The sequence below is a fragment of the Periplaneta americana genome, chromosome 12, assembly GCF_040183065.1.
Source record: "Periplaneta americana isolate PAMFEO1 chromosome 12, P.americana_PAMFEO1_priV1, whole genome shotgun sequence".
Taxonomy (NCBI): Eukaryota; Metazoa; Arthropoda; class Insecta; order Blattodea; family Blattidae; genus Periplaneta; species Periplaneta americana.
In genome coordinates, this window is record NC_091128.1 from 156,081,802 (window position 1) to 156,225,980 (window position 144,179).

Sequence of the window (144,179 nt, forward strand, 5' to 3'; positions counted from 1 at the left end):
TATCTACGCCTATTTATATAACCCCAAAAGTTTTCACTTTCATATCATCAATAAAGCATTAATCTGTATAATTGGTGACAAATACATCATGCCATTCACTATAATAATGTTTTTAATGGTAATAATATCATCAAACATTCTTAAGTTTTGTAGTTTTTAATATCCAATACACAGACAGCTGTACTCAGAAAATTACACACCAGAGAATCTTCTTTTTAGTAAATCCTGAAGTTTTTAATAACCAATATTACAGAAACGTTCGGAAAAGTTACACAAATGAAGATCGACATATTGGCATTATGTCAGCCATCTGAACTCCAAATATGTCAGCAATCCTGCAGGTCATAGCTTTCGTGTGATATTGTTTATTGTAGTGTTTGTGTTTTGTTTTCTTTTATTCTGAAAGGGCCATTACCTATTTCTCAAAACTGACGACAGATGGATTTGGAAAATCGGAAAATGATGTAGGAAAATTGACATTTCATTAAAAATTACTATTTTTCTGAAAAACTTTGGGTTCCAAGCTTCAAAATGAGGATTCATTTATTAAAATCCGTTCAGCCGTTTTCCCGTAATTTCCATTACCAGTTCAAATTATATATATAGATTTTACAATTTTCATTCATGACTATCTGCAACTGGCGTCTTGTTTTGTACGTCTGCAGGAGCCTCCGAGCCTCTTGGTTTGCAAAGATGTTGAAAACCTAGGGAAGGTAGTTTATAGAGATGTTCGGCTAGTGCGGGGACAGGGGGGTTAGAGGCGTGGTCTACTGCTTTCCTCATTGAGAACGGTTTGTCGCACTCCCTGACATGGAACCAACGTCAGTGCAGAAGAAACTAAATTCACTGGGAAAGTATCTGTTTCAACTAAACATTTGTCCGAAGTAATGAGTATGAAAAATGTATTCGTTCGGCTTGTGCAACGAACAGTCGCATATTTCGCATATTACTTTCTGAATCTACATGCACACAAACGGCACAATACATAAAGGAACTTGTATTTTGCTTTAAAGTTCTAAGAGTTGTCGTTCTGACTATAAGTGCTGCTATCTCCCGACAGCCTACGAAAGCTGCATTTGAATTTTATGAACGAAAACAGTGTTGCCAATTCAGCGGTTTTCCCGCTAAATCTAGCTTTTTTGGATTACCATCTCGCGGGTAAAATTATATTATCCCGCTTAGCGGGAATACTAGCGGTTTTTAATCTTTAAAATTTCTGCAATGAAATTCATATTAGCATTATAAGCAGCTTTCATAATTACGTTTAATTCGTTCAGTGTGTGTTCTGTGAAATAATGGATGTGTTAATGTAGTGATAATTTCATATTATAGCCTGTATGTTACCGTTAAAATCCGAAATCCGTCAAAACCTGTTTCAGCTAGTAAAACCTAGTTTAAGCAAATAATGATAGAAAGTGAGTTTTCGTATAATCTAGAATCAATGTCAGGTTAGGTTTGGCTTGTTTAGGTTTTTGTTTGGTTTTTTTATTAGGTTATTTTACGATGCTGTATCAACATCTCAGGTTATTTAGCGTCTGAATGAGATGAAGGTGATGATGACGGTGAAATGAGTCCGGGGTCCAGCACCGAAAATTACCCAGCATTTGCTCGTATTGGGTTGAGGGAAAACCCCGGTAAAAACCTCAAACAGTTTTGTTTGGTAAAAGCCTAAAAAAAAAAAAAACCTATACAACCCAAACTTAACCCGTCATTGATTCTAGATCTTACGAAAATTCGCTTTCTATCTATATTTTAAAATTACTTTTTACTACCGGTAGTTGAAACTGGTTTTGTCGGATTTTGGGTTTTAACGGTAACATATATAGTGCAGTAAGAATTTAAATATGTTGTCCGTGATAAAAGTGTTCAAAATTGCTTTATAGCGCTACATTGGGAATGACCATTATTATTATTATTATTATTATTATTATTATTATTATTATTATTATTATTATTGAATAATAAGTGTACATTAAATTCTAGAGATGTTTGCTAGAAAATCGCGGGTTTTCGAAAGTCATCTAGCGGGATTATACGAACAACTGTTGGCAACACTGAACGAAAACGTTGCACTTGGTAGCATTCTGATAACGATTCTGTGCTCAAATGTTTTTCATGAGGGTAAATCGCAATATAGAGAGCTCCGCCCAGGACCCCTTCCACTTTTGGACATTTCTGTATAAATAGGTATGCTTGTATTTAGTCATTTTACTTATTAATTGTATATAAATTAGCTTTATATGTATACGCCCTCAGTTATACACGGTTTTAAACTTTAAAGTATGTTTAACTCCTGTTCGATATCCATTGAGCACCATCATATTTTCAAACCACCAGCCGCCACTGATAGGCCTAATGAACATGCCAACATGTAGGTATAATTCCATTGAGTAGCCAGCGAGATGATATCAAAGGAAGAACTTAAAAATCACAGAACACGCGAACTTTAAACTATGTCACGAGTTCTTTAATAAGCAAAACACATCGCTTAGTTTGCTCGATATTTTGAGGAAAGGTAAATACAAACATAACCTATGTGAAACTTGTAAGCCGAAACTGTTAGCAGATCAAAGAGCAAGACGAACGCTTAATGAAGCTGGACCTAAAGGTAATTTCATTCTGTCGTTCTTGACGAACACTTTGAAGGAAGTAATATTATGACACCATAGAAATATCCTATCAAAGGATACGCAAGAGCAAAAGAGTACAAACATCCATCCTAAAGGCGCTGTATAATATCAAAACACAATAACGAAACTAATGACGACGTCCAAAGGCAAGGGAAAAATCCGGGAGGCTGACATACAGCTCCGTCATATCGTGGTGCAGTGAAAAAAAAAAAAAAAAAAAAGACGAATCCAACCGTTAAAGAGAATGGCAACTAACTGCAGCAGCTTTTTCGCAGGATAGCGTGCTTATTTATGATTCTATTTTCGACTTTAAGGATCCAACATTCCAATCCGCGCAGAGTAGACAAATGGTGCGACATGCACGGCAAAGGCGCATGCAACATGCAACGATGCAACGTTTGCCCTATTCCCGGGCGACGTGAAGTTCGAATACTCAGTTTTCCTGTTTATATTATCATGTTCAAAACACTAGCTATTCAAATAACAGTCTGCAGTCTATCTTGAAGTTACTGAAACTGAATTCATCACGTTTGTATAGTCCGGGTCAGCTTACTTCATACCCTAAGGGTGAAACCTAACCATTTTAATAACAATAATAATAATAATAATAATAATAATAATAATAATAATAATAATAATAATAATAATAATAGTTTCTTTTAACTGGCAGAGTTAGGGGAGAGTCGGGTAGTATCGGACATCGTGTAGTATCGGACAGTGCGTTTCTTTCATCTACCACCATATGGTGGCGGCCGGGTAGCTCAGTTGGTAGAGCAGTTGGCTACGGACTGAAAGGTCCGGGGTTCGATCCCAGGTGGTGACAGGATTTTTTCTCGTTGCCAAACTTTCAGAACGGCCCCGAGGTTCACTCAGCCTCCTATAAAATTGAGTACCGGGTCTTTCCCGGGGGTAAAAGGCGGTCAGAGCGTGGTGCCGACCACACCACCTCATTCTAGTGCCGAGGTCATGGAAAGCATGGGGCTCTACCTCCATGCCCCCCAAGTGCCTTCATGGCATGTTACGGGGATACCTTTACCTTTTTTTTTACCACCATATGGTAGTACCTGAATGACATGGTTACGTTCCTCTATGCGACATCACAGAAACGTAACTATGTCAATCAAGTACTATCATCGTGTGGTAGATGAAAGAAACTCACTGTCCGATATTACCCCATGTCCGATACTACCCGACCCTCCCCTAAGGCCATTCGGCAAATCCTGCAATTATCGTTGACGAGATCCACTGTCATATGTGAATGCCTGTAATATCTGATGATCATTGACGAACTCCAGTGTCTTACGGGAATGCCTCTAATATCTGATGATCGTTGACGAGATCCACTGTCATACGTGAAAGCCTGTAATATCTGATGATCATTGACGAACTCCAGTGTCTTACGGGAATGCCTCTAATATCGGATGATCGTTGACGAGATCCACTGCCATACGTGAATGCCTGTAATATCTGATGATCATTGACGAACTCCAGTGTCTTACGGGAATGCCTCTAATATCGGATGATCGTTGACGAGATCCACTGTCATACGTGAATGCCTGTAATATCTGATGATCATTGACGAACTCCAGTGTCTTACGGGAATGCCTCTAATATCTGATGATCGTTGACGAGATCCACTGTCATACGTGAAAGCCTGTAATATCTGATGATCATTGACGAGAGCCGCTGTCTTACGGGAATGCCTCTAATATCTGATGATCGTTGACGAGATCCACTGTCATACGGGAATGCCTGTAATATCTGATGATCGTTGACGAGATCCACTGTCATACGTGAAAGCCTGTAATATCTGATGATCGTTGACGAGATCCGCTGTCATACGGGAATGCCTGTAATATCTGATGATCGTTGGCGAGATCCACTGTCATACGTGAAAATCTGTAATATCTGATGATCGTTGACGAGATTCACTGTCATACTGGTAAGTCTGTAATATCTGATGATCGTTGACTATAATGCCTATAATGCCTATAATATCGTTGACGAGATGCGCTGTCTTGCGGGAATGCCTATAATGCCTATAATATCGTTGACGAGATGCGCTGTCTTGCGGGAATGCCTGTAATATCTGATGATCAGTGACGAGTTCTACTTTATACGGGTAAGCCTGTATAATATCTGATGATCGTTGAAGAGATCCGCTGCCTTACGGGAATGCCTATAATATCTGATGATCGTTGACGAGATCCACTGCCATACGTGAAAATCTGTAATATCTGATGATCGTTGACGAGATTCACTGTCATACTGGTAAGCCTGTAATATCTTATGATCGTTGACGAGATGCGCTGTCTTACGGGAATGCCTGTAATATCTGATGATCATTGACGAGTTCCACTTTATACGGATTAGCCTGTAATATCTGATGATCTTTGAAGAGATCCGGTGCCTTACGGGAATGCCTATAATATCTGATGATCGTTGACGAGATCCACTGTCATACGTGAAAATCTGTAATATCTGATGATCGTTGACAAACTCCAGTGTCATACGTGAAATCCTATAATATCTGATGATCGTTGACGAGATCCGCAGCCATACGGGAATGGCTGTAATATCTGATGATCGTCGACCAGATCCGCTGTTATACGGGAATGCCTGTTATATCTGATGATCTTTGACGACCTCCAGTGTCATACGAGAAACCCTGTAATATCTGATTATCATTGTAGCATTGCCTGAGATATCTCCGAGGCTGCAAATCCATCCTTACAGCCTCCAGGGCCAGTACGCATGAATTGACCAACTTTAGTCTGACTGTGAGTGTAGAATGACATTGGATGCCCCTCCGTTGACTACATAAACGGGAACATTGAGCCATGCAGTGCTAATAGCCTATGTTTAATAGGTATTTTTGTACGCTCGTATTTTTTTTATTTACAGTTATTGTTGTTAGGTCTTAAAAGTTATAATTTCCACACAGAAACTTGTTGCTAGGGAAACTATACTTCATAACATAAGTAGACTCTGCAGTAAAGGGATCTGTAAAAATCCTAAGAAACCTTCTCTACACGTAAATAGATTGATCTTTTCCTATGGCGATCTGCTCACTTAAGTTGGGTCTTGCAACTAGTGCTAAATAGACGACTGTGATCACCTGATAGCAAATAGATACCGTACTAGGAAATTTTCTGTTTCTTCTGGAATTAATGATCTTTTGTTTAGTCGTCTTCAATTATTTATAATTGTGTTATTTCTTTTTCTTTTCCTTCTCCATTGTTTTTTTTTTCATTATAATTGTGTACCTACCATTTACTCAAAAAAAAAACAACAATTTTTTGGTAAGCTTTGTCTTCTAGGCAGCCTTCACTTGGAGGAAGCTGAATGAAATTCAAAATAAAATTTAAAAAATTGCACTTTCTGTTACTTAGTTATCATTACTGAGGCTTTGGAATAATATTGCTCTAAATTTCCTATACAAAATATTATATTGTATTTGCAATTTTAAAAATATGATCGTGCAAAATGCTGTACAGTACACATTTGTGAAGTGCATTACAAAATCTCGGTGCTCAAGAATTTTACAGAGTTCATTTTTAATTATAATATACTGTAGTCTTAAAACATATGACAAATGTTGGTTTCTTTTCTGTTTTATATTGTGAGGAAAAGGCTTTCACAAGCAGAGATACTATTAACATCACGTATCTGCTCGCTGATGTTCGATGTTGGCGTGTGAATGCGATGAACCCCAGACTTCTTCAATGTAATTCTCTGGAAGACTCGTGGGAAATCATGAAGCTTCTTGGGGTTTTCATTTACGTCTCTGGCCTGGTCGCGATGAATGTTCCGCGAAGAGGGGAAACAACTGTAACAACTCTGCCATCTTGCGGACGTTGTTTTAACTACGTTCTTTGAAAGCTGATTGTGTACGTTCTATACTTCTTTTTTTGAAAGATGGGGTATGACAGCTAAGCGGCCGAGTTTGGAACTACAGCGCTATGTTGCCAACATGTGAGACCACGCTATCAGCTGATGTGAGCTAGCAGATGACGTTAAATGGCTTTCGTTAAAACATTCATTGACAATATATAATGTTTCATGCTTTATATAGAACTGTGATACATAAAATAAAGAAACAATATAACTAAATATCGCATATTCTTCGCATCTAAAATAATACAACGAGATGTTACAACAGAATTTATATTTTAACAGCTAAAATACACTCACGAATAGAGCAGCAGTAAAGTGTAAACAAAAACAAGATGACAGAAATATAAAAAAGCAATATTAAAATAGTACTAAATATAAAAACCACTATAAAACACAGTACTGTACGAAGAATTTGACACAGTAAAAGCACTATAAATCATTAACGAAACAATGAATGATGAATATAATATTAACTAAAGGAAATATGGTATATCACACGAGGGTATAAATAATACGATGCAAATATCAACAAAGAACGAAACACGAAACGTACGAATAGCTGACACTGTGCACACAATGAATGGTACCAAGAAACGACTGAACGCGTGGGAATAGCGTCCTAGCGTCATTAACATTTGGCAACTCAGCCGCTGTTACCATAGCAACAAGCCTCCCACGCTATGCGATATTCAGTTGTTTTGCCGATCGCAACGCTCCTATCATACCCCATCTTTAAAAAAAACAAGTATAGAGATGGGAAGTCTGATTCATTTGGAAGAATCGGTTCAGTTACAATGATTCACTGAAATTATTCGTTCATTTGATTCATAGATGATCCGATACAAGTATGAACGAATTATACTGAAACTCCATTCCTATACCGCGATATCTTTCGTTCATGGGTTCGTTCGTTACTGTTTGCTTCACGTTCACCTTTTGCTCACTAGATGACAGCAGTTCACTGAGTTCGTGGTAAATTGAAGCGGTAAAGAAGGAAGACGGTCGTCCATTAGTTGCAAAGATATTAAAGACATATGACACTGACGTTCAAAGTTACCTGACTCCACTGATCGATAGTGTTCGATAATTTGTTCGTGTAAGTGTCGCTTCTTTAGTTATTACCAGTGACGTAGCGTCAATGTAAGCTAAAAAGCTTAGCTTCCCCAGTTAATAATAATAATTTCATAATAAACCTGCAGTTTATGAATAAAATTATTTATTAATTTTAATAGAATTTATATTTACGCATTAAATATTGTGATGCGGCAGCTCAGGATGATTTGTGATGCAGCAGCAAACAAGAAGCCTGCACACACCAGCTTCCAAGCAGACCGGTTTCTTCTGTGTAATCCACCCCGCAGATTTTCCATCCCTTCCTAAGCTATCCTAGTCGCAAGGCTCGCAAAGAAGCTAGCTTTAACATTTAAAATAAGTAGTTTCCGCGTTATCCCTTTTCGTCAGTTGTGTTCAGTTGAGGTGTTAGTGTGCATTGTGGCTAATATAATAAATAATGAGCGAAATAACAGTTCCTGACACTAATTTACTTGAATTTTTTTAGGACAATTGTATTATCAAAACTGACTTACGAACAAAAGTGTGATTTATAAAACAAATGACCGACTCCCTTGCTGTGAATGAAGGACACAACCAAAAGACAGACGCATACTTACGTAATGATACTAATATTGTGATTTCTCTAAGTATGACAGGGAGTGAGCTAATGTTATACGTATACGTGTCTATTTGTTAAGAGATATGTGTAAACCGTGAAATCATATTTTACTACGTACTGTATCATTTGAGGTCATGCCTTATTGGTGTTACTTACGATGTTCCAACCAATCTTCGACTGCTGACTTGAAATTGACTACTATTTATTTTAAGACTGTATTTTTGTAATACGTTTTCTCATATTGCATGAAAGACAACTTGAGTTAGCTTCCCCTACTCAAAATTTCATGCTACGCCACTGGTTATTACTTCTATGAATAGGTGGCGAAGGTAACAGTCAGTGTCGATAATAGTACATAAATATACCCGCATTTTAACAGTCAAAATTTAATCCCCCTCAAATGATGGTGAAAAAATACTAGATTAAGAGGGAAACACCTAATTCTGACAATTATGAGAATAATTTACAGTTAATATACATCAGCATTTTCTCAAACAGTTTTTTATCCTTTCCAATAATAGGGTCACCTATTGAGAACTAGCGGGTTTGCTGATATGGCGCCTCAACCAGAAACATTGACTCTATATTAATATTGATAAACATTTATATATTCCCATCATACGAAGAAAATGTCTTTATAAAATAGTTTTAAATGGATAATATTCTCCGTTTGTTGTGTGCAAGGCCGCCTTAAATAGACGGAGTCATTTGTTTTCATTTCATTATAGTCTCTTACTATGAGGCAGCGGTGATAAAACGTATTGTTATTTTAAACTCTAGTATCACGTTAAATATCAGTCCTATAAACATTTTGCATAGAATAGAACTTATCGGAAATCATTTTAAAGAAACTTTTGTTATGTAACATTTTTCATGAAAGTCGATAATAAGCGAGATATTTCGATTTACTGTATTTAATTCAGGCCCCCTTATAACCCCCCCCCCCTTTTAAATGAAGTATTTTGAATGCCATCCGAACCTAAAATCTAAGTTAGAACGAACTTAATTTATATTCCAATTTTCACAGAAATCCGTTCAGCCATTATCGTGTGAAAAGGCAAACATCCAGACAGACATACAAACTAAGAAAATTTTCAAAAATGCGATTTTCGGTCTTAGGATGGTTAATTATACATGTTAACACTAATTATTTTTGGAAAAGCGAAAATTGCTAGAAACATTTTGGTTACAGATTAAATGTATTATTAGTATAGATCAGCGTTTCTCAAACTATGGTCCGCGGACCACCTGTGGTCCTTCAAAAACGACGGAAGAAAAAATAAAATTCAAACGAATTGCGTATTTACTATAGCTGAAAATCTCACAGTTTGGAAATGACATATGGCAATCGCCTTTCACTTTTTCTCTCAGTATTGACATTTAATGGAATTTATTACCCTACCTGTCTACTGACTTCCCACTCTTCTCCCAACAACCAAAGAGGGATTTAAAGCACTATGAACATGGTGTTTCTTGCCATCTTTTCCCTGCAAATCTGGCGCCTGTAATCCACCCAGAGACCACCCGAATTCATAACAGAGGACCAAAGTACCGAACCTTTCCATGTACTTATGACTTTCTTAATAGTTTCGCCGACACCGAGTCTGCACATTGAAATGGTCACGTACTGTACGTCGTACATCAATAATACAACTCTGAGGCCACAATTTCAAACTTATTTTGCAAGTAAATATGACGAATCCCCTGGTAGAGGGGAAGAGAAGGCCTGATGGCCTTATCTCTACCAGGTTAAATAATAATCTATACTAATAATAAATCTGTAGCCGAAATTTTTCTGGTAATTTTCGATTTTCCAAAAATAATTGGTCCTAACATATATAATAAACCACCCTGAAACCGAAAATCGAATTTTTGACATTTTTGTTTGTATGTATGTCTGTATGTTTGTTACCTTTTCACGCGATAATGGCTGAACCGATTTATATGAAAATTGGAATATAAATTAAGTTCGTTGTAACTTAGATTTTAGGCTATATGGCATTCAAAATACTTTATTTAAAGGGGGAGTTATAAGGGGGCCTGAATTAAATAAATCGAAATATCTCGCTTATTATTGATTTTTGTGAAAAATGTTACATAACAAACGTTTCTTTAAAAATGATTTCCGATAAGTTTTATTCTTTACAAAATTTTGATAGGACTGATATTTAATGAGATAAATGAGTTTTAAAATTAAAATGACGCCATCTAAGATGGTGCAATGAATTAAGAACAAATGACTTCGTCTATAAGGGGCCTTGAACAACAACAATCGAAACAGGGGCCTTGGACATCAAAAATCGAAAGCTATTAAACATAGCCTACAGAGAATGTTTCTGCATTTGTATGAAGTAATATCAGAAGCTAAATTAACTGATTTGTATAATTAATTATTATTATTTCACCATTGGAAAGTGTAGTTTCTCTAGATGGACATAATACTATAATGTTATTACAGTAACGTCTGAGTAAATCGAGGACAGGTAAGATTAAAATAGCTTCTTATGCACATAAAATTTGATAGGCTATTTTGTACATTCGTTTTCTGTATTTCTTAAAATAATATTTATGTACACTCATTTTAGTCTCAGAGAATTAACGAACAACGAGAGTGTATTGATTTAGTATGCAGTAATAGTACGTTAGCTTAGCAATCCATTATTTTATAATTCAAATTTTAACTATGCTCAATTGAATCGTGTTAAAATACATAAAATATATATGCAATAAATGCAATGCAAAAAAAATTGGGTAATGAGCGAAGCAGATTATCTTGCGCTGTTGTAAAAGTTGTTCCCTGGATCAAACGTCCTATTTTAATTATGTAATTACTTTATATTTATTTCTAACAGGTGCAGCGGAGCGCACGGGTATGGCTAGTAAATAAATAAAATAAATGAAATTTTCATGGGTTCGTGATTCCTTTCATTGCAATATTGAAAATAACAAACTTCCATTGAGTGAAAGAGAACAGTTAATTGAACTCTCGAATGACACCGGACTTAAAATGAAATTCGAAGCGGAAGATATGGTTAATTTCTGGACCTCATCACAAGTGAAAAGAAAATATAGTGAACTGTACAATGTTGCTTTGCAGATTTTAATTCAGTTTGCTTCTACGTATCTGTGTGAGAAAGGGTTTTCATCACTAACTCTAATAAAAACAAAGTACCGAAATCGACTTGATGTATGTGACGATCTCCGACTTAAGCTTGCCAGCATACATAAAACTGTGCAAGAATCGGCAGGCTCATCCATCTCAATAAAGTGGGTAAGGTACCAACACTTATTTTTTTTAATTAATGAGTTAAAGATTATCCAAACTCTAATACCTTGAATTATTAAAAAAAAATGAATTTTCTTTTATTAACATTAACTTAATTAGTTAATACTAATATAAAAGTAATTGAATTAAATTACGGTAATTTTAATTAATTAATTCTATTTTAAAATATAAGTATACTGGTATTGAAATATGCTAGAAAATGACCAATTTTCTTTCGAAGGGAACAAGAGTGAGGTGGTCCGCGGAACTGTTCTGATATAAAAAAAGTGGTCCCCACTTCAAAAAAGTTTGAGAAACGCTGGTATAGATGATAACCGTCCATTACGTAAATAAACATGACCTTATTGAGAGCATGATATTCAACTATTTGTATTTCTAATAAATGAGAACGAATAAATAAAAGCGTTGCCATAGTAAACATAACAAAACTGTTAAAAACGACGTAATTTAGGCTACAAATAAGAGGGGCAATCGGCGAGTAATGGAATTTTAAAGTCGCCGTGTCGTCCTTTAAGCTACCTTACCAGAAAGTGTTATGCATTTTTTCACTACATGACAGCTTTTAATTATGTACCTAGGACCTTCGTGAAGAGACAAGCTTCGTGAAAAGCCTACAAGATAATATACACCAAAAGAACTAGGCTTTACGAAGCTTATGCCCTTACCACAGTCTACTATATAGTCACGAAGCTTGGGATGATTTTTTTGCATTTCTCGCGATAGTTGCCAGCCGCTTGGAGCGCTGTGTGTACTAGGAACAATAGACTGTGCCACTGCCATCGTGATCTAATACAGGCCGTAAGGCAGACCATGTGACTCGCTTAACTCGATCACGAAGGGCGGCGTTTCAACCATATAAATTAATTGGAATGCATAAAGAGTAACATATATTTCTCTAAAATGTAGTGTAATTGCATTAATAAAATTTAAAACAATGATTAGGAGACACTTCAGGCATAATTCCTTGCGAGTTAAGGTGTAATATTATTTTTGGTGTGAAAATTACGTTGTTCATATGTGTAATGCCTGCCTTTATTTCGATTAAATATTTCGAAATTCTTGTACATTCATTTATGCACGATTCAATAATTTTCAGTTGCACCGCACGATTCAATAATTTTCAGTTGCACCGCACGAATATTTAGACATGTTGAAATTATAGGTTATGTTTACTGTACCAGTTGCCCCTTTCTGTCTAATTTTAGTGGTCTCCAATGCCCTGTCACTACATATGTATGTTATGCCATATGGAAATTATAGGTTATGTTTAATATATTTAACTTATATTCCTATATTCGCAATTATACATTATAATTAAACATAATGTCATGTATGACACCCGTCACATTCTATTTGTCTGTATTTTAATACTACAATTGAGTACTGAATTATTGTATTTATCTACTACCTAAGAGACGAAGTAACACAATCGTACGTACACTAATTTCATAGGAGTAGTATGGTAAATTTTCTGACTACAATTAAGGAAGGTAGATGTGCTAAATTAAAATCACAATATAAATTCGTTTTTATTGAACCTCAAAATAGCTTCCATTCTAAACTTGAAATGTTGATGCAAACAGATTATGTTAACACGTAAAATTCTCTTCACATTAAAATAACACAGTTTTGTAATTATTTCTGCAACATATTATGCAACAAGAAGTAAACAGAACTTATGGACACATTACACTAAATAAAGCTTAGCTATGATACGCAATAAAGTTATAATATAATATATCACTGAGCTCCATACACTGAAATAGAAAACCCGAACAAACTTTACGGCCTGGTCTAGATCGAAAAAGCATTGACTGTGCCGTATTTCGCTTTGTTGTGAAAAGTTGTGTAAACTGTGAAATGTTCATTATCGATTGTAATAACTGTAAATGACTAAAATACAATAATTTGAATAATAATATGGGGCAAGGAGATGTTTGTGGTACTATAAATATTGTAAGAAAAAGAAGTCAGAGTTATCCTTCTACCGAAAGATCCAGGAAGGTGAGTTTATAAAATATAATATATACTTTATGAAAATAATATATAAACCTTATGTATTTCATATTTCAATAGTGGAAGGAAGGTGTTAATTTTTTTCAAAAGAATACGATATCGAAAGTACAATACATTTTATTGTCTGCTGGGGAAAGGGTCTGCGATGAGGCGATAGTAACAATCCTGGTGGATGCATATTTCAACTGTCTATGTATGCATATTTAGTAAGTATTGAGCTTCATGACTGTATATACTAGACTTTGCCCTTACTGAAAATAAAATATATCTTCTGTTTTGTTGCTTCTGTGTGTGTGCAGTTGTATGAGTATGTTGAACACACAGCCAGGATTAAAAAATTATTTTACACCAAACTGACAATGTTAACACGTGTTAAGCACAGCATACACAGCTTCTCTATAACCAAACAAAAAATGGCGGTCCGCAGTACTGCCAGCCTCCGCAGGGAGCGCTTATCAAAGGTATATAGCGCCTCTATATAATATTATAACTCGTTGGTGTATGAGCAGTCTATTTTAAACAGTGATGTTTATGAACCTTGTGAAATATAGTGTTGTTGAATGTATTGTAAAATAATAAATATTAACATATTACTTTCAATTATCTAACTAGTTTTTGCAGCCTTTTCCAGTGCACTGTAAACTAAATAGCCAAAGAATACAATTTCATGTATCTAACCTTTTGTTTTATTTTCTGCCCTTTTAGTTTGTATTTTAATTGTAATACAAAGTAATGTAAAATAGACCGTCCGATTTTCCTGTTGGCTACAATACGAATTTTCAGTATGATGTAAGGCAGCGTTTATCAAACTATGGTCCGCGGACCACCTGTGGTCGTCGAGTTCTGCCCTTGTGGTTCTTCGTAAAAGACAGAAGAAAACATAAAATTCAAATGAATTGCGTATCACACTAAAGCTGAAAATCTCAGAGTTTGGAAATGACACATGGCAATCGCCTTTCACTTTTTATGAAATGTCTTACCTTACCCGTCTACCCACTCTACTCTCAGCGACAAAAGAGAGATTTAAAGCACTACTAGTGGCTTGTGCAGCAAATGCTGCAAACTAAGTTCATTAGACGTTCAAATAAACATTTTTCAGATTTATTTTCAATGAAGAATACCAGACATTTGGAAAGTTATTTGCTTTCATAACAATGAAAGATACTTTTTCTCGAGCCAATACTGAAGAGAACCACGCATATAAATATCTACACCACACCGCCATTAAATATATGAAAAAGACCCAACTCCGCTTGATTAGTAGTTATAAAAATATTTGATTTTTAATAATATTATTATCTTATGGAAGTTTTATAGCTTTCAGTAACATATACTATATAGCCGCCACTCAGTAAATTATAGAAATCAAAATCTAATTTAAGTTATTCTCTACATTTACTTACATAACCCCAAAACGCTTCACTTTTATATCATCAATATAGCATTAATATGTATAATTAATGAAAAATAGTCACATCATGGCATTATGGCATTAACTACAATAATATTTCATTTCTAATGGTAATAATGTCATCAAACCACCTCACGTTTTGTAGTTTTTAATATCCAATACACAGCTGTACCCAGAAAATTACACACCACAGAATCGAACCTATAAATTATTTTTAGTAAGTTAATTTTTTAATAACCAATTTAATTTGAGCTCTAAATATGTCAGCATTCTTGCAGATCGTGTAATATTGTTTACTGTAGTGTGTGTTTTGTTTTATTCTGAAATGCAACACGGCCGACTCGATGCTCGCTTCGCTTCTCCTTTACAAAAAAGCGAAGGGAATATCAAGTCGGCCGTGAATGCTATTAGCTAGTTCTCAAAACTGACGACAGATGGATTTTGGAAAATAGGAAAATTATGTTTAAAAATTGACATTTCACTGAAAACTACAATTTTTCCGAAAAACTTTGAGTTCCAAGCTTCAAAATGAGGGGTCATTTATTAAAATCCGTCCAGCCGTTTTCCCGTAATTTCCATTACCAGTTCAAATTATATATATATATATATATATATATATATATATATATAGATGAACGTGGCGTTTCCCTGCATATCTAGCTCCGAGCCTCTAACCCAGCCAGGGACCACCCGAATTCATAACAGAGGACCAAAGTACCGAACCTTTTCATGTATTGATGACTTTCTTAATAGTTTTCCCGACACCCAGTCTGCACATTGTAATGGACACGTACTGTACGTCGTACACCAATAATTGAACGTGCCAAATTGCATCTTTACTTGTTGAAAATCGTGCATGTTTCCGCATTAATCTTTTTATTTGTTTTTCCAGATGACGATATAAGCAATTTTAGACTCCGGCTATTTTAAAATCCGACAGGTTTACTTTTTACACTTGGATGTTTCGTCTCTAAGTGCCGTTTCAATTTCGCGGGTTTCATACACTCGTTTGAAAGCACTTCGTAACAAACAATGCAACAAGGTTTTGGTTCACTCTCATTGCCACACCAAGTAAATCCAATTTCAAATAACTCTTGTCATATTCACGGAAGTATTTTTGTCTGAATAGCTACCACTAGGACTAGATATTTCTTTAATGGCACTGTAATCACTGATATTAACATATTTCTTCACACACAGCTTCTGAACTATTAGCACTGCCTAAATGAAGTGTATCATCATGTTCCTTTCTTTTCGAAGATCCGGATCGAAGTCAGTTTTCCATTATTTATAATGGGTACTATTTGACAGAGACATGGACATCTACTGGCTGTTCAGTTAAAAGTGTGTCATGGCTCGCTGTATGCCGTCATGTGGCTAGCCGATGAGCCTAGAGAATTCAATCTTCCTACACTTCCGCAGAGGCGTATTACCTATGAGCCAGAGAAGTTGCCTAGCAAGTACGGCGTTCATTCTGAAGAGTACGTACCGATACGTACGGTAATGCCGGTAGTGGCAGGAATGTGAACTGTTTGGAAACACGTACTGTCGGGATATGGGGAGAGGGTTAAGACTATTACTTACGTATTTGTTGACATTAACTTCGACGGTCAACATGGACACGGAGCATTTGATTTGTGTTGTGGAATGTTGCCATACGCAACCGATGATAACAAATACCCTGCGTACGACTTGCCCGCGCAAAACACAGTTCGAAAGAGGTTATGGTAGCACACAGACTGTACAGACCGCCATCTGTTGCTACGACGTTCAAGTTATACCGTACACGTTCTCAAGTTCATATTGAAGAACGCCTTGAATAATAGGCAACTTCTCTGACATATAAGCTGAAACTCGCTTCAAATCGGTGACTCAACAACAGTGACGTCATGACACACTTTGAAATGAACACCCAGTACTAGCGTGTACCACATAAGAAGGATTTCAAACAACTAACTGTTAACAGGCAAGCGATGAATAAAAAATGCACAGAATTTGTTATAAGTTACTTGTGATTGGCTAAAAAAATATAGGCTAATTATAAAAGTATTATAATTAAGTAATTCCATTTTAAAATATAAGTATATTGATATTAAAATATGCTACAAAAATAATAAATTTTTTTCGAAGGGAACAAGAGTAAGGTGGTCTGCGGAACTGTTCTGACTTAAAAAAGTGGTCCCCAGTTCACAAAAGTTTGAGAAAATCTGATGTAAGGAATAAATATGTAAATGTCTTATTTAAATTAGATGGCATCCATTTAAGTGGTTTCAGAATGGGGGGAGGGGATATTTTATGTTCATAGTTAAACTTTTCTCCACCTGATGCGCTGCTGGATGCATAGACTAATTAGTTATGCTTTTCGCCACTTGGTGTCCTACTAGATGCATGGAATAATTAGTTATCTTCAGAATAATAGCTGACAGCGAGATCAATATCTACATTAGCGCCTCTAGCGTTTGAAACGGGGAAAGTCAGTAAGTTTCGCATCCTATTATATTCATCCATGGTATTGCTTTCCAGGCAGTGTTGCCAACTGGACGGAAATTCCATCAAAACTGACGGAATTTCAACGTAGCGGACGGGAAAAGAATGACTTTGACGGGTGACGGATTTTCTGGCGGAATTTAGATTTACATCATCTCTTGACTTTTTAAGCTGCTGTCATTTTAATTGTTTAATTTTTGGAGGATTTTACTTTTTATTTGAACAACTCTGCCTTTGCCGTACCATGTTAAAGAATCTCCTATTTCAGATTTCTTCGTAATCAAGTCCCTGTTTCAAATTTCCTTGTAATCAAGTCGGAGGTTGGCGAATTATTGTTTTAATCAAGACTGGTATGGTAACTAAGTTGTGTTAAAATTTGCTTTTTATTTGTATACAGAATGTTAAAAAAAAGTATCCGTTATTTTAGGAGGTGCTAGTATGCATCAAAAAGAGAAAATAATGTCTAATAAAAATGAGTCCTACAACACATACTTTCTGAGATCTGAACACTTGTTCATAGGAGTGCTCAATGTAACGCCCATTCATGACGAGGTATTCCTCTGCCCTTCGGCGTAAGGAATCACGCACATTTTGAAATTCGTTTTAATACGTTGATAAGAAAGTCCTGATAACGATCGCCAGTTAATCTCTGTGGTAGCACGTATGATGTGGCAGTTGACTAACCTAATTCCATTGTCATTACTAGATATGTGTAGGCTCTCTTTTCCAATAGTCGGTTTAAAAATATCCTCTCGTCCTACTTTAGCATTGAAATCCCCCCAGTAAAACTTTCATGTGATATCTAGGTAAATGATCAAAAGTCTGTTCCAATTCCTCATGGAAGCTATCCTTCATATGGTCGTCTTTCTCTTCTGTAGGGGCATGAGCATTTATAACTGCGATATCGCACCATCTACCTTTAAGTACTAAATATGATAACCTATCACTGATAAATTCGACCTTTTTTACTGCTGATTTTATTCCTTTATGAATAAAGAATCCTGTTCCTAATTGGTGATTATCGTTTCCTTCCCCATAATACAACAAATAATCTCATATTTGTGTTATGCCATTCCCATCTAACCTAACCTCCTGTACTCCCACAAAGTCTATTCTAAATCTGGCTAGTTCTTTTGCTACTAATGTTACCCCTCCTGTTCTATATAGACTTGTAACATTCCAAGTACCAAATCTCAAAACCTTATTCCTTTGCTGTTGTCGTGCCAGAGATTCAATCCCATTCCGAGGCTTATTTGAAGGATTCGTAACAAGCTGTTTTTTTACGGTGATGGGTTGTTAGCCCTTCGCCGAACCCCCAAGCTGGAGGACCACACCTCATCGGCTGTCCGCGACCACTTATTCAATATATTCACAGCTACCCTCCATATCTGGAGGCCGTCTCCTCGATCCGCAACCTGAGGACGCGCCATGCCGTGGTGATAGGGACCCACAATACATGAACTTTGAGAGAGGAACAGAGATTAAGGGTGTTTGAAAATAAGGTGCTTAGGAAAATATTTGGGGCTAAGAGGGATGAAGTTACAGGAGAATGGAGAAAGTTACACAACACAGAACTGCACGCATTGTATTCTTCACCTGACATAATTAGGAACATTAAATCCAGACGTTTGAGATGGGCAGGCCATGTAGCACGTATGGGCGAATCCAGAAATGCATATAGAGTGTTAGTTGGGAGACCGGAGGGAAAAAGACCTTTAGGGAGGCCGAGACGTAGGTGGGAAGATAATATTAAAATGGATTTGAGGGAGGTGGGATATGATGATAGAGAATGGATTAATCTTGCTCAGGATAGGGACCAATGGCGGGCTTATGTGAGGGCGGCAATGAACCTCCGGGTTCTTTAGAAGCCAGTAAGTAAGTAAGGTAGCACGTATGACCCTATTAATCTATCACCAAGAACGGCTGCCCATAAGTTGATTCACAATCGGTGCTGATACCTTGTTTCTTCAACTGCATGGGGATTTTCATTAGCCCACGCATGCTGATTACGAAAATTGATGCACCATCTCTGCTGAACCCCGCTCATATCCGCAACCAGACTTTTGTTGCCAGTATTCCTTGCGACGTATCATTATTCCATGCCAGGGGTGTCAACTACGGTTATGGTAGTCTGCTGTATTGTAGGGCAGAGAAATATATTGCCATAAATGGAAGTCACATTGAGCACCTCTTATGAAGAAGTGTTCAGATCTCAGAAAGTATGTGTTGTAGGACCCATGTTTAGTAGACATTTTTCCTTATTTTTATGCATACGGGCTATTCCATATGAAATCGATCAGTAAAAAACCTCGAATTTTTTTAATACTCTAATTTTTTCCCTATTTATACAAGGTGCTGAGGACAGTGCATTTTCAAAAAAATACTATCGAAAGTCAAACGGTTTTCGTACTATTGAGCGACAAATTTAGCGTATCTTATAAAAACAAGCCTCTTTCAGCGCTCAGAACTCTGGAACCATTTACTGCAGAACATTGAACGAGAGCTCATTTTGAAGCTGACATTCAGTAGGTTATGATAAGAAGTAATACTTATTTTTATTGTATACAGAGAGACAGATAATCTGATTTTACTTACTTTTAGACTTTTTGCCCATTTGTAAAAATGTAAAAAACATTGAGAAAAAACCTTGCATTATTAAGAGGGATTCGGCATTGTTTGCTTAGTGGCACGGCAATAAGTTTCGAGGGTATTAAATAAATTATTTTCACACGCCTAGACTTGAACGGCGCAGTACCCTACACACTGGCCGAGAGCTGAAGATAAGCGAGCATTGGGCGTCATTTTACTCCTGTGTTTATGAAAACTTGTGATAAAGCTAGCCCAGCCTGACTATTAGACGACACATCACGTGTTTGTCTCCTGGCCTTGCTTGTCTCGACTACCTACAGTCAAGTGGTTAGTTCACGCGCGTACTATTTATTTTCTTTATGTGGTATTTTCAATACTTTCTTATCAACGGTGCACCAGTAAAAAATATATGTTTATTTGTACTTTCAATGCGGAATCTAACCATATATTTTAAAAATATTTTTTCGTGGGCAAAAACGTCTTAATAAAGAAAAATCTAAATTTCTCCATTTCCATAAAAAGTAAGAAAAACTGTTTACATGTCAATATAAACTTTAATTTCTCAGCATCAAAATAAGCCATGATTTTGATCATTGGGTGAAAGGGTTTCGGAGCCACAACAGTTTAAAGTTGCTAATTTTATGAAAATACGATAAATTTAAATATATTTTTTTTTAATTTAAACACTACGAAGTTCTGATGCCTCAAACTTTGCACGAAGCATTGTCTCACAGTTGTCAACGGACAGTAAAAGTTTCATTGTATCTAAAAATTGCAAGGTCAATTTTCTCTATATTTCGGTCGATTTGAGATGGAATAGCCCATACTATCACCTCCTAAATTTTTGGATACTTTTTTTTAACGCCCTGTATAGAGATATATTGAGTGGATCTTTTTTATTTTGACGGATTCTGACGGATTTCCAGGTGTTAGACTGACGGGGATACAATTTATGTGTTGGCAACACTGTTTCCAGGCAGAATGGCTTATGCCTCTCGATTTGCTCTTGCAGACGGAATCTCCAGCTGCAACGGCACATCGGGCGAGTGCGAAGGGCTGCTGTCGGACGACGAAGCCCCATGCCCGCCCGACTCGGTGTCCAGCGACCCGAGTGTGCCCGGGAGCGCATGCGTGTGTGCGCCGGCGCGCTGCGTGCAGCCCGTCTGCCGCTTCGGCACGACCCGTCAGCTGCGGCGGACGGGCACCAATTCACCTGGCAACTGCTGCGACGTGTACGAGTGTGAGCAACCCAGAGGTAACACGACGCACGGTGCTAGCGTGTAGTTCCTTTTATACAAAGTGTGGACAGCGTTTCTAATGCTGCAGAGCCCTCCCTCCGCGACGAATAACAGCATACGTCGTTTACTGTTATAGTTGCCTCGTTTAATTATTAGGCAGCGGCATTCCTTTTAAGATTTGTAGGTCTTTATTGCATGCACCGATAATAAAATGAAAATGCGACGTTGTCACGTCTTGTTTGTTGCTGCTATATATTAATACTAGCCGTACCCGTGCGCTCCGCTGCACCCGTTAGAAATAAATATAAAGTAATTACATAATTAAAATAGGACATTTGATCCCGGAGACATTCGTGTTTGATAGAAGGATAAATCGTTTAATATGTTACTTAATTTAAATTGCATCCAAATAATTAAAATGCGATCATTTTGGTCCAGAGACACCCATTTGGTGCAATGGCAATTCCTTTAACCTGTTTCTTAATTTTTATTACATGCAACCATAGTTTAATGAACATTGACATAATTTAGATTTAATGTGTATATTTTATTTTACTTGTTATAGGTTTCCATTGAATTATTATAATAACTTAATTTTAACCCTTGTTTTCTACGTATTCAGTAAATGGCGCTTGGCCCACTATGGTTGTGAACCCTTCAAATAACTTAAATTATATTATATAATATTAAATTACATATTATATTATATTATATCAGAAGTTGCTGTAATAACATTATAGCATTATGTCCATCTAGAGAAACTACACTTTCCAATGGTGAAATAATAATTAATTATACAAATCGGTTAATTTAGCTTCCGATATTACTTCATACAAACACAGAAACATCCTCTGTAGGCTATCTTTCATAGCTTTCGATTGTTGCTGTCCAAGGCCCCTTATAGACGAAGTCATTTGTTTTTTAATTCATTACACGGCCTTAGATGGCAGTTATTTTAATTTAAAAACTCATTTATCTCATTAAATATCAGTCCTATCAACATTTTTCAAAGAACAAAACTTATCGCAAATTATTTTTAAAGAAACTTTTGTTATGTAACATTTTTCACAAAAAGCAATAATAAGCGAGATATTTCGATTTATTTAATTCAGGCCCCCTTATAACCCCCCTTTTAAATAGTGTATTTTGAATGCCATATAGCCTAAAATCTAAGTTACAACGAACTTAATTTATATTCCAATTTTCATCGAATTCGGTTCAGCCATTATCGCGTGAAAAGGTAACAAACAAACATACAGACAGACATACAAACAAAAATGTCAAAAAAGCGATTTTCGGTTTCAGGGTGGTTAATTATATATGTTAGTACCAATTATTTTTGGAAAATCGAAAATTACCAGAAAAATTTCGGCTACAGATTTATTATTAGTATAGATAACATGAATATGGGCTAGGCTTAATTGCTCAAAACATGAGTTAATTTGAAGATTATTTATATTATTTAGATTATTTATTTTAAATTAATTATTTAAAGAAATAATTAAGTGTTTCTCCATAAGGAAAACCGGAAAGTTTGACTTTTTGTGATAATTCTTTTATTGTTAAGGATTGGCCTTTATTGTAAGAACTAACTTATATATTTCACGGCGAATGTAATCACACGTAAAACCATCTACTTTATTAAATTTTGTGACTTTGTGTCCACGCTTTTTAGGTGTCTTAGGTCCCTTTTTTACAATTTTACTTACAGTATTTCTATTTAATTTAAGAATTTTAGATGTCTCCGAAATTTTTCCTTGACCTAAATTGTTTTTCAGAACATACGTGTGAGCATTGCACACAAACCTTTGACACTGCTTACATAATTTTGGTCTAGCTTTTGAATTTGAATTGTTATTTAACTGTGATTTATTATTATTATTATTATTATTATTATTATTATTATTATTATTATTATTATTATTATTACCATCGTCGTTATTGACGTTCATGGGTATCGGTTCCGACCAGTGGCGTAGCATGAAATTTTGAGCAGGGGAAGCTAACTCAAGTTGTCTTTCGTGTACATATGAGAAAACGTATTACAAAAATATAGTCTTAAAATAAATAGTAGTCAATGTCAAGTCAGCAGTCCGAAGATTGGTTGGAACCTCGTAAGTAACACCAATAAGACATGACCTCAAATGGTAAAATATGATTTCATGGTTTACACATATCTCTAACAAATAGACACGGTCATTTGTCTTTTAGATCGTACTTTTGTTCGTAAGCCAGTCTTGATAATAAAATTGTCCTAAAAATTCAAGTAAATTGGTGTCAGGAACTGTTATTTCGCTCATTATTTATTATATCAGCCACAATGCACACTAACACTTCAACTGAACACAACTCACGAAAGGGATAACTCGGAAACTTTCAATGTAAAAGCTAGCTTCTTCCGTGCCTTGCGAACAGGTTAGTTAGAAAATGATGGAAAATCTGCGGGGTGGGTTACACAGAAGAATGAGTGAAAGAAACCAGTCTGCTTGGAAGCTGGTGTGTGCAGTCTTCTTGTTTACTGCTGCATCACAAATCATCCTGAGCTGCCGCATCACAATATTTAACGCATAAATATAAACTCTATTAAAATTAATAAATAATTTTGTTCATAAACTGCAGGTTTATTATGAAATTATTATTAACTGGGGAAGCTGAGCTTTTTAGCTTACATTGACGCTACGCCACTGGTTCCGACACTTCACTCGCTTCCCACGGCCTCCACATTTTTATTATACACTGAACTGTAATATAATTAATTTTACTGTGAACTAGAACAAGACGCACTGCTAAAATTTGCAACTCTGGTTTATACACTCCGCGTGGAGTATTGGAGCGGCCTTCAAAAGACTTGACGACGACAATGGACAGCGACATAATTAAAATTATTGAAACTACAAAGCTTCCGTCCTCTTTGACACCGCTAGCCTACTAATTGAACGTGGCTACTTTACGAAATGGAACTGTGACAACATTCGTTGATTATTTAACTGCGTTTGTCGTCACATGGTCTTGCTGCAAACTTACTAATTACGAGGCGTGTTCTTAAAGTAAGTTCCAAAAGGGTATAGTAAGTAAACGGGAAGATATTTATATTCCCCAACTTCAATTACTTCTCAACATAATCTCCACCATTATTGAGGCATTTATCGAGTCGTGGCACAAGTCTTTCTATCCCCTCATTGTAGAATTCGCCCGCCTGCGATGCGAACCGCTCTCGCACTGCTGTTTTCACTTCATCGTCGCCATCAAAACGTTGACCACCGAGGAACTACTTGAGGTGCAGGAAGAGATGAAATCACTCGGAGCCAAATCCAGGCTGTAAGGGGAATGGTCAATTTATTCCCGGCCAAATTTCGAGATGAGATTTTGGGTGTCACAAGCTGTGTGTGGCCGAGCGTTGTCATAGCACAACTCCGTCGGTCAGTATCCCATGTCTCTTGTTCTGAATTGCGCGACGGAGCTTCTTCAAGGTCTGACAATAGGTTTCTCTATTAATGATTTCACCCCGAGGCAAGAATTCGATGAGTAGGACTCCTTTCCTGTCCCAAAAAACAGTGCACATGATCTTGCGTGTTGATATGGTTCGTTTGAATGTCTTTTTCCTTGGCGATGCAGTGTGCCTCCATTCCATGGAATGCTGCTTCGATTCGGGTGTCATGTGAGACACCGAAGTCTCGTCACCTGTCACGATATGGTCAAGAAACTCATCGCCTTGCTTGCTCACTGTAACGTGTGAGAAAGCTCAATGCACTGGAAGCTCGTTTGGTTTTGTGTTCTTCGGTGAGCATCTTGGGAACCCATCGTCAGCACAATTTTCGATATTGTAATCGATCTGTCTCAATTTTGTAGAGAACACTCCGCGACATTTGTGGAAAATTCAACGAAAGCGAAGAAATTGTGAATCTCTTGTCCTCATGAATTTTTTCAATGACAGCACGCACCAAATCGTCATTGATCAAAGATGGCCGATCGGTACGCTGCTCGTCATGCACATAGACGCAGCCCTCGTTGAACTTCCTAACCCATCTTCTGACCATTCCATCACTAATGGCATCATCTCCATACACCTCACAAAGTTGGCGATGAATGTCAGCTGGTTTGATGTTCCTCGCATTCAAGAAACGGATAACAGACCGCATCTCACAGTCGGTGGGGTGCTCGATCACTTTAAACATTTCAACTGATCACAACTAACCACACACACGGACTGAAGCTCTGAAACTGCATGCACAGCTTTCCTGAGGACTGAAGAAGAAAACACGCATGCGCAAAATGATTGCAGCGATACGACGGACGGAATTTACTTTAAGAACACGCCTCGTAGTTTAAATTGTTACACTGAAGTGGAAATGAGTGTTCCCTTATCGTCTAATATCTCAGAGAAAGAATTTTTATGCATTTTTTTATTTATACATTTTTTGGACTGCAGACCTGGAGCCCTGATCACATATAACAGATTGATCAGTCTAATGGACTTTCAAGATAACTTTAATCAATTTCACTATGCTGTCATCTAGCGACTGCAAAACAAGTCACATTATGACCCTGATGGATTTCCATGGAGTAGCCTAATAGCATAGTCTAGTATACACAGTCACGAAGGGAATATGCATCCATAGATAGTTGCTAACCACTAGGTTCGCTACTAACGCCTCATTACAATGGGAAATACACTGCTGAGAATAATTAGAGGAACACTTGTAATAAATTAAATAATTTAGTGTTTTTTGAAGCTGTGATGCTGAAAATTGGACAGATCTCAACCCTATTGAACACTTGTGGGGTCGGGATCTTCTGGGTAGGAAATTCAGGAACCGACATCAAGCTCCACAAACCCTGCAGGAACTTGGAGATGCTCTAAAGGAGGAATGGGAGAATATCCTCCAAGAGGAAATACGAAATACAGAATCTCATAGGGAGCATGCCACGAAGGTGCCAAGCTGTTATCGATTGTCGTGGAGGCCATACACGATACTAGACCTTTATAAAAGGGTGTTTAAGTTTGATAAGTAAGGACAAGATTCAATTTCTTAAATAGTGCAATGTTTTAAAAAGTTGTTTGTTGACATTATTCGTTTGTTTTTATTGACATGGAGATAAATGTGGCCATAAATAATCATAAATAATGTACTTTATTAATTTCATGTCTGTATCTTCATCCAAAGAGAAAATATTTAAATAATTCATAGTATTCCTCTAATTGTTTTGAGCAATGTAGTACCGGCACAGTCTATTGTTCCTAGTACCCTCAATAACTCAAGCTTCGTGACTGTATATACTAGACTGTGCTAATAGCTTGCAGCAGTACTTCCATCTAGCGGTCGTTATCAAATATTTATTTTCGACAGTGGAGATCCTGGTGGCTGTTCTCTTTTATATACTGTATTTCATAACATGGAAATGGCCAATCTGATATATAGGATATAACCGAATGACTTTTTCAAAAATTGAGGGGGATATAGAGGGTGATATGGTGAATATTGTTCACAAAGACACACACGACCACAAATAAGAATTGGACCATCTGCAGCATGCCTTGCCTGAACTTCTCCAGGACGTTCCCTTGCAATTGCGAGTTAAGGCCCATTCACAATGAAAATTAAACATAAACACAGACGTTTGCGCCCAGGCTACCAAATGGGATCATTCACAATAATTCACATTAGCATTGACATAAACATTATCGTAAGACGTTAACATGAAAGTTTGCAAACTTCAAACTTTCATGCTTATGCTTAACGTGATTTGCAAACAGAACACAATCGTGGAGCGCTGAAGTATACGACAGAATATGAGGAAATGGCGTCGTTGTTATGTTTCCATGGTTACCAAGTATGTTTGCGGTTATGTTTATGTTCCCATCGTGAATGATGGTATGACTTCTTGATTTTACCGTAACGTTTACATTCTTAAGTTAACGCTTACGTTATGTTTAATTTTCATTGTGAATGAGCCTTTAGTTGGTGGTACCAGCACGAAGGTGCTCCATCTTACTTTGATTGCCTGGCCCACGTATCTCACAGTATTTTCGGGCAGAGATAATTGGAAGAGGATGCCCTGTCCCTTGGCCTGCGTGCTCCCATGACCTCACCCCTTCTCACTTTTCCTTTGGGGGTACGTGAAGGCTATTGTGTACGTAACACCTATAAAAACAGTAAATAAGCTTACTAAGCGCATCTTTACAGTATTCGATACCGTAAGAGGGAAGCGTGTAATCTTCCAGAGATGGTTCGTCTTAGCATGGCATGTAACGAAGTTGGCGGTCGTTACTGAATATAATGTGAAAGCCAGTAAGCTCTTTGAACTATTCTGATGTTTTATTTAGCCTACCGAATGCGTAGAAAGTTCCCCATCACAAGAACAGGTGAAGCAACATCTCACAGTGCTGTAGATAGGCTACTCCAATTCTCATTTCCGGTCATAAGTTCCTTGGTGAAAAATATTAACCATATCACATCTATATTACTCCAAATTTTGAAAAGTCATTCAGTTACACTCATATACAGAGACATCATTTTATTTTTACTAATAATTCTAATATTAACCTGGCTATACCTTTGCTACCCCCTTCCACGACTGGAGTTCAATGATTCTGGGGTAAAATACAAACAAATCACTCTACTAGGTATAGGAGGGAAGAAAAGTAGCTCATCCATTTACGTACATTAGGAAATATCGCGATTTTGAGTTTGAAAATTTTCATTAAGTTTTTCTTTAATCAAAATACAGTACTGTATTAACAATGAGTGTTTTTACTCACGAACTGAGCTGTCCATTCGGACATATTTATTATGCAGAGCATATTATACTGTCTACAGCACATTAGCGTACAATTTAGAGAATGAAGTTAAATTGAAAAATAATCATAATATGGATATTTAAACACATTTTTGAAAATGGTGGCCGTTCATTTCGATACAGGCTTCAGTTCTTTTGTACATATTATCGCACTATAGACTATTGTACCTAATTCCAATTACTAGTTTCGTCCTTCGTACTAGTAACGCATGTGAAAATAATTCTGAATTTAATCTATAAAAGATTACCTGACGAACTGTAAATTCAATCTTCACTTCTGCCCGATCCGAAAAGATAAAATTACTTAGACATGCTATCTACTTTTCATCCAAGTAGTTACGTCGCAGGGTCGTAGAAAGGAAGGAGGTCCTTTCATTTAAGTTATTTTAAACAGTAAAGTTGTATAATATTACGTAGACGGCCAATTCCTAACAGAAATTAATGTTTTCAGGAAAGAGCTAAGACAGCCCAGCCATTAGATTTTACAGAGGAGCGAGCAGAAGTAGGTGGGGAAAATCGGGATGCGACGTAGGCAAACAGACGACAGTACATGTACGAAAATATGATTCAATATTGAAAACTCTTTCGTCACTGAAAAACGCGAATATATTTATGGAACGTACTATATTCACTAACTCAGTACTGTTTAATATCACCGTAAGGCACTTTGACTGCAAAAGCAGCCTTGGTTCTGTGTTGGAGGACGATTGGAAGTTTACTAGTAGAAGGGGTGGGAGTGAAGTACATTCAAAAACTCAGGTACAATAAAAATTGAAGTAAAAATAAAATGATGTCCCTGTATAATCAGGGCCTGAAGGTTCCAGATTCGATTTCCGGGTTCGGCTCTCGGGAATTTTTCTTGAAGAAAAGTTGTCTGTGTGTCTAGACTAGATTAACGCATGCAACGTATAAAGATGCTGTATTAGCCTATAACCTATAACATAATTCATACTCGCCCAAATGTAATGTTGCATCAAACCAGCTGCCATCTCATCAGCAGTGTTTTTCACACAAACACGCACATCACAAAGCATGATCTTCTTCTTCATCAATTCACGGTATAGACTGAGCCTGTTCCGGTCTCACATCTTCACATCTTTTCAAGGGTCTTCCTATCCTTTAGGCATGTACCTAATCTAACATTTGTTTTAGGATTCGCTTCTGTGTCATTCTATGTAAACGTGTTGTAGCCAGTTGTCTCTATATGTGTTTAGTCTTTCTGTTATAAGTTCTATTTGTAGTCCTGTTCTTATTATTTTATTTCTGATTCGGTCTGTTTTTGTACATCCCTTGGTAGTTCTAAGAAATATCTTACAAAGTTCTTTCTACATAGTAGTCCATGTTTCACTGCCATATAGCAGTATTGAGATTGCCATTGTCTTATACAGGGACATCATTTTATTTTACTTCAATTTTTATCGTACCTGAGTTTTTGAATGTACTTCGCTCCCACCCCCTCTACTAATGAAGTTCAACCGTCCTCCACACAGATCCAAGACCGCATATACAGTCATAGTAGCCTTACGGTCATAGTAAACAGTATGTTCCAAAAATATGTTCGCGTTTTCCAGTGACGAAAGAGCTTTCAATATTGAATCATTTTCGCACAGGTACTGTCGTCCATTTCCCTACGTCGTATCCCGGTTTCCCTCACCATCTTTTATTCGCCAGCTAGTGGCTGTGCTCTCTTTTCTGAGAACATTAATTTCTGTTAGGAATTGGACGTCTACGTAATATTATACGACTGTTTAAAATAACTTAAATAAAATAGCCTCGTTAAGTAATTAACTGTCACGTGATTTCCTCCCTTTCTACGACCCTACGACATAACCACTTGGACGAACAGTAGATAATCTGTCTGAGTAATTTTATCTTTTCGGATCGGGCAGAAGTGAATATTGAATTTACAGTACGTAAGGTACTCTTTTATAGAGTAGGTACAGAATTATTTCAACATGAGTTACTAGTACGAAGGACGAGAATGGGAATTGGGATTAGGTACAATAGTCTGTAATGCGATAATATGCACATTAGAACTGAAGCCTGTATCGAAATGAAAGGCCACAATTTTAAAAAATGTGTTTAAATATCCATATTATGATTATTTTTCAATTTAACTTCATTCTCTATAGGCTATTGTACGCTAATGTGCTGTACACAGTATAATATGCACTGCATAATGAATACGTCCACATGGACAGCTCAGTTCGTGAGTAAAAACACTCATTGTTAATACTGTACTGTATTTTGATTAAATAAAAACCTAATCGGAATTATCAAACCCAAAAGCGCGATATTTTCTAGTTTACGTAAATGGATGAACTACTTTTCTTCCCTCCTATACCTAGTGAATGATTTGTTTGTATATTACGCCAGTATCATCGAACTCCAGTCGTGGAAGGGGGTAGCAAACGGTGTTGATGCAGAGGTATAGCCAGGTTAATATTAAAAATGTTAGTAAAAATAAAATGATGTCCCTGTAGTATTTAAGCTGTGTATCTTGTCTCGTGTTTCCTTTTAGTGTTCTAGAGATTGTACCACATATATTCTGAAACTGCTGCAACTTGATATTAATATCATTATCTGGTTTATAGCTGATGTCACAGCCCAAATATTTGAAATGTGATACTTGCTCTTAGATATTTTGGTTATAATTGGGTATTTACAATGAAATGTCGTTACTTTTGTTTTTATAGTGGACGATTTCATGTTATAATTCATCCCCATTATATTCAATGTGTGCATTGCCTTTTGCAGTTTCTCTTCAGAGTAAAAAATTGAAACAGCGCCATCTGCAAATAGTAATATGTTCAAAGTGTTATGTCTTAAACTAATCCCTTTATCTACAACTTTTTTCCTTTCTCGTAGAATGTCGTCCAAATATATATTAAATAAAACTGGAAAGAGGCTGCGTTCCTGCTTAACACCCACATTTGTTTTTATTTCGTCTAGCTTCTTTTTCAATTTTCAATTTCTTTCCATGTAAAAGCTGTGTATTACTTGGATTAGATGTACAGGGAATCCTTTTTTAAACATATATTCCATAATATATGGCGATTGACTCGGTCAAATGCTTTATCATAATCTATGAATCCCAAATGGGTTTCTAGATTACATATATTCTTTTCTCCACAAGTTGTTTTAGTGTAAAGACATTCTTTATGCATGATCTTCCAGGTATGAACCCACATCGTTCTTCCAATAATATTAATTCTGATACTTTTGTTACCCGTGCAATACGGGCATATAAGCTGTGTTTAGGAGTTTAACTCCTGCGCACCTCGCAGTTATACAGGAACATCATTTTATTTTCACTTCAACTTGTATTGTACCTGAGTTTTTGAATGTACTTCACTCCCACCCAGGGGCGGCCCGTCCTTATGTGCTACAGTGCTACAGCACAATGATAATTTTTGCTCAAATAATGTATTTGCAATACCACCATAGTATTTGATCTGTCATTTGACAATTTCCCGTGGTTATGTTCACGACGCGTTATAGAGTGTTTAGTCTCCACTCTTCGCTCTTTGGTGCCTCAGGCGGTACGTTGTGCTACTCAGAACTCTACATGAAAATATAGACAACTAATGCGCATGTGCGAAGCTGAAATCACTGCTCTGATTGGCTATTTTTACGCGGGGAAGTGCTGTAGTCAGCTTCAGCACAACACAGCTTGGAGATTGCAAAAGTAAAGCATAACGAAAGAGTGCTTGTTTGTGGAAGAACTCGGAACTATGTACAATGTGTTTGGTAATTCAAGTGTCCAACTACTGCTGCCATCTACCTGGTTTTTGAGGTTCCTTCTGAATCAGTCAGTCCAGAAAATTGAAGCCAAGGAATTACGTGACAGTATAATTCAGGAAACTACTTATCGTTTCAGTCTTTAACCTACCTAGACGCAACAAAATTGTTAAACAGCAAATTTTTTGACAGTTTTTCGCATAATTATCCTGAACGCGAACTTGAAGTTGCTGTCAACACCTATACTGTACTGAACAAAAGAGTGTTAAAGACACAACTTGGAGTTCTGTATGGAAGACCCGACTTCCGAAATATAGATGGAGCTGTTCAATTGTTACAATACATAACATAGCCTCCAACAATTCACAGGATCCATTCTGTGAAGTAACGAAGTTGTTAAATATTTTGGTTACAACACCAATGACCACTGCTGAGCCAGAAAGATGTTTTTCTTTCTTTAAACGCATAAAAACGTTTTTATGTCCCAGGATCGCCTCACTGCTCTTGCAATACTGTCAATAGAAATGAGTATGATGTCCAAGATGGAAGGGTTTAACTCAAGGGTAATTGACAAGTTCTGCAGTAGGAAGGAACGTCGTATGGACTTCATATTTCGTCACTAGGCGAGTCTCAAATTAAGATAAATACATATAAGTGTATACAGTAGGCCGATATAGAGATTGTAGCACACTCATTAATTTGACCACCAGCCGCTACTGCTCCCACCCCTTCTACTAATAAATACATATAAGTGTATACAGTAGGCCGATATAGAGATTGTAGCACACTCATTAATTTGACCACCAGCCGCTACTGCTCCCACCCCTTCTACTAACGAAGTTCCAACAGTCCTCCACACAGAATCAAGGCCGCAGTACTGAGTTAGTGATTATAGTACATTTCAGAAATATGTTCGCGTTTTCCAGTGACGAAAACGTCCAATATTGAATCATATTTTCGCACAGGTACTGTCGTCCGTTTGCCTACGTCGCATCCCGATTTCCCCCACCTGCTTCTGCTCGCTCCACTGTAAACACTAGTGGCTGGGCTTTCTTAACTCTTTTCTGAAAACATTAATTTTTGTTAGGAATTAATTGCGCGTCTACGTATTATTATACAACTGTTTAAAATAACTTAAATAAAAGGTCCTCGTTAAGTAATTAACTGTCACATAATTCCCCCCTTTTCTACGATCCTGCGACATAACCACTTGGACGGACAGTAGATAGCATGTCTGAGTAATTTTATCTGTGCGGGTCGGGCAGAAGTGAAGATTGAATTTACAGTACGTAAGGTACTCTTTTATATAGTAGGTACAGAATTATATCAACCTGAGTTACTAAGTATGAAGGACGAAACTGGTAATTAGAATTAGATGCAATAGTTTATAGTGCGATAATATGCACAAAAGAACTGAAGCCTGTGTCGAAATGAACGGCCACCATTTTCAAAAATGTGTTTAAATATCCATATTATGATTATTTTTCATTTTAACTTCATTCTCTATATCGTACGCTAATGTGCTGTAGACAGTATAATATATATTGCATAATGAATACGTTCGCATGGATAACTCAGTTCGTGAGTAAAAACACTTATTGTTAATACTGTACTGTATTTTGATTAAACAAAACCTAATGCAAATTATCACACTCAAAATCGCGATATTTCCTACTTTACGTAAATGGATGAACTACTTTTCTTCCCTTCTGTACCTAGTACACTGATTTGTTTGTATTTTACGCCAGTATCATCGAACTCCAGTTGTGGAAGGGGGTAGCAAACGGTGTTTCCGGGCCTCAATCATTAATCCAAAGGTATAGCCAGGTTGATATTAAAAATGTTAGTAAAAATAAAATGATGTCCCTGTAGAAACCACTCACTATCTCTCGTGTAGTCCGGGTTTGTGTGAGGTGCCAGGCGTCGGTTCAGAAAAACCAAGGCTAAAGGTATGCATGATGCACCGCTACTCAGGATCGCTTGCGGTGCATTTTTAACGGTTTGTTCTTGGACGGTAGAGGATTGGCGCCTACGAAATACAAGACAGTCTTCCCTACTTCATATCGCAAAATCCATAATCCCTTCTTTTGGCCTGTAGCACAGTACAAGCCTTAGATTTGCGTCATTTCAATAAAGAGCGTGGAGAACACAAAACCTAATAATCAAACGAGGACTTGGATAATTGTGAACCTTAGAAGAAGCCAAGGAAGAGTAAATCAAATTATTGATCTTGTGTCGGGAAGAGGAAAGCTCCCGCCTTCAGCTTCGTGATACGAGGCCAGGGATAGCAGGACAAGGTCCAGCTGATCTCTCATCAAAACAGACCGACGTAAAAAGGGGACTCCATGTACGTAAGCTCTATACAAGAGCACATTTTTCAGTTGTAAATAAGACAGAATTTCAGTATACTAGAGATGGCATATTTTTCAACTAGTAAGACAAATTAAAGAAATACACATGACTAGAGTACGGATTTTTAGGTGGTTAAAATGTAATTTTAGGTGCCTAAAATAAGCTTAAAAGTGTAGGAAATAGTCTCTAAAGAATTGGAAATAGGCTCTAACAAAAAATAATGTTTTCTTTAAAAACATGTTTCAAATCATCGGGAATTCACTTTTAAAATTCAATAATTTTAAATGTTTATATACCGTTACCACCACTACTACTAGAACTACAAGAACAACAAAAAGTAGTTATAAACTAAACAATGAAATGTGAAAAATATTCTTAGACATAAATTCGGTACCGGTATACAAACAATACAAATACAATCGATTTTTACTAAGCCTTGTCCATTAATGTCCATAAGGGCTATTCCATCTCAAATCGACCGAAATATAGAGAAAATTGACCTTGCAATTTTTAAATATAATGAAACTTTTTCTGTCCGTTGACAACTGTGATACAATGCTTTGTGCAAAGTTTGAGGCATCAGAACTTCATAGTGTTTAAATTAAAAATATTTAAAATTATAGTATTTTCATCAAATTAGCCACTTTAAACTGTTGTGGCTCCGAAACCCTTTCACCCAATGATCAAAATCATGGTTTATTTTGATGCTGAGAAGTTAAAGTTTATATTGACATGTAGCTAAACAGTTTTTCTTACTTTTTATGGAAATGGAGAAATTTAGAATTTTTTTCATTAGGGAAGAGTCGGGTAGTATCGGACATCGGGTAATATCGGACAGTGAGATTCTTTCATCTACCACACGATGATAGTACCTGATTGACATGGTTACGTTTCTGTGATGTCGCATAGAGAAACGTAACCATGTCATTCAGGTACTACCATATCGTAGTAGATGAAAGTAACGCACTGTCCGATACTACCCGACTCTCCCCTAAGACGCCTTTGCCCACGAAAAAATATTTTTAAAATATATGGTTACATTCCGCATTGAAAGTACTAATAAACACATATTTTTTACTGGCGCACCGTTGATAAGAAAGTATTGAAAATATCAAATAAAGAAAATAAATAGTACGCGCGTGAACTAACCAGCTGACTGTGATGCGGGAGCTAGCCGAGACAAGCAAGGCCAGGAGACAAACACTTGATGTTTCGTCTAGTAGCGCATAGCTGGGCTAGCTTTATCACAGATTTTCATAAACACAGGAGTAAAATGATGCCCAACGCTCGCTTAGCTTCAGCTCTCGGCCACTACGTGCGGTACTGCACCGTTCAAGTCTAGGCGTGTGAAAGTAATTTATTTAATGCCCTTGAAACTTATTGCCGAGCCACTAAGCAAACAATGCCGAATCCCTCTTAATAATGCAAGGTTTTTTCTCAATATTTTTTACATTTTTACAAATTGGCAAAAAGCCTAAAAGTAAGTAAAATCAGATTATCTGTCTCTCTGTATACAATAAAAATAAGTATTACTTCTTATCATAACCTACTATATGTCAGCTTCAAAATGAGCTCCCGTTCAATGTTCTGCAGTAAATGGTTCCAGAGTTCTGAGCGCTGAAAGAGGCTTGTTTTTATAAAATACGCTAAATTTGTCGCTCAGTAGTACGAAAACCGTTTGACTTTCGATAGTATATTTTTGAAAATGCACTGTCCTCAGCACCTTGTATAAATAGGGAAAAAATTAGAGTATTAAAAAATGCGAGGTTTTTTACTGATCGATTTCATATGGAATAGCCCGTAAGTAGTTTCATAATAAATTACCAATACTTTTTCTAAATTATCAATGAAAAACAATGCCGTCTGTCACCCAACAAATTTGTATGCTTCACATCCACTGAAGTAACAGGAGCGTATTTCAATTTTGACTCTAGTTGGACAGGAATGTTACATTGTAAATCCGTGTTCTTCCCTGCTAGGATATCTGAAGCAGTACGCAGGTCCTTCAGCCCTACATTTATCTGCAGAATTTGCTCCAGTTTACTCCGTACTTTATTTCCAGCAGAATCAGGAACACTTTTGATCCTTTCTTGCATATCATGAAATATTTCCATTTGTTCATACAGTGGTTTTCCTGCTGCTTCCAGTGATGCAATAACGTTCACTAGGAAAGTGAAGTGTGACTTTAAAAATGCCAGGTCCCTCTGAATACCAGAATCTTCCATCAATTCCTTTGCAGAAACAATGCTTGCAGACTCGTCGTCTATGACTTGAAACAACTTTCACTTCACTAATGTGATCGTTGTAGTATTCTGCAGCATTCAACCTTGTTCCCCAGAGGTTAGGACTGGTTCTGGTGGTAGAGAGACATTGGGCAATTTCCCAAGGAAAATCTGAACCCTTGTTGGCACCTTGACGAAAACTTTTTTTACAGTAGAAATCAATTTATTTACATTTGGATATTGTAACCTGATATGCTCTGTGACACGATTAACACACACTGATACATTTTGGAATTTAAAATACAAATTTTTGAAATAAGAATGGGTGTTTTGACCTAATAGAGGTAAAACATACTTAATAGGTCAAAATAGGCTTTATCATCAAAATAGACATTTTTTAGGTGCTATTAAAATATCAATTTTGGGCATAGTTTCATATGAAACGTGTACTTGCAAGTTTCTATGAGCTCATCTTTTAAAGATTAAAGTAGGTTTTCACCTAAAATCCGAAGTATACACGTGACACATTTCTAGTTGTTAATTATGGAAACACAGAGAAGTATACAAGAAGTATAGCTCATTTCCCAGTTATTATTAGGACTATTACACTTTTACTACGTGACACTACTTTCGACTAATAAAACGGTACGAAAGGACGTCTTTCAACCAATCATGGCTGCTTATCGCACAATTTTATCGCGTCCCTATCATTTGTTTAATGTTACCGCGTCCCTAGCATTTGTTTATTTTTATCACTACCCTAGCATTTGTTTCTCTGTTTGCCAACATTTGAAACTGCACTGGTCTGGACGTCAAAAAACAGAAAATTACAAACCACTCCAGGCGATGCACAGCACTTTCAAATATGACTCGCATTGGCATTCAAGAACAAGAATTAATAAAGATCACTGGTCATATATGAAGAGCACCACTCGGAAATCCTGAATAAGTTGAGGGATACACCATGTTCATCAACGAGTTCACTTCTTTTACGCACACGTCCAATATAACATCAACTTAACCACCAACCACTAAAACATTCAAATTTGAAAATTGTACTTTCAATAATTGTTTCTTTTAAATTATTCATGTTTATTTTTTATTTCATCATCGTTAATTAAAACGTTTCTTGTTTATTTCATCATCCCTAATTAAAACTTTTCTAACACTTGTTTATATTATTTAGGTTATGTTTGCTATAGCTTCTGCTATATGATATTATGGATAGTCACGTGTCAGAGATTGTTTATACTAAGATTTATTGAATATCATCTGTCAAGTGACGTTGATTACTGGGATCCGGATCATTGAAGTGGAATGCAAATGTTTTAATAAAAATGAAACTGAATCAACAAAGCCTTCTTGACTAGTAACAGTCCACAGAGTTCAATGATGATTACATAGTTGGCACAACTGATACCGGTAACAAGAAAACATAATCATAAAACACTACTGCCATCTAGCGTAATGTTGAGACGGTAAAATAATAAATTTGAAGACAGTTTTATTTTCGTAAGCCAATTAATATTTTATTATATTGGAGTACTTTGTTACTTCTAATCTTTATATACTTTCTTCTAATCGTGTAATAGTCAATTAAATCCTACTCGAGTTTTGATTTTCTCTAGATAAATCCGCTCGTGTTCCACTTGCAGATTTATCGATAAAATCAAAACCTCTAGTGAGATTACTGTTGACTATTACACTTTTACTACGTCACACTACTTTTGACCAATAAAACGGTACGAAAGGACGTCTTTCAACCAATCATGGCTGCTTATCGCACAATTTTATCGCGTCCCTAGCATTTGTTTAATTTTATCGCGTCCCTAGCATTTGTTTATTTTTATCACTACCCTAGCATTTGTTTCTTTGTTTGCCAACATTTGAAACTGCATTGGTCTGGACGTCAAAAAACAGAAAATTACAAACCACTCCAGTCGATGCACAGCACTTTCAAATATGATTCGCATTGGCATTCAAGAACAAGAATGAATAAAGATCACTGTCATAGCTATGCATATTCTCTAAAACCCTATTTACTCTTAAAAATAAATGGAGAGCACTATTCGGAAATCCTGAATAAGTTAGGGATACACCATGTACATCAACGAGTTCACTTCTTTTACGCACACCAATATAACATCAACTGAACCACCAATCAGTAAAACATTCAAATTTGAAAATTGTACTTTCAATAATTGTTTCTTTTAAAATTATTCATGTTTATTTTTTATTTCATCATCTTTAATTAAAACGTTTCTTGTTTATTTCATCATCCCTAATTAAAACTTTTCTAACACTCGTTTATATTATTTAGGTTATGTTCGTTATAGCCTCTACTATATGATATTGTGGATAGTCACGTATCAGAGTTTGCTTAATACTAAGATTTATTGAAAATCATCTGTCAAGTGACGTTGATTACTGGGATCCGGATGATTGAAGTGGAATGCAAATGTTTTAACAAAAATGAAACTGAATCAACAAAGCCTTCTTGACCAGTAACCGTCCACAGAGTTCAACTGCCATCTGTTAGCGTAATATTTATAATGTTGAGATGATACGAATTTGAAGACAGTTTTGTATTTTCGTAAGTCAATTAATATTTTATTGTATTGGAGTACTTCGTTACTTCTAATCTTTATAATATGCTTTCTTCTTATCGTGTAATAGTAAATTAAATCCCACTCGAGTTTTGATTTTCTCTAGATAAATCTGCTCGTGTTCCACTCCCAGATTTATCGATAAAATCAAAACCTTTAGTGAGATTACTGTTGATAAAATTAGAGTACAAAAGAGAAGAAACATTTCTAGTCAATAAAGGAGTGTACAAGACAAGGCAAATTTTTAATAGTTACTTCAATATTTGAAATAATTTGAATAAATACATTTTATTGTAATATCTTCTCCAGTGCATCAAAGTCTCTTCCTAAACATGTGGGTGTATGCGGGGACTTGGATTCTTGTCACGGCAACAGATTATGTTGTATTATTTTTCTGCTTTCTTTAGACTGAAACGCATTCTGCTAAATCGGCGAAGCAATGTAGTTTAAAATCGAAGTTAAATGAATAAGTAAATAAATAAATAAATAAATAAGTAAATAATTAAATAAGTAAGTAAATAAGTAAATGAGTAAATAAGTAAGTAAATAAACAAATAAATAAATAAATAAGTAAATAAATAAATGAGTAAATAAATAAATAAGTAAATGAATATGTAAATAAATAAATAAGTAAATGAATAAGTAAATAAATAAATAAGTAAATAAATAAATAAATAAGTAAATAATTAAATAAGTAAATAAGTAAGTAAGTAAATGAGTAAATAAGTAAGTAAATAAACAAGTAAATAAATAAATAAATAAGTAAATGAATATGTAAATAAATAAATAAGTAAATGAATAAGTAAATAAATAACTAAATAATTAAGTAAATAAATAAATAAGTAAATAAGTAAGTAAATGAGTAAATAGGTAAATAAGTAAGTAAATAAACAAGTAAATAAATAAATAAGTAAATAAATAAATAAGTAAATGAATAAGTAAATAAATAAATAGATAAGTAAATAAGTAACTAAGTAAGTAAATAAATAAGTAAATAAATAAATAAATAAATAAATAAGTAACTAAGTAAGTAAATAAATAAATTTCAGTGAACCGTAAACATAATGAAAATGTTTGATTATGACACTATACGCGTAGGCCTAAATACAATGTACATGATTCCCCACAGATCCAGTTGATGAGCCACTCTCTTCCGTTCCTGCTGTTACACATAAACTATGATTTGTGTGGGAGTCGCAGTTTGGTATGCCGCGATTATCTCAACTTCTCAAGAGGCACTATTTTCAGACGTCCGTCTTGCCCTTAAGGAATGTAAAGTGACGACTACATCCTGTCTCTGGTACAAATAGTGATGGACAGTGAATTTGTATTTTGTACAATATTAATGGACTTTCGTCATGCTCTGCACATTCCACGATTATTACGCAAGTGGGTTTTAGACCTTAAGTCATTAGAAAATTATGACGATATCTTTCACGCATAACTTGGTAACACATCATACAAATAATTTACAATTTTTTCTCTCTCTTTTAATGCACGGGAAAACTTCTTAATAACCCTGGCTGAGTTGTGAACAACGGAAGAAAGTAATTTTATTTTTCTTCATTGGTCTTCTCTGGCTATAATATTTAGAAAAAGTCTGAACACATTTCAAAATATTATTTTAATTGAAATATTACTTGCGAATTATTTTATCCTCGAGTAGATTATTTTAAATAAACAATTATAGTTAAAACTTTAACTCGAATTTTCTGAAATTTTCATTTTTTTTTCAAAAACTGTTTTGAGCACAGAAATCAAACTTTGGTAAGTTACAACATGCTAACTCAAAACATGCTGGTTGATTTCTTAAAAAAAAATTGTATAGTTTAGGAGATGGGTTAAATAGGCCTAATAATAAAATTTCCATAGGGCTTTTCTGAAAGCAAAAGTAATTTAACCTAATCCTTTATTTTAAGAATTTAAACACAGCGAAAATTCAGTTCCGCAAGATTTTTATTCCTATTAGGAATGATTTCAAAAAATTTCAGCAAATTTTAATTAGTGAATTATCCCAAGGTACTGGTATTGAAATGTATAGTGAAATAATGTACACTATTTGTGAGTAAAAAAAAAAACAGAAAAAAAAATACACAGCATTCATAGTACTCGTAATATTGAAGGGTTTCAAACCAGACAAGACTAGTCCACTTGAAATGGTTTTGGAGATATTCAAGGTTCAAGTTCAGCTGTGAATGATTAACTCCATATGGTGCCAAACTTAATCTCACAATAATTGTAGCCTTCATCAGTTAAGGAGACAGTTATTCATGCTGACCACAAGATAGATTAAGAGAAGAAGTTGTGATTAAGATAAACTTAATTTCTGTGATGTCGTGTGGTAGTCACCTCTGGCTTGAAAGCATTCTATTAATAATGTCCCTGTAAAATTTCATGAATGTATGTTGAACTTTGAAAGTTGTGGAAGATTTAGTGTAAAAGTGCAGTTTTATCTACATTGCCCTTAAGATAGGCTGAGCAGGTTTTTTTTTTATGGTCCAGCAGGGGACATCGGAAATTTCAAGAAAAACCCCAAACTCTTACCTAGTCACTTTCCATTGAAATGTTAAAGAAAATACATGCGACAGTAGATACAATGATAGAACTTTGCACATTAAATTTATAGAGTATCTTAACGGTTTGAATTAAATGCATAAACACACGTAACTCCTGTATATAGATAACTATCAGTGGCGTAGCATGAAATTTTGAGCAGGGGACGCTAACTCAAGTTGTCTTTCATGCAATATGAGAAAACGTATTACAAAAATACAGTCTTAAAATAAATAGTAGTCAATTTGAAGTCAGCAGTCGAAGATTGGTTGGAACATTGTAAGTAACACCAATAAGGCATGACCTCAAATGATACGTAGTAAAATATGATTTCACGGTTTACACATATCTCTTAACAAATAGACACGTATACGTATAACATTAGCTCACTCCCTGTCATACTTAGAGAAATCACAATATTAGTATCATTACGTAAGTATGCGTCTGTCTTTTGGTTGTGTCCTTCATTGACAGCAAGGGAGTCGGTCATTTCTTTCTTAAATGACATTTTGTTCGTAAGTCAGTCTTGATAACACAATTGTCCTAAAAAAATTCAAGTAAATTAGTGTCAGGAACTGTTATTTCGCTCATTTTTTATTATATCAGCCACAATGCACACTAACACTTCAACTGAACACAACTGACGAAAAGGGATAACTTGGAAACTACTTATTTTCAATGTTAAAGCTAGCTTCTTGCGATCCTTGCGACTAGAGTAGTTTAGTTAGAAAGGGATGGAAAATCTGCGGGGTGGATTACACAGAAGAAACCAGTCTGCTTGGAAGCTGGTGTGTGCAGGCTTCTTGTTTACTGCTGCATCACAAATCATCCTGAGCTGCCGCATCACAATATTTAACGCGTAAATATAAATTTTATTAAAATTAATAAATAATTTTGTCCATAAACTGTAGGTTTATTATGAAATTATTATTAAATGGGGAAGCTAAGCTTTTTAGCTTACATTGACGCTACGCCACTGATAACTATAGCTACTAAGAATTCAATTTCAGTACTGATGCATGCATGGAAGTCTTCCACATAATAGGCATATTGTACACATTGAATTCTAACACACATTTTACAAGTACTTGTCTGAAGAATGTATCTTTTTAAGGATCTGTTCATTTCTATCCAGCTTCATACTAAGTTCTTCAAATGAGGAGGAATGAAAGTCTTTTTTCACCTGTAGGCCTAACAAAGCTTTAACTGTTTCTTCTGACTTTTTATCAGTCCAGATTGAGTTCACTGTGGAGAAAAGTCTTTCAACTGGTGAATTACTGACTGGAAGACACATGATTAATGACACTATTTTGAGAAGATTTTCAAACGGAATGAATTTTTTCTTTAAATATTGAAAAATATCATGACGTGAATATGTTAGGAGAAAATCCACAAACGATTAGGGAAAACACGGGAATTTTACTGGAAGCAAGTAAGGAGATAGGTTTGGAAGTAAATACCGAAAAGACAAAGTATAATATGATTATATCTCGTGACGGGAATATTGTGCGAAATGGAAATATAAAAATTGGAAATTTATCCTTTGAAGAGGTGGAAAAATTCAAATATCTTCGAGCAACAGTAACAAATATAAATGATACTTGGGGGGAAATTAAACACAGAATAAATATGGGAAATGCCTGTTATTATTCGGTTGAGAAGCTTTTATCATCCAGTCTGCTGTCAAAAAACTGAAAGTTAGAATTTATAAAACAGTTATATTACCGGTTGTTCTTTATGGTTGTGAAACTTGGACTCTCACTTTGAGAGAGGAACATAGGTTAATGGTGTTTGAGAATAAGGAAAATATTTGGGGCTAAGAGGGATGAAGTTACAGGAGAATGGAGAAAGTTACACAACACAGAACTGCACGCATTGTATTCTTCCCCTGACATAATTAGGAACATTAAATCCAGACGTTTGAGATGGGCAGGGCATGTTGCACGTATGGACGAATCCAGAAATGCATATAGAGTGTTAGTTGGGAGGCCGGGGGAAAAAAACCTTTAGGGAGGCCGAGACGTAGATGGGAAGATAATATTAAAATGGATTTGAGGGGGGTGGGATATAATGATAGAGAATAGATTAATCTTGCTCAGGATAGGGACCATTGGCGGGCTTATGTGAGGGCGGCAATGAACCTCCGGGTTCCTTAAAAGCCAGTAAGTAAGTAAGTGTCATACCACTTTTCACCTGTTTGTTTGTCACAAAATTTCTCATTTTTGAAGTACTTACAAATGGACGCTGCGGCAGTTCTAATGCTTCCACGCAACACAATTGCTGAGATGACCAAAAATAAAAATGTTATCTTCTTCTCAAAGAGTTCAGAATATCTCATACTGTGCTCGCTGGTTCTTCTGTCTGATACTGAGAAGTGTTCAGAAATGTGCATGAATTGCAGCAGTTCCATCACGATCCTTAAATATTTATGTATAAAATTTTATTGAAAGAAAATCAAAGCTTCTGGGGACAAAATTAAATTCCGGGGACAGTTGCTCCCCGGGGACAGCAACTCAAAACCGGGGATTGTTCCCGGAAATCGGGGATGTCTGGTCAGCCTACTTTAAGAACCATGTTGAAAAACTTAATTTTTTCTCATAAATTCAGATGGCATTTTAGTGTTCAAATAAATATACACAACATAGAACAAACATTACTTACTCAACAACGAACACAACAAATATGCAGACAACATAATATACTGGCACAGATACGTAGACGACATACTCATACTGTACAAAGGAAACAAACGACAAATACACAAACTACACCAACACATAAACAAAATATACCCAAAACTCCAATACACACTGGAACTCAAAAACAATAACTCCATAAATTTCCTAGACATTACCATAACAAAAGTTGACAACAAACACACCTTCAAAATATACAGAAAACCAACCACCACCACCACACACATACTAAACACATCTAATCACCCCACACAACACAAACATGCTGCATTCAGGACAATGGTACACAGATTACTCAACATACCCATGAGCCAGCAACACTACAATGAAGAAGTGAACACAATCAAATACATAGCACAAGAATATGGTTACAACCCAAACCTAATAGACAACATCATAAGGAAGACAAAACAAAAACTCAAGAAACACAAAAGCACACAAAACACAACACAAACACAAGAAATACATCACACTAACATACGAAAACAAAAACACACACAAGATCGCATCCTTATTCAGAAAACAGAAATACAACATAGCATACAGAACAGAAAACACACTACAAAGACATCTCAACACACAAACAACACAAACAAATAAATACAACCACACAGGCGTATATAAACTCACATGCAATAGTTGCGACAGTTTCTACATTGGACAGACAGGCAGATCATTCCAAACTCGATACAAAAAGCACATTAAAGCAATAACCAGAGGACACAATACATCTACATATGCCGAACACATAACTAATGCTAACCACACATACACTAACATAAATACAGACATGGAAATCCTACACATACAACCCAAAAACCAAAAACTCAACACACTAGAGCAGTATGAAATATATAGACACACCAAAACACACCCTGATCAAATTCTCAACACACAGATCAATTTCAGAACACACACACTATTTGACACCACATTTCAACACTTTTCAACAATCGAAGTACCCATACAACAGGCAGTGAAGTTCGAGATGACACCGAGGTCTAGTAGGCTCTGAGGATGGTGTGAAGAAACACCGAAACAGCTGTAAGCCGCACATGCTTACACAATTAACACGAGTAAGATCGCCATTTAATCAATTATTTAAATAAACATAGTATTTTCTCTTCTTTTAGTCGTCGGAAATAATATAAACATACCTAACAAAATATTCTGTTGTGCTGTTCATGTTCCAGAAAAAAACTGCAGTGATGTTGTATGTCCAAATGATGGCGTAGGATGCCCAACAGACAGCTATCGCTTGCCAAATCTACGTGCTCCTGGGGACTGCTGCTCTCACCCGCAAGGATGCGAGTGCCTGCCAGGATCGTGCCCAGAACCAGACTGTGACGAAGGTGAACATGCGAGAAAAGTGCGGCCTGGCAACCGGAAACCTGGCACCTGCTGTCCTCTCTTTGAATGTGTGAGCAATAATGGTAAGTGGTAAAAAGTGTTTGATACTGACGTTTCTTAACCCTTCAGCGTTCACACTATGGCCCGGTTTCTTCAACCTTTGTTAAATTATAACAGTGTGTTATTCCATTTTAACTGTAAACTTAACAGTTGAAGCATTTCTTCAACTACTATTAGTACTAACAGGCTGTTAAAACCTATGTTAATTTAACTGCCCAATTCCATGCAGTTAAATCATTTAACTCTCTGTTAGCATAGAAGTATCCAATATGGCTGGTGCGTTAGATGCTGAACTTATATATCTGGATTATTTAGAAAATGATACCCATGAATACATAAACAGAGGGGTTGATTTCTGCGATTTGACAGACCAGAAGTTCATATAAAGTTATAGGCTATTTTCTGCCAATCCTCACTTTTCGCTTTCAACTTAGATCTGTTTGTTTGTTTACTTACTTACTTACAAATGGCTTTTAAGGAACCCGAAGGTTCATTGCCGCCCTCACATAAGCCCGCCATCGGTCCCTATCCTGTGCAAGATTAATCCAGTCTCTATCATCATATCCCACCTCATTAATTATTTTATACTGCGAAATAATTTCCAGCAGAAGGTTTCTTTCGAACGAAGAGAAATTAGTCCCACAATTTCTTTTTGTTCCAGTGTTTTCCATTTCATAACAGCAATACCAATACGCCACTCCACGCTATTGTGATACAGACGAGTAAAGAAGCAGAAATCAAACCTGAGAGAATAGAAAGACTTCTATCCTCTCTGAATCAAACAACGGAAACAAGCGAGAATCGCAATTGTCAGAGTTCAGGAAACAGAAGTGAGCCTATACTTGGTTATAGGTTATGGTTAAACTCTAGAATCTCTGGTCCTAACAGAGAGTTAACAAACATAATGTTAAAATGTGAAATGTAAAGTTGAAGAAACGCAATATTTTTAACAGCAATTCATACTTTTAACTTACAGTTAATTAATGCTATGTTAGGTGCATTTTAACAAAGGTTGAAGAAACCGGGCCTATAAGTTGTGACACCAGTATTCGCACGGGTTACATTTATAAGCCATCTCATTTTTTTTAATAATCAATCCTTTTGAACGTGTGAATATATAATTTATATATATATATATATATATATATATATATATATATATATACACCATGTATAGTGGGTCCCTGTCACCACGGCATGGCGCGTCCTCAGGTTGCGGATCGAGGAGACGGCCTCCACATATGGAGAGTAGCTGTGAATATATTGAATAAGCAGTCGCGGAAAATTTGTGTAGATGTGTACTGCAAATAATGTGTTATTGTAATAATATGTTAATGGTGGCACCGGATACAGAAATGTGAGGTACACCATTACATGTAAAGAAGTGTTGTGACGAAATATATCATATCATATCATATCATATCATATATCATATCATATCATATCATATCATATCATATCATATCATATCATATCATATCATATCATATCATATATCATATCATATCACATCATATCATATCATATCATATATATATATATATATATTATTTTAAGAAATACGGTTCCCTCCCCTCTCTATTGGACCCATTTGCTTCTCAGCTTATGATGCACTGCAGCCAATAAGTGTACTCTGCTTACACTTCAACACTATCATCTCAGAATCTGCGTATTCTGATCAAAACAATACAGCCTTGACTAGATATTCGCCAAAGGAGTATAGTTTTATTTTCATATCCCCTCGTTATATATATATATATATATATATATATATATATATATATATATATATATATATTACCGTATAGTGTGTCTTGTTAGCAGTTCTGCTGTTGTAATATCATGAAGCTATAATGTCTTAAATAAATTGAATTTATAACATTAGAATATTTAACCGAATATCTCTATTGTGTGTAATCATTTCTTATTACCCGAAAACCATAATAAAGTTATTTTTGTTATTAATATATAAGAACAAGACATATGTTAAACTTGTATTTTAAATATTTTGTTATATTTTTGTCTTAAATATAAAAAATAAACTGACTTTTTTTGTTTTTTCTTCAGATCAAGTAACCAATTGCATGGAGACAGAATGCCCTGAATTGCCAGCGTCTTGTCGAGAAACACGTGTTCCACAAGGGAAATGCTGTCCAGAGTGTGTTGGTAAGGCAGTTAACCTTTTTATTGGGGTAAAGAATAACTTGAAAGAATTGTGTAATAAAGCTAATCGCAGATTAGATTGAATAATTTCAAGGGAAAAATTGTTCCGGGGCCGGGTATCGAACCCGGGACCTCTGGTTGAACGTACCAACGCTCTTACCAACTGAGCTACCCGGGAACTCCACCCGACACCGTCTCAACTTTTCCCTTCAAATCCACACAACTCACGTGGGCTGACGAAATGCCAGAGACCCACATCGAGTGCACACAATCTCTGTGTGACTTGGAATTGTGGTTTTCTGTTAACGTAACACAGTGACGTATATATTATGCATATCTAATCTTTCAGGTGAAGCTCCCTGTAAAGCAGATTTGAATAATTATCGTCAGCCCACGTGAGTTGTGTGGATATAAAGGGAAAAGTTGAGTCTGTGTCGGGTGGAGTTCCCGGGTAGCTCAGTTGGTAAGAGCGCTGGTACGTTCAACCAGAGGTCCCGGGATCGATACCCGGCCCCGGAACAATTTTTCCCTTGTAATTATTCAAATATGCTTTACAGGGAGCTTCACCTGAAAGATTAGATTGGCGCAGATTAGATTGTTCATGAATAAATTAAATACTATTATAGTCACAATCATGCCATGGTATGAAATAAAAATTTAACAGTATTTAATTCATTAATATGTCACATCAACGGACGTATATATGTCACCAAACATCGTAAGATGAAGATTAAATTGTTCAGTTCATATGATACCATACTGAGTTGTTCATTTAGTGTTTTGGAGAACACCAGTCAATGTAAGCTAAAAAGCTTAGCTTCCCCAGTTAATAATAATTTCATAATAAACCTGCAGTTTATGGAGAAAATTATTTATTAATTTTAATAGAATTTATATTTACGCGTTAAATATTGTGATGCGGCAGCTCAGGATGATTTCTGATGCAGCAGTAAACAAGAAGCCTGCACACACCAGCTTCCAAGCAGACCGGTTTCTTCTATATAATCCACCCCGCAGATTTTCCATCCCTTTTAAACTACCCTAGTCGCAAGGCTCGAAAAGAAGCTAGCTTTAACATTTAAAATAAGTACGAGTAGTTTCCGAGTTATCCCTATTCGTCAGTTGTGTTCAGTTGAAGTGTTAGTGTGCATTGTGGCTGATATAATAAATAATGAGCGAAATAACAGTTCCTGACACTAATTTACGGTACTTGATTTTTTAAGACAATTGTATTATCAAGACTGACTTACGAACGAAAGTGTGATTTAAAAAACAAATGACCGACTCCCTTGCTGTCAATGAAGGACATAACCAAAAGACAGACGCATACTTACGTAATGATACTAATATTGTGATTTCTCTAAGTATGACAGGGAGTGAGCTAATGTTATACGTATACGTGTCTATTTGTTAAGAGATATGTGTAAACCGTGAAATCATATTTTACTACGTATCATTTGAGGTCATGCCTTATTGGTGTTACTTACGATGTTCCAACCAATCTTCGACTGCTAACTTGAAATTGACTACTGTTTATTTTAAGACTGTATTTTTGTAATACGTTTTCTCATATTGCATGAAAGACAACTTGAATTAGCTTCCCCTGCTCAAAATTTCATGCTACGCCACTGGAGAACACTGGGACTCGTTTAAGTTCAGGATTAATCATAAGTTACCTCAACAACTATTTTTTAAGTTTAGAATTATGCATACCTACCTGAACAATCTTTAAGTTCGTCAGTCTGGTTAGTACCTTTAAGTAGAAGATGAGGCTTTTGCAGAGGGAAGGGAAGATGCAATTCTTTTGTATTACAGTAGCAGATCCTGTACGTGAGAATAGCCTGTCGCACCCAGGCGGCTGTGTTTCATCGAGTGGAAAGATTCAACAGAATGGTGAGGTGTGGCAAGAGGATCCCTGCACCAACTGCACCTGTCTGGCGGGAGAAACAAAGTGCCAGGCGTATATGTGTGATTTGAGATGTGACCATCCGCATTATGTTCCAGATGAATGCTGCCCTATTTGTGACGGTAAGTTTAATAACTTATTAGACGGTAAACTGCCCTGTTCTCACTTTTCCAATAAGAGATGCAATTTTGCATATACAGTAGAACCTCTATTATCCGTGGTAATGAATCATTATGTCTCGTGACGGGAATATTGTACGAAATGGAAATATAAAAATTGGAAATTTATCTTTTGAAGAGGTGAAGAAGTTCAAATATCTTGGAGCAACAGTAACAAATATAAATGATACTCGGGAGGAAATTAAACACAGAATAAATATGGGAAATGCCTATTATTATTCGGTTGAGAAACTTTTATCATCCAGTCTGCTGTCGAAAAATCTGAAAGTTAGAATGTATAAAACAGTTATATTACCGGTTGTTCTGTATGGTTGTGAAACTTGGACTCTCACTTTGAGAGAGGAACATAGGTTAAGGGTGTTTGAGAATAAGGTGCTTAGGAAAATATTTGGGGCTAAAAGGGATGAAGTTACAGGAGAATGGAGAAAGTTACACAACACAGAACTGCACGCATTGTATTCTTCACCTGACATAATTAGGAACATTAAATCCAGACGTTTGAGATGGGCAGGGCATGTAGCACGTATGGGCGAATCCAGAAATGCATATACAGTGTTAGTTGGGAGGCCGGAGGGAAAAAGACCTTTAGGGAGACCGAGGCGTAGATGGGAAGATAATATTAAAATGGATTTGAGGGAGGTGGGATATGATGATAGAGAATGGATTAATCTTGCTCAGGATAGGGACCAATGGCGGGCTTATGTGACGGCGGCAATGAACCTCCAGGTTCCTTAAAAGCCAGCAAGTAAGTAATGAAGGGGGTGGGCTGAACGGTTAATCGAAAAAATTTGATAATCCGTACCATGAAATATTTTCATCAATTTAGTGAATAATATACTTTGGTAAATTCCTCTATAGCCTTGTATTTAACAGGTTTGGTAGTGAATCACAAGTTCAGTAATTTAAGTGTCATTGCCAAAGACGGGTTTTGAAGGGCACGAAAACTTCTTGTGATGGCTGCCTGTGGAAAGTGAAGGTCTCGTGTTATAGATTTACATACTTTATATACTCCAAACTCATATTCTGTTACGATATGAGCCACAGTTTCTCTTTCCCCAAACTACTCAATTATTTACACTTTTTTTCCCTCGATACTTAACACAACAAAACTTCTTTTGACACCCATAGAAGACATTTTATACAAAAGTTATACAGTACCACAATTCGAAGAGTAGACTGTTCTGTGTAAGGGCAAAGGCTTATAATAACACTGTCTATAAAAAAAATTACGTGCTAATACAATGTACAGTAATTTATATATTTCTGCAGAAAAAAAAAGCGAAAGACAAACGGATAATCCACCAATTGGTTAATAGGGTGAGGCATAATCGGGGTTCTACTGTACAATAAAATGTAGGCAGTTCTGTACAAACATTTCGTAAGATGGACCGCAGCTTTTTATTTAAATTAGAGAAATATTCAATTGTAGACTGCTTTATGAAGAATGAACAGCCCTTTAAGATAGATGTGTTTGATGTGATTATGATCAAACTTGTTACACACATAGTGTGCATAATTATGTACTACTACTACTACTACTACTACTACTACTACTACTACTGCTGCTGCTGCTACTACTACTACTACTACTACTGCTGCTACTACTACTACTACTACTACTACTACTACTACTACTACTACTACTACTACTACTACTACTACTACTACTACCACCACCACCACTACCACTACTACCATCACTACCACCACTACTACTATCACTATCACTAGTGATATGTTGTTGTTGTTTTCTAATGCCAGGCGTTTGACAATAAAGTCATTTGACCTCTTGCACTCCAATATTTTTCAAAGATATTATCATGGCCAGCCACTGAAGCACAGATTTTGAGGTGTTCCGAATCCATTTCTTGGTTTGAGTTGCACAATGGGCAGTTAGGGGACTGATATATTCCAATTCTATGCAGGTGTTTGGCCAAACAATCATGACCTGTTGCCAATCTAAATGCAGCTACAGACGATTTTCGTGGTAAATCGGGAATTAACTGTGGATTATGATGCAGAAAGTTCAATTTTTTCCTTGAGCTTGTGTTATCAAATTTTGTTTGTTGAAGTCTAAGTATGTAGATTTAATAAATCTTTTCACAGAGTAATACGTAGATTTAGTAACAGGTCTGTAAGTAGCAGTGCTGCCCTTCTTTGCTAAAGCATCTGCATTCTCGTGTCCCAGGATTCCACAATGGGATGGTATCCATTGGAATACAATTCTTTTATTGAGTGATATTAATTGAGAGAGCATTTTAGTTATTTCTGCTGTTTGAGATGAAGGTGCATGTTTAGAGACTATTGATAGAATAGCTGCTTTGGAGTCTGACAATATAACTGCATTCTTAAATTTATTGACGTGGCATAGAAGATTCCTGAGACTTTCACTTATTGCAATGATTTCTCCATCAAAACTTATTGTTCCATATCCAAGAGATCTATAAAGTGAGAAGAGACAGCACGTAACACCTGCACTGGCACCTTCTTCTCTGGAGATCAAGGATCCATCGGTGTAAAAATGAAGCCAGTAGTGATATTGGTAGTGGCATTGATAGTAGTGGTGATTGTGGTGGTAGTGATGGTGTTAGTCGTGGTGACATGGAAGGATGTTAGATTTTGGCAACCTGTGGACTACAAGAGGATACACAAAGTTGAAAGTTATGGCCCGCTCACACTTCCGCATCGTGCTGCGGCATATTAATATATTTAAATGAGAGACTGTGGATGATGCAGCATGGCACGTTCGGTATTCTTCAGGGAGAATAATTTTCGATAGCACATCAGAATCGGAACTTGTCAGATAGGCTCTTGGGTTTTTCCGTTAGGGGTTGAATTGTTGACATAATAATAGTCAGCTGTCTTTTATATAGGAATCTTGAAATAGACTAATGAAATACTTCACACAGTTGTCAAAAGAATTCTCGCTGTCATCCAAAATATATTGACTAAATTATAATGTCACAGAAAAGCGGTTATAAACTCCCTATTGTCGTTTGTGTATTGTGAGGATCAAGCATTCTATGTAAAGAGAATAGTTTCGGTAATAAGAAAAACTTGCCACATACATTCAGTAAACTCGTCAATATTGGCGACAGTATACTGAGTCCATTGTTAGATAGCGGAATACGATCATAAAACAGCAATATTTGTAGTTTGCTGCTGCATGAAAATAAGAGAATGCAGACCAGTCAAAATGACCTGTGTTATAGTCCCGTCGCTCTAATTTCCAGCAGCCAATCGCATTGCAGGTCGGCTACATTTAAACGTGTGCGTCTTGTGATTCGCTGAGGAAGACGTTATTAATTTCTTAAGGCTTGATAAATACTTAATATAATCGCCCGCCATTTTGGCTCTTTCGTTGGCGTTCGCAGAAAGCACACGAAGACGTTATTTGCCACTCAATTATTTGCTGAATTACAGTGCGTTTGATTTATTATCATAGGAGCGACGGCATGATAATGTTTAACAGTGTGGCAAATAGATTCCTCGTATGGTAGCTCGACAACGAAAGAACAAAAATGGCGAACGATACTACCTAACTAGACTTTATAGAGCCTTCACTTTCTAAGACGTAAGCAAAGAGGAGGAGTCATGCCGGGAATAACAGCGTCGCGACTATAGTTCTTCTAGGTAGCTGTACTTGTTATGTCCATAAATAATATTTTGGACTTGAAATTTTCAGGGGATCTAAAGAAAGTAAATTCGAATAACGAATAACGAACCTGATGACTCAATATACAGGGGAGATACAAATAAATTAAATATCAAAATGGGTCAAAATTACCAGTTGGTCCTTCTAGTGTTAATTTTCTTTTTCTTTTACATAATATAAAATTGAGATGCTTACAGAATTTCTCTCTAATACTTCTTAATATAGGCCTATCACCAATTTTGGAAGTCTTTTGAGTGACAGGTACTCCATATAATGCTCATTATTTAATCCATTATGCCATATACTCTTGTTATGCTCTTTTTTTTTTAAATCGACGTATATTATGATTATGAAATACTTGATTTGTATGATCGATAGAGTTTTTATCAGTAACACTGATTATAGAAGTACCAAATATGCCTATAATTTATATAAGAAAACGTAAGACATGCTCATTTGTGTCTAATTCTTAGGGCATTTTGATTCAAAACTGAACTAATTTGCATAATAACATTTTCAATTTTCGTAAGAAATAAGTACCTGTTAGTTAATGTGATGTTAGAAGAAACATGATGTGGCCTATTGAATTTTCCTAATTGTTGCTGTGTCTTCAGAGGAATGTACAAATATACATTTTATTTTTTGCAGGAATTTCAGTGGTAACGATACCTCCTCACTGTCCTGCTCTCAATAATTGCTCTCTGCGGTGTGTGCATGGCTTCATGAGGGACAATGATGGCTGCTACACTTGCCATTGTCAAGCAGGTAAAATGAGAAAATGCTATCATGGAAGATTAGTTCCCTTCAAATAAAATTCCAGCATTACAATTTTTCATTCCCCATTTCTCTTTGATCACTTCTTAGTTAAATCTTTCTGTAATATTCCGTAACATAAATTAAGTTCAAACAGGCAACAACAAAAGGCTAATATCATAGATCCAACTATACGCATGGAGAGAGATCTAAACCAAGCTCATCAGGTCGATCATGAAAAGAGGGCCATTTATGAACCTTGTATTCCCTACCTTAGTGCCAGGTATAACATCCCTCTCTTGAATTGGTCAGTGACAGGTTTATTTTTTGGTGCTCGGAGTTCTTTACCAAAATTTACATATAATTTTTTAAAACAATTATCAATATCATCTTTTGAAATTCAAAAAATCATCTCTCAAATTCTTAAAGATTCCCTGCAGATTATACAGTTTCATTTATACCACTCAGAAGGTCTTAATTAAGGATATGCTATTTTTAAATAAAATCTTTTATTTATAAGTATAATTTTATAGTCTTCTTCTAAGATTTTATTTTATAATTGATAATCAATGGTGCTTAATTATTACATTTTATTTTTATAACAATATTCATATTTAATTGATTATAATTATTTCTTTGCTATTAATTTCCGTATCCTCGTGGTCATACTTAATTAAGGCAGGACGAGTTATTTCTCTCTCTCTCTCTCTCTCTTAGGTGTCAGAAATATAAATAACAGTTAACCCCTTACCGCATGGGATAGTCTTGCACACACCGGTTTAATATTCAAATAACTTAAGTAGTTCTTTCTTTCTCAACTGATGTCACATATGATCAAATCCAATTCTTGACAGTGTGCCATATCTGTCCCAGTATGCAGTTTGAAATATTGTATGCTTATATTATAAATTATATGAATATAAAATCGGTATGTGCCATATCTGTCCCAGAATGCGGTAAGGGGTTAAAATTAAGTTTACAGTATACTGTTACATTATCAAAAGAATTCCTTGTCTCCTATTTCTTGGAAATTATTGAATTGTCTTAAGTTTATAAATATTATGGAACAGTGTATCCCATTCATTGATTTGATTCTTTGTTAGACATATAAAATTGTCTTAAAATTTTCTCCACTTGTACAAATATTGACCTTTATATTATTTCATTTTATCTTTCAATTCGTACAAATAATTTGTAAACACTAATTTGTTTAGGATGTATTAAATTATTCTACTTTTTCTTCTAATGGCATCTTTGGAGGTTCATTCCGTTTGCTTCCTAGTAATCCAATACAGTGCACTGGATGTTTTTGCTATTCTGAAGAGCTCTGTTCAGCTGTTTGCAGTGTAGTAGGTGGCTGCTATTCATCCTGATTTTTCTTTCTTACATGTGTTGCACATTCTGATTTGTAAATGCCTATTTTATAGAGGTGGGCTGCTAGACAGTTATTTTGGTTGTTAGCCTGAAAGCTGCAAAGATTCGCTCCACACCTATAGAGTAACAGTCAGCACCCCAGACTCATTTCACCGGCATTATCATCTTCATTTCATTCAGGTGCTAAATAACCTTAGATGTTGATACAGCGTCGTAAAATAACACAATAAAAATAATAAAAAAAAAAAAACAAAGATTCGACATTGAAGGTCAAGATTTTTTTTTATTGTCACTATTGATGAAACGTGGATTAGACACTTCGAGTGGAGTTGAAATCACGATCAAATGAGTGGTTGCCATGTAGATATTCGATCTTAATGTTGTTGTTTTCTAATGCCAGGCGTTTGACAATAAAGTCATTTGACCTCTTGCACTCCAATACTTTTCAAAGATATTGTCATAGTCAGCCACTGAAGCACAGGTTTTGAGGTGTTCCGAATCCATTTCTTGGTTTGAGTTGCAGAATGGACAGTTAGGGGACTGATATATTCCAATTCTGTGCAGGTGTTTGGCCAAACAGTCATGGCCAGTTGCCAATTGATTTGCACGGTAAATCGGGAATCAACTGTAGATTATGATGCAGAGATTTCCATTTTTTCCCTTGAGATTGTGTTATCAAATTAAATCTAGATTTAATAAATTTCTTCACAGAGTAATACGTAAATTTAGTAATAGGTCTGTAAGTAGCAGTGCTGCCCTTCTTTGCTAAAGCATCCGCATTCTCGTGTCCCAGGTTTCCACAATGGGATGGTGTCCATAGGAATACAATTCTTTCATTGAGTGTTATTAGTTGAGAGAACATTTTAGTTATTTCTGCTGTTTGTACATCATTGATTTTCAATCATCACAGTGCCTGAAGTCTTTGTACACTCCAATTCTAACGCTCGTTACCTAAACATAGACTATGCTATGAACAAAACGAAGACACGTCCTTCTTCCTTAAGCCTTCAACTGCAACTGACGTAATTTTCATTGGTGTTGTGCCATCCACTTCACAGTCTTACCAACCTGTGCATTTTTATGACCGTATTCTACAATGAGCTAAATTGGATCCATGAGGTATTGGTGGCTACTTTCGCTGATGACACTGCTATTCTTGCTTCACATGAAGACCCATCAACAGCATCTGAAAACCTGCAGAATGAATTGAAAGAAACAGAAGACTGGCTAATTAAATGGAAAATAAAAGCGAGTGAAAACAAATCAGTTCATGTTACTTTCAGAACCAGAACTGAATACTGTCCTCCTGTAACACTGTACAACAAAGAACTTCCCGAAGCAGACGATGTTAAATATTTAGGCATGCATTTAGATCGCCGCTTAACATGGCGTAAATATATTGAAACTAAACGTAAAGAATTAAATTTTAAAACATCAAAAATCTATTGGTTATTGGGACCTAAATCAAAACTGTCATTAGAAAATAAACTTCTTGTTTATAAAGTCATACTAAAACCAATCTGGACATACTGTACGGCATCCAACTGTGGGGAACTGCTAGCAACTCAAACATTGAAATACTGCAGAGGTATCAGTCTAAAACTTTACGTTCCATTGTCACTGCACCATGGTATGTCCGTAATGATGTCATTCATCATGATCTTAACATTTCAACTGTAAAAGAAGAAATCTCTAAGTTCAGCAAAAAATACCTGCACCAATTAAATCAGCATCTGAATCATCATGCATTAAATGTGCTGGATAATAGTCAAACAATAAGAAGACTTAAAAGGACCAATGCTCTTGAAATTTTTACTACAGCTATTTGAAACATTGTTATTTTTCTTTTGGAGTGTTGTCATGGGATAACATCTCCACTCATGTCATATTCTTTTATAATATTTACTTATTGTCTATTGTAGATAGATTGTAAATGTGGCATAATTGTAAAAAAAAAACGGTTGCAGTGGATTTATTGAGGGACATGGATCTTAGCGTAATCATTGTATTCTGTCACTGCTGTTTACAGATTATGGTGAATGACGAGGAAGAAAGGCACTTAATGGAATTCATTCCACTGTCACAAAATAATTTTGTAAATTATTGGAAGCATTATTCTTGTAAACATGTTCAAGAAGTAATAGTTTTATTTATTACCTTAATCTTTATCTGTTCATTTCAGAAGAGTGTGTGTTGGAGTGTCCAGGTGGCTTCTTGCAAGATAATCATGGAAACAAGCTATGCAAGTGTGCAAATTCTAATGCTGGCCCAAATGACTGTCCTCCATTGACTGGTTGTCGTAAGAACTGCTCCCATGGATATCGCCTTAAAGGTGGTTGCGAAGTGTGCAAATGCAAAGAATGTCGTCCTCTTACAGACTGCAACAAGAATTGTGTACATGGACTTCGTAACAATGATCGAGGCTGTCCTATTTGCAAATGTAGAGGTTAGTGATTAATTTATTCTATTAAAAATTTGAAATGAAAAACATTGGCCTACATGATGATAATAATTTCTTGATCCTACAGAATTCTCTATTATGTTATTATTTATTAATAACTGAGAAAAATTCGCTCTGGCACTGGGGATCGAATCCAGGACCGTCAGTTTCTGTGCACTGAGCGCTCTACCACTGAGCTACACCAGAGCTCCATCCACAGTACCCAAAGGAGGTGCTGTGAATGGATCCCCAGTACCGGAATTAATTGTTCTCCATTATTAATCAAATATAATAATCACAACAGAAAAACATTGGCTGCTTTTTGACCCTAGGACAGGTGGGACACTAGGGTATCCATTCTATACTGTTTCGCTGTAAGAAAAATCCTAATGTAAACATAAGCACCTTGCTGTCATACCCGTGATTGGCTCCCGTCGAACCACTCACATGACGCAGGAAAATATAGTTTGTATTTGGAAACCACAATCTTGTATTATTTGAAAATAAAAAATTGAATTGTAGTTGTTAAATACGATAAAACGTTTAACTTCATTCATGTGTAAAATGCTATGTAAAAGAAAAGCTACTTTTATATCTTGTTATGTACTATGAACGCGGATGAATACCAACAGTAATACCGAGGTAGTCTGTTCTTGTAACAAGCTGGCGTCACTTGAGCTCGTAGTTGTTCACGTAAGCACGTGGTACTGAAGTATGGCTTCTGCATCCTCAACTGTCCATTGTGAAGACATAAGACTTAAAAATAATTTAATTGCAATAATTATAAAGTAAATGTTTCCTAAGCAAACGAATGCATAGTAGTGAGGTTAGGCCTACTTGACGAGTAACGGGAATTGTTTAACATGAAACAGAATGTACAACAGTAGGCGGGAACACGTACTGAGAATCTATGGCACCAAACAGCGGCCAATGAAGCCTCACTTCAGTCACGTGCTATTGTTTACATTAGGATTTTCTTACAATCTATTTGGCACAGTGTAATGGCGCCATTGGGAGACAAGTGATGATACTTTTTGGAGTTTTAGTTTTTTCAAGTTCTTAGTCACAATACCTCTGTGACCGAAGACTATCATTAAGTAGGAAATATTCTTCATTGCTTATCACCATCCTCGAGACGAGTATTCATTGTAAAACAGTATGACACGAGAAGTCCACAGTGAAAATGTGACCAGCACAATGTTGCCACATTGCTATAAGTGCTAGTCCTAAATGGAGAGTAAAGGAAAGAGAGCACTACTGAAGAATTTCAAAACTAAATAAAATTTGGTCAGTTTAACTGGGAGGGCAAGTGACTATGTGACTTTACCATAGAGCCACTGCTTATGAAAAAAACAATTTCTGTTAACATTCTCTGTTCTGAAAGAAAATGTTGCTTGGATTATAATGGTTTATAGAATAATGAGAGTACAAAATCATTCTTGTTTATTTTACTTTTATACTTTAAAATTGTTGTTGTTTGTTGTTTTCTAATGCCAGGCATTTGACAATAAAGTCATTTGACCTCTTGCACTCCAATATGTTTCAAAGATATTATCATGGTCAGCCACTGAAGCACAGATTTTGAGGTGTTTCGAATCCATTTCTTAGTTTGAGTTGCACAATGGGCAGTTAGGGGACTGATATATTTCAATTCTATGCAGGTGTTTGGCCAAACAATCATGGCCTGTTGCCAATCTAAATGCAGCTACAGACGATTTTCGATACTTTAAAATTAATTAATTGATAAGTCATTAATCTATCCATCCATCATTCAGCGTTGCTTTCACAAACAGTGATTAGTTAATAACTGTGTAATTATAGCATTATTGTATATTTACGAATTATTAACAGAATGACATTTCAGGGAATCAGGTATTCACTGGTTATACTGGGTTGAAAGTAATGAAAAAGATAGTCCCTTTTCACTTGTATCCAATACAACACTTGGCCAGACTGTGTATTAAAAACATTATTTTGAATAATTTTACACTGAAATAGTTATTCTGGATTACATATTTTTTTCATTACTTTAAAATAATTATTACTCTTCGTTACAGCCTCAACAGAACACACTTCAGATATAACAGCAACGAACCATATCAGCAGAGACACAATATGCATATCTGCAGGTGAGTCTGTACTACCACTTTCTCATATACTAATAGGTCCGAGGAAAAAGTATAATACTTGAAAATTAGGATCTTACATTTCCATGCGAAAATTCATTTCAGAATTTTTTATCTTCAGTGTAGTAATAATTACCTTTTTCTATGTCTGTAGACTCTTTTCCTGATGTAATTTAACATGCTTTTCACTTGAACTAAAAACTAAAAAAATTACAGCTTTTGCAGTACCAGTGTTTAACTACTAATTTCGTATGACAGTCACTTAAAAACATAATATTAATGTATGATCTTAAGAAATTGTAGACTGTATGTTCTGGGAATAATCATTTTTATCCATGTTGAATCTCTCGTACACTACTTTTAACACTTGAATATGAATAATTGATTAAATGGCGATCTTACTCGTGTTAATTGTGTAAGCATGTGCGGCTTACAGCTGTTTCGGTGGGTCTTCACACCATCCTCAGAGCCTACTAGATCTCAGCGTCATCGCAAACTTTGGCGCCTGTTGTGTGGATGCGTTCGATTGTTGAAAAGTGTTGAAATGTGGTGTCGAATAGTGTGTGTGTTCTGAAATTGATCTGTGTGTTGAGAATTTGATTAGGATGTGTTTTAGTGTGTCTGTATATTTCATATTGTTCTAGTGTGTTGAGTTTTTGGTTTTTGGGTTGTATGTGTAGGATTTCCATGTCTGTATTTATGTTATTGTATGTGTGATTAGCATTAGTTACGTGTTCGGCATATGTAGATGTATTGTGTCCTCTGGTTATTGCTTTAATGTGTTCTTTGTATCGAGTTTGGAATGATCTGCCTGTCTGTCCAATGTAGAAACTGTCGCAACTATTGCCTGTGAGTTTGTATACGCCTGTGTGGTTGTATTTATTTGATTGTGTGTTGAGATGTCTTTGTAGTGTGTTTTCTGTTCTGTATGCTATGTTGTATTTCTGTTTTCTGAATGAGGATGCGATCTTGTGTGTGTATTTGTTTTCGTATGTTAGTGTGATGTATTTCTTGTGTTCTTGTGTTTGTGTTGTGTTTTGTGTGTTTTTGTGTTGAGTTTTTGTTTTGTCTTCCTTATGATGTTCTCTATTATGTTTGGGTTGTATATATGAAATATACAGACACACTAAAACACACCCTGATTAAATTCTCAACATACAGATCAATTTCAGAACACACACACTATTTGACACCACATTTCAACACTTTTCAACAATCGAACGCACCCACACAACAACGCCGAGATCTAGTAGGCTCTGAGGATGGTGTGAAGAAGCACCGAAACAGCTGTAAGCCGCACATGCTTACACAATTAACACGAGTAAGATCGCTATTTAATCAATTAATCATTTTTAAGTTACAGTGGGTTTTTACCTGCATTAAAATAATCTTAAAATTACGAAACAAAGTCGGTGTACAAGTAATTCTGTTAGGATAATTTGTTGATCACTAGTCGTTTATTAGATACCATGCAGTATTGGTAGTTTCATAAATTGTGTATAACAATACAGTAATTACAAGAACTTTTGAAATAGTTTTCACTATCGTACGTGCATAAAGTAAATTTGTTTCATATTTTATATAAATACAAGAACTTTATATGATATCATTGGCATAAATGTAACATGAAGCTTATTTGTGTGTGAGAAAATACATGTGAAACATATTCACTTTTGAAATGTATCACGATCATCTCGTGTGCTGTTCTTTTCTGCATAATTACTTTATTGAGACATTATTTGGTTGAAATGTCCCATACATAACCAGTAAGATTGTACGAGGGGTGGAAGTGAAATAACCACGCAAATTGAAGGGATTAGAGCACATTAAAATGAATAAAACGTAAAATACGTTTTGTGATCAAATGCACTGTTAATTAGAAAATTGAGTTGCAAGTTTCAGACATCTGGCAACATCATCGCTAACGTCTGTAGCCCATGATTACAACAGCCTGGTATCACAGACATGCTGACAAACTGCGATAAATGTGTCTGGATTTGGCATATTCCTTTCTGGAGTTCTGGATAAAGCCTCTGAGCTGCACGGGAACTATATCTTGTTTCACCATAAATTAATAATACGAGGCGCATCCAGAAAGTAAGTTTCCCGATTTTTTCCCCTTGAAAGTAAACGTAATTAGCCGAGTCAATTGCGCATGCGTAATAGATCTATGACGTATCAATCATATGCCAGCCGGACAGGTCCCGCCTAGTGCCAGTAGCGTGGCAGCAGTGGTCCGAAATGGAAGCTCTTATTCCTTCTCCCGCCGCCTGCGAGGTTCGGTCGGTGATAAAGTTCTTTAATGCACAAAGCATTGCGCCAATTGAAATTCATTGGCAGCTCTGTCATAAGTAAGCAGATGGTGCGTCGCTGGTGTAGGCAGTTTTCCGAAGGTCGTCAAAGTGTCCATGATGAAGAGAGCAGTGGGCGACCTTCCCTCATCAATGATGATCGTGTTGAGCTGGTGCGGCAGTGCATCATGGAGAACCGTCGCTTCACGATTACGGAGCTGAGTAGCCATTTTCCGCAGATATCGCGATCCTTGTTGCATGAGATTGTCACTAAGCACCTGCTGTTCAAAAAAGTGGGTGCCGAAAAACCTGACACCCGAACACAAAATGCAACGTTTAGGAGTAGCACTGACATTTCTGCAACTGTATCACGATGACGGCGACGAGTTCCTCGACAGGATCGCCACGGGCGATGAGACTTGGATTTCGCACTTCACCCCGGAAACCAAGCAGCAGTCAATGCATTGGCGGCATAGTGGATCTCCGGTCAGGACGAAATTTAAACAGATTCTGTCGGTACGGAAAGTGATGTACACGGTGTTCTGGGACAGGAAGGGCATTCTGCTCATTGACTTCCTTCCAAGAGGTGAAACAGTGAACGCTGACCGTTACTGTGAAACACTGCGAAAATTGCGACGTGCCATTCAAAACAAGAGGCGTGGAATGCTTACTGCAGGTGTTGTGCTCTCCATGACAATGCTCGTCCACATACGGCTCGGCACACAGCAGCTGTTTTGACGGAATTTGGCTGGGAGTTGTTTGATTAACCACCCTACAGTCCTGATCTTGCTCCCAGCATTTTCACGTTTTCTTGCACCTCAAGAAATTCCTGTCCTCCGGTTAACGTTTTGCCAATAAATGTTTTCCTGAAAGTGTGTGTTCTTTTTTTTTTTTTTTTAATAGAGAAACGTACTTTCTGGATGCGCCTCGTATATCGAGATATTCCATGTTCGTAAATGTTGGCATTGCGATACCGAATACACACCTGCACTGAATACCAACAATCGGTATGAAGGCTGCCAAAATTCCAACACACACTGTACTGATTCAATACAGTGAACTTCTCCCCCATTCCCTCTCTGACTGTAACACTGCAACTTCTTCGAATTGTACACTAAATTCAGATGTGTGGTTTTTAAAAATCGAATTTACACAAAAACCGTCCATTCTATTGCAATACATCAAAGGTTTACATAATTCTTTATTGGGTTTTCTATCGACATGCACAAAAATCACGATCCTACTCGCAATAGTTATCGAATTAGAGTGTGTTAAACATATGGCAAACTGTATTTGTTTGTGATAAAATTACAAAGTTTCCACTGGTATGGTATCGGACGTTCTTGGTATATACAAGATGAGGAATTCACTCTGAAAATTTGTGCGGTTATTTCACTTCGAGGAATTCACTCTGAAAATGTGTGTGGTTATTTCACTTCGACCTTGTATAGTACCATATCTTCATGTGCCATGTACACATGTTGAAGTAAAATTACAAAGTTTTCATAAGTTTCATCTTGCATCAAACAATAACAAAACGTTCATTCCCACATCAATGAAGAACTTAACAGTAAGATGACAAAATAATACAGCCACCAGCATAGCTCAGTCGGCTAAGGCGCTTGCCTGCCGATCTGGAGTTATGCTCGGGTCGGGTTCGATTCCCACTTGAGCTGATTACCTGGTTGACTTTTTTCCAAGATTTTCTCCACCCATAAGGCAAATGCCAGGTAATCTGTGGCGAATCCTCGGCCTCATCTCGCCAAATATCATCTCACTATCACTAATCCCATTGACGGCAAATAACCTCGTACTGTCTTCCTCCGACGAGTTTAGTGCTGGGACCTGAGGTATTCTTGCCATCGGTGCGGGGGGGTTGCAGGTAGATTCTTTTGTTGCTACAGCCAAGCCAAGCCGAGCGGAGTGGGAAGTATTAATTGTCCAAAAATATGCAGTCTTCAGTTTGTAGTAGTGTGTGAATATTTCATATACATATTGTTTACCTAGGCCTATATGGTTTTATTATTAATGTATTAAATATATTGTTGCAATTTTTGCTCAAACATCTCCCTGATGTTAGCTATGTTAATATTATATGAATTACTCATATTACATATTTCAACGTTACAAGTCATTTTTAAGGAAACCTGCTGTGGAAACGTTTTTGGTTTTATTCTATTGGAATTTTAGAATATGTGTGATTGGTATCGTGAAAAACAGATTCCTATAATGTCATGCGAAAATCATTTGTTGGTGATATCTTAAAACACAAATCAAGTAATTTTACTTCTCAAGTGAGTTCAGCGGTACAGTATATTTAAATTGATTACTTTACACATTTAATTCAGTTCTACTAATCACTAAATTTTATAGTATGATTCTTCTTTTCATTTATATTAGTGTACTTTTATTGTGATTTTTCTTTTTATTTATTTTATTGTATTTGTATTTCTGGTGGTGTGATGGCCTTAACTTCACCAGAATAAATAAATAAATTAATTAATTAATTAATTAATTAAATAAATTGAATTAAATAAACTAAATCAAATTAAATTAATAAAATAAAATAAATTAAATAAATTAGATTAAATGAATAAAATAAATTATATAAATAAAATAAAATAAATTATATTAAATAATTTAAATTGAATAAATTAAATTACATAAATAAAATAAAATAAATAAAATAAAATAAATTAAATTAAATTAAATTAATTCAATAAAATAAAATTAATTCAATAAAATAAATTGAATAAATTACATTAAATAAAATAAATTAAACAAAATAAATTAAACAAAATAAATTAAATAAACAAATGAATGAATGAATAAATAATTAAATTAAATTAAATTAAATTAATAAATAAAATTAAATTAAATAAATAAAATTAAATAAATTAATTAAATTAAATAAATAAATTAAATTAAATTAATAAATAAGTGAATAAATTAAATAATCAATTAATTAAATAAAATTAATAAAGTAAATTAAATAAAATTAAATGAAATAAAATAAATTAAATAAATAAAATTAAATAAACTAAATTAAATAAATTAAATAAAATTAATTAAATAAATGAAATAAAATAAATTAAATTAATTAAATTAATTTAATTAAATAGGATAAATAAAATAAATTAAAATAAAATAAAATTAATTAAATAAATTAAATTAAATAAATTCAATAAAATAAATGAAATAAATCAAATTAAACTAAATATATGATATAAATTCACTACAATAGTTTGTTCCATCAAGCAATTCAGAACGCTTTCTGACCTAATACTGAACTTCTTTCGGCGCATGTGCCAGTTGTATATGGTATTAGAACTAGTTCGGGATTTTACGTTGTAACGTTTCTTGAACTGTTCTTTCATGGCCTTCGGAGTTTCTTCTCATATTAAAGTTATATTCATCTTCCAAGCTTAATTCTTCATAATATATATCGCTATCACCTTCCAAATCACTCATGATGGACTGTTTTTGTTTATTTTAACCTGGCCAGTCTCGAAGCATTTTAACTATAACTTCAGATTAAACCATCTGCCCAACATCAACAGTTCAGAGTTCCCAGTTCCTGCTCATAATTGAGAACCAATTTCACTCGTTCCAACATTGGAACAGAGAACTGGCAGTTCAGTATCGTTTGGAATCAGTTCTAGTCTTGTTGGAACATACATTGAGCTACTGGTGCTGTGCATGAGCAGACAGTTCAGAATCGATTCTGACAAATTAGAAATAACAAGAAAGAGACTTAAAAAAAAATGACAGAATTCAAAAGTGCAAATTTTTCTTCAGTCACTTTAATTTGTAGGCAAATTCGCACTAGCACAACAAATTCTCTCTCTATAAATTAACTTTCAGCTTCGAGTATTTATTTACTTCCTTCTTCTTCTTAACTCTAGATGAACAGCATCATGATGATGGAGAGGCATGGTTCGATGGTTGCCGTCAGTGTTACTGTCATGGTGGAGTAGAGATGTGCAATCTTATTACATGTCCAGTACCAGCATGTAAAAGTCCAGTTTTCAACCAGACGCATGACTGCTGTCCACATTGTCCAGGTGATGATCATTACACCCAACTACAGCATGTCATAATAACACATTGTAATTTCATCTTTTCTTTGCTATTTTTCAATGTACGAAAAAATGTGGCATCCATTCATGGCATTGAGTTATGAGATAGTACATTATGCAACGAGCCTATAATGGTAGTAATTAAGACGCGAGTAGGTTTATGAAACGAGCGCAAGAGAGTTTCATAATTTTCATACGAACATCTTAATTACCATTATAGGCAAGTTTCATACGACTTTTTATGCTCGACCATATTTCTAACTTGAAATTATTCATAAGTATTCATGTTATTCTTATCTGACTGGGAAGCGGAAGTGACCTTGTCGTAAATTGTGAGATGTGCGCAGACGCGAAAGTATTGATTTTTTCCTAGGAACAAATGTCATTGACCTTGATATAATCTAGAGAGTAAAATGAACATTAATCTTGATATAACCTGGAAATTGATTTAGACATTGAAAAACGAGATGACAAATCGAATTTATTTGAATATTATTTACAATTAACGCTAATTATTATAGTAACAGAACATAACCTTCTGCGACAGTATTGGATTTCCAGTCTCTGTGACGTTTCGCTAGTTGTCTTTCGATTGCATATACGAGAATAATCGATACCCTACTTGCGCTTTCATATTACTTTCTGATTGGTGGAATAGGTGTACTTTAATGAGGTTCATTAAAGGGCTGCTACCAGGTGTATAATTACTACATTTCGGCATGGTCGAGCATAAAATATATTTTTTTAACTAATGGCGGATACTTTACTGTTTGTCATTCACCTATATGAAGTCAGTTATGTAGACCAATTTACTGACAGTCGTTGCCCAACATGTTGAGTCAACATAGAAGGGAATGATAGTCGATGAATGGAGAAAGAGCACGTGGGGTAAAAGAGGTTGAGAAGCCTCAAAAAACAATACACGTTATTCACAAATAGAACATATTTTTTGTATTTACATTTGAAGTTTATGATAGAAATGTAAAATTTAATGACAGAAAATTATTATAATAGAATTTTAGTGTGATAATTATGGTAATATGCATGTTTTCTTATTTCGTTGGTTAGGAAATATGAAAACATACAATATTACGCACGTTTTCCGAGGTATTTACTGTACGATTTTTTTTTATCAAGACAAGTAAAATACGACATTTTTTTTAAGGTTGGTATGATATTCTAACTTTACTGATTTGGCTGCCTTAGCTGCACATCAGGTTCTCTTCTGTATCACTCGCACACCTAAATTATACTGGGTGTTCATTTCAAAGTGTGTCATGACGTCACTGTTGATGAGTCAGCGATTTGAAGCGAGTTTCAGCTTTTGTGTCAGAGAAGTTGCCTATTAATCAAGGCGTTCAATCTGAACTTGAGAACGTGTACGGTATAACTTGAACGTCGTAGCAACAGATGGCGGTCTGTACGGTCTATGTGCTTCCATAACCTCTTTCGAACTGTCTTGCGCGGCCAAGTCGTACGCAGGGTATTTGTTATCATCGGTTGCGTACTGCAACATTCTACAACACAAATCAAATGCTCCGTGTCCATGTTGACCGTCGGAGTTAATGTCAACAAATACGTAAGTAATCGTCTTAACCCTCTCCCCATATCCCAACAGTAAGAAAAAACTCACCTCAGTACATGTTTCGAAACAGTTCACATTCCTGCCACTACCGGCGTTACAGTACGTATCGGTAAGTACTCTTCTGAATGAACGCCGTACTTGCTAGACAACTTCTCTGGCACATAGGTAATACACCTCTGCAGAAGTGTAGGAAGTTGAATTCTCTAGGCTCAGTGACTAGCCACATGACGGCACACAGCGAGCCATGACACAATTTGAACTGAACACCCTGTATTTTTACTGAATGTCTAGTTTTGTCTCTTACAGAAACTGGAGATAAAGAATTGCGAACCAAATATCAGCAGCATCCAATGGTATGTCATTCAGTGGATGGTGTATATCGAGTGGAAGGGGAGACGTGGTCACTAGACAGCTGTACGCGCTGCCTTTGTCACATGGGTCGAGTGTTGTGCGAGACGCATCACTGCCCCCCCGCTGCCTGCACCAAACCTGTGCATCAACCTGGGCAATGCTGTCGGCAGTGTCCAAAGCCAGAGCCCCTTCACAGTTCAGAACTAGCTAAGCCCTGCGGTGCACACTATCTACATGGCAATACGTGGATGGAAGATGCATGTCGTAGTTGCTCATGCACAAATGGAAATGTTGAATGCTTTACACAAGAATGTCCTGCTGTGTCGTGTGACAGACCTGTTCTTGTGAAGAACCAGTGCTGTCCAATGTGCTTAGGTATGTTTGATTATTATTTCGTTTGAACCATTCAGTACAATTAAGCACCTTAAGGGATGATGGTATTTTTTGGTGAAAAATGAGTAAATTTTCAAAACAAAAAAATTTTCTTTAAAATTCTCTGTGATATGTGTGGAATGCATAGCATAACATTTTGTGGGTATTTGTGCCCTTATCGGATGTTGAGTCGCTATTTTTAAACTTCCTGCGTTATGGATTTTTAAATCACTCGCCCACTTTTATTGTTGTTTCCGGTAAATTAAATTTTCAAAAAAAAATTTTTTTTCTTTAAAATACCCTTTGATATGTGTGGAATGCATTGCACAAGATTTTGTGGGTATTTGTGCCCTTATCGGGTGTTGAGACGTCGTTTTTAAACTTTCTGCGCTATGGATTTTTAAATCACACGCCCGCTTTTATCGGTTTCCAGTAACTTTATTTTTTTGCTACATTGCCAGACAAAAATGGATATAATTTCTGAACTATTAAAGATACATGCATGAAATTTAGAACACACATTCTTTAGACTATTAGAAAACGTTTCTCTGTAACAGAATTTCATTTTAAAAATACGTCCGTTTGTTTGCAAGAAAGGAAATCAGAAAATTGTTATTAAATTTTAATTGTTTATTTTACAAAAGTAGAGACTAATATCAAAATTCTGTTACAGACAGTTTGTAGAACATGCTTTTGCAAATACATTGCAAAAAACTGTTTGAATCTATCTTTAAAAACGATTTAGATATATTGGTTTTAGTACAATCATTGCATTAGGTATATATTTTTTTTTTTTTCAAATTTGGGCCCCAAATAATTTTTTTTTTTCAAAATATTTTTATTTCGTTGAGTTGCCACAGCTATGAGCTCTCTACATAAAAAAATTAATATTTTACACCAAATAGGAAAAAAGTTTTAAAAAATACCATCCTCTCCCCTTAAAAATACAGTTAAAAATACAAAATACAATTAAACACAAATACAATTCAGTTAAATTTTATCCTGAAACAGGATGCATTTCAAACACGCACACACTGCACGCATGTCAGTTGTCTTGCTTAATCAGCCATTTATACAATATCCTGCAGCATTAATAGCATGCATCAGTAAATTAACGACCTTTTCTTATTATTACGTGGTTTCCATTGTTGTATAATAACAGGTCCTTCTCTTTCCTCCAGTCTCTGATGCAAATTTCACTTACATCAAATTTACGAACTGTAGCATGATTTTCATGTTTCTCCGCATCTTCGATAATTTTAAGTTTTTTATGCAAAATCTAGTCTTTCAGGTAAAGCTCCCTGTAAAGCAGATTTTAAGTTTTTTGCTAAATGTAAAGGATCACAATCTCATACCTTTAGTGGTACTAATTTTCAGAATTGAGAATATAAGATGCACAAATTTTACACTTACCACACCTGAACTTGATTCTGACACATGTACTGCTAATCCAAACGCCATAACAATGTTAACAATTGAAATGCACGCACGCGAAGATAACAAATACCTTATTATAATAATGACACCCTCCCTATTAGAGGAATCAAACATGAAAACAGCACTATTTGCAGATGATATAGTTTTGTGGACTTCCGGATCTTACAGACATAGAGATAAAATTCAAAATTCTGCTCTTAAAGCTCTAAATCAACTACATGAATGGAATACATCAAATTTGATGACACTCAATTTACGCAAAAGTAACTACCAAATATTTTCAGTTGGTAAAAAAGAAAGAGAATTCAATATCCAATACAATGGCCAACACCTTCCTAGGACTTATGAATCCAAATATCTTGGAGTTATTTTCGATAGTAAGTTAACATGGAGCAACCATTTGAAATACATTTCTGAAAAAGCTCGTAAAAGATTCTCCCTTCTAAAAAGACTAGCAGGAAAGAAATGGGGATGCTCTAGGAATACTTTGAACACTACATACAAAATGTTTATACAGCCAGTGCTGACATACTGCAGAGAAATTTTAATTACTTCACCTTTCATAAACGACATAGAATATGTTCAAAACCAAGCTCTCAGACTCATTACTGGTGGAATCAAAACAACTCCAATAGATTCTATGAGATTCCTCACTAATATTAACAGCATCAAAATGACAATAGAAGAAAAAGCACTGATCCAATATGAAAAACTTATTAGATTACCAGGAAACAATTGGCATTCATACAGTCCTCTCTGTAGATTGAAAACTCAAAAAAGTTTCATATCCATTGTTCAAGAATTAAAACAGAAAATCAATATCCCGAATTTAAAAGAAAACCTACAAATTAAACTCAACCCTTTAACTCTATTAAATATAGAATATAATCTAAATTTAACAGAAGAAATACTGAAATCAGAAGTAAACACTGAAATAATGAAACAATTGTCTTTAGAGACAATTAATATTAGGTATCATCCACAAAACTGGTTTCATTTATACACCGACGGATCCTTGATCTCCAGAGAAGAAGGTGCCGGTGCAGGTGTTACATGCTGTCTCTTCTCACTTTATATATCTCTCTTGGATATAGAACAACACGTTTTGATGGAGAAATCATTGCAATAAGTGAAAGTCTCAGGAATCTTCTATGCCACATCAATAAATTTAAGAATGCAGTTATATTGTCAGACTCCAAAGCAGCTATTCTATCAATAGTCTCTAAACACACACCTTCATCTCAAACAGCAGAAATAACTAAAATGCTCTCTCAATTAATATCACTCAATAAAAGAATTGTATTCCAATGGATACCATCCCATTGTGGAATCCTGGGAAACGAGAATGCGGATGCTTTAGCAAAGAAGGGCAGCACTGCTACTTACAGACCTGTTATTAAATCTACGTATTACTCTGCGAAAAGATTTATTAAATCTACATACTTAGACTTCAACAAACAAAATTTGATAACACAATCCCAAGGGAAAAAATGGAACTCTCTGCATCAAAATCCACAGTTAATTCCCGATTTATCACGAAAATCGTCTGTAGCTGCATTTAGATTGGCAACAGGCAATGATTGTTTGGCCAAAACCTGCATAGAATTGGAATATATCAGTCCCCTAACTGTCCATTGTGCAACTCAAACCAAGAAATGGATTCGGAACACCTCAAAATCTGTGCTTCAGTGGCTGACCATGATAATATCTTTGAAAAATATTGGAGTGCAAGAGGTCAAATGACTTTATTGTCAAACGCCTGGCATTAGAAAACAACAACAACAACAATGCACTCGCAAATCACAGCACATTCCCACTGTCAATCTGCTCTGTGTAACGTTAAATAGTCGTTGGTGTAGCTCTTGGACCAGAGCTTCAAACAACACATAACAGAAGCATGTGCACCTAGGATGGACTAAGGAGGAAGGCACTTGTGCGCGCATCATATTCTCGTTATTTCTACGTCATTCCTGCAGCTCCAAGAAACGAGCAAGCGTTGCGATACTTGCGGTATGCAACCTGCGGATGGTATTACGCCTATACAATATTCCAAAAATCAAAATAAATTTTAATGTACGTAATCCCATTTTGAGAAATACACATCCTACGAAAATATTGAGCTTGCGCAGCAAGCATAGCATGCCCTGAGAAATCGCCCCTGGCACTCTGTCAATATCTTAGGTTATTTAGCATCAAACTTCTGAACGTAAGACACATGATGAAATGTTTTCTTTCCGGTAGCTGTTCTACGGCTGTTTTAAATTGAGTTAACCCTGGCAGACATTTGACGAAGAAGTTCATTAATTCATGTAAGTGACTCTATGTAATGATTCATCTTTATGCATGAGGAAAGCTTAATAAAGACAATTTGTTTTGGTTGTCTATAGTTGGGTTCCCGAGATTTCCGAAAAGTCTAACAAGCAGCTATAGTCCTGTCGCTCTAATTTCCGGCAGCCAATCACGTTGCAGGTCAGATACATTTAAACGTGTGCGTCTTGTGATTCACTGATGAAGATGTTAAGCATTTCCTAAGGCTGGATAAATACTTAATATATAATCGCCCGCCATTTTGGCTCTTTCGTTGGCGTTCGCAGAAAGCACACGAGGACATTATTTGCCAATCAATTATTTGCTGACTTACAGTGCGTTTGATTTATTATCCTGGCAGCTCGGCAACGAAAGAACAAAAATGGCGAACGATAGGCTACTACCTACCTAGCCTTTATAGAGCCTTGACTTCCTAAGACGTAAGCAAAGAGGAGGAGTCACGCTGGGAATAACAGCATCGCGACTATAGTTACTTATATATAGAAAGTGATGAGAATTACACACATATATCATATAATCTTTCTTATTTCTTGTTTTGTTTAATCTCCTCTTTTATCTGCCTCGCCATTGCGGGTAGGTGAGGTGGATTCGCTTGATCATCTCACAAATGTGAGCCTCCCTGCTCATGGGGTCGGCATGATGCAGGAACACTGTTGAGACATCACAGAACAAACACCCAGTTTTGTGAACATAAGATAAAATTGTGTAATCAAGAGTTCGTATTTTTAAATGAATTTAAATTGAACAGATGTGTATGGGAGCGAATGAAAAACTAATTTTTTTTCTAGCCACAGCAAAAGTAACTGTAGAAATATTTCTTACAGCACACTCATCACCAAAGGTCTGCATAGTGGGCAATACTACATATCACCAGGGTGAAGAGTGGCACGAGGATGCTTGTACTCGTTGTGAGTGTATTGATGGTCAGAAGATGTGTACAGAGAAAGTATGTTCGGTCTCCTGTACTAAACCAATAAAGAAACCTGGAAAATGTTGTCCTATATGCCCAGGTACTGTACCAATCCAAATATCTAAGAATTTTGTGTGCACAGACAGGTTTTGACCTTCTAATTAAAGAATGACAATTGTGATTAAATTCTTGAATGATCATTTTAATCACATTATATTTCTATGATAGTAAAACAAATATGAAATGAAAGGTGGAATGCAAATTACTCATGCCAGACGAAATGTTCATGACTAGTGTACGATTAAGCAAAGTAGCGGAATGGCAGACAGAATTGTTTGTATGTAAAGATTATTTTTTTTTACTTCGGAATATGTATTATATGACTTTCTTGTGTTAATAATACATATTCCGAAGTGATACAGTGTTAAAAGTTGTGTAATCAAGATGTATATTTTTTTTTAGTCCTACAGAATTATCTGTCGTGGTTACCATTGTTATTAATGGAGAAAAATTCGCTCCAGCACCGAGGATCAAACCCCCCAGGACCCACAGTTCTACACACCACTGAGCTATGCCGAAGTTCAATCCACCGTACTGGATCTAATCTTTCTCCTTTGGTTCTTTTCCCTTTACTCCATGTTCGACTTATATACCAGTACGTCCACGCCTGTGGAGTAACGGTTAGTGCGTCTGGCTGCGAAACCAGGTGGCCCGGGTTCGAATCCTGGTCGGGGCAAGTTACCTGGTTGAGGTTTTTTCTGGGGTTTTCCCTCAATCCAATTTGAGCAAATGCTAGGTAACTTTCGGTGCTGGACCCCGGACTCATTTCACCGGCATTATCACCTTCATCTCATTCAGACGCTAAATAACATAAGATGTTGATACAGCGTCGTAAAATAACCTACTTAAAAAAATATATATACCAGTACTTATGGCTTTTAAGGAACCCAGAGGGTCATTGCTGCCCTCACATAAGCCTGCCATCAGTCCCTGTTCTGAGCAAGATTATTATTATTATTATTATTATTATTATTATTATTATTATTATTATTATTATCATTATCATTATTATTATTATTGAATTTTCAAGTTTATAGAATCCTATTTTATCCGAAGGTATATTAGGGCTGTAATTAAATCATACATCTGAGCAAGATTAATCCAGTCTCTACCATCATATCCCACCTCCCTCAAATCCATTTTAATATTATCCTCCCATCTACGTCTCAGCTTTTACTTTTGGAGGACTCTTAAGAATGTTGTAGAAAACCAGCTACACTGGCAGCACTTCATGAAGAAATTGAAATGGCATGTGCTGCAATTGCTGAGAACACTTTTGCAAACGTTGCTCGAACAGTAGTTCAGCGAACTCAGAAGTGTGTCGACGCCCATGGTGGGCATTTTGAGCAACTGTTGTAACTGTAAAAGCCTAAGATGATTAGTGCTCATCATTTTCTGTTTGTGTGAATTCAGCTTTGTTATGTTAACATAGTTTTTTTCTTTGCTTGAAGTGTGTATACATTTTTTTTGGCACCCTCTGTATATAGGTAATAGCACAGTGCAGTGGTTTGAAACTACATTAGCAAGCAACAATAACATACCTAACTGAAGACTAGGCTATGCATATTTAATGTTTACTTTCGTTCTTTTATTCGTGTAACTATACATAAAAAATATTTAATTTAGTATATTTATTGCAGACAAATGGCCATTTAGATTGCATTTAATTTACTTTTGTTTTTGCGTACTCGCTTATTGATTTAGTTCTTTTGGCGCATAGTTCACTATGATCTATGATAGCGTTCACATTTCTTGCTGCACAATGTACACACGCATGAGTCACTCGGGTCGTGGTATGTTCTTGTCTTGCAGATAAAGTGATGGAATCCGTGGACTGCCAGTTTTGTTATTACATGCCTGATTTCAAACTTTTCCTTCGTCCATTCTCGGTCTATCTTGGCTCCTATGGCGTAGAATTCTATTGGGGTGGCTTCTCTTTTCTCTCTTAGTGTTGACAATAGTCGTTCCGAAGCGTTCGTCTTGGGCAGCATCGTGTTTGTCCTTAGGTCTTCAGTAAGGAAGGTCTCCCTTGCGAGTGAATATACAAATCTCGGGCGTGTGTACTTGGAGACTCCCATCGCCTTCTTTAAGTAGGTTGCCTTTACTCCTAGTGTTTCTAATAATAATAATAATAATAATAATGATTTATTTAACCTGGCAGAGTTAAGGCCATACGGCCTTCTCTAACACTCAACCAGGAGTAAAGACTGCGTTACAAAAACACTACAAATTTACAAATTACACTACAATTTTACACACAAAATTGAATAAGATAATAATAATAATAATAAAAAATAAACAACAAATAAGAAGAAATCGGACATAATATATAACATACAGAAAGAAAGAAAAAAGCATAATAATATGTGAACAGCAGGTCAAAATAAATGAGGCATACAAAAAAAAAAAAGACAATTATTCATAATAATAATAATAATAATAATAATAATAATAATAAAATAAGAATAGTAATAATGATGATGATGATGATAATAATAATAATAATAATAATAGTAATATTAGTAATAAAATAGTGCAGTACAAAGTATACAGTGAATACAATATTTCTAAGTACACACAATAAGGAAAATTAAGATTATATATAGCTCAACTTATCACATTAGAGATATAACATTATCGGAAAATATGAAAACAAAAATATAAAATGAGTTGAATATCATTAGAACATAAAAAAAAAAAAATGTGAAAACGTGGAAACATGCAATACAACACTTGTCATAATAGTAAGTTAGTTTGGCAACTCGTCATAAGATAATTTTCTAACTTGGATTTGAAAGAATTCAATGTTCGGCAGCCCTTGACTTCAGGCGGCAGAGAGTTCCAGTGACGAGAGGTAGCAACAGTGAAGGATGAGGAATACAGAGACGATGCGTGAAGTGGAATTTCTAGCGTGTTATCGCGTTGTGATCGAGTATTAATATTATGATAGCGAGAGAGAGTATGAAATCGAGTGAATAAATAATAGGGGGATGAAGAGTGCATAATTCGATATAAGAGAGAAAGTGAGTGCAGATTTCTCCTCTCATGTAACCTAAGCCATGATAACTTCTTGAAAGAAGGTGAGATATGATCATAGTATCGAACATTACATTACATTACATTTCTAGGTTAGCCATTGTTAGATGCTCTCCAATTATTTCAATGCCGTATGTTAGTATTGGCAATATTTTGGTTTTAAACAGTGCCATTGCTGTTTCTAGGCTCAGAGATTTGATATTTTTTTACGTCATGCATCACTCCTATTGCTTGTGCGGCTCTTTCTGTTATGTGCTTTGTGAAGCATTTCGCACTGGTTTGTAATGTCGTGCCTAGATATCTGTAGTCTGACACTATCTTTAGTTTCCTGTTTTGAATGGATATTTCTGCTGCTTCCGGTGTTCTTCCGCCATTTCTGAATATCATCATTTCAGTTTTTCCACATTTATCTCAAATTTGTGCTTAGTGCACCATTCCACCATGGCGTTCATAGTTTCCTGTAATTTCGTAAGATCTTTTGACCCCACTACTATGTCGTCCGCATGTGCGTATGAGCATATTTCCTTTCTCTGCGTTATTCTTATTAGTTCTTCTGTTTCCAGGATGAACAGTAGAGAGCTTAGTGGTTCCCTTGCAGAATCCCGTTCGTTTGCAATATTGGTTCTGACGTCGAGCGATTGTCTGAAATTTTTATTTCATTCCATCTTACAGACGTGGACAAATTATTAACAAAATTGACGATTTTTATGATAATTCTGTTTACAAAATTTGACTTTTCAATTTAGACTACAGTTGACAATTTTACATATTTCTATCATTACAGTAGATAGAAATATGCAAAAATGTCAACTGTAGTTTAAATTGAAGAGTCAAATTTTGTAAAAATATAAAATAAAAATCTTCATATTTTGCTAATAATTTGTAAATATGCAAAAATGTCAACTGCAGTCTAAATTGAAGAGTCAAATTTTGTAAAAATATAAAATAAAAATCTTCAGTTTTGCTAATAATTTGGAAATACCCAAAATGTAAACTGTAGTCCAAATTGAAGAGTCAAATTCTGTAAAAATATATAACAAAAATCTTCAGTTTTGCTAATAATTTGTAAATATGCAAAAATATAAAATGTAGTCCAAACTCAAGAGTCAAATTTTGTAAAAAAATATACAATACAAATCTTCAATTTTGCTAATAATTTCGAAATACGCAAAAATGTCGACTGTAGTCTAAACTGAAGAATCATATTTTGTAAAAATATGTAATAAAAATCTTCAATTTTGCTAATAATTTGTCCACGTCTGTAATATTGATTTTATGGACTTTGTCCAGACGTTGTCTTTTCCTAGGGTTTCGTCCAGTTTCTTCTTTCCGAGTTCCCTATCAATGTAGTCGAACGCTTTTGTGAAGTCTATGAACACCACATAGAACTTCTCCCTTTCGTCCAAGGCATCCCATATGTTCTTTAGTAGTGCTTCTATTGCTGTTAATGTTGATTTCCCTTTTCTGAAGCCTAGTTGGTTTTCGGGTAGCTGCTCTTCTATTATTTCAGTTATGTTGTTTGTTATTATTGTTGTAAATATTTTGAAGGGGGTGTTTTCTAGCGCTATTCCTCTGTATTTACCTGGGTCATTGTGGTCTCCTGACCCTTTGAACATTACTTTTATTGTCGATTGTAAATATTTAACATACCGTGAAAAACAACTTGTTACTGGCTACGAATTTCTTAATATTTTTCTAATTATTTTACTGTCATGAAATATGCAGATGTTTTTAAATTATACAATTATTGTTGGTAAATGAATTATGTTATGTAATAAATGAAAATTACGTCCCTTGATCGTTGGTGTGGTGGTATGCAATGTTTCGGAAAAGAATAAAATAAAAAGTGATCTTTCTGAATAAATGTGATTGCTATCTTATTCAATGATAATAAGAGGGAGAAGAATGAAAAGATTATGACGATGAAAATGATTAGGTATTACAAACGTCCTACCACCAATCTTTATATCAAATGTTTTCTTTGTATTTTATTCACTTATATTGTCTCTTTCATGTAACATCTATTTTAGATTTTCTGTATTTTTGTTCTGTATATAAAGACAGAATAATCTACTCTCTCTAGTCACAGTGATGAAATCAGAATCCTTCAAATGTCTGAGACGTGGATCTTCCAAATAGTCCAGAGTCTCAAAATTGCTGGGACCTTGTTCTTGCTTCCAAAACTTTTGACAGCCTTTTTGCGTCTTCCTCCTCAGATTTTTGACAGAGCCCGTTTTCTTGCTTTAGGAGAAAAAGAATCAGGATGCTGGCTTCAAGCCTTACCTTCTTCCAACATAGGCACCTTAATGGATAATACGTCCTTTAAGATTGCTATTACCTTAAGGCTTGGCATTAAAATTTGTTTTCCACACAAATGTATTTGTGGTACAGATGTCGATTCTTCTGGCCTCCATGGATTAAGTTGCCTAAAAAATTCTGGACGATTTTCAGACACGTCATGATTAACGACATCATTAAAAGGGCCCTAATTTCCGCTGGTTTTCCTACCATCCTAGAACCCAATAGCATAAATCGTTCCGATGGCAAACGTCCAGATGGCTTAACTTTAACACCATGGTCCAAAGGCAAATCATTTTTATGGGTTGCCACTTGTTATAACACCTTCGCTTCTTCTTATTTGCCCAAAACTTCCAAACTCGCTGGGTCAGCCGCTGCATCTGCTGTGACAATTAAACGCAATAAGTATCTCGATCTTCTGGATCGATATAATTTTGTCGTTTTCGCCGTAGAATCTATTGGTCCATGGTGTTCCGAGGCGAAGTTGTTAACTTCTGATATCAACAAGTATTTATCACCACTTAACGGTGACTCTTGCTCCACAGCTTTCCTCCGCCAAAGAATTAGTATTGCCATTCTACGAGGGATGCTATAAGTTTTATGGGGACTTTTCCAGAATCTAAATCGTTGGAAGAAATATTTTATTTCGTATAGAGCATCCTTTAGTTTTGTTGCTAATTTCTGGTTTGTTCCTTACTCAATTGTTTAATTTAAAGTTAATTTTGTATAAGACAGTTTGATATGTTTTTTAGATAATATTGTTCTAAATTTAAAACATTAAGTGAAATTGTTAAGTAGAATAAAATCACTCTATGAATTATTATTGTTACAATATTTTGTTAGTGGTATTTACATTACCTCTAATTTGTCATGAGAATATCCATTTGATCATAATAGTCTTAGCTATACTTACTTACTTACTTACTTACTTACTTACTTACTGGCTTTTAAGGAACCCGGAGGTTCATTGCCGCCCTCACATAAGCCCGCCATTGGTCCCTATCCTGAGCAAAATTAATCCATTCTCTACCATCATATCCCACCTCCCTCAAATCCATTTTAATATTATCTTCCCATCTACGTCTCGGCCTCCCTAAAAGTCTTTTTCCCTCCGGCCTCCCAACTAACACTCTATATGCATTTCTGGATTCGCCCATACGTGCTACATGCCCTGCCCATCTCAAACATCTGGATTTAATGTTCCTAATTATGTCAGGTGAAGAATACAATGCGTGCAGTTCTGTGTTGTGCCGAGGCTTATTTGAAGGATTCGTAACAAGCTGTCTTTTACGGTGAAGGGTTGTTAGCCCTTCGCCCAACCCCCAAGCTGGAGGACCACCCCTCATCGGCTGTCCGCGACTGCTTATTCAATATATTCGCAGCTACCCTCCATATCTGGAGGCCGTCTCCTCGATCCGCAACCTGAGGACGCGCCATGCTGTGGTGATAGGGACCCACAATACATGGATAGTTAGAGTTTATATATATTATTTTATTTATTTTGTTTGTTTATTTTATTTAATATATTTTATTGGGGTAATTGGAAGAATTAATTAACTCTTTTTGTTTAATATACATTTATTTATGAATACTTGATCCAATTTTGTTGATTATAAGAATAAATTACCTCTTGGCTATAGTATAATTATGTTCGTGTATCTATGTTCTCTTATTGTTATGTTTAAATTTAAATTCAAATATACAGACTAAAGAAATATAATTACAAAACAAACAAAGAGAAATAGAAATAAAATAATACAAGCAATATAAAAAGAAAATACAGTTATTAACAAAATTTGAGACCGAATGAGCAGTGCTCGTGCTCGGTCGCAGTTCAGATATAATATTAGAAAATAAAAAATAATAATAATATAAATAAATAAGTAAAATAAAATAGGAACTAAAATATAATTACTGCGGCAATGGAATTATATAATATAATATTAACACTAGAGAAGAATAATATCGCACGTGAAAAGTAGGATTAATATATATTTCAAAATTATAGAATACAAATATAATATAGGTTGATTAATTCATACACATAGGCTATAAATTTATTTAATCAAATTGAAGATATTAACATGTATAAATAAACTTTATTTTTTATGGTATGAAATGTAAAGTTATATCCCGGGACCGAAAATATAAATATGGTTTGTTAAATTCACATTTAGTTCATATGCAGATGTCTTCCTTTTCTTTATATTTCAGATACTGAAAGTAATCATGCGGATGCAGTTCCACCAGCAGATGTGTCCTTCAAGGAGTCGACATACATAATTGTCATATTGGTGCTTGTGTGTGTGATCATCTGTCTTGGCCTCTACCTTGGACTTCAGTGCTGTCGTCACAGACAACAGCTCAAGTTGAATGGTCCCAATCCGGCATATCATGGCTACGCACACAGAGACTCGTATCCTCCTCCACATTACATGAGTGGTGACCGCCATCGATCAAGATTAGACCCATATCAGTACAAGCAGATCAGTGACCTGGTGAAGTCAACTTCCATTGGGGCCACAGAGAAATCTACTCTTGCTTCTGTCTAAAATTTGAACCTAATGCAAAATAGTGTGATAAGACTACTTATTTTATTTTCTTTTATTTTATTAGTGAGGGTTACTGATGTTACTCTCAAAATATTTGGTTTAAACGCCCAAGAAATTTCTCAGCTCTTTTGTCACATTGACAGGTTGATGCACTGTGGAAGCTACAGCACTCCATAGCAAAGCACAATAAAGTTTTGGGAATGTGAATATATATATATATAAAAAAACACCCAGAACTTATGAAGACGGTTTTGTAAATTATTAATAGTACCTTTTGCATACAAAAATGTGATTTGTACAACAGTAGTCTGTATATTTATGTGTATCAGTTTGTGACTATCGTAACATTTGGATATATTAGTAGTCACATTTGGGTCCATGAGAAACCTGATATCTAGTTCCTGTATTATAAGTAAGTTCTACATCTCATCTACATGTGACTTAGATGAAGTTCATGGATGATCATTAAACTCTTAGAATGACTGTTGTGGAGTTCACGTCTCGGTCTCCTTAACAAAGATAACAGATCCATTCTAATATTGTAGTGTAGCATTGTCACTCCATTCTGAATATGGGTATACAACTGATGCTTGAAATGTTGACAAAACTGATCTCAAAAATGGCGTTTCGACTGCAAGTTACTTCCCGAAGGTCCTAAAGAACTCTCACGCAAGTTTAAAGTTGAATATCACGTATTTATGGTATGCAATACAACACGTAAGACCACATGTGAAAGAAGAAGAGAAGTTTGGCAGTGATCAATATGTATATTTTGCAGTCTCTCAATATGTTCATAATTTTGCATAGAATGTGTTGCACTTTGTGTAAACATCTGTTTCTTCGCCCACAGAGTCATTCCTATGCCCAGCTATATTTCCTAAACATATTTCAAGAGGAGTGTGTCTTGATTATGAAGAAGAAACATAGCAGCACATTTCACTATTTACCATTTCTTGAACAACCAGTCTAGAAGTGAATTAAATGATTTAAATTATCTGCTGGCATCTATTACGAACGTTGTTACAGCTCGCAAGTCATCATTCATTTGTTGATTTACACTACGCTGAATGTGGAGGAATCTTGCTGTGAAATGCTTTTTAATAATATAACTTTCAAGAGACATTCAAGTGCTGTTACTTCAATCTGAAAAAAAAATGCAACCTTCAGCATAATTTCAACTCTAAATAATAACGTAAAGTCTTCGAACTCTACCAGGAAGCTCAACTACCAGAGGGATGTGAACTCCCATTGTCTCTTTCACCTCAGTGATCTATGGTGAAATTGTCTTACAGGCAGAAATGCTTTAGGATTATATCATGTGAGTGACAGTCTAAGCATTGTGAGAATAGAAACATTGGTTCCTTTGCTGTCATGGTGGTACACAAATCCTTCCACTTCGAACAAAGTTTTTCATGAGATGATGCAGGTATATAAAATATAATGTACTTGATCTTCAATTACTTTTATGTGTAATTATAATGAAAAAAGTGAGTGTATGATATCATAATAACTATGTCATGTAATAATGTTGAAGAAAGAATGGATCATACTATGGAGTTGCAAAGTGCGATCTGCACAATTACAGTTTAAGTGAACTGGATTCTAAATCGACTAAAAACTTTTAGTATGTGAAGTAGTTTTTGAATATGTGTAGGATATAGCAAATATCAATGTCTGATGAAGAAAGTATGTACCTTTTTATATTCAAGTGTAATTTAATTCATTTGTGAAATGAAATAATCTTACTGCATAACGTGTATACAGACTGCAAGTGAAGTTAGTATATACTAATGTGTGTTCAAAATGACGATGCAACATTGGTAGAAGATGGAAATTTAGAATATGTTTTTACAAGATTGTAATCGCTATAAGAATGGAATGCGTCTAGCAGCATTCTGATTTTTACATAAAACTATTGAATTTTTATCCTGCATAGATGTGCTAGTAGTTATGTTCATAAACACAAGATCTGTGATCATATAACCAATACAAGGTTAGGGGTTATGTTACAACATGAAAGTGCATTCCAAGTAGGTTGAAATGTATTTTACTTTTATATTAATGTTCTTAATCTGACTTGATATCCTGACTTAGAAAAACCGTCATTACTTAAGAATTACAGGAAACAGAATACATTTAAATTAAGAATCATATTAAAACAATGAATTCAATAATATCATATTTCACAGTAGGGCCTAGTAAGTTACAGTACATAACTTCAATTTGATCTGAATTTGTTTCAGAAGCCTCAAGAAATTCAGTAGTTTCCAAATATATATTCGTATCTCTCTCTTTCTCAACTCAAATATGGACTGACTTTGAGGGAAGCATTAGGTTTTCTACTTTCATATGTACATTTTGTTCACAAATCTATTTCCTTCAAATTTGAGGAGAAAAGGGGCAAAGTTCAATGCATTGAGAACAATATAATGTGTGGTGGCTTATAATTATTTTGAAGTTAGAATACTAAACCATAGAATTAGTCATGTAACGAAAATAATAATTGCAAATTCACAAAAACAAAAGGTTTAAACATTTTACCCATATATCAGTGAAATTTAATATCACAACATTGATAACAAAATGCAGAAATCTTATGACTTATTTCAGTGACTTGTGATTACTTGAGAGGCTGAGATTCATTACAAAATTAGGAAGAAAGTTAAAGAAAAAATACTGAATATCAACATTTGCACCATATGTATACTATATTTGGTATTATTTTAGCCTCTTATATAAAAAGAGTGCATAAACTTCAAGTTTCTTGTATTTCACGCTATTAAAATAATTATCATTAAATTGGATTGGTTTACAACAGTTTTAAATTACAGATCTACTTGGAAAGCACTGAGTTTTTTGTTTTGTAAATTGCGCTATTGTGCTGTATTTGCTCCTGATAGCACAATTCCAGGAGATTTCAGTGACACAATGGTCTAGCAAAATAAATGTCTATGAAGTGCAGTGTAAGTGATAATTGCAGTATTTTGTTAGTACAGTACTTAGAAGTTTTGGATATAAATACATGATGAAATTGTGGTCATTATTAGAATACTCCTTAAGTAAAAGAAATTGTGGACACATTATTGTCTTCTGAGTATGTCTTCATGTATTAGTTCAGTTTAAAAGAATGTACCGTTCTCAAGTAACAGTTTCCTTGAATTTCATTTTTGACTATCAAAATATTCCTATCCTAGCTGTATTTTGACACCACTAATACTAATATATTAGAATTTAAATAGAATTACAAATTAAATTTATTATTAAAAAACAAAATGGATCCTGAAGAACTCCAAGTTTCGTTGGGAGCTTCATCTCTGCTACAGATGACTTATAAATGTTAAGATAGGTTTGATAATTGGAATAGATACACCTATTTCATTGTTATAAGAATTTATAATGAAAACTTCAATTTGGTTAACCATTAAAATGACATCTTACAACCCTTCGATATGTTAGGCTCAATGAAGTGTGTTTCATATGTTCCACTTACTGGCTTTTAAGGAACCCAGAGGTTCATTGCTGCCCTCACATAAGCCCGCCATTGGTCCCTATCCTGAGCAAGATTAATACAGTCTCTATCATCATATCCCACCCTGTGGATGGCTGTACTTCTAACCAGTAACATGGAGTGGGTTTAAAACTCCCCATTGAACGGGAAGCAGACTAGCCACACCTGGAGCGAACTATGGTCGAGATGGGACCGACACCTATGGATTAGAACGGGCTTCGTCTGTATAGCCATATTTTGCAATATTTTGCACGTGCGATAGATTTTGAGTGAACTATAGTGAAAAACCTGTTGTGAGTTGGGTCTTATTTGGGAATGTCGCTTCATATGAAGAGAAAATATATTGCATGACCTTCATTAATTACTCGAATTGAGTACTACCTGCTCGCCATACTCGGATCGAGCGAACCATGCTCGAGAAACTCGGATCGAGCACACCGTGCTCGAGAGAATCGGACCGAGTACACCATGCTCGAGAAACTCGGGGTCAAGTACACCATCCTGAGAAACTCGGGTCGAGCACACCGTGCTCGAGAAACTCGGATCGAGCAATGCATCTCGCCATACTCTACTCGAGTACATAATTCTCGAAAAACTCGAATCGATCACTACTTGATAGCCATACTCAGGTCGAGGAAATCCTCGGCAAATTCGGGTGCTCGAGAAACTCGAATCGAGCACTAACTGCTCGCCATACTCCTATCAAACAGGGTGCATTATGCAATTTCTTTTTTTTCATTATTACAATATATAAAAGTCACATGACGTACATAAAGTGTTCTTAAAGAAAAAATGAAAGCATATTATGAAACTAAAATGTTTAAATGTAAATACAAACATAAAAACAAAAAACGTACTTTTCTTAATTTTTCACCATTACATTGCCTTAAAAAACATTTTTTTCACAGAAACAAAGTATTTGTAATATCACTATTGTGCGAGTTATGACGTCACCACAGCATTTTTAAATGGCATCCTATGTTTTCCTTCATGAAAGAGAATCTTCATAAATGTATGCCAACCGAAGATTCTATCCTTGTAATTGAAATTGAGGTTTGCAGAACATGTTCAATTTACAAACAATAAACAATTTTGTCACAACTTGAATTGTATAACTTCAATATTGGCACTAATAATTGAGAATAAAATTGTTAGTAATTTCTCTGAAATGAATAAATTAATTTCTCTGAATCAATACAGCAAATGTTCAATTAATTACATGTTCAGAATATTTCCCATTTACAATCTGAAATGATATAAATGCAGCACAAATTCCTTCTGTTTTTCTGCTGGTGGTATTTCTCCAATCATTAAAATCTCAATTCTCTCATTTTCACTTAAGAACATCTTTATTTTCTGATAATTTCAACTGTTAAACTGCTTCCATAACACCAGGGAACTCAACTATTTACTTTGCTGCCATAGCAACATTTAGTATAAAAACAATTGATAGTTTGTGTAGTGATACAGAAAAAATCAAATCTTTCAGATGTGAATAAAAAAGGATGTCATTTGAAAAAGTTTCTAATGGCTAATAGTGTTAAAATGTTCCCTTCGAAATATAAGATTTGACGTGTCTGAGTGTTTTTCGAAAAAATTGTCCATTTAGTTGTAAACAATATACGGAACTTACGAAACACGCTGTATATTCATGCTTCATGGAAGTCCATTAAATACATTTGTATACAATTGCCTACGATCTATGAAAGACGTACCGGTACACTGTATGAACACTTAAACATACGCTAATTATTAACGCTCTAATGATTGAATAATATTGGAAAGTATACTTCACAACTAGATAAGAGAGCCGATGGTATATGGATCATTGGATCGGAAACATCTCCATATTGCTATCAGTACAGTGACTGTGAACATAGATAAACTAGTATGTTGGTGTCAATATCGCAGTTTTATTGTATATTTACTATTTATTTTTATATTTGCTATTTATTGTTACTATGCTTAATTTTGTTGTTACATGGTGATAAACAATCCAATGATATATCACACAAAATAACAATGTTTTATTTAAAATACTTTGGAATAATCATGTAAGTGGCAAATACCTTTCGTGGTGCGTGCAGTTTAGTGAAGCATCTTGTTATGGTGCATTCTCTCAAAGATTCCTGACATTGAACTCAATTGCTGAAATCTTGGCCATTTTATCTCCTTCGGTCTCATACATTCTACTGTTTGAATGACTGGATCCCAATATCTTTATGAATACGTGTTGCCTGATGTGGGCCACTGTTGGTAGTAAGCTCAGTTGTATTTCATCTCAGTTTTCATATTGCTCTTCTTTAGTTCCCAAAGAATGTAGTGGTGCACGCAGAATTTTGTCAAGGGGTGGGAGGGTTATTATTAAAATTGTTTACACTTTACATTATCAGTATTTAAAATTGTGTGTACTATTATTATTATTATTATTATTATTATTATTATTATTATTATTAGTATTATTAATATGTTACGTTTATTTATTAATATTATACTATGTTCTAATAGAACTTATTCGTGAATATCCATATAAAATATTTGAAACATAATTTTTTTACAGCCATTCAAATTTTAACTTCTGTTTAATTTTGTATAATAAAAAATGCTTGTGTCGTTATTACACTTACACAATAATCACACACACACACACACTCACATATATATATATATATATATATATGTATAGTCAGTACTGTAGTTGGGCCGGTACGCCGTACTGTCTAAAATAAAAACTCGCTGTTACTATTCCAGAAAAAAAATATAGACTCGAAAATATATTAATTATGTTTATGCTCGACCATGCCGAAATGTGGTAATTATACACCTGGTAGCAGCCCTTTAATGGACCTCATTAAAATACACCTATTCATTAAAGTTCAGGTGTTCCACCAATCAGAAAACACCATTGTAGCAATAATTATCAAAAGCGCAAGTATCGACTATTCTCGGATATGCAATTGAAAGACAACTAGTTCTGTTACTATAATAATTAGCGTTAATTGTAAATAATATTAAAATAAATTCAATTTGTCATCTCGTTTTTCAATGTCTAATTCAATTTCAAGGTTATATCAAGATTAATGTTTATTTTACTCTCTAGATTATATCAAGGTCAATGACATTTGTTTCTCGGAAAAAATCAATACTTTCGCGTCTGCGCACATCTCACAATTTACGAGGTATTGCACTAGGTCAGTTCTGCTCCTCAGTCAGATAAGAATAACATGAATACTTATGAATAATTTCAAGTTAGAAATATGGTCGAGCATAAAAAGTCGTATGAAACTTGACTATAATGGTAATTGAGACGCTCATATGAAAATTATGAAACTCGCTTGTGCTCATTTCATAAACATACTCACGTCTTAATTACTACCATTATAGGCTCGTTGCATAATGTACTATTAAATAGTTTTTAATAGACTTTGAAATGGAGGATGTTAGCTATTTGAAAAACATTTTGATTTTGATATCTAGCATAAAAGTAGCGGCTGGTATCTCATATCCTTTGCTTAAATGCTTGTCGATTCATTGTTTTTTCGAAGACTACGCCTTATGTCGATGTAGATTTTGTTACTCTGACAGTGATAAATTAGAGAAGGAAATACGATTATGGATAAAAAAATACTCAAATCTAAATTTTTTTTTAAGTTCCGGGGAGCGGGGGGGTTCAAACCCAGCAACCACCCATGCCTTTGCGTTCGCCCCAGGAAGAATGTGAATTATAATATAGAACAACGATGCAATTAACTGAAATACAGATGATGATGCAAAATTTTGGGAGAGTCTTTCAAAGCATTAAGAACAACATGCATTAGAGTCTTAAATGTAATATTCATCTCTTTGATGCCGCCATGTTAACTTTGGGACAGCTCCTCTACTACCAAATAGAAAACCAATGACAGACCACACCAATGTTTTGGAGTTATATGGTATCTTTTAGACAGGGTATATAAGGCTCATAGATGATCTTCTTTTCAGCGTGAACTTTCATTGCCTGATTTATGTTTCTCTCAAAACGAACTGTATGGTCGAGAATAAGAGCCCATCTAGTGCTCCTGTTAGTAACAATGATATCAGCTCGTCTGAATGATGCATTCAGTGATACGCAGTGCAATTTCCCATCCAAAAGATTTTAAAGATGATGCCAATGTACGAGATTGGAGGGTATTTACATAATATTGTGAAGGATGAAGCTATAATATTTTGTATCTTATAGGCTAATTCACACGGGGATAGTTTACAGGAGTCAAGTGCTTGGAGCAAGTCGACTTTCCTTCAACTTTCCCCGTGTGATATGGTCGAGACAGTCAAGTTGTGACTTGGTGGTCAAGCAGATTTGAGATGACGACCCGTCAACTTTTGTGTCCACTTTCCCATCACGTGACCAACTTGACTCCACCACTTCCCGCGTGTGAATGCGAACTTGTAGCAACTTGGCAAGTAGAAAGTTTGTAGTTTTAGGCCTATTGTCGAAGTAAATTAATAATTATTATAAATGAGCGCCCCTAAGTGGAATTCCAGCGATATCATAAAGTTTTTGGAAGTGTATGAGAAGTATGAACTTGTATGGAATATACGTGACAAAGAATACCTCAATAAAAACAAGCGGGAATTATTATTCCAGAAACTAGTCAGTGAACTCGAACAAGATTTCGAAAACATAGACGTAGAAGTGGTTCGAAAAAAATTAAAAACCCTTAAAACAGGACTCATTCTGAGGTGTTTCCTGTATTCTGCAGGATCTTCTTCAGCTAATTCTTTCAACAAGGTATTAGATACACAGTGCACAATTCTTCTACGAATCCATTTCTTAACCCATGTTCTCTTTTCCTTGTTTTCAAGAATATTTTGTAATTCATACAATAACAAGGCGCCAATTAGCTGCACACATGCTTGAATATGTGCTGGTGGCATCTTCAGTTTCACCAAACTAAAAATGCCAGTTCACTATTGATTTTTATTAACTATAACAGAATACAAGAATTCAAACACCACTACGAATACAACATTCAGCGCGCGCTTTTTTTCAAGCATGGTTTCAAGTTTAATGTCTCCGTGTGATCACAAATATAGCATCAAGTTTAGAGGCTTCAAGCACTTGACTCCTGTAAACTATCCCCGTGTGACTCGGGTTTATGATTTGATTCTTCTTTCTTTATTACAAGTTCAAATATACGAGAGATTTGCACCACAATGAGATTTTGCTTTACACAATGACAACCTCGACTCAAGGATACTAATGTGGTTGTATTCCATAACAAGACTAAGCTTATGATTTGTTTGAACCTTGTGTCACTGTGATTTCTGTATATTTAAAAAGAGATGAACATTGATTTATACTTTAGTTTGACTATATTGGTGTATAGAATTCTGAACTTCTTATGTTTGAAGCAGGGTAAAGCAAAAGAGTGTGTACATAATTATATCATACGGTACTGTGTAGACGTCTGTGTGTTATGTATCAATCCTAGAGTAAGCAGTATTGTTTTCTTTGCATAATGATGTATGTTGTTTATAACTGTCAAAGAAAAAAAAAAGTGTTTTGTGACAGATTAATACAACGGTGGTTCATATTATGACATTAAGTGATATGTAGGTTGATACATGTGCGGCAAAAATACTTGTGATTGAATTTATACTAAATATAAGTATCTAAAAATTATACAAAGTGTAAATGCAATAAACATAATAAGAGAATGCTATTCTCTAAAACTTCTTCTCCATTAAAAAATTTCATATTAATGAAAATTAACATTTATGATGATTATTGATTAGAGAAGTATGAAAATGTACTATTTGAACTTTCCTAAGCTGAATACTTGAATAAATGTTCAGAGGTAGAGGCCAGGAACTTTGCTGACGGAATTTTTCATATGTTAGTGATTAAGTGAGACTTAATAATAATGAAACTTCATGGTTTAATTTTTTATACAGATCCTATATTCTAGGAAACTATTGTGACATTTGTTGGGAAGGTTGTAATTTATTTTAGAAAACACATAGGTCTGACTTTAGTAGTGCCAAGAGATGGTTACAATTTATGTATTTAATCCTTTCAACTTCTAAGCAGAATATATGCTGATATTGCAGTAACTTTAAACCATCTTAATAATTCACAGTCTTAAATTAAATTTTACTGTTTCTTGTCACTCATGCAAAAATACTATATTCATAGTATGAAGTGCATCTTTCTTTTAGAATATAACGTAAGGCTTGTAAATTCTCAAACTGCTCTTACTGTATCGTGTAAATGCAGAAACTATTTGTGTCTTAAGTCATTGTTTTTGTATATTAAACTGGTCGGACAGTTATATTTTATAACACTAGTAATTTTCAAAAAGAGAAAAATGATAAATTATGATAGAATTTTTAAGTATAGTATGGTATGAAGTTAGAGTATCTTGTTTTAAAAGAGTTCTGCAGTTAATACAGTACAGTATGTCTAATTTCTGTGTTATGAATTCGGTACCATTTGGTATTGAAGCATTTCGATTATTTTTCCCATTTTAACTATTTTTTTTTTTCTTTATTAGTAAGTTCAATAGTATTGTGTCAGCCTTGGTAGTGTAGTTGATATAGTGCTAGCCTTCTATGCTCGAGGTTGCGGGTTCGATCCTGGCCCAGGTCGATGGCATTTTAAGTGTTTTTAAATGCGGCAGGGTCATGCCAGTAGATTTACTGGCATGTAAAAGAATTCCTGCAGGACAAAATTCCGGCACACCGGTGACGCTGATATAACCTCTGCAGTTGCTAGCGTCGTTAAATAAACTATAATTTAATTTTTTATTTTCACCACAAAATCAGTTTTCAGTCATAATGATGATCAGTAGGTATACATTCAAAGCAGTGTTTCTCAAACACTATTACTCCATTGTTATAATATGTCATACCCAAACAATAACAACTAAGAACCTCAAAGACAGTACATACACTCTGATGCAGAAGCACTGTAAGTTTCAGTTTGAGTATTTCACCTTCATTCTTGGTCAAAGACAGAACGTCTTATCCATGATAAATATTTAGTTACCGGTAATTACGTAATTTTGTAGTGTAAATGTTGTGTTACGATCGTGTAAACAGATGAATGATCTTGAAACATCAGGAAATTCCTCACACAACTCACTTTTGGGAGTAAACCTCCGTTTTTCTCGAACTACTTGGCCAACTCGTTGAACAATGTCTTCTGTTGCGACAGACTTGCGAATATCAGTTCGGCCTTCTTTAAATTTTCTACATCATTCACGCATAACATCACTCACAAAGTTTTCACTGTATACTCGGCTCATTCTCCAATGAATTTCTGCTGTACTATTCCCTTCTGCTTGAAGAAACCGAATTATGCTACACAACTCACACTTGCGGGAGAATCAATTGTAGCAACCATGTTTACATCCTGCAACTCGGCTCAAAATGGCATAATGACGTTGGAAGTGGCAGAGGTTATAGTGGGGGAGATGCACAGTTGCCCTCCAAGCATTCTCGCCTTCTATCACTCGATTGGCTGTTTACCGGCACGATCGGAGGTTGAAGAAAAAACAGCCCTCATACTTACAACACTTATCATTTATGCATAAAAGAATTTTGGCTTCACTTTTCTTCCTGACTTTATCCCTCTATTATTGGTATCTACACTTCTTTTTTCATAGAATAATTCCAAAGAGACTAGTGATAATGCCAAAAATAGCATTAAAAGCTATTTGTTGATGATTATTATTTTAACAGTTAATAATTGATCTCTGTTAATTTTCTGAACATGCCTTGAAACAGTAAGAAGTGACAAGGATCGCAATAAATTGAAATTTTATAAAACTGTTGATAGTATGGAATATATAAATTGTAACATAAGCTTGTTTCAAAACATACCAGAATATTATAAGCTCACGCTAATGAAAATAGCAATATAGTAATCGGTAATTGTGAATTCGATGAAATTATCTAAGGGAACCAACTTCTCATACGTTAGTTTTACATTATAATTTTTCACATCTCAACAGTGTTTTATTGATTATGACATGTAAATTGAAAACACACTCTAAATGAATGTAAGTGTTGATGATAATGAATTACATAATATGATGTGAATATATTTTAGTTCATGAAATAGAAAGCAATGGTCAACAATTATGTTATTTTGTGCGAGATCGTGCGTATTTGCTTGGTTTCCACACAAAACCAATCTGCGGAAAGTCTAAAATTCCACATTCAGTATTCCCAACCTAACACACATAACAATTTCCCTCTTCTTACCGCTTAAGTGACATATTGATTTTACTGCTTTAGGCTTTTAACATTATTTTTAGAGACGTTCAATATAGTAATAATTATAAATTTGAAACTTACCACTGCAATTTCACCTAAATTGCACTGTTAATTATTGTTTTTAAATATTTGCAAAAATTAAGTAAACTCTACAACTCCACTAAAGTTACTGCATTCGTGATGCAAATAACATTAAGGAAGCCGTGAAAAAATCAACAAGATTCCAGACTCATCATAGACTGGGGGGGGGGGCGGAAGACAGACGTATATCACGGCCTGCTGGAGTATAGTAAACACAGAAAACATTTTCAAGCAACAATGTTGAAGATAGATATTTTTGTTTTGCAAATTTGCCGTCATTGAACAGAAACCAAGATGGAGATTTCATTGCAACTAATTAGAAATTTCTCTTTCAGGTATGTAATAAACGATCTTCGCACAAAATAATGTACGATACACGAGCGGTATGTTTTCTTTCAATTCTCGGAAATTAAAAAAGCTCAACTACGTTTTGCTTTTTCAAACTTTTCCTCGAACATGAAAACTTCAACATACCGCTCTTGTAACGCATATTACTATTATAAACTGGAGCATTTCATTGAAATATAATTTTAATTTGTCATAAGCATATCGAAGAAAAGAAGTCATTATGTTTTAAGAGAAATATTTGTTCCAGTTCAGCCATTCTCTCCTTTTCTTCCAGCTTAGAATTGTCACACGTGCATGATGGAACCTTAGTGTAACATACCTGCAACAAAATTAAACTTCACATGAAATGATTTTTTTATCTACAAACTTTCAAAAACATATCACTAACATATTTTACACATCAGTTGAATGAACTGAATACCAAATCGTTAAGTATTTAAAGAGAAGTACTGTACGTTATTATTGATTTTGTACGTTTTTCTTATATGATATTTTTCTGTCTCTTAGACTAGGACATTATTGTGTATTTATTTTTTTTTATGTAGTTGACTATCTATCTTGTAAGTTATATTCACGTATTCAATTAAATTTGACAAAGAGGAGACCTTTGATAATGCAATGAAACAATTAAGAATGTGGAAAATTTACAGACAGTATCACTCCATAATTTAAAACAATGAAGAGGGTAATATTAATAATAGTATGATAATTTTGTTTCACTTCACATTAAAATAGGTATTAATGTGTGTCTTGGAAGTTTGATATGGTAAATTATATTTCACATTCCAAAACAGGGGCCTAGGCTGTCTTTGTACAAGCCCCAAAAATTGGAGAGGATGTGATACAGACTTTGAATTTTCCCCGTGTGTAGTAAGTCTTGAGTTAGGGATTAGATATTTATTTTAAATTTAATTATAGATAATTCTTTTCTGAAATTGGTTTAATTATTTTTATATATAAAGATTTTCATGAAGTTGCATGGTGGCAATATATAATATTCAAATATTAAATGAACAAAATCTACTGACATTGTAGAGGATGACTTAGAAAGGTTGACACTTGGTAAGATATTTACTATTGTGATTGCAGTTCAATACATAAAAGTGATTGCACTCTTAAGCGAGTAGAAATTATGAAGGAATAGATGAACCAAAGAAATGACATACAGTACCATTTACATTTCAAAATTTCAAATATTTCAGGAGTTGATGTGTTTCAATCTTACTTGTTTAAACATTTTAATTTCCGTTGCTCTTAAACATCTTATATTTTAATTGAATAAGCAGTTTTTGTTCAGTTTACCCAAAAAAGTTCCTATATTAATAAAACCATAATAAAGTGATATGACAAACTTAGCTATCAGTCTCCTTCCTGCTTTTGTAATGTTATATCGCCTTAGGTAATAAGAATTTATATATTCTTATATTTAATGGTTACTAGAATATATACATGTCATATTACTGGATATGACGGTGATGTTTCAAGTGCAATTGAAATAATATAAAAATAGTGTAATAAATATAGTGTCAAACTTCTTAAGTCATCTTAATATTTAAGTAAACCAAGGAAATAATTCTCGACCAATATCCTTTGCTTTCAACATCAGTGTAAGAACTTGAATGTCTGACAAATTGAAAGTAAAATGTGATACTTGATGAAGATGTGGAAGAGGTGTAAGGTGTTAAACTGTATATAAAGTATGTATTGTATTTATGTAATTAATCATTAAAAAGCCTCTAATTTATCAAAACTCATGCCTTTGTGAACCATTGAAATAGTTATGTGCAATAGAAAATAATGGGGCAGAGTAAAATCAGACGGAATGATTAACAAATTCCTTTTACTACTTACAAAAAATGGAACTCTCCCAATTTCTCCTAACCAACGTATTTTTTGTTGTTTTACTTTCTCATTATATGAAGTGAAAAAGAAGTATTGTGAACTGAAAAATTTTGATGAGATATTTTTTGGCAGGGTATCTGTACATCTGCGTGTGTGTATCAGTAATATCTCCCAAGCAAGGCAGTTTATTCTTGCATGATCCACATAAAATAATAGTCATTTTACTGAAAAATTACTGGTTTTGATCTATATGATACTACACAGAAATGATTTACTCTTAAAATCATCTTCAAAGGAGAACACAACACAAAAAATCAAGTTAGAATTTATTACTGATTAGAATAGAGAAATGTATTATAAGATATTCTGTGAAATTTCCGTGTTTCTGTTTCTGACATCACGTAGCTCACAGCTGTCCAGAGCAGCAAGTCATATTCAGCGACTTGCCTGCATGTTTTTAGAGATAAAAGCAATTAATCAGACAATGCCTTCGGGTGATATTCTCCCTTACCAGTTCGAACCCCAGAAGGACTCGTTTTGTGATTGTGAGGACAATAGTGATCATAGCAGTGGCGGCTCCTGCATATTTCTTAAGAGGAGGAAAGAAGGTAACAGGACGAAATGATACCTTCTTGAATGAAACATGCTAAAAATTAGCCAACATGCACACATGTAAGACCAGGTAGAGTTGGGGTTGGCCTTCCCTTCTGTATAGCAATAATCTGTTCTTGTAAACTGAGTTTCCTAAATTTTCCAGGTCCACACCTGTGGAGTAACGGTCAGCGCGTCTGGCTGCAAAACCAGGTGGCCCGGGTTCGAATCCTGGTTGGGGCAAGTTACCTGGTTGAGGTTTTTTCCGGGGTTTTCCCTCAACCCAATACGAGCAAATGCTGGGTAACTTTCGGTGCTGGACCCCGGACTCATTTTCACCGGCATTATCACCTTCATTTCATTCAGACGCTAAATAACCTAGATGTTGATACAGCGTCGTAAAATAACCCAATAAAATAAAATAAAATAAATTTTCCATAAAATATAATGTTTTCACTTCCATTCATTGTTGAATAATTGCACAAATTAACAATTACAAGGAAATTCACAACCTGGTAGCATTTTTCGAGCACACTACAGCATCACACGTGTTGGAAGAGACTATAGCTACTAACACGTAACCGGAACCGTGGAAATGGGAATGGGAAATAATCTGAGGAAAGCGAGAACATTGCACCCACCCACGTGGTCTGTGTTGCCACATGTACATTCTACAAGTTCAGTATCACATGCTTTTAAAGAATATCAGTTCTTGTAAAGTCATACTACCATTATTGTTCAAAGTTGCTGGTGCCCAATTTTTTATGTTAAAAATAATGTAGTTTGGAGTACCTACTTACTTTCAATTTCAAATATATTTGTACAAAACTGGCTGTTGGCCTGTCTAGTACACAATGAACAGAAGTGAATTTCAGGGGCCAAAAAGATCTGGGATACTAACACAGAACTACTTTCTCTTTGTTTTATATAAACACGACTTTAACTTTCAAATATCCTTGAAAGTTTCAAACCATGAATAGTAGCCTATATAAAGTGCAATGAATAAAATTTTTGATATATAATTTTAGAAAAAAGTTTATATGGTGTCTTTCATAGCGTTGCGTTAAAACTGTTTTATTGTGCCTCCTCCTAGTTGTGATATAGTCTGGTTGAATGCAAGATCGTTAGATGGCAACGGTAGCGAGCTTGCTGCACGACCAGTCGGTTTCTATTTCCCGCCCATGCGCTGATTCAGAGGAGGATCTCCTCCCTCTCCGTTCATTTACTCGCTTTAAAACTCTGCTTCTTTCTCTGGCCGCTAGTGCGCTGTTATCTGTGTGTGTTAACTGCAGTAAAGGAGGAATGGATTGACTTTCCTCCACACAAACAATCTCGCATCTTTCTCACAGTTTTCTAGCAGCACATGAGCGCGCATCGTTTAAAACTCGATCAACCGAGGTTTTCTTAAAGCTGTGAACTTAAAAATGATCGAATCATTCTTGAATTTCAAGGCACATATTTTATTTGGTATTTATTTTCAAAAGAAGACAAATGTGAGGAGGACGTTCCTCCCTTCCCTCCCCCGAGGAACGCCACTGGATCATAGTGGGTCTGATGTAGTGGTGACAATAAGAAGATCTCGTACTAAAGTGTGGTGTATTTGTTCTAAATGTAATGAAATGCAAAAACTGACAACTATTCGTGTGTTACTGAAAATCCATCGTTCTGCAAACTAATATTAGATGTAGAAGTTTTGAATTTGACTCTGTATAATTTGAGCCTGAAAACAAAAAAGTAAAGTTAAAAGGCATTTATTAACAGCACAAAATCCTTCAAACAAAACGTGGAAATACGTAGCATACAGACAATTTAATAGCTGAATAAATTCTTGGACAGCCATAGGCCATAGAAATAGAGTTCTAATACCGTCTTGTATGTATTTATTAACATTACAATTGGGTATACACCCGGTGGTAGTGATATATAATATACAATAACTACAATTTCATGAAATAAAATAAAATAAACGTAAATCTATAAATAGTAGATGCAATAAACCTAGGACTATAAATAAAAACTATTCTATAATAATGCCTACGATAAGCAAAAGTAAATCTAACTTATAAATACTTCTATTTCACCCAACTATTACCAATTTAAGTAATTACATATCGCCTTAATTAATTGCATACGAACTTAATTACATATCATCTTAATTAATTACATATCACCTTAATTTATTTACATATCAACTAAATTACATATCATCTTAATTAATTACATATCAACTTAATTAATTATATATCGTCGCCTGAATGCAAGAACCAGGTAACTCGAAATTTGCGTTTTTTAGTTACCTCTTTTATAGCATAACAAAAATCGCACAACATGTAATCCAGGATCTAGGTAACTGATCGAACGATACCAGCGACATCTATTTTCCAATATAACAAATAGGTAAAAGAAAACGTGACATATTCCTTAGTGCAATAAATAAGTAAATAGGCGATGTCACAAAATATGAAAAATCAAGTTACCTAGTTCTTGCATTCAGGCGACGATATCAACTCAATTAATTACATGACACAATTTAAATAATTACACTGCAGCTCCAATTACATTTTCAGCCTAATCTTCTCAACCTTTCCTTAAATGTATTGATTTTAAGAGGACCACTCTGAAAGATTGCCGCAGGTAAGCTGTTCCAGTCTACTATTGTGCAGTTAACAAAGAAATATTTTGCCACGTCCGTTCTTTGTTTTCTACATTTAAACTTCCTAATATGATCAGTCCTTCCTAAGTATGATGGTGTTGCTAATCTAGCGTTGATATCGGTCCATGCTTTGTGTCCCATTTGTGCCTTAAACAATGTGGTGAGTCTGGTTTTTTGTCGCCTTGACTTGAGAAGTTCCCACCCTAAATCTTTTACTATCTCCTCACCATGTCCCTTCCCCATTTTGACATATTTTGCTGTCTTGCGTTGGACCTTTTATATTGAATCGATTTGGTTTTGTCTGTACGGATCCCAACCTACTGCTCCATATTCCATAACTGGGCGAACAAGGGTTTTGTACGCTAATTCTTTTGACTTTCGGTTAGATTTCTTCAGAATACGCATAGAGAAATGTAGTGCTTTCCAGGCTTTCCTTGTGGTATTAGTGACTTGTTCCTCCCAACCCAGTTTGTTACTTAAATATATACCTAGGTATTTACAAGTGTTCACTTGTGGCACCGATGTACCATTCAGCTGATATCCGAGACAAATTTCTTTATGCGTTCTACAGAAGGATATTGACTTACTTTTACCACAGTCTACTATATACAGTCGCGAAGCTCAATATGCAGTAAAAATGCAAACATGGGTAGTTGCCCACCACTAGGATCGCTACTATCGCCTCATCATCACAGATCTCTCCTAGCAGATGGAAAAATATGTTACACTCTCGTTGTCGTGTTCTTTTGGAAAAATTAATACCTTCCTTCCATTATTGAAATATTAAATGGATAAAGTTCATTTATTATTTTAATGAAATATATTAAATTCCACCATAAACTCGAAGATACCTGCAAGAAATAGGTTAATATTATTTTTGTTTGTGCAAAACGAACTGAAATTTACTATAATCGCTTCACTCATTCAAGATTATAGCGATAATTAACTATGAAACCAATAAATATTAATTTGCATTTCCCTTTACAACAATAATATAATAACATTAATAATGGAAATATGAATTAATGGGAGTAACTTACGTGTACCGGTACTTGTAGTGTAGGCTTACGTAGTTAACAAAGTGGGATGAGGTTAAGCAATAATAATCACACCAGAATTGGAAATAAAACGTGATCAATAAATTTTATTGTAACAGACTTACTTTTTGTACGTCTCTAGTAAAGTAACAAATAAAAATAACAACAAAATTAACAGCTATAATTAAAAACATATCCTTTGAAAAAAAAAAGTAGGCCAAAGTTGTCTGAAAATGTACAATTATTCAAGGACAGCTGATACAGACGTAGAATTAGCGCAAAGCTTTTGTTTCTCAGCTGCGAGTAATAACAGAACAGGTTTATTTGAAACATCAAATAAAGTTGGAACTGCATTTCAGGTTAATTAATTTTTGTTTTCATTCATAAATTGTGTGTTTTCGAAATGAAGAGAGCAAAACTTTATATTATTATACAGATATGCTTCATTCTTTGTCATTAGATCTTCCCTCCTGCTGTTTATTAACCACTTTTTGCATCTAGAAGTAAAATAAGAAATAGATGTTAGGATTTTTCTTCATAAGCATCAATGCGAAATACGCAACGACCTAGCTAGCACTCGATGGAAATACGACTCAGTCCACTCTAAATCCAAAGTCGACTGTGGACAGTCTATTGTTTCTAGTTGCTAACCGCTTGGAGCGCTTTATCGTGAGATTTGCAAAAAATCACCTCAAGCTTCGCGACTGTATATAGTAGACTGTGCTTTTACTGACATTGATTTTCATTTTATTTTCTGTCGTCCAGGTTTCAATAACGTTAAGATCGTAAGACCGAGGTCTTATGTAGTAAATAAAATTTGACAGTCTTTTCCTGAAGTAGGAAATAATTATGTAAGTTTTTAAGTTTATGACTCAAAGCTCAATTCATAAAAAGTTCTCATTAGCAAGTAAACAAAAATATATTAGACAATAAAGCAAAATAAAAGAGGATTTACTGTTGCAACTGGAAATGGGAAAAGTGCCTCTCCCTCAAAACTGAGTCTGTTGGGCGAAGTACTGGTGCAGTGTTCTTTGGTAAAGGTAGATCCAGAGGCTCTTCTTCAGGTAATGTATCTGCATGTAAATATTCTTGAATTTCTTCCATGATGTGTCATTTCCAACCCTTCTCACTTGGCTTGTATTTTTGTTTCTCAACTCATGTGCCCGAGGTCTTAGAATATTGTGGCATAAGTTTCAGTTTTCCTTTATTTAGGTTCCAATTATGGTCTAAAATTGCGATTATAGATCTGCTCAGCATACCATTGTAAAAGAAGTGGACCCTTTTAGGTGCGGAGCTGCAGCACTCCCTGCTTTGACAGGAAAATAAAAATGATATTTATTTTAATTTGTAGAAGAATTGTTACAGATTTTATTGGTAAATTGCTTTATATTTCATCTGGCCGGGAATATGTACTATTATCTTATGCATAATCTTTTTGCGCGTCGACTATATTGGAATTGACACTGCATTCAAAGTCGTCCTGGGATCTGCAGGGTGGTCAGCTCATAGACAGTGTGTCTTGCATGGTCAGCGGGTAGAGAGGTGAAGGGAAGCAGAGGGAAACTGCCGCTGTTTAAAACTCATATCTCGCTGCATTGGCTTGCAGAGCCAGGCCACAAGGGATCTTTCCTCTCCTCCCACACCGCTATTGTAATGCTGCGTCAAATGGATTCTCTATTCCCTTGAAACTTAATGACAAAATTGTTATTTTCTTTTCACATACTTATTGTAGTAGAATCTTATCGAGTTAATATAACGAAATTAATATTCTCTTTTGCCTTATTATTACGTATATATCCTGCCTCCAGCAGAACCTAATATTTGCCTCAACTCAAAATGATTCCACGAGTAGAATCCTTTTGATATAGCACGTAAAATACGAAAGAGACTTCTTTTCCAGTTTTAGAAAATTGTTGACCATCAGTATATCTGAGTGTTGCTTTGGTGTGACGTCTTAATACCGTAACTTAACCAGTGCAAATTTGCAAGCAAGAGTGTGTGTGAATTACAGAATATTAATTTTATTTTTCTCAACTTTCTCTTGCGGAGAATATTGATGTAATGAAGTGAAATTAAAGTGTCTTCCGTTACCCGATTTAAATCTTACTTAATCTTCATCAAGCCGAAATAGTGTGTGTATATATATATATATATATATATATATATATATATATATATATATAAGGAAGTATATAACAATGAAATTTACGCTAAGCATTTGTGGTTATGTGGATGTGAACAAAAAAAATCTGTATTTTGTTTTCCTTGCCTCCTCTTCGGTGGTGATGCTGCATGGACTAGGAGTGGTGTGACAGATTTAGGACATTTGCCCCTAAAAAGCAAAATGCACGAATCTTCGCAGTCTCGCCTGAAAAATGTTTCATTGGCTATGTTACGCAACTCATACTGCTGTGCAATTAAGTGAAACGAACAGAACAAACATTCTCAAACATAATCAAGAAGTGAGAAAAAATCGTGAAATTATTTAAAAAAAATATTGATTGTATCAAATTTTGTGGCCAATATGAACTTCCCCTTAGGGGACATGATGAAAAAACGATTCGAAGAACCCCGATGTGTTTCGTGGGTTGCTACAGTTCGTGAGTAATCTAAACGAGCTTCTCAAAAATCATTTGGAACATGCCACTCTTTAGAGGTTATTCTAAAACAATTCAGAATGAACTGGTAGATTGTAAGTTGAGTGTCTGCCGATCTGAAATTCAGACTGAAATCGATGGTATTAGTTTTTCTTAGGGATTAGCAAATGATGCCACAGACATCTCCCAACTAAGTCAGGAAGTTTTGGTTTTTCGGTATGTAGTGCATTTATTTTTGTCCTATACTTATTAGTAATGGTATCAAGAAATGAAATTTGTATGTACCGAAATCTACTGCAGCTCTCCCAATCCACAAGTTCACGAGCCGCCACTGTGCCCGTATGAATGTAATGTTTTGTATGCTCTAAATCCTTCAAAAAAGCTTTATCAAAAATTATCTTTTTCAACTCTTTTTATGCTTCAGAATGAGGTTTAATCCATAGTTTATTTTTTACTTCATCTTCGCCAAGCGATTCATGTTCACAACGTTTCACTTCATTTTCTTCCATCCAAACATGCTCGTTCTTTATATGGTTTATTTTTTTATTTTTTTTTATTTTATTGGGTTATTTTACGACGCTGTATCAACATCTAGGTTATTTAGCGTCTGAATGATATGGAGGTGATTATGCCGGTGAAATGAGTCCGGGGTCCAGCACCGAAAGTTACCCAGCATTTGCTCGTATAGGGTTGAGGGAAAACCCCGGAAAAAACCTCAACCAGGTAACTTGCCCCGACCGGGATTCGAACCCGGGCCACCTGGTTTCGCAGCCAGACGCGCTGACCGTTACTCCACAGGTGTGGACTGTATGGTTTAATATAGAGCTAAATTTATACCATTTCCACCACAAGTTTGCTTTGCCCACCATAAGTGATTATTGATGCTACACTTCCATGCCAGGATCTCAGGATACTTTTTATCCAAAAACCTTTACCTTTTTCATTAAAGTTTTAGATAAGTGCCACGTGTCAAATTCATGATCAATTTGCGGAAGTTGGGTACATACAGCACCTATACTTGTTTTTTTGAAAGATGGGACATGACAGTTTAGCGGCCGAACTTGGAACTACAGTGCTATGTTGCCAATATGGACTACCACGCTGCCAGCTGATGGAAGGTATCAACTGACGTTACGATGGCTGACGTTAAGACATTAATTGACAATTGACGCAAAGGTAAGAAAACAACACAAAAATCGACAGAGAATCAAAGACGAAACGTACCAATGCTAACACTGTGTGCACAATAAATGTCGCCAAGAGAGCTATTAAGCACTCGCCACGTGGGAACGGTAAGTTTGGCAACTCAATCGTTGTTACCATAGCAACAGGCCTACCACGCTATGTAGCATTCAGTTGTTTTTCCGATCGCAACGCTCCTGTCATGTCCCATCTTTCAAAAAAACAAGTATAGTGCCCTTATGTCTTCAGACAAAAATAATTTTATGTCACATTTATCTTCATTTATTAACCTGTTCATTACATTGTCACAAGCATGTCTTTTCATTTCACTTTTAACCGTTCCTTTTTGTAAAAGTTCGAAGTCTATGCTAGCACCAGTATAAAGATTCATTATTGAATACACCATATATTTAGCAGAAAACCCTGGAGAATCATATTGTCCATCGCCTGTCAGCCAAATTTCCGTTCAGTTATCCTTCATTGCTTTCGAAGTATCATCATCTTCTTCTTTTTTTTTTATTTTTTTTTTTCCATCGATCCTTTATTATTGGACTACAAAATATATTTACAATCCTATCGAAAACTGTTCTCGACATCATAGCTACATTCATTGTTTAAAAAAATGAATGAAAGGCCTTATACAGTACACCTGAAAGTAGTAAAGCTAATGCAATTAGTACATTTCCTTCCGGTAGCTTTCTAAACATAGGTTGAGATGGCCAAGAAAAAATATCACCACATTCACAGGCTATTTGCACACATAACATTGAGCCCTTCTTATAATGTTTTATTTCTCTCACACTTCCACTACATGCACGGCAAATTTGAAACAGCAGTAGCAAACTACTCCAAGCCACAAAATAGTAGTCATGCAAAATTTCATTTTTTGGTTTCGTTTTTGGGAGCATTGCCTTCACTGTCACAATCACATTTTAATTAATCACATAGGCCAAATAGAAATGATCAGGACGAAATTCAAATACAAACTGCTGAGCCATTCATACCGGAACCCACACTTTCTGAAATCGAAATTGCGATAGAAAATCTGAAAAAGTACAAGTCTCCAGGTATTACAGCAGAGTCCGTACAGGCAGTTTCTATCTGATGCTTTTCCAATTCACTGCGGGCTAAAGCAGAGAAATGCACTATCACCTTTACTTTTTAACTTCGCTCTAGAATATGCTATTAGGAAAGTTCAGGATAATAGATAGGGTTTGGAGTTGAATGGGTTAAGTTTACTCCGCTCCGTCCATTCATCTTAATGAAGGATTTTGATTTTATTTTCTGCTAATATTATTCGTTGCAATATTCCCACACTCTGATATTCTGTTTCAAAAAGCAACATGTTGGTTTCTGTAAAACAAAAATTCATAATTTCGAGGAGTACAAGCAAGGACTGAGAAATTACTTTCAGAATTTTGGTAACAAATGGATGATTTTGCTGCTGAAAATTATTCTCAATCTGAAAGATCACGGCTGGATGCAATCCCTGGAGAGGATAAGAAAACTGTGCATAGGCGATTGTTCAATGAAATTCTGCACGTTATCAGAATTGATATTATTCAAAAGTTTTCTGGAAATTCCAAATTGAAACTTTTAAGTGTGCTTGATCATACACAATTTACTAACTTTGCAAATTCGCTTCCTGAAGAAATAATGTTAAATCTAAAAGTAAACTATGAAGCTTATTTTGATTTACTGTATTGTGGCGCAAGATTCTGGTCGCGTTTGGTTGCGCGCGCATTTAGCGCGAAGGAAGGCGCGGGAAACGGAAACTCGAGCTTCGGTAGGCGCTGTGGTGCGGCACGGAGCGAGGGGGAAAGAAGTGCGGAGAACTACGGCGTGGAGCGCAGAGAGCAGGGGGAACATCTAGAAACGTCTCTCTCTCGAAGGTTCAGAAAGCCACGCGAATCGAAGATTCCAGATGTTACGGTTTAATAAATAAAAGCGAGAAGCAGTCTTGAGTCAGTCAGTAGTTCAGCCAGCCTTCAAGTCTTGGACAGCAGCGAGCAAGGTGGACCTGAGTTCGACGATGCAGTGAACTTGAGTGAGTCCATAACTGTGGCAGTGGCCAGGCGAGAGCGACGTATCCGGAGGACCTGAGTTCGACGTGCAGTGAACTTGAGTGAGTCCATAGCTGTGGCAGTGGCCGGGCGAGAGCGACGTATCCGGAGGATCTGAGTTCGACGTGCAGTGAACTTGAGTGAGTCTATAGCTGTGGCAGTGGCCAGGCGAGAGCGACGTATCCGGAGTATCTGAGTTCGACGTGCAGTGAACTTGAGTGAGTCCATAGCTGTGGCAGTGGCCAGGCGAGAGCGACGTATCCGGAGGATCTGAGTTCGACGTGCAGTGAACTTGAGTGAGTCAAGGCAAGCGAATTGTGAACTGAGAACTGACAGTTTTGTTCTGCACTTAGCGCTTTGTTAACTTTAGTTGAAATTAGGAATACATTGTTGTTCTTCTCAATAATACACATGTATTGTCATTGTCGTCGTGTGGAGTGTAATAACGACTATTATGTTGCTGTGTTGAGTGGAATAACCATTGTGTGTGTGTGTGTGTGTGTGTGTATGTGTGTATCTAATGCTCTGGATTTAACAATGAAATCATCCTTCTTGCTTCCCAATATTTTGATGGAAGGTCCACAAATGTCCTAAGAGTTTCACAATTAGCCAGGTTCTCCATCTCCATGTCCTCTTCTCTGGTGCACAGTAAGCATTTAGGTGAATTCAGTACTCCAATACGATGGAGGTGTTTACTGAGGCAATCATGACCAGTAATCAATCTAAACATGGCCACGGCAGATTTTCGAGGAACAACCATTGTTGTAGGGTGAATGATAAAGAATAAAAGTCACATTGTTGACGGGTGTGTGGTGGCAAAGTAAGAATAAAAAAGTTACAGTATTATCAACAGTGTAGTCGGTCTCGTTCTATGCACTTTCGTCTTTCATGTAAACACGGCCAGGCTTCGGCTCGGTAAATATCCTTATAACTTATGCTACAAGGAAATTATAAAGAAAATTTGAAAATTCAACTCAAACGTCCATCAATAAGCGGCTATTTCCAGGAACGCAACTCCCACATATAACGAAAGCAGACTACTGTATTTTAACCATTTAAAAAATCGCATCCCCATGTCAAAATGTCACGCGACGCCACTGTCAAATATTATTATATTATCAATATTAAAAGGATTTTGTGAAACGGAAATTTGACTTAGACAGATGGGGTGATATCGGACATTAGTGACTTTTTGTGTTTCAGTGTTGGTAGCAGCCTACTGTTTGATGTAAATTTCTTCTTCTTTCGCAGGGTGATTGTTGACTTAATTATTATCTTCGATGTGAGAACACACCTGACACAGAATACCCATTGTTGAGCGGCAAAACTAAATCTGTGCACTCGCAACTATTGTCGATTATCACATGAACAATGTGAGATAATGGCGCTGTTTAAATTAAATTTACGACGAGGGAAACCAGAAGAAAGGAGGAAAGTTGAAAAGCCCCAAAAGAAATTGCTAGATGATATGGAAGAATATATAAAAAAAGCTGGAGACCAGAGGCGGTAAAATAACGCAAGTGATTGAGTTGAATGACATGGTTTACAAAGGAAAGCCAAGAATCTTCTAGAGCTGTTGCAGCACATAGTCATAGTTGGAAAGAAGTTTAATAACATTGTTTAAATATGTTACGTGTCTATAGAAGTTTTGTAGTATGTTCCGTTATAGTTGTAGTCAATATAGTAACCAGCACCCAGTTCCAAAACAACGGCAATTTCGGCTGGGTAAAAAAAAAAATAAGTTTAAATCTGTCACTTTGCCACAGCCTGGGCTGTCTGTGTTGTCACATTACGAAGTTCGCACAAACTTTCATGAATGTTGCTAAATACTCGTATGTCAGGTGAAGAATACAATGCGTGCAGTTCTGCGTCGTGTAACTTTCTCCATTCTCCTGTAACTTCATCCCTCTCAGTCCCAAATATTTTCCTAACCACCTTATTCTCAAATATCCACGGACTCTGCTTAAATCCAGAGTCTTAAATCAGGAGAACAGCGCTCATAGTGAGTCTAGATTAAACTATAAACCGTCTTTGGTTACCGCTGATTTGAAGATTAAAATCGTTGAATATTCCAAGTTGGAATATTTAACGATTATATATTGGCGACACTGACTGAGAATTTTTCATGGTTGTTTTTTTTAATGATAAAATAGGTGGAAAGTCAAGATTTAAAAATGCCGTTTATGAAAGGTAGAGCTCCAATTCGGAGAACACTGAAATATTTAGAGGCAGGCGCCCTTGTATTAAAGGAAAGAGTTAAAATTTTTTGTATTAATTATAATACGAGTGGTAAACACCATGAAGGAGCTAGGTACGTTGTTTAAATTTTAAGGTTATGTTTTAGTTGGGCCATTAGAAGTGTACAGGGAAAGAACTAGGTTTGTTCACTTTTCTCCAAAAATGAGTTATGCGTGTTGTGTGGTGTAGGATTCCATATGTCTTAATCATCATGATCATGTTGTTCAGGGCTTTACCTAAACATTATGTTGGCTAACCAGTCACGTAAAAATTTCGTTCGTCCGCATAGCCGAACTACACGATCGCAGTTAAAAATCAGAATCTTTTTTCACCCAAGTAAAAATTTTTACCCTTCACAGTCGAGCAGATGAGTGCTTTTATCTAGTCCTGTTTATGTCCATATATTGCTGGTGCGGCCGTTCTTACTTTACTGATATATATTTTCTGTTCACAGAGATTTTGTGTTCTGGCAGGTGCCCCAAATACAGTACAAGAACCCTGACGTCCAGGTGCTAACACTGAAGAACATGACACCATCCCCATTCATCACATGTTTTTTTGGTACGTAGCTCTAAATTTTATTAATTTTAATTTAAATATTGTGTAATAATTGTGAATTTTATTTCAGTGATTAAACCTGCTTGAACCAAATAGGCTTATATGAAGGCCTGAAGGTATAACCACATTTTTCCGAAGTTTGTGGGGTTTTGTTTTTACAGATACAAATTGAGCGCATTGTTTATAATTATAGGGAACGGGAAACTTATTTGTTGGACCAGTTACTTTTCAATTCTGGTTTTAGATTCAACAGTTTGGTTCCTCTTTACTGGTATGCCGTGATAATTGTATTGTATTGTATTGTATTGTATTCATTTACATTCCATGGTATTCGTACATCACAGCTGGAATATGGAACATGTCAAAAAATCTTAATAGTACTGCAAAGTCTTAATTATAGTCACAGTCTAGTTGAAATATATACAGAAGAGTTTTACAATATACCAGTACATCACAAGGGGTTAGTATCGATACTTAATACAACACAGAAATATTCATGAAGCTTTGTTGAATGTTATAAATTCATCTACAGAATAGAAGGTGTGAGAAATTAGGTACTTCTTTAATTTGACCCTAAATAATCTTATGTTTTGAGTTTCATTTTTTTATATCCGTAGGGAGGCTATTAAAAATGTTTACTGCCATATAACGCACTCCTTTTTGGTAACACAATAGACTTGCCTAATGCACCTCTGTACTTGAGGTTGGACATAGTGTCTACTGTCACACATACTGTCACATGGTACACGAGGGTAGGCCAACAAAGGGGAACACAGTAGGTAGAAGTTAAAAATGAGAGGGATTCAGTCTGGCATTGGAACCTGAATCCGGTGTGGGTTTGTGGATAAAGCACCAGCACGTAAAGCTGCAAACCCAGGTTCGAGTCCCAGTGTCGGACAAAATTTTTCTCCGTTCTACCGATTCTTCACCATATGGAAACGCAGAATTAGTGCACTGAAAGTCCATATGTTCTTCGGTACATCATAGTTAAAAAAAAAAAAAGTAGCCACAATCCTTAATCTACCTCAGAGTGATTTGCATGGGTTACCATCCACAGTGTTTAGTGTTTCTTGTGGTGACACAATGTAAGTTCGTTCTGTTGGTGTTCTTGTATCAACTATTGTGAGGATGGCTGTTGAGAAAATAATGCAAAATGGAGATTTATGCAATTTAAATAAAAATTCTCTATATTACTTAATGATAACATAGGTCTGTACACTGTGTTTCAAAAGTAACTCACAATTGCAATTAAATTGAATGAGGAGATTTTGGACTTTATGTTACTCTTGAGAAATCCTAAATATATAATGCATCCAGTTAATACGAAACCTGTTCCTGTAAATTGGCATATTGCTCTCTGACATGCCTTCTGCAATATAAAATAGTATTTCACCAACATATGCCTGTGACTGAGTTCGATATTCAGGGCAGGAATAAAGTTAGATAGATCTACGATCAATTATATGTCCAGTAAAACCCCATTTTAATATTTCTGTTTTTAAGGAATTTCCGTTTTTAAAGAATGTGTTCAGTGTCGTTTGTTTTTGCTGCATATTGTATTATCATCATCATCATCATCATCATCATCATAATCATCACGAACCATTTTTAAACATTTGAGGAAAACAAGTTATAATATACGTTGAAGCTATAACAACATACACTTCCCACTATCTATGAACACACGATTCTGAACTGTGATTCTTACTTATGTTATAGTACGTAAATCACTGTTATCCCAGTAACAACACAGTTTCCACGAAAATGGCATTTAGAGTCTTACTTACTTCAGGTTTTTCTAATATTGAGTCTTCACTAAATTGTGATTGTAAAATTTCTTTACCGGTATAAAAGTTCAGTTACACGACTTATCAATTTCGGTTGGAGCAGTTTTTGGTTGGCAGTGGTTTGCTTAACGGATATTTTGCTGCAAATGTATACAAATTTACAAAGTACAACTTTATTTGAGAGATATTCATTGCTTTTTTTCTGGTAGAACATGCCAGAACATCCAGCACCTTTTTGTTGTATTTTTCATTATGAAAGCAGAGAAATATGTTAATTTTTGTTTGAATTCCGCTTGGACGTAGAAAGTCTTAAAGTTGGGCGAAAAGGAGGTTAAAAGCGATACTGGATAGTAATCATCTCCCAGTCTGTTACAGAGTTCCACCACCTTTTTCTCCAGAAGGAAAGCACTGGATACACTTAATGATTTTTTTAAACGGCAATGTCAGATATAAGTGCATTCGATGTATAATAGTTTAATATAGTTACTGTTTGTTTCTCAAGCCTTGGTTTAGATATTTATTGACTTCATACCCTTTGCAGACTCAGGAGAGAGGATGCTAATTGATATTGACAGCAAAACCCAGGAAGAGGTACACAGCCACGTGAAGAAAGTTATCTGCAAACCAGAGTAAGTAAATGTCTACGGCCCAATTGTATAAAACTCCCTGACTAAAGATCATCTTTGATCGAAGATCGGAAAGTGAACCGAGTTCAGACACTTCTTCTATTGTATAAAACTTTTCTGCGATCAAATTACCTTGGTTCAAATGCAATCTAAGTTCACGTGAAAAGGATTTGCCAACATTGCATAAACAGGTGAAGTATGTGATGCGCGGATCCTGTTGTAAAGGTTTCTTCAGTGTTGCCAATCTAGCGACTTTAACTCTTTTTCAACGACAATTTCTTTTAACTTTTATATTGGTTAAATAGGGATTTAGGGACCTTTTTAGCACCCCATAGTGACAAAATTTAATATTACTTTGTTGATAATGAGAAATCTAGCAACTTTCCAAGTACTTTTTGACGACTTTCCGTACACTCTGTTGGAGACACTGGTTTGTTTTGTGCATTGTAAATAATGACGGACAATAAGAAGAAGGTTGATCGTTCTCCAAATTGTTATCATGTTATGGTGTTTGATATGCTGAACATAATAAAGCTTTATAAAAAGACAATTTTCGTTTAATAATACGGTTAATTGAAAATTTATGAATGTACCTATCATATCCATTAATAATTAATGGTTGTTATAAACATAATATAATTATAGGCTATGCTATTTCATACTGCTGAACACGATAGAGCCTTATAAAATATAAGAATGTTTGTGTAATAAGGCAAGAAATTGAAGAAAAAAAATATATATATGTACCTTTCATATTTATTAATATTAATAATAATAATGGATATTTTATTTGCACTATCTGTCACTCGTATATTTCAAACAGAAAAGAAATTTCTTCAGTCAAAGTTAACTTTAGTTTAAGACAAATTAATCTCAGATTAGACTTTATACAACACAAAATTTCAAGTTCAGCTAGAAAGAGGATCAATTTAACCTCTGACCTAAGATTAAATGATTTATACAATCGGCCCTAAATGTACTGGACTTCTGAACAGTGTGCCTCCTTCTCTTACAACTGTTATCCTTTTTAACCCACTTTTGCGATTAAAGTTGAAAGTGTATGCATATGTTTCCATAGTAACTCAGACAAAGGCAAATGGTAGGCATTTGACGAACTACACTGATTCTACCACTATTTGACTTTCAGTAATGAGGGTTGGCATCATGCATTACAGGCGTAGTGTTTGGTTCAAGTTTCCGAGTCTCTGTAGAATCGAAGTTAGCTTTGCGGAAGCAGATGTCATGTTCGTTAGAACTCGTCCCTTCAAGTTCGTTGACCTTCCCTTCCCACTTATCCTTTGTGCTTTAGGTGCGAAAGAATTTAGAACAAGACTTATAAAGTTTTATATAGTTGTAACTACTTACTTATGGCTTTTAGAGAACCCAGAGGTTCATCCCTATCCTGAGCAAGATTAATCCAGTCCCTACCATCATATCCCGTCTTCCTCAAATCCATTTTAACATTATCCTCCCATCTACGTCTCAACCTCTCCAAAGATCTTTCTCCCTCCGGCCTCCCAACTAACACTCTATATGCATTTCTGGATTCACCCATACGTGCTACATGCCCTGCCCCATCTCAAACGTCTGGATTTAACGTTCGTGATTATGTTAGGTGAAGAATACAATGCGTGCAGTACTGTGTTGTGTAGCTTTTTCCATTCTCTAGTAATTTCATCCTTCTTAGCCCCAAATATTTTCCTAAGCATCTTATTCTCAAACACCCTAATCTCTGTTCCTCTCTCAAATTGAGAGTCCAAGTTTCACAACCATACAGAACAACCGGTAAGATAACTGTTTTATAAATTCTAACTTTCAGCTGGTGCTCTAAGGTATTTCAATTTTTCCACTTCTTCAAAGGATAAATTTTCAATTTTTATATTTCCATTTCGTACTATGTTCTGGTCACGAGACATAATCATATACTGGGTTACTACTACTACTGCCACTGCTATAGGGATTATAATCAATAATACGTGTTAGGATTTTGGAAGTTAATTATTTAATGGACAGCTACCTTATTTCCAGCTTCATTTGAGTTAATTTATTTATTTATTTATTTAACCTGGTAGAGATAAGGCCATCAGGCCTTCTCTTCCCCTCTACCAGGGGATTGCAACTACAATATTAAGAATACAATTACAATTATAATTACAATTAATATTAAATTTACAGATACAATAAAAATCAAAGTACTGAAAGATTAGCTGATTAATAAAAGCTAGACAGTTTATTGTAAAAGTTAAGAAGAGAGAAGCATTTCTTTTATTGATTAATGTCAAGGGGAAAAATTACTTTGTATCTAGAAAACAGGAAAATGTCAGGGAATTTTAAAAATAGACTAGGATGGACATTCTGTATAATAAAACTATTGGTTTTAATTGCCTTGAATTTCATCTCAATTTTTGAGAATGTGTTAATGTGTACAGTTGAGTGTACGTATACTGAATGGTAATATTCTTTGTACCTGTAGATCCGTTAGTCACGTCACTATATAACTACATATCGTTCTGATTTCTGTTTAGTGACATCTTGGCTGCGGAGCTGAAAGCAGTGCAGAAGAAAGACAACCCTGCTAATTTTGGCTTTGGATGTGACCGGCAGTGCATATGTGAAGTGTTAGGACAGGTTCCCTGCCCGGGATTGGTTCCTTTACCGAAGAATATGAGAGGAAAATACACTTTTCCAAAGGAATAACCGGCTAGTCAGTTTCAGTTCTATTCTAGAAACATATATACATTCTTTTAATAAATTATACTTTCTGTTTGTAATCTGTGACGTTCATTCTCTCAGTACCAGTGTGTCACGATCCATCAACACTATCCCTGTGTATAACAAGTTGTGTTCAAGTTCTAAGGTCTCCGATTTTTTTTTCTGACAAACTTGCTGTAAAAATTTGAAACTTCTGTCACTTCTCAACGTCATCTCCCTGCAGATGTAGGCAATTCTCACAATGTCAATGCCATGATGCCATGGCTGCTGTGAACGCTTCTGTTTCGACCACTGGAAAATCACTGATGCAATAACGGTGCGACTGTGGAGGAGAGTGTCTTTCATTGTTGGAAAAAGCAAAAAATTGCTAGGAGCGAGGTCAAGAGAGTAGGAAGGCTGAGCACTTCAAAGTTGTTTGCGTTATGTTTTGAGGTCTTCATCCAGGATTGTGTAATACAAAAACTTGCCCAGACATGTTCAGACATTTTTAACAAGAGCCAGAACAGGTCACATTGTCACTCAATTGTACCTACACCGATTTCAGATTTCTGTGTGTAATAATCATGATGAAGATCTGGAACACATTCTTCTATACTGTCCATCCATAAACCACAAAAGAAGTAAATTAAAATCATCAGTACCAGTTGCAGAAGACACAGCCCTGCAGTATATATTGACTACACCCCAACTCTGGCTACTAGCAACAGGCATCTATAATGAACACCGATCAAAATACCCCTCATTTCTCGTGAAAAACAACAACTGAATAGACTACAGTGGACTATATGTTGTCAGCAAACAGCTGAATACATTAAGAAGATTGATTGATTCAGGCTTGTGTGCACAGATCTCACGGAAATGCCAACTTTTGAGATGATGTCTTTCACAGTGAACCGGCGATCCTCCAGAACAAGTTTCTCCACTCGCGCAATCATGTTGTCAGACTAGCTGGTGCGAGGCCAAGATCCTTTTGGCTCATTGTCACATGACACTCTGCCGCACTCACGAGCGCACATTCTTTGCATTCATGACACCATCTCACTTACCTGACGATGAATTTCAATCTGTGTCACACCACGCAAATGGAGAAAACGAATGATTACTAAGGAGTGGATTCCTATGTAATTAAATATTCTTTTTGCGTGTGATACAACACAATTAACAAAGTTAAGAATTCCGAACATGAAGTTTCAAGTTTAAAACCCGAATTTTATTTCACATAAAAAAACATATTTTCACAAAAAAATTATGTAAATACGAGGGGGATCCAGGAAATAACGACCGTTCGTGCATACCCGCCGCGCAGCTGACTCCCCTTCCTTGTTTGAAGGTCAACTGGCTTCCTTAACATGTGTTCTCATAATGTTGTGAGTACTGGTTGCAACAAGTTGCCATTGTGCATTTTGTGTTACTTCAAAATGAATGACATGATTGATAATCCCGCCGACTGTGAGGTGAGGAGTGTGATTCGATTTTTGAATGCCCGACATTTGAAACCTGCAGAAATTTACCGGCAATTGAAAGAAGTGTATGGTGATACTGTAATGAATGAAAGAAATGTGAGAAAATGGTGCGAAATGTTCAACAATGGGCGAACAAATGTCCACGATGAAACTCGACCCGGATGCCCATCACTCATCACAGAAGACCTGAAGACTAAAGTGAACGACAGAATCTTGTAAGACAGGCGCACATCACTCGACGAATTGCATATTGCCTTTCCTGACATTTCTCGTTCTTTGCTTGGTGAAATTGTGTCGCAACATCTTGGCTACCACAAAATCTGTGCCCGCCTGCACACTGCTGCTTCAACTCGAGAATTGCTGGATCAATTCGGTTGGGAAATCTTTGATCATCCGCCCTATAGTCCAGACCTTACTCCTAGCGATTTTCACCTTTTCACTAAGCTGAAAGACTTTCTGGGTGGTACGCGTTCTGGAAGTGATGAAGAGTTGAAGAAGACAGTGAACACCTGGCTTAATGAACTGGCGGCAGAGGAGTATAACAAGGGAATTCTGAAGCTAGTGAACAGATACGACAAATGTCTAAATGTAGGTGGTGATTATGTAGAGAAGTAAAGGAAGCTTCAGTTATGTAACAGACTTTGTTTTTTCAAATAAATATATTTTTTTTTTATTATTACAACAAAACGGTCGTTATTTCCTGGATCCCCCTCGTACATAAGCTATATTCAGGAAATTTATTATAAATACATAAATCTTTGAGTTTTTTTACTTACTTGCTTTTAAGGAACCCGGAGGTTCATTGACGCCCTCACATAAACTGCCATCGGTCCCTATCCTGAGCAAGATTAATCCATCTCTACCATCATACCCCACCTTTCTCAAATCCATTTTAATATTATCTTCCCACCTACGTCTCGGCCTCCCCAAAGGTTGAGTTTTTTTACTTAAATAAATTTTTCATAAGAACTTTTAAATATTTTAAAACTAAATCAATTATATCACTCAGAATTATGCTATCTTTTTAAGAATTCTTGGTTGCTTCGTGTTTCTAAGCGCTGTGTGGTGTATCCGTGATCCATTTTCGTAATAGTATCGCCTCAAGTTCTGAGAACTGCTAGGCAGCGTATCAGTGTTATTATTAGAGAATAAATTAACATAGACAAGGAGGAGAGATCTTGTAACACATAATTAGGAATGTTTATTGTTGCAGAAGAGGTTTTCATTCCACGCTTTGTTTGTCAAACACAACAGATAAGAGCTGGGTATGAACATTATTTAATTTAAACAAATCTCTCGCCTCTCGCTATGCCAATCAAGTAAGGCAATACATCTTATTGTGATTCCCTGTTATCGGGCTTCGTCAATCGATATCCTTCAAGATGTACTGAAAGATGGTTATTTAAAAAAACGATTTGGCTTTCCTATTAGCAAATTTAAGCTTTTTGTGAGACACCATAAAAAAACTCGAAACATCTAAAAACCTGTTGTCTGAAACAGGGAGGTGCGTGCCGTGGAAGTTAAACTAGACTCGCTACAGGTTCAGAAGCACAATTACTAAGGGACAAATTCCAGAATGTGTTTGGGAAAAAACAATGGGTATAAAAAAATGTGTAAAGTTGCTCGAGTATTGGAGGGTGTGCCTGTAGGTGAAATTGATGGTGTTTATGTTTGTGACATTCCTCTCTTTAAATATGCACGTCTGACGTCGTGTGATGTGGAAAGATCTTTTTCACAGTATAAGTTGTCGTTCGGAGATAATCAGCATGCATTTGTGATGGAGAATTTGGAGATGACCTTTGTTGTTCACTGCAATTCTCGGACAACTACTAGCACTCAAGTGTGGTTGGTAAGTACCTAGTAACATTTTTTTTTTCAAGCTAAGTAAGGTATTTTTGTCATGTTAAAAAAAAATATTTTTTTATATTTTTAGCAAATATTTTCATACTTTTCAGCACATAAAAAAAAATATTTAAATTTTTTAGGACATAAAAATCCGCTCCCTAACGATTACATTGTTGTTGCTGTAATGAGAACGTCGCCTTTTTAAGTATCAGAATTGCTTCCCACTCTAGCTGCTGCCACTAGGTTTCTGTACGCTGTACACTGCTGCCATCTCTGTCACACATTCACAAAGAGTGCCCGCGTCTTTTAAGCCAAACCACATGTTTCTGTCTACTCCCAGTCTGAGAAAAAAAAATCTGAGACCTTAGAACTTGAACTCACGTCATACTAAGAATATACTGTAGACGAGGAGGTGAGACCTGACATGTGAGCTGTGTGCGAGGGGAAGAATGAGCTACCAGAAAGAGAGTTTGTTTCATGATGGTTAATATTATATGAATCTACCGACACGGAAGTTCATCTCGGACTAAACCATATTTTCCCCCTCCATACCCATTGGTGATATGATAAGGTCACAGACAGGTCTTGCACCCTCTACTGTAGGAAGCCAGTCCTGTTATTTGCAGTGTGTCAAGATGATTATGCTTTTATTTATTTATCTTTTTTTTATGTTTGCATGCACCACAGCTTGAAGACATATTGCGTGCTTGTCAATGGAATCGATGATAGCGAGATGGTATTTGACAAGATGAGGCCGAGGATTCGCCAACGATTACCTGACATTCGTTTTACACTTGGGGAAAACCTCGGAAAAAACCCAGGTAATCACCTCAATCAAGATTCGAACTGATACTTGAGAGGAGCATCATATCTAATTTGCCACTGCTAGCATAGTCGTGAATTTAAGCTGGGAGGAGGCAAGTTTGAGAACCTCCAATGGCAGTTCGTGTCTAAAAAGATAGGGGATTCCCTACTTTTATGATATTACATAGTTTTCCAACAGTTTAAACAATATCTCATTTCTGGAAAAAAAAAAAAAAAAATACTACGGTTCTTTAAAGTAGATGATTACCTTAAAATGAGCCTGATGGTGATGATGATGATGATGATGATGATGATGATCAATTATCTTTGAAAGAACATAGGCATTTTTCCTTATGTTATCATTCCATCTGTCAATATTCTGCCTGAAAGCTGAGCTAAGCTGTTGCCTAATTTGTGTTCTTTCAAGGTCTGATAAATCTAGGCAAGTATTCTTACAAGCAATAGATTCCTCATACTTCTCAATTTTCTGTGTCAAATGGCTTAAATCTGACACACCAGTGCATGCCCAGCTCGTATCTTTACCCCCCTTAGCAAATAGCAAACACAGGAAAGAAAATAATTTATTTGTAGATTCACAACCACAAATTCAGCTATTTCTTTCATATATTGTTACATCAAAAACCCAGCAAAATGTCTTACCTCGACTTGTTCCATTTCTATTTATTTATTTACTTAATCTGACAGGATTAAGGCCATAAGGCCTTCTCTTCCATTCTACCAGATGTGCTTGCTTTAAATCGAGTTGAGGCAACGGCCTTCCAAGCTTCTTTATTTTACACTTACCTTCCAAGATTAGAACTTTAATTTTCTTTGGAAACGAATACTGATCATTAAGGAGCGGATTTCTATGGTAATTAAATTATTTTTGCGTGTGATAAAACACAATTAACAAAGTTAAAAATTTCGAACAGGAAGTTTCAAGTTTAAAACCCGAATTTTATTTCACATAAAAACAGATATTTTCACAAAAAAAATTATGTAAATACATATTTTCAGGAAATCTATTATAAACACATAAATCTTGGAGTTTTTTTTTTTTTACTTAATTTTTTTACAAGAACTTCTAAACATTTTAAAACTAAATCAATTATGTCACTCAGAAGTACATCAACTTTTTAAGAATTCTTGGTTGCTTCGTGTTTCTAAGTGCTGTGTGGTGTATCCGTGATCCATTTTTGTAATAGTATCGCCTCAAGTTCTGAGAACTGCTAGGCAGCATATCAGTGTTATTATTAGAGAATAAATTAACATGGACAAGGAGGAGAGATCTTGCAACACATAATTAGGAATGTTTATTGTTGCTGAAGATGATTTCATTCGACGCTTTGTTTGTCAAACATAACGGATAAGAGCTCAGGTATGAACATTATTTAATTTAAACACATCTCTTGCTCATGTCTATCAAGTAAGGCAATATATCTTGTTCTGATTCCCTGTTATCGGGCTTCGTCAATCGATATCCTTCAAGATATACTGAGAGATGGTTGTTTAAAAAACGATTTGGCTTTCCTATTAGCAAATCTAAGCTTTTTGTGTGATACCATAAAAAAACTCGAAACATCCGAAAACCTGTTGTCTGAAACAGGGAGGTGCGTGCCGTGGAAATTAAACTAGACTCGCTACAGGTTCAGAAGTACAAGTACTAAGGAACAAATTCCAGAATGTGTTTGGGAAAAACAGTGGATATAAAAAAATGTGTAAAGTTGCTCAAGTATTGGAGGATGTGCCTGTAGGTGAAATTGACGGTGTTTGTGTTTGTGACATATTTTCTCTCTAAATATGCGTGTCTGACGTCCTGTGATGTGGAAAGATCGTTTTCACAGTATAAGTCGTCATTCAGAGATGATCGGCATGCATTTGTGATGGAGAATTTGGAGATGACCTTTGTTGTTAACAGCAATTCTTGGCCAACTACTAGCACTCAAATGTGGTTGGTGAGTACCTAGTAACATTTTTTTTTTTCAAGCTAAGTAAGGTAATTTTGTCATATTAAAAAAAAAATATATATTTTTTTATTTTTAGCAAATATTTTCGTACTTTTTAGCACATAAAAATCCGCTCCTACTGATCATACTCACAGTTGAATAGGCTATATTGACTAAAACACCAAGAACGACTAAAGGATTGTAAGAAACCAGTAATAAATACAACAATCAATAGCACACACATTCACATGCTAAAAGCATGATCTCAGCTACAGATTGAAGCTAACTTCCAGTTTGGATCACTTGGTATGTCTTACGTTTCCGCCAGAGCGTGTTGGCCATCTCACGATTACAATGTCACTGTAGAGCTGCGCTGATCCTCTTACCAGCGCATCCACACATTTCCCCCGGAGCAAATACCCTTGCGTCTCGCCCCGCTGGCTCAGTGAGTTTCAGAGGAGAAATTGAACCTTGGAAGCTTACAAGCATGTAGATATGCAATCTCTGCAGTGCATAGGTTTTCATACGACAAAAATACATCAGAGCCACAAGTAAATTTATTAAAGATGAGCAAGGAACAAAGAATGATAGTGTAAATTATAAATACATTTATTTAAACAATTAAATTATTTTTCCTGGGGGTTCTCTGAATCATTGAATGCATAGGATGCACTGCCACTGGGAACATCACTTGTCAAATTTGCCCATGACTTACAACCAACATATTTAAAAGAGAATACAATAAAACCTCGGTAGAACACCCTTCAAGGAACTGCATAATAATAGCGTATTAAACAGCATTGGCTTATTTTAGGATTCTGTTTTAACTAGAAAGGTAAAACAGTATAAATATTTATCTAAAAAATGTAAACACGAAATACAGTATACAGTGAAATCTCTGTACAAAGTACTTCAGAAAATAATATTATTTATACTTTATTCTGATAAGAACATTTTTTTAAAAAAAAGGAAGTTTTATCCAAACAAAGTTGTATGAATTCTACATTAGATAGTACAGAGTTATTCCACAACATGTCGTCCCTCCTCTGGCAAACTAGCGAAAGTGACAAATTAGTGACCCTGCACTTAAGGTCTATATTGCACTATTAAATACTGCCCATGTAAGTTTCAACAAACTCAAGAAACTGACTAAGCCTATACAAAAGTACAAGATATTTTACATATGCAGTTTTAAAATTACAGCACAAAGAAATAATTTAAGTTAAAAAAACCACTACAAATAACATAGCTGCACATCATACATCTTAAGTTTGATTCTAGTCAACGATGTATGCAATGGAGGGGGAAAGGAACTGGCCACCTACTCCATTATCTACTGACTTAGTTGCCTCATGAGTGATGTCCTTTGCACCATGTGATAAACAAATTCAATGCTGGTGAGTTTTGAGCTGGCCACAGAAACAAATTATTTTTCATTGTTTTAGTACAGAAATGGCAGAAAAAAAAGAGTACTGAAAAAAAATCATTTTTACTGTTCTAAATTCAGAAACTACTTGAGATAAAAAACTGAAATTTTGTATGCTGATCTAAAATGTTTAGTTCTTCAAAATGAATGGACTACTAGTTTAAAATATTTAATTGAAGCAGTGAAAATGTGGAGAGACATGTGATATATTTCTAGGAAAAATAAACGTTTGGGGATTTGTTACATTTTACTTTTGTAATTAGAAAAGTACTATTATTTTTATTCCACTCATTTTCTCAAATATGTTTTTGCCATGGGGGGGGGGGGGAAAGTTTGAAAAGTGTGAGATTAAAATTTTTTGTAATAGGTGCTCCTTAGAGTCAACTCACACGGACCACACCTCAACCACAAAACGATGTTCCACTTGTGAACAGTCAGGAATTAGCATGGAAACAAATGATGGTAACTCACATGGACCACAAACTGAAGTCATTGTCGACATCTGTTGTCTTGTTGCTGTCGGTGGTCAAGTACAACTCACACAGTGCGACACACTGACTTCTCGCCGCCGACACTGTATTGTTGGAAACAACAGACATTTCACACCATATCCTTGGAAAGGACAGACATTTTACACCATATCCTTAGAAACGACAGATGCTTTACACTGTATCCTTGGAAACGATAGATGCTTTACACCATATCCTTGGAAACGACAGATGCTTTACACTGTATCCTTGGAAACGACAGATGCTTTACACTGTATCCTTGGAAACGACAGATGCTTTACACTGTATCCTTGAAAATGTTAGCCGCTTTACACCATATCCTTGGAAACGATAAATGCTTTACACTGTATCCTTGGAAACGATAGATGCTTTACACTGTATCCTTGGAAACGATAGATGCTTTACATTGTATCCTTGGAAACGATAGATGCTTTACACTGTATCCTTCGAAACGATAGATGCTTTACACTGTATCCTTGGAAACGATAAATGCTTTACACTGTATCCTTAGAAACGATAGATGCTTTACACTGTATCCTTGGAAACGATAGATGCTTTACACTGTATCCTTGGAAATGATAGATGCTTTACACTGTATCCTTGGAAACGATAGATGCTTTACACTGTATCCTTGGAAACGATAGATGCTTTACACCATATCCTTGGAAATGATAGATGCATTACACCATATCCTTGGAAACGACAGATGCTTTACACTATATCCTTGGAAACGACAGATGCTTTACACTATATCCTTGGAAACGACAGATGCTTTACACCATATCCTTGGAAACGGCAGATGCTTTACACCATATCCTTGGAAACGACAGACACTTTATGCTGTATCTTTGAAAATGTTAGCCGCTTTACACCATATCCTTGGAAACGACATATGCTTTACACTGTATCCTTGGAAACGACAGATGTTTTACACTGTATTTTTGGAAACGACAGATACTTTCTTGGCAAATAGCAAGCTTACGATGTGGTTGTCTGTGGTCGATATGGACTTCATGCAACCAGAAGAATGGAGTCTCCATGTGGTCGGTTCTGCCAACAGCACAACTATACAAAAAGTGCAAAATAATCTCCAAATTGTTGTCCGTGTTAAACTGGTTGCATGCAAATTTTGTAGTTTGTAATGTACTAGAATTGCCTTTTTGTAGATGGAAAGATGAGAATAAGTAAGATCTTTAAATTCTAGATGACTTACAATTTCATTCCACTTGATTTATGTTTTTTAAAAAGTCCTAAGAAAGTAGAGGTATAAAATAACAATAAAAAAAATTCTTCTGTTGAAAGAAATTTTTCTTTTTTGGAAGGACTGAAAACTTTCACTCGGAGAGATTTTCATCATTAGACATCGTAGCTCTTCTTAGAGATATACTGTCGATCTTCAGTGAAAGTCAGACGTATTATGAAGAAATCTTCGACAGATTTGCAGCTTTGAAAGACAGGAGAATGGTGAGTGTTCAAATAAGTTCATTTTCCTGTTTGCATGTGTTCTGGAACTAGTAAAATTGTACATAGTTTACGAATACAGTAGTACTCATGGTATTGGTAGAACTGTGCATCCATTTGTGCCTATTTGTTTTTTGTGACAAGCCGCTACTGAGTGAAAGTCTAAATGAGTTTTTTTGGAATTTAATATTGTTGTCCTTTTTGATACTTAATAGCACTACAGAGCAGATATTAATGAAATGTTGTTAATTTTTTTTGCCTTTAAAACATTCTGGTAATTTATTTTATCTTGCAACTTTTATGCTTCATCCTATTTCATGTAGTCATATACATTAGAAAAAAACACCCCAACTTTGTAATGTACTGCTTTCCCTTTCAATTTTGAAATGACGGAATACAGGACCGCATCCCATTTCTAGGTATGGCCATTATTTCCGGAATTAGAGACTGAAATATTTTAGGTACCAAAAAAATAAGGCTAGAAAAAATGCGACTGATTTGCGGGATTTTAGCAGTGATTATTAGTGAACATGCGGGGATGCTACAGTTAAAAGGGTGGGTCTCTGAGCCGCTCTGTTCTCCTTGTGTAGAAAAAATTCTTTTTTGGACAGTCAAAATGACCATTTTTTTTTTTAATTTTGCCGGCCTCTCCCGTCCAAAAGCATGGGAATAGAGAGTTGTCCTTTATGCTGGAGATAGAGTTCGAGGAGCTGTATTCAACGCACCCATCGGATTTGTTCTCAGTACACATACTGTGGAGTTATGGCCACTAGAATGTCGGTGGAATAGTGGTTCCCCTTATTTTCTCGAAAATCAGAAAGTGTTCGTGATTGCCATTTTGATGCTATCGTGTAAGAGATAAGTCAAGGGGGAATACAAGACCGCATCCTGTTCCTCGGTATGGCCATTATTTCCGGAATTACAGACTCAAAATTTTAGGTACCCAAAAATTGAGGCTACAAAAAAGTGCGACAGTTTTGCCGGATTATAACGGTGATTACTAGTGAACATGCGGTGATGATACAGATAAAAGGGCGGGCCTCTGAGCCGCTTCGTTCTCCTTGTGTATAAAAAATTCTGTTTTGGAAGTTCAAAATGACCATTTTTCGAAATTTTGCTGGCCTCTCCCGTCCAAATGAAAGGGGATAGAGAGTTGTCCTTTATACTGAAGATAGAGTTCGACGAGCAAGAAAAAATTCTGTTTTGGAAGGTCAAAATGACCATTTTTTTTAATTTTGCTGGCTTCTCCCGTCCAAACGAAAGGTGATAGAGAGTTTGTCCTTGATAGTGAAGATAGAGTTCGACGAACTGTATTCAACGCACTCATCGGCTTTGTTCTCACTACACGTACTGCGGAGTTATGGCGGCTAGAATGTCAGCGGAATAATGGTTTAAACACTTTCCCTTTTTTTCTCGAAAATCACAAAGTGTTCGCGATTGCCATTTTGATGATATCGTGTAAGAAGCATGTCAAGGGGGAATACAGGCCCACATCCCGTTCCTCGGTATGGCCATTATTTCCGGAGTTAGAGACCGAAATATTTTAGGTACCCAAAAAATAAGGCCAGAATAAAGTCCTGCGGATTTGCCGGATTTTAGCGGTGATTACTACTGAAGATGTGGGGATGCTACAGTTAAAACGGCGGGCCTCTGAGTCGCTCCGTTCTCCTTGTGTAGAACAAATTTTTTTTTGGAGGGTCAAAATGACCATTTTTTGAAAATTTGCCGGCCTCTCCCGTCCAAACTCACGGGGATAGAGAGTTGTCCTTTATGCTGGAGATAGAGTTCGAGGATCTGTATACGGCGCCGTCGTCGACTTTGTTCCCAGTGCACATACTGCGGAGTTATGGCGGCTAGAATATCGGCGGGGTAGTGGTTTTTACTCTCCCATTTTTTTTTTTCGAAAATCAGATTGTGTTCGCGATTCCAATTTTGATACTCTCGTGTAAGAAGCAAGACAAAGGGGAATACAGGACCGCATCCCGTTCCTCAGTATGGCCATTATTTCCGGAGTTAGAGACCGAAATATTTTAGGTACCCAAAAAATAAGGCTAGAATCAAGTGCAGCGGATTTGCCGGATTTTAGCGCTGATTACTAGTGAAGATGTGGGGATGCTACAGTTAAAAAGGCGGGCCCCTGAGTCGCCCCGGTCTCCTTGTGTAGAAAAAATTTTTTTTGCAGGTTCAAAATCACCGTTTTTTGAAATTTTGCCGGTCTCTCCCGTCCAAACACACGGGGATACAGAGTTGTCCTTTATGCTGGAGATAGAGTTCGAGGAGCTGTATTCATCGCCCCAATTGACTTTGTTCCCAATAAACGTACTGCGGAGTTATAGCGGCTAGAATGTCAGCAGAAGCAAGTCAAGAGGGAATACAAGACCTCATCCCGTAACTCGGTATGGCCATTATTTCCGGAGGTAGAGACTGAAATATTTTAGGTACCCAAAAAATAATTCTAGAATAACGTGCGGCGGATTTGCCGGATTTTAGCGCTGATTACTACTGAAGAAGTGGGAATGCTACAGTTAAAAGGGCTGGCCCCTGAGTTGCCCCGTTCTCCTTGTGTAGAAAAAAAATTTTTTGGAGGGTCAAAATGACCATTTTTTGAAAATTTGCCGGCCTCTCCCGTCCAAACCAACGGGGATAGAGAGTTGTCCTTTATGCTGGAGATAGAGTTCGAGGAGCTGTATTCAACGCCCCCATTGACTTTGTTCCCAGTACACGTACTGCGGAGTTATGGCGGGTAGAATGACGGCGGAGTAGTGGTTCAAACCCTTCCCATTTTTTTTTCGGTAATCATATTTGTGTTCGCGATTCCAATTTTGATACTCTCGTGTAAGAAGCAAGTCAAGGGGGAATACAGGACCGCATCCCGTTCCTCAGTATGGCCATTATTTCCGTAGTTAGAGACCGAAATATTTCAGGTACCCAAAAAATAAGGCTAGAATAAAGTGCGGCGGATTTGCCGTATTTTAGCGGTGATTACTACTGAAGATGTGGGGATGCTACAGTTAAAAGGGCGGGCCCCTGAGTCGCCCCGTTCCGCTTGTGTAGAATAAATTCTTTTTTGGAGGGTCAAAATGACCATTTTTTGAAATTTTGCAAGTCTCTCCTGTCCATACGCAAGGGGATAGAGAGTTGTCCTTTGTGCTGGAGATAGAGTTCGAGGAGCTGTATTCAACGCCTCCATTGACTTTGTTCCCAGTACACGTACTATGTTATGGCGGGTAGAATGTCGGCGGAGTTTTCGAAAATCAGTTTGTGTTCGCGATTCCAATTTTGATACTCTCGTGTAAGAAACAGGTCAAGGGGGAATTCAGGACCGCATCCCTTTCCTCGGTATGGCCATTATTTCAGGAGTTAGAGACCGAAATATTGTAGATACCCAAAAAATAAGGCTAGAATAAAGTGCGGCGGATTTGCGGATTTTAGCGGTGATTACTACTGAAGATGTGGGGATGCTACAGTTAAAAGAGCGGGCCTCTGAGTCGCTCCGTTCTCCTTGTGTAGAAAAAATTCTCTTTTGGAGGGTCAAAATGAACATTTTTTGAAAATTTGCCGGTCTGTCCCGTCCAAACGCACGGGTATAGAGAGTTGTCCTTAATGCTGGAGACAGAGTTCGAGGAGCTGCATTCAACGTCCCCATTGACTTTGTTCCCACTGCACGTACTGCGGAGGTATGGCGGCTAGAACGTCGGCGGAGTAGTGGTTCCCATTTTTTTTTTTTTTCGAAACACAGTTTGTGTTCGCGATTCCAATTTTGATACTATCGTGTAAGAAACAAGTCAAGGGGGAATACAGGACAGCATCCCGTTCCTCGGTATGGCCATTATTTCCGGAGTTAGAGACCGAAATATTTTAGGTACCCAAAAAATAAGGATAGAATAAAGTGCGACGGATTTGCCGGATTTTAGCGGTGATTACTACTGAAGATGTGGGGATGCTACAGTTAAAAGGGCGTGGCCCTGAGTCGCCCCGTCCTCCTTGTGTAGAAAAAATTTTTCTTTGGAGGGTCAAAATGACCGTTTTTTGAAATTTTGTAAGTCTCTCCCGTCCAAACGCACGGGGATAGAGAGTTGTCCTTTATGCTGGAGATAGAGTTCGAGGATCTGTATTCAACGCCCCCATTGACTTTGTTCCCAGTACACGTACTGCGGAGCCGTGTAAGAAGCAAGTCAAGGGGGAATACAGGACCGCATCCCGTACCTCGGTATGGCCATTATTTCCGGAGTTAGAGACCGAAATACTTTAGGTACCCAAAAAATAAGAGTAAAATAAAGTGCGGCGGATTTGCCCGATTTTAGCGGTGATTAGTACTGAAGATGTGGGGATGCTGCAGTTAAAAGGGCGGGCCCCTGAGTCGTCCCGTTCTCCTTGTGTAGAAAAAATTCTTCTTTGGAGGGTCAAAATGACCATTTTTTTTAATTTTGCAAGCCTCTCCCGTCCAAACGCACGGGGATAGAGAGTTGTCCTTTGTGCTGGAGATAGAGTTCGAGGAGCTGTATTCAACGCCCTCATTGACTTTGTTCCCAGTACACGTACTGCGGAATTATGGCGGCTGGAATGTCGGCGGAGTAGCCCTTCTCGTTTTTTTTCGAAACTCAGTTTGTGTTCGCGATTCCAATTTTGATACTATCGTGTAAGAAGCAAGTCAAGGGGGAATACAGGACCGCATCCCGCTCCTCGGTATGGCCATTATTTCCGGAGTTAGAGACCGAAATGTTTTAGGTACCCAAAAAATAAGGCTAGAATAAAGTGCGGCGGATTTGCCGCATTTTAGCGGTGATTACTACTGAAGATGTTGGGATGCTACAGTTAAGAGGGCGGGCCCCTGATTCGCTCCGTTCCCCTTGTGTAGAAAAAATTATTTCTTGGAGGGTCAAATTGACCATTTTTTGAAATTTTGCAAGTCTCTCCCGTCCAAACGCACGGGGATAGAGAGTTGTCCTTTATGCTGGAGAAAGAGTTCGAGGAGCTGTATTCAACGCCCCCATTGACATTGTTCCCAGTACAAGTACTGCGGAGTTATGGCGGCTAGAATGTCGTGGAGTAGTGGTTTAAAGCCTTCCCATTTTTTTTTTAAATCGGTTTGTGTTCTAGATTCCAATTTTGATACTATCTTGTAAGAAGCAAGTCAAGGGGGAATACAGCAGCGCATCCCGCTCCTCGGTTTGGCCATTATTTCCGGAGTTAGAGACCGAAATATTTTAGGTACCCAAAAAATGAGGCTAGAATAAAGTGCGGCGAATTTGCCGGATTTCAGCGGTGATTACTACTGAAGATGTGGGGATGCTACAGTTAAAAGGGCGGGTCCCTGAGTCGCCCCGTTCTCCTTGTGTAGAACAAATTTTTTTTTGGAGGGTCAAAATGACCATTTTTTGAAAATTTGCATGTCTCTCCCGTCCAAACGCACGGGGATAGAGAGTTGGCCTTTATGCTGGAGATAGAGTTCGAGGAGATTTATTCAACGCCCCCATTGACTTTGTTCCCAGTACATGTACTGCGGAGTTATGGCGGCTAGAATGTCGGCGGAGTAGTGGTTTAAACCCCTCCCATTTTTTTTCGAAAATCAGTTTGTTTTCGCGATTCCAATTTTGGTACTATCCTCTAAGAAGCAAGTCAAGGGGTAATACAGGACGGCATCCCGTTCCTCGGTATGGCCATTGTTTCCGTAGTTAGAGACTGAAATACTTTTGGTACCCAAAAAATAAGGTTAGAAAAAAAGAGCTGCGGATTTGCCGGATTTTAGCGCTGATTACTAGTGAAGATGTGGGAGTGCTCCAGTTAAATGGGCGGGCCCCTGAGTCGCCCCGTTCTCCTTGTGTAGAAAAAATTCTTTTTTGGACGGTCAAAATGACCATTTTTTTTTATTTTCCCGGTCTCTCCCGTCGAAACGCACGGGGATAGAGAGTTGTCCTTAATGCTGGAGATAGAGTTCGAGGAGCTGCATTGAACGCTCCCATTGACTTTGTTCCCAGTACACGTACTGCGGAGTTATTGCGGGTAGAATGTCGGCGGAGTTTTCGAAAATCAGTTTGTGTTCGCGATTCCAATTTTGATACTATCGTGTAAGAAACAAGTCAAGGGGGTATACAGGACCGCATCCCATTCCTCGGTATGACCATTATTTCCGGAGTTAGAGACCGAAATATTTTAGGTACCCAAAAAATGAGGCTAGAATAAAGTGCGTCGGATTTGCCGCATTGTAGCGGTGATTACTACTGAAGATGTGGCGATGCTACAGTTCAAAAGGGTGGGCCCCTGAGTCGCCCCGTTTTCCTTGTGTAGAAAAAATTCTTTTTTGGAGGGGCAAAATGACCATTTTTTTTAATTTTGCAAGTCTTTGCCGTCCAAACGCACGGTGATAGAGAGTTTTCCTTTATGCTGGAGATAGAGTTCGTGGAGCTGTATTCAACGCCCCCATTGACTTTGTTCCCAGTACAAGTACTGCGGAGGTATGGCGGCTAGAATGTCGGCGGAGTAGTGGCTTAAACCCTTCCCATTTTTTTCCGAATAACATTTTGAGTTCGCGATTCCAATTTTGATACTATCGTGTAAGAAGCAAGTCAAGGGGGAATAAGGGACCCCATCCCGTTCCTCGGCATGACCATTATTTGAGGAGTTAGAGACCGAAATATTTTAGGTACCCCAAAAATGAGGCTAGAATAAACTGCGCCGGATTTGCCGGATTTTAGCGGTGATTACTACTGAAGATGTGGGGATGCTACAGTTAAAAGGGCGGGCCCCTGAGTCGCCCCGTTCTCCTTGTGTAGAAAAAATTATTTTTGGAGGGTCAAAATGACCATTTTTTGAAATATTGCAAGTCTCTCCCGTCCAAACCCACGGGGGTAGAGAGTTGTCCTTTATGCTGGATATAGAGTTCGAGGAGCTGTATTCAACGCCCCCATTGACTTTGTTCCCAGTACATGTACTGTGGAGTTATGGCGGCTAGAATGTCGGCAGAGTAGTGGTTTAAAATCTTCCCATTTTTTTTTTTCGAAAATTAGTTTGTGTTCGCGATTCCAATTTTGATACTATCGTGTAAGAAGCAAGTCAAGGGGGAATACAGGACCGCATCCCGTTCCTCGGTATGGCCATTATTTCCGGAGTTAGAGACCGAAATATTTTAGGTACCCAAAAAATGAGGCTAGAATAAAGTGCGGCGGATTGGCGGATTTTAGCGGTGATTACTACGGAAGATGTGGGGATGCTACAGTTAAAAGGGCGGGCCCCTGAGTCGCCCAGTTCTCCTTGTGTAGAAAAAATTCCTTTTTGGAGGGTCAAAATGACCATTTTTTTAAATTTTGCAAGTCTCTCCCGTCCGAACGCACGGGGAAAGAGAGTTGTCCTTTATATTGGAGATAGAGTTCGAGGAGATTTATTCAACGCCCCCATTGACTTTGTTCCCAGTACATATGCTGCGGAGTTATGGCGGCTAAAATGTCGGCGGAGTAGTGGTTTAAACCCTTCCCATTTTTTTTTTTTTTCGAAAATCAGTTTGGGTTCGCGATTGCAATTTTGATACTATCGTGTAAGGAGCAAGTCAAGGGGGAATACAGGACCGCATCGCGTTCCTCGGTATGGCCATTATTTCCGGAGTTAGAGACCGATATATTTTAGGTACCCAAAAAATGAGGCTAGAATAAAGTGCGGCGGATTTGCCGGATTTTAGCGGTGATTACTACTGAAGATGTGGGGATGCTACAGTTAAAAGGGCGGGCCCCTGAGTCGCCCCGTTCTCCTTGTGTAAACCCTTCCCATTTTTTTTTTTTTCGAAAATCAGTTTGTGTTCGTGATTCCAATTTTGATACTATCGGGTAAGAAGAAATTCAAGGGGGAATACAGAACCGACTGCCGTTCCTCGGTATGGCCATTATTTCCGGAGATAGAGACCGAAATATTTTAGGTACCCAAAAAATGAGGCTAGAATAAAGTGCGGCGTATTTGCCGGATTTTAGCGGTGACTACTGAAGATGTGGGGATGCTACAGTTAAAAGGGCGGGCCCCTGAGTCGCCCCGTTCTCCTCGTGTAGAAAAAATTCATTTTTGGAGGGTCAAAATGATCATTTTTTGCAATTTTGCAAGTCTCTCCCGTCCAAACGCACGGGGATAGAGAGTTGTCCTTTATGCTGGAGATAGAGATCGAGGAGCTGTATTCAACGCCCCCATTTGACTTTGTTCCCAATACATGTACTCCGGAGTTATGGCGGCTAGAATGTCGGCGGAGTAGTGGTTTAAAACCCTTCCCATTTTTTTTTCGAAAATCAGTTTGTCTTCGCGATTCCAATTTTGATACTATCGTGTAATAAGCAAGTCAAGGGGGAATACAGTACTGCATCCCGTTCCTCGGTATGGCCATTATTTCCGGAGTTAGAGACCGAAATATTTTAGGTACCCATAAAACGATGCTAGAATAAAGTCTGGCGGATTTGCCGGATTTTAGCGGTGATTACTACTGAAGATGTGGGGATGCTACAGTTAAAAGGGTGGTCCCCTGAGTCGCCCCGTTCTCCTTGTGTAGAAAAAATTCTTTTTTTGGAGGGTCAAAATGACCATTTTTTGAAATATTGCAAGTCTCTCCCGTCCAAACGCACGGGGATAGAGAGTTGTCCTTTTTTGCTGGAGATAGAGTTCGAGGAGCTGAATTCAACGCCCCCATTGACTTTGTTCCCACTACATGTACTGCGGAGTTATGGCGGCTAGAATGTCGGCGGAGTAGTGGTTTAAAACCCTTCCCATTTTTTTTTTTTCGAAAATGAGTTTGTGTTCGCGATTCCAATTTTGATACTATCGTGTAAGAAGCAAGTCAAGGGGGAAAACAGGACCGCATCCCGTTCCTCGGTATGGCCATTATTTCCGGAGTTAGAGACCGAAATATTTTAGGTACCCAAAAATTGAGGCTAGAATAAAGTGTGGCGGATTTGCCGGATTTTAGCGTTGATTACTACTGAGGATGTGGGGATGCTACAGTTAAAAGGGAGGGCCCCTGAGTCGCCCCGTTCTCCTTGTGTAGAAAAAATTCTATTTTGGAGGGTCAAAATGACCATTTTTTTAAATTTTGCCAGTCTCTCCCGTCCAAACGCACGGGGATAGAGAGTTGTCCTTTATGCTGGACATAGAGTTCGAGGAGCTGTATTCAACGCCGCCATTGACTTTGTTCCCAGTACATGTACTGCGGAGTTATGGCGGCTAGAATGTCGGCGGAGTAGTGGTTTAAACCCTTCCCATTTTTTTTTTCGAAAATCAGTTTTTGTTCGCGATTCCAATTTTGATACTAACGTGTAAGAAGAAATTCAAGGGGAACAAAGAACCGCATGCCGTTCCTCGGTATGGCCATTATTTCCGGAGTTAGAGACCGAAATATTTTAGGTACCCAAAAAATGAGGCTAGAATAAAGTGCGGCGGATTGGCGGATTTTAGCGGTGATTACTACTGAAGATGTGGGGATGCTACAGTTAAAAGGCCGGGCCCCTGAGTCGCCCCGTTCTCCTTGTGTAGAAAAAATTCTTTTTTGGAGGGTCAAAATGACCATTTTTTGAAATATTGCAAGTCTCTCCCGTCCAAACGCACGGGGATAGAGAGTTGTCCTTTATGCTGGACATAGAGTTCGAGGAGCTGTATTCAACGCCCCCATTGACTTTGATCCCACTACATGTACTGCGGAGTTATGGCGGCTAGAATGTCGGCGGAGTAGTGGTTTTAAACCCTTCCCATTTTTTTTTTCGAAAATCAGTTTGTGTTCGCGATTCCAATTTTAATACTATCGTGTAAGAAGCAAGTCAAGGGGGAATACAGGACCGCATCCCGTTCCTCGGTATGGCCATTATTTCCGGAGTTAGAGACCGAAATATTTTAGGTACCCAAAAAATGAGGCGAGAATAAAGTGCGGCGGATTTTAGCGGTGATTACTACTGAAGATGTGGGGATGCTACAGTTAAAAGGGCGGGCCCCTGAGTCGCCCCGTTCTCCTTGTGTAGAAATAATTCTTTTTTGGAGGGTCAAAATGACCATTTTTTGAAACATTGCAAGTCTCTCCCGTCCAAACGCACTGGGATAGAGTGTTGTCCTTTATGCTGGAGATAGAGTTCGAGGAGCTGTATTCAACGCCGCCATTGACTTTGTTCCCAGTACACGTACTGCGGAGTTATGCGGCTAGAATGCCGGCGGAGTAGTTTTTTTTCGAAAATCAGTTTGTGTTCGCGATTCCAATATTGATACTATCGTGTAAGAAGCAAGTTAAGGGGGAATACATGACCGCATCCCGTTCCTCCGTATGGCCATTATTTCCGGAGTTAGAGACCGAAATGTTTTAGGTACCCAAAAAATGAGGCTAGAATAAAGTGCGGCGGATTTGCCGGATTTTAGCGGTGATTGCTACTGAAGATGTGGGGATGCTACAGTTAAAAGGGCGGGCCCCTGAGTCGCACCGTTCTCCTTGTGTAGAAAAAATTCTTTTTTGGAGGGTCAAAATGACCATTTTTTGAAATTTTGCAAGTCTCTCCCGTCCAAACGCACGGGGATAGAGAGTTGTCCTTTATGCTGGAGATAGAGTTCGAGGAGCTGTATTCAACGCCGCCATTGACTTTGTTCCCAGTACACGTACTGCGGAGTTATGGCGGCTAGAATGTCGGCGGAGTCCCATTTTTTTTTCCAAAATCAGTTTGTGTTCGCGATTCCAATTTTGATACTATCGTGTAAGAAGCAAGTCAAGGGGGAATACAGGACCTCATCCCGTTCCTCGGTATGGCCATTATTTCCGGAGTTAGAGACCGAAATATTTTAGGTACCCAAAAAATAAGGCGAGAATAAAGTGAGGCGGATTTTAGCGGTGATTACTACTGAAGATGTGGAGATGCTACAGTTAAAAGGGCGGGCCCCTGAGTCGCCCCGTTCTCCTCGTGTAGAAAAAATTCATTTTTGGAGGGTCAAAATGATCATTTTTTGCAATTTTGCAAGTCTCTCCCGTCCAAACGCACGGGGATAGAGAGTTGTCCTTTATGCTGGAGATAGAGATCGAGGAGCTGTATTCAACGCCCCCATTTGACTTTGTTCCCAATACATGTACTCCGGAGTTATGGCGGCTAGAATGTCGGCGGAGTAGTGGTTTAAAACCCTTCCCATTTTTTTTTCGAAAATCAGTTTGTCTTCGCGATTCCAATTTTGATACTATCGTGTAATAAGCAAGTCAAGGGGGAATACAGTACTGCATCCCGTTCCTCGGTATGGCCATTATTTCCGGAGTTAGAGACCGAAATATTTTAGGTACCCATAAAACGATGCTAGAATAAAGTCTGGCGGATTTGCCGGATTTTAGCGGTGATTACTACTGAAGATGTGGGGATGCTACAGTTAAAAGGGTGGTCCCCTGAGTCGCCCCGTTCTCCTTGTGTAGAAAAAATTCTTTTTTTGGAGGGTCAAAATGACCATTTTTTGAAATTTTGCCAGTCTCTCCCGTCCAAACGCACGGGGATGGAGAGTTGTCCTTTATGCTGGAGATAGAGATCGAGGAGCTGTATTCAACGCCCCCATTTGACTTTGTTCCCAATACATGTACTCCGGAGTTATGGCGGCTAGAATGTCGGCGGAGTAGTGGTTTAAAACCCTTCCCATTTTTTTTTTCGAAAATCAGTTTGTGTTCGCGATTCCAATTTTGATACTATCGTGTAATAAGCAAGTCAAGGGGGAATACAGTACTGCATCCCGTTCCTCGGTATGGCCATTATTTCCGGAGTTAGAGACCGAAATATTTTAGGTACCCATAAAACGATGCTAGAATAAAGTCTGGCGGATTTGCCGGATTTTAGCGGTGATTACTACTGAAGATGTGGGGATGCTTCAGTTAAAAGGGTGGTCCCCTGAGTCGCCCCGTTCTCCTTGTGTAGAAAAAATTCTTTTTTTGTAGGGTCAAAATGACCATTTTTTGAAATTTTGCCAGTCTCTCCCGTCCAAACGCACGGGGATAGAGAGTTGTCCTTTATGCTGGAGATAGAGTTCGAGGAGCTGTATTCAATGCCCCCATTGACTTTGTTCCCAGTATATGTACTGCGGAGTTATGGCGGCTAGAATTTCGGCGGAGTAGTGGTTTTTACCTTCCCATTTTTTTTTCGAAAATCAGTTTGTGTTCGCGATTCCAATTTTGATACTATCGTGTAAGAAGCAAGTCAAGGGGGAATACAGGACCGCATTCCGTTCCTCGGTATGGCCATTATTTCCGGAGTTAGAGACCGAAATATTTTAGGTACCCTAAAAATGAGGCTAGAATAAAGTGCGGCGGATTTGCCGGATTTTAGCGTTTGGTTACTACTGAAGACGTGGGGATGCTACAGTTAAAAGGGCGGGCCCCTGATTCGCCCCGTTTTCCTTGTGTAGAAAAAAGTCTTTTTTGGAGGGTCAAAATGACCATTTTTTGAAATTTTGCAAGTCTCTCCCGTCCAAACCCACGGGGAATAGAGAGTTGTCCTTTATGCTGGAGATAGAGTTCGAGGAGCTGTATTCAACGCCACCATTGACTTTGTTCCCAGTACACGTACTACGGAGTAATGGCGGCTAGAATGTCCGCGGAGTAGTGGTTTAAACCCTTCCCATTTTTTTTCCGAATATCAGTTTGTGTTCGCGATTCTAATTTTGATACTATCGTGTAAGAAGCAAGTCAAGGGGGAATTCAGTACCGCATCCCGTTCCTCGGTATGGCCATTATTTCCGGAGCTAGAGATCGAAATATTTTAGGTACCCAAAAAATGAGGCTAGAATAAAGTGTGGCGGATTTGCCGGATTTTAGCGGTGTTTACTACTGAAGATATAGGGATGCTACAGTTAAAAGGGTGGGCCCCTGAGTCGCCCCGTTGTCCTTGTGTAGAAAAAATTCTTTTTTGGAGTGTCAGAATGACCATTTTTTGAAATTTTGCAAGTCTCTCCCGTCCAAACCCACGGGGAATAGAGAGTTGTCCTTTATGCTGGAGATAGAGTTCGAGGAGCTGTATTCAACGCCACCATTGACTTTGTTCCCAGTACACGTACTACGGAGTTATGGCGGCTAGAATGTCGGCGGAGTAGTGGTTTAAACCCTTCCCATTTTTTTTCCGAATATCAGTTTGTGTTCGCGATTCTAATTTTGATACTATCGTGTAAGAAGCAAGTCAAGGGGGAATTCAGTACCGCATCCCGTTCCTCGGTATGGCCATTATTTCCGGAGTTAGAGATCGAAATATTTTAGGTACCCAAAAAATGAGGCTAGAATAAAGTGTGGCGGATTTGCCAGATTTTAGCGGTGATTACTACTGAAGATGTAGGGATGCTACAGTTAAAAGGGTGGGCCCCTGAGTCGCCCCGTTGTCCTTGTGTAGAAAAAATTCTTTTTTGGAGGGTCAAAATGACCATTTTTTGAAATTTTGCCAGTCTCTCCCTTCCAAACGCACGGGGATAGAGAGTTGTCCTTTAGGTTGGAGATAGAGTTCGAGGAGCTGTATTCAACGCCTCCATTGACTTTGTTCCCAGTACACGTACTGCGGAGTTATTGCGGGTAGAATGTCGGCGGAGTTTTCGAAAATCAGTTTGTGTTCGCGATTCCAATTTTGATACTATCGTGTAAGAAACAAGTCAAGGGGGTATACAGGACCGCATCCCATTCCTCGGTATGACCATTATTTCCGGAGTTAGAGACCGAAATATTTTAGGTACCCAAAAAATGAGGCTAGAATAAAGTGCGTCGGATTTGCCGCATTGTAGCGGTGATTACTACTGAAGATGTGGCGATGCTACAGTTCAAAAGGGTGGGCCCCTGAGTCGCCCCGTTTTCCTTGTGTAGAAAAAATTCTTTTTTGGAGGGGCAAAATGACCATTTTTTTAAATTTTGCAAGTCTTTGCCGTCCAAACGCACGGTGATAGAGAGTTTTCCTTTATGCTGGAGATAGAGTTCGTGGAGCTGTATTCAACGCCCCCATTGACTTTGTTCCCAGTACAAGTACTGCGGAGGTATGGCGGCTAGAATGTCGGCGGAGTAGTGGCTTAAACACTTCCCATTTTTTTCCGAATATCATTTTGAGTTCGCGATTCCAATTTTGATACTATCGTGTAAGAAGCAAGTCAAGGGGGAATAAGGGACCCCATCCCGTTCCTCGGCATGACCATTATTTGAGGAGTTAGAGACCGAAATATTTTAGGTACCCCAAAAATGAGGCTAGAAGAAACTGCGCCGGATTTGCCGGATTTTAGCGGTGATTACTACTGAAGATGTGGGGATGCTACAGTTAAAAGGGCGGGCCCCTGAGTCGCCCCGTTCTCCTTGTGTAGAAAAAATTATTTTTTGCAGGGTCAAAATGACCATTTTTTGAAATATTGCAAGTCTCTCCCGTCCAAACGCACGGGGATAGAGAGTTGTCCTTTTTTGCTGGAGATAGAGTTCGAGGAGCTGAATTCAACGCCCCCATTGACTTTGTTCCCACTACATGTACTGCGGAGTTATGGCGGCTAGAATGTCCCATTTTTTTTTCGAAAATCAGTTTGTGTTCGCGATTCCAATTTTGATACTATCGTGTAAGAAGCAAGTCAAGGGGGAAAACAGGACCGCATCCCGTTCCTCGGTATGGCCATTATTTCCGGAGTTAGAGACCGAAATATTTTAGGTACCCAAAAATTGAGGCTAGAATAAAGTGTGGCGGATTTGCCTGATTTTAGCGTTGATTACTACTGAGGATGTGGTGATGCTACAGTTAAAAGGGAGGGCCCCTGAGTCGCCCCGTTGTCCTTGTGTAGAAAAAATTCTATTTTGGAGGGTCAAAATGACCATTTTTTTTAATTTTGCCAGTCTCTCCCGTCCAAACGCACGGGGATAGAGAGTTGTCCTTTATGCTGGAGATAGAGTTCGAGGAGCTGTATTCAACGTCCCCATTGACTTTGTTCCCAGTACATGTACTGCGGAGTTATGGCGTCTAGAATGTCGGCGGAGTAGTGGTTTAAACCCTTCCCATTTTTTTTTTTTCGAAAATCAGTTTGTGTTCGCGATTCCAATTTTGATACTATCGTGTAAGAAGCAAGTCAAGGGGGAATACAGGACCGCATGCCGTTCCTCGGTATGGCCATTATTTCCGGAGTTAGAGACGGAAATATTTTAGGTACCCAAAAAATGAGGCTAGAATAAAGTGCGGCGGATTTTGCCGGATTTTAGCGGTGATTACTACTGAAGATGTGGCGATGCTACAGTTAAAAGGGCGGGCCCCTGAGTCGCCCCGTTCTCCTTGTGTAGAAAAAATTCTTTTTTGGAGGGTCAAAACGGCCATTTTTTGAAATTTTGTCAGTTTCGCCCGTCCAAACGCACGGGGATAGAGAGTTGTCCTTTATGCTGGAGATATAGTTCGAGGAGCTGTATTCAACGCCCCCATTGACTTTGTTCCCAGTACATGTACTGCGGAGTTATGGCGGCTAGAATGTCGGCGGAGTAGTGGTTTTTACCTTCCCATTTTTTTTTCGAAAATCAATTTGTGTTCGTGATTCCAATTTTGATACTATCGTGTAACAAGCAAGTGAAGGGGGAATACAGGACCGCATTCCGTTCCTCGGTATGGCCATTATTTCCGGTGTTAGAGACCGAAATATTTTAGGTACCCAAAAAATGAGACGAGAATAAAGTGCGGCGGATTTTAGCGGTGATTACTACTGAAGATGTGGGGATGCTACAGTTAAAAGGGCGGGCCCCTGAGTCGCCCCGTTCTCCTTGTGTACAAATATTCTTTTTTGGAGGGTCAAAATGACCATTTTTTGAAATACTGCAAGTGTCTCCCGTCCAAACGCACTGGGATAGAGAGTTGTCCTTTATGCTTGAGAGAGAGTTCGCGGAGCTGTATTCAACGCCCCCATTGACTCTGTTCCCACTACATGTACTACGGAGATATGGCGGCTAGAATGTCGGCGGAGTAGTGGTTTTTACCTTCCCATTTTTTTTTCCGAATATCAGTTTGTGTTCGCGATTCCAATTTTGATACTATCGTGTAAGAAGCAAGTCAAGAGGGAATACAGTACCGCATCCCGTTCCTGGGTATGGCCATTATTTCCGGAGTTAGAGACCGAAATATTTTAGGTACCCAAAAAATGAGGCTAGAATAAAGTGTGGCGGATTTGCCGGATTTTAGCGGTGATTACTACTGAAGATGTGGGGATGCTACAGTTAAAAGGGTGGGCCCCTGAGTCGCCCCGTTCTTCTTGTGTAGAAAAAATTCTTTTTTGGAGGGTCAAAATGACCATTTTTTGAAATTTTGCCAGTCTCTCCCGTCCAAACGCACGGGGATAGATAGTTGTCCTTTATGCTGGAGATAGAGTTCGAGGAGCTGTATTCAACGCCACCATTGACTTTGTTCCCAGTACACGTACTACGGAGTTATGGCGGCTAGAATGTCGGCGGAGTAGTGGTTTAAACCCTTCCCATTTTTTTTTCGAAAATCAGTTTTTGTTCGCGATTCCAATTTTGATACTATCGTGTAAGAAGAAATTCAAGGGGAACAAAGAACCGCATGCCGTTCCTCGTTATGGCCATTATTTCCGGAGTTAGAGACCGAAATATTTTAGGTACCCAAAAAATGAGGCTAGAATAAAGTGCGGCGGATTGGCGGATTTTAGCGGTGATTACTACTGAAGATGTGGGGATGCTACAGTTAAAAGGCCGGGCCCCTGAGTCGCCCCGTTCTCCTTGTGTAGAAAAAATTCTTTTTTGGAGGGTCAAAATGACCATTTTTTGAAATATTGCAAGTCTCTCCCGTCCAAACGCACGGGGATAGAGAGTTGTCTTTTATGCTGGACATAGAGTTCGAGGAGCTGTATTCAACGCCCCCATTGACTTTGAACCCACTACATGTACTGCGGAGTTATGGCGGCTAGAATGTCGGCGGAGTAGTGGTTTTAAACCCTTCCCATTTTTTTTTCGAAAATCAGTTTGTGTTCGCGATTCCAATTTTAATACTATCGTGTAAGAAGCAAGTCAAGGGGGAATACAGCACCGCATCCCGTTCCTCGGTATGGCCATTATTTCCGGAGTTAGAGACCGAAATATTTTAGGTACCCAAAAAATGAGGCGAGAATAAAGTGCGGCGGATTTTAGCGGTGATTACTACTGAAGATGTGGGGATGCTACAGTTAAAAGGGCGGGCCCCTGAGTCGCCCCGTTCTCCTTGTGTAGAAATAATTCTTTTTTGGAGGGTCAAAATGACCATTTTTTGAAATATTGCAAGTCTCTCCCGTCCAAACGCACGGGGATAGAGACTTGTCCTTTATGCTGGAGATAGAGTTCGAGGAGCTGTATTCAACGCCGCCATTGACTTTGTTCCCAGTACACGTACTGCGGAGTTATGGCGGCTAGAATGCCGGCGGAGTAGTTTTTTTTTCGAAAATCAGTTTGTGTTCGCGATTCCAATTTTGATACTATCGTGTAAGAAGGAAGTCAAGGGGGAATACAGGACCCCATCCCGTTGCTCCGTATGGCCATTATTTCCGGAGTTAGAGACCGAAATGTTTTAGGTACCCAAAAAATGAGGCTAGAATAAAGTGCGGCGGATTTGCCGGATTTTAGCGGTGATTGCTACTGAAGATGTGGGGATGCTACAGTTAAAAGGGGGGGACCCTGAGTCGCACCGTTCTCCTTGTGTAGAAAAAATTCTTTTTTGGAGGGTCAAAATGACCATTTTTTGAAATTTTGCAAGTCTCTCCCGTCCAAACGCACGGGGATAGAGAGTTGGCCTTTATGCTGGAGATAGAGTTCGAGGAGCTGTATTCAACGCCGCCATTGACTTTGTTCCCAGTACACGTACTGCGGAGTTATGGCGGCTAGAATGTCGGCGGAGTCCCATTTTTTTTTCCAAAATCAGTTTGTGTTCGCGATTCCAATTTTGATACTATCGTGTAAGAAGCAAGTCAAGGGGGAATACAGGACCTCATCCCGTTCCTCGGTATGGTCATTATTTCCGGAGTTAGAGACCGAAATATTTTAGGTACCCAAAAAATAAGGCGAGAATAAAGTTCGGCGGATTTTAGCGGTGATTACTACTGAAGATGTGGAGATGCTACAGTTAAAAGGGCGGGCCCCTGAGTCGCCCCGTTCTCCTCGTGTAGAAAAAATTCATTTTTGGAGGGTCAAAATGACCATTTTTTGCAATTTTGCAAGTCTCTCCCGTCCAAACGCACGGGGATAGAGAGTTGTCCTTTATGCTGGAGATAGAGATCGAGGAGCTGTATTCAACGCCCCCATTTGACTTTGTTCCCAATACATGTACTCCGGAGTTATGGCGGCTAGAATGTCGGCGGAGTAGTGGTTTAAAACCCTTCACATTTTTTTTTCGAAAATCAGTTTGTGTTCGCGATTCCAATTTTGATACTATCGTGTAATAAGCAAGTCAAGGGGGAATACAGTACCGCATCCCGTTCCTCGGTATGGCCATTATTTCCGGAGTTAGAGACCGAAATATTTTAGGTACCCATAAAACGATGCTAGAATAAAGTCTGGCGGATTTGCCGGATTTTAGCGGTGGTTACTACTGAAGATGTGGGGATGCTACAGTTAAAAGGGTGGTCCCCTGAGTCGCCCCGTTCTCCTTGTGTAGAAAAAATTCTTTTTTTGGAGGGTCAAAATGACCATTTTTTGAAATTTTGCCAGTCTCTCCCGTCCAAACGCACGGGGATAGAGAGTTGTCCTTTATGCTGGAGATAGAGTTCGAGGAGCTGTATTCAATGCCCCCATTGACTTTGTTCCCAGTATATGTACTGCGGAGTTATGGCGGCTATAATTTCGGCGGAGTAGTGGTTTTTACCTTCCCATTTTTTTTTCGAAAATCAGTTTGTGTTCGCGATTCCAATTTTGATACTATCAAGTAAGAAGCAAGTCAAGGGGGAATACAGGACCGCATTCCGTTCCTCGGTATGGCCATTATTTCCGGAGTTAGAGACCGAAATATTTTAGGTACCCAAAAAATGAGGCTAGAATAAAGTGCGGCGGATTTGCCGGATTTTAGCGTTGATTACTACTGAAGACGTGGGGATCCTACAGTTAAAAGGGCGGGCCCCTAATTCGCCCCGTTCTCCTTGTGTAGAAAAAAGTCTTATTTGGAGGGTCAAAATGACCATTTTTTGAAATTTTGCAACTCTCTCCCGTCCAAACCCACGGGGAATAGAGAGTTGTCCTTTATGCTGGAGATAGAGTTCGAGGAGCTGTATTCAACGCCACCATTGACTTTGTTCCCAGTACACGTACTACGGAGTTATGGCGGCTAGAATGTCCGCGGAGTAGTGGTTTAAACCCTTCCCATTTTTTTTCCGAATATCAGTTTGTGTTCGCGATTCTAATTTTGATACTATCGTGTAAGAAGCAAGTCAAGGGGGAATTCAGTACCGCATCCCGTTCCTCGGTATGGCCATTATTTCCGGAGTTAGAGATGGATATATTTTAGGTACCCAAAAAATGAGGGTAGAATAAAGTGTGGCGGATTTGCCGGATTTTAGCGGTGATTACTACTGAAGATGTAGGGATGCTACAGTTAAAAGGGTGGGCCCCTGAGTCGCCCCGTTGTCCTTGTGTAGAAAAAATTCTTTTTTGTAGGGTCAAAATGACCATTTTTTGAAATTTTGCAAGTCTCTCCCGTCCAAACCCACGGGGAATAGAGAGTTGTCCTTTATGCTGGAGATAGAGTTCGAGGAGCTGTATTCAACGCCCCCATTGACTTTGTTCCCAGTACACGTACTACGGAGTTATGGCGGCTAGAATGTCGGCGGAGTAGTGGTTTAAACCCTTCCCATTTTTTTTCCGAATATCAGTTTGTGTTCGCGATTCTAATTTTGATACTATCGTGTAAGAAGCAAGTCAAGGGGGAATTCGGTACCGCATCCCGTTCCTCGGTATGGCCATTATTTCCGGAGTTAGAGATCGAAATATTTTAGGTACCCAAAAAATGAGGCTAGAATAAAGTGTGGCGGATTTGACGGATTTTAGCGGTGATTACTACTGAAGATGTAGGGATGCTACAGTTAAACGTGTGGGCCCCTGAGTCGCCCCGTTGTCCTTGTGTAGAAAAAATTCTTTTTTGGAGGGTCAAAATGACCATTTTTTGAAATTTTGCCAGTCTCTCCCGTCCAAACGCACGGGGATAGAGAGTTGTCCTTTAGGCTGGAGATAGAGTTCGAGGAGCTGTATTCAACGCCCCCATTGACTTTGTTCCCAGTACATGCACTGCGGACTTATGGCGGCTAGAATGTCGGCGGAGTAGTGGTTTAAACCCTTCCCATTTTTTTTTTTCGAAAATCAGTTTGTGGTCGCGATTCCAATTTTGATACTATCGTGTAAGAAGCAAGTCAAGGGGGAATACAGGACCGCATTCCGTTCCTCGGTATGGCCATTATTACCGGAGTTAGAGACCGAAATATTTTAGGTACCCAAAAAATGAGGCTAGAATAAAGTGCGGCGGATTTGCCGGATTTTAGCGTTGATTACTACTGAGGATGTGGGGATGCTACAGGCAAAAGGGCGGGCCCCTGAGTCGCCACGTTCTCCTTGTGTAGAAAAATTTCTTTTTTGGAGCGTCAAAATGACCATTTTTTGAAATTTTGCAAGTCTCTCCCGTCCAAACGCACGGGGATAGAGAGTTGTCCTTTATGCTGGAGATAGAGTTCGAGGAGCTGTATTCAACGCCCCCATTGACTTTGTTCCCAGTACACGTACTGTGGAGTTATGGCGGCTAGAATGTCGGTGGAGTAGTGGTTTAAACCCTTCCCATTTTTTTCCGAATATCATTTTGTGTTCGCGATTCCAATTTTGATACTAACGTGTAAGAAGCAAGTCAAGGGGGAATACAGGACCGCATCCCGTTCCTCGGTATGGACATTATTTCCGGAGTTAGAGACCGAAATATTCTAGGTACCCAAAAAATGAGGCTAGAATAAAGTGTGGCGGATTTGCCGGATTTTAGCGGTGATTACTACTGAAAATGTGGGGATGCTACAGTTAAAAGGGCGGGCCCCTGAGTCGCCCCGTTCTCCTTGTGTAGAAAAAATTATTTTTTGGAGGTTCAAAATGATCATTTTTTGAAAATTTGCCAGTCTCTCCCGTCCAAACGCACGGGGATAGAGAGTTGTCCTTTATGCTGGAGATAGAGTTCGAGGAGCTGTATTCAA

At 36.8% G+C, this 144,179-nt stretch overlaps 2 protein-coding genes across 3 annotated transcripts; both read left to right on the plus strand.

Annotated features, from left to right (window-relative positions):
- The first annotated feature begins 20,969 nt into the window (after nucleotides 1–20,969).
- On the plus strand, nucleotides 20,970–95,448 carry LOC138709988 (cysteine-rich motor neuron 1 protein-like). The gene is made up of 11 exons (XM_069840668.1): nucleotides 20,970–21,243; nucleotides 45,388–45,627; nucleotides 47,672–47,770; nucleotides 49,583–49,795; nucleotides 54,156–54,272; nucleotides 57,817–58,080; nucleotides 60,132–60,203; nucleotides 66,397–66,555; nucleotides 68,462–68,881; nucleotides 73,468–73,653; nucleotides 81,162–95,448. Exons 1-11 carry the CDS (start codon nucleotides 20,970–20,972, stop codon nucleotides 81,497–81,499), a joined length of 2,382 nt encoding a protein of 793 aa, XP_069696769.1. The 3' UTR covers nucleotides 81,500–95,448.
- Nucleotides 95,449–107,763: 12,315 nt separating this feature from the next.
- LOC138711033 (small ribosomal subunit protein mS25-like) lies at nucleotides 107,764–113,643 on the plus strand. 2 transcript variants are annotated; one of them, XM_069842322.1, is made up of 4 exons: nucleotides 107,764–107,853; nucleotides 108,356–108,462; nucleotides 110,788–110,875; nucleotides 113,398–113,643. In XM_069842322.1, exons 1-4 carry the CDS (start codon nucleotides 107,789–107,791, stop codon nucleotides 113,567–113,569), a joined length of 432 nt encoding a protein of 143 aa, XP_069698423.1. In that variant the 5' UTR covers nucleotides 107,764–107,788; the 3' UTR covers nucleotides 113,570–113,643. The 2 variants fall into 2 exon arrangements, with proteins under 2 accessions (XP_069698423.1, XP_069698422.1); XM_069842321.1 differs by having other exon boundaries at nucleotides 107,768–107,974.
- Nucleotides 113,644–144,179: the final 30,536 nt, after the last annotated feature.

Excerpts from the sequence above, each read along its gene's own strand:
- LOC138711033 (XM_069842321.1), top strand. The coding sequence starts at position 107,838 with ATGCCGTTTATGAAAGGTAGAGCTCCAATTCGGAGAACACTGAAATAT. Across the intron at positions 107,975-108,355 it reads AAACACCATGAAGGAGCTAG|AGATTTTGTGTTCTGGCAGG; the intron begins GTACGTTGTTTA and ends TTCTGTTCACAG. Across the intron at positions 108,463-110,787 it reads ATTCATCACATGTTTTTTTG|ACTCAGGAGAGAGGATGCTA; the intron begins GTACGTAGCTCT and ends TACCCTTTGCAG.
- LOC138709988 (XM_069840668.1), top strand. The coding sequence starts at position 20,970 with ATGGCTTATGCCTCTCGATTTGCTCTTGCAGACGGAATCTCCAGCTGC. Across the intron at positions 49,796-54,155 it reads ATGCTGCCCTATTTGTGACG|GAATTTCAGTGGTAACGATA; the intron begins GTAAGTTTAATA and ends TATTTTTTGCAG. Across the intron at positions 73,654-81,161 it reads ATGTTGTCCTATATGCCCAG|ATACTGAAAGTAATCATGCG; the intron begins GTACTGTACCAA and ends TTTATATTTCAG.